Source organism: Xiphophorus couchianus, chromosome 5 (assembly GCF_001444195.1).
Source record: "Xiphophorus couchianus chromosome 5, X_couchianus-1.0, whole genome shotgun sequence".
Taxonomy (NCBI): domain Eukaryota; kingdom Metazoa; phylum Chordata; class Actinopteri; order Cyprinodontiformes; family Poeciliidae; genus Xiphophorus; species Xiphophorus couchianus.
The window spans coordinates 29,194,038-29,338,216 of record NC_040232.1 but is presented as its reverse complement, the minus strand read 5'-3'; the positions used below and the strand labels follow the sequence as shown (position 1 = coordinate 29,338,216).

The 144,179-nt window shown below is 39.5% G+C and overlaps 5 protein-coding genes and 2 long non-coding RNA genes across 12 annotated transcripts; 5 read left to right on the top strand and 2 right to left on the bottom strand.

Annotated features, from left to right (window-relative positions):
• Positions 1-51,032: 51,032 nt before the first annotated feature.
• On the top strand, positions 51,033-52,254 carry LOC114145553 (uncharacterized). Its single transcript, XR_003595731.1, has 2 exons — positions 51,033-51,558; positions 51,876-52,254. It is a non-coding gene; the product is annotated as an uncharacterized LOC114145553 (long non-coding RNA).
• A 7,186-nt stretch (positions 52,255-59,440) lies between these two features.
• Positions 59,441-73,027, top strand: slc2a15b (solute carrier family 2 member 15b). Its single transcript, XM_028019062.1, has 12 exons — positions 59,441-59,581; positions 60,544-60,642; positions 63,298-63,458; positions 63,587-63,711; positions 64,164-64,309; positions 65,062-65,194; positions 65,272-65,459; positions 67,892-68,002; positions 69,449-69,550; positions 69,834-69,909; positions 71,004-71,131; positions 72,652-73,027. Exons 1-12 carry the CDS (start codon positions 59,537-59,539, stop codon positions 72,877-72,879), a joined length of 1,542 nt encoding a protein of 513 aa, XP_027874863.1. The 5' UTR covers positions 59,441-59,536; the 3' UTR covers positions 72,880-73,027.
• A 21,951-nt stretch (positions 73,028-94,978) lies between these two features.
• Positions 94,979-109,999, top strand: LOC114145656 (histone-lysine N-methyltransferase mes-4-like). Of its 2 annotated transcripts, XM_028019317.1 has the most exons (18): positions 94,979-96,403; positions 96,492-96,654; positions 96,754-96,946; positions 97,221-97,322; positions 97,440-97,523; positions 97,834-97,905; positions 98,075-98,164; positions 98,772-98,843; positions 99,013-99,102; positions 99,710-99,781; positions 99,951-100,040; positions 100,648-100,719; positions 100,889-100,978; positions 101,591-101,662; positions 101,832-101,921; positions 102,535-102,606; positions 109,159-109,206; positions 109,747-109,985. In XM_028019317.1, the coding sequence occupies exons 1-18, from the start codon at positions 96,298-96,300 to the stop codon at positions 109,816-109,818; spliced, it is 1,650 nt and encodes a 549-aa protein (XP_027875118.1). In that variant the 5' UTR covers positions 94,979-96,297; the 3' UTR covers positions 109,819-109,985. The 2 variants fall into 2 exon arrangements, with proteins under 2 accessions (XP_027875118.1, XP_027875117.1); XM_028019316.1 differs by lacking the exons at positions 94,979-96,403; positions 96,492-96,654; positions 96,754-96,946; ... (4 more) ...; positions 98,772-98,843; positions 99,013-99,102 and adding exons at positions 105,937-106,042; positions 106,423-106,484; positions 106,575-108,642; positions 108,878-109,078 and having other exon boundaries at positions 99,305-99,781; positions 109,747-109,999.
• Positions 110,000-114,189: 4,190 nt separating this feature from the next.
• On the bottom strand, positions 114,190-120,773 carry LOC114144864 (uncharacterized). Its single transcript, XR_003595564.1, has 2 exons — positions 118,297-120,773; positions 114,190-116,134 (listed from the first exon to the last, which is right to left on the bottom strand). It is a non-coding gene; the product is annotated as an uncharacterized LOC114144864 (long non-coding RNA).
• fgf8b (fibroblast growth factor 8b) lies at positions 116,978-133,445 on the top strand. Of its 4 annotated transcripts, none has more exons than XM_028018071.1 (5): positions 116,978-116,990; positions 125,563-127,939; positions 128,470-128,650; positions 131,420-131,526; positions 131,693-133,445. In XM_028018071.1, the coding sequence occupies exons 2-5, from the start codon at positions 127,799-127,801 to the stop codon at positions 131,987-131,989; spliced, it is 726 nt and encodes a 241-aa protein (XP_027873872.1). In that variant the 5' UTR covers positions 116,978-116,990; positions 125,563-127,798; the 3' UTR covers positions 131,990-133,445. The 4 variants fall into 4 exon arrangements, with proteins under 4 accessions (XP_027873872.1, XP_027873873.1, XP_027873870.1 ...); XM_028018072.1 differs by lacking the exon at positions 116,978-116,990 and adding an exon at positions 123,347-123,800 and having other exon boundaries at positions 126,015-127,939; XM_028018073.1 differs by lacking the exon at positions 116,978-116,990 and having other exon boundaries at positions 125,350-127,767; positions 127,903-127,939.
• Positions 133,446-134,238: 793 nt separating this feature from the next.
• On the bottom strand, positions 134,239-137,032 carry dpcd (deleted in primary ciliary dyskinesia homolog (mouse)). Its single transcript, XM_028018074.1, has 6 exons — positions 136,923-137,032; positions 135,548-135,628; positions 135,329-135,450; positions 135,104-135,237; positions 134,838-134,940; positions 134,239-134,543 (listed from the first exon to the last, which is right to left on the bottom strand). Exons 1-6 carry the CDS (start codon positions 136,984-136,986, stop codon positions 134,439-134,441), a joined length of 609 nt encoding a protein of 202 aa, XP_027873875.1. The 5' UTR covers positions 136,987-137,032; the 3' UTR covers positions 134,239-134,438.
• Positions 137,033-137,218: 186 nt separating this feature from the next.
• On the top strand, positions 137,219-143,079 carry poll (polymerase (DNA directed), lambda). 2 transcript variants are annotated; one of them, XM_028018067.1, is made up of 9 exons: positions 137,219-137,289; positions 138,069-138,212; positions 138,664-138,961; positions 139,513-139,633; positions 139,732-140,085; positions 141,144-141,317; positions 141,748-141,876; positions 142,274-142,442; positions 142,533-142,894. In XM_028018067.1, exons 2-9 carry the CDS (start codon positions 138,098-138,100, stop codon positions 142,892-142,894), a joined length of 1,722 nt encoding a protein of 573 aa, XP_027873868.1. In that variant the 5' UTR covers positions 137,219-137,289; positions 138,069-138,097. The 2 variants fall into 2 exon arrangements, with proteins under 2 accessions (XP_027873868.1, XP_027873869.1); XM_028018068.1 differs by lacking the exon at positions 137,219-137,289 and having other exon boundaries at positions 138,098-138,212; positions 142,533-143,079.
• The last annotated feature ends 1,100 nt before the right edge of the window (positions 143,080-144,179 follow it).

Sequence of the window (144,179 nt, the reverse complement as noted above, 5' to 3'; positions counted from 1 at the left end):
GCCAGCAGGAACAGACTGGCCCTGATCATGCTGCTGTGGTTTGGGGCCTGTTCACTTGTTGTTGGCGGAGCCTGAACATAAGCATTCCTAATTCACAGAGCACGTGTTTTTCTTTTTTTTTTCTTGAAAGCTGCACATATGTGGCAGGGAAATGAAAATGATCCTGCACCACTGCAGCTTTTGTTTCTTCCCCCCCCCCCCCCGCCTCCTCCTCTTCGTTTGGAGTTCAGCAGTAATCAAACCATCACCTCCGCTCACCTCTTCCCTTTGCTCGACCCGCTGATGAATCCTCGCGCTGCATTATGAATACCACAGAGCAGCAGCAGACAGTGCTTCATTTCAATGTTCCTCCTTTCTCATCTGCACTTCTCCATAAAACAGAGTAAGCAGTCGAGGCTGAAGGATTGTGTTATTTGGAAAGGCCGGAGCGGAAAAGATTATTCAGGGGCTTTGGTAATAAAAACTGCCAGAGGAGAACTGAGGAGAATTATGACAGCAATCCTTTAGTTTTCATTTGTGGAGGCTGTTTTTTTGCCTTTCTTTCTTTCTTTTTGGATGCAAAGGAGGACAAAGAGACCTGGAGGTGAAAAACAACAGAAAACCTAATTTGTCACGTTGAGAAGTGTAAATGCCAGCTGCATTCCTGATGATTACTCATATGGTAAATTGGAGATCAAACTGGATTTTTCGGACTTGTTACCTAATGTTTACGGACGGCTGCAATTACCTGCTCAGCGTCTTCCCAGCCTAATGTCTCAGAAATGTTTATTTTGTTGCAGAGTTGCTGTTTCTCACTGCATTTTAAGCAAACACACCTTGAAAGTATAATAAAGGCTATATGGTTACAGAAAAGTGGGCTTTGGTTGTGGTAATTCAAAGACCCTGAGGGTTTATCTAAAACACAAACGTGGAGGAATCTCCCTGCTGCATTCTTTAAATCCTTTCCTCATTTTCTTTTCTTTCACTCCCTTTCTTCTGTGCCCCGTCAAATTCGCACATGTCCACATACACACACAAGCACTCCATTTGAGAGATGGCCCCTGTCTTTCAATTAGCCTGCAATGGCCCTCTTACAAGGCTGGCGTCTGGCGAGTTAGGCCCGCAGCAGATGCTGCTGCGGATGGGCCGTTCATCTGCAGCCTGCAGACTGTATCGAATAGTCATTAGGGTGGAGCCGACTATTCGTGGCAGGAGAAGTGACTTCCTGTGGGAGGAGATGCTGCTGCAGCAGGTCATCTTCAGCCTCTTCTTTGTGAATGTTTTTTTTCCCTTCTTTTTCTGAGCTCTGATGTGACAGAAAAAAACCCCCAAGATAATCTACTGGTAACTATATTTTATGATTTGTGTATCATTTTACAATAGACATGACATGGCCCTTAACGGGCTTCCTGTTAAATAGATAACAGATTTTTTTAGACGATTCCATTTTACGCTTTTTATATAATTTAAGCCTAAATGTCTGCTTTTATCTTTACTCCGGATACTTATCCCCTTATTCCAGCTAATGTGATAATTCTATGGTCTATGCTAGTTAATTAGGAATGTGTGCTTTTGCATCAGTGTTTCCAAAGTTTCTTACATAAAGTGAATGGCTCTACAATTACTTACTTTGATGTGAATAGATGCTTAAACTGAGTCTTGTGTTTTCTTGAGGTAATCTGAAGCACGTTACAGAAGCTCAGTCACTTGATGGAGTAAAAGCTGTGTGTACCCCGCATATAAAAATATGAGCTTTAAGCTTTTCGCCTTGTATTGTGGTTGAAGTGAGTGGAGAGCGGGAGTAGTTTTTGTATTAACCAAATTGACTGCTAAAGAGTTTTTGTCAGGCTGGCTGACAACACCTGCTTATAAAAACATCACAGAAGACTCCATCATGTCTAAATTGTTTCTCTGGGAGCATTTTTGGTCCTCTGTGGAAAACGGAGTGGAGGTGATGATAGACCAGATTAAATAAAGGTGTAATGCCTTCTGTAAATGGCTAAGTATTTGCCGCAAACGTCACTAAACTTGGCATCTGATTCACGGCCTCCTATCAGCACTGAATGAAGGCCCTGGCCGCACTAACAACCCGATTCTCGGAGAGAATGTGATTGCCCCCTCAACCTAATAACTGGTTGTGCCACATTTGGCAGCAAGAATTGCCATAAACTGGCAATGAGTCTTTCCCGTCTCTGTGGAGGAATTCATGTCCACTCTTCTATGCAAAATTGTTTTAATTCAGCCACGTTGGTTAGTTTTGAGTATGAACAGGCTGCTTAAGGTCATGCTACAGCACCTTAATTGGATTCAGGTCCAGCAAGGATGATTGTCCTGCTGCATGAAGCTGGTGTTCTGGTGTCTAAAATCCCAAACTGATGGCTACTTCAAGATTTTCTTGCAAAAGAGCAAAATTTATGGTTTCATCAATTCATCCTGAATCAGCAAAACAGCGCCGGATCGTCACACTGTCACCGTCAGTGTAGATCAGGGTCTTAAACTCTGGTTCTCAAGGGCCGTTGTCCTGCAGGTTTTTGATGAGTTTGTGTAAATGAGAAATGCGCACTTGTATCGTCTTTGGCTGCCACGGTTGCAGAGTCTCTCTGCTTGATCTTAACTGAGATAACTGAGCCATGAAGTGCTTTAGATTTCATCCTTGGTCCCATTACCGCCTCCCTAATAAGTTGCAGATGTGTTCTTGGAGTAATTTTGGTTGGCAAGCTAACTCAGTGGAAGGTCCACTCCATTGCCACCAGAGTCCCAAATCCTTATAACTGGTTTTCTTTTAACCCCTTTCAGACTGGTAGATGTTAATGACTATGACTTCTTGAGAAGGTTTAGCCTACTTCATCTTTGTAGACGGGTTTGTTCTAACAGACTTGGTTCTGTCAGTAATCAGGTCAAGGTGTTACTGGTGAAACTGAGTCAAATGATGGGGTTTGTCACAGTAAGTGGATTTGACATGGAGGGGCATTTATCCTTTCTCATGAGGTCAAGCCTTTTCCCCAAAATAAATAAAATCATCATTTGAAAATCACGTTTTGTGTTTACTGTGGATATCTTTAAGATTATCCTAATTTGTTTGATAATCTGAAACATGTAAATGTGATCAAAAAAGAGAGAAACAAACTGAATGAAATATGTAAGGGGCTGAATATTTTTTTATAGCACTGAATGATTTCTTTGGGAGAATCTTTAGCCTAGCACTGCTTTGGCCATGTTCAGGATCCTCTTTTTTTAACTTTAATAGTTAATGGTAATGTTACGTAGATTAGAAACTACACATTTGTTTGGTTGAAATCTAACAGAGAACGTACATTCTGAATTAAAAATATAGCCATAGTAGTGTAGCTGTTTTATATTAGTGAAATGTAATCTGCATTTATCTTAATTGTCTCTAAGTTAAAGTTTGTTAAAATTTGTAATTCAAGGTTAAGTAAACCTTTATTATATGTAAAAATAACACAGAAAAGCATTGTCAATACTTCATTTTTGGCAACTGGATTAGAATATTTTACACTGATTACATATACATCTCTCCTAAAGACAGTTTTGCCAAATATATTTCAAAAACTGAATAACAACGCGATGCTTTTACTCAGTTTTGACCTTATGCTGGTTTTTGCTGTTATACCTTATTTTTCTGTTATGTGAGCGCTTCAAATGCTGCATGCAGCTTTTAGACTTATAGTAGCAAACTATTTCTTGAGGTTTGTTATATAATTGTGCTCTGAGAAATGCAGGGAAAAGCCAAGAAGGAGCACCGGTTTGGGCTCTGGAAGCCCCCCGTTGGTTCGCAGAGCCACGAGCCAGTCTGTTGAGTCTGTGCCCGATTTGTCAGCTCTCAGTGGGTCCGTTCATGAAGCACCTGGCAACCCTGCACAGCAGAATACGGTGGCTGCCACGGCCATACACCAACACACACACAACCATATGCCCCCATTGTCATTCCAATGAGCTTGGACAACATTCACTTTTGCCTCCTTTCAGCAAGCGTTATCAATACAAACCCCATGTGGAGGGGCCTGGGTCAAGAGGGAGTCTCTCTACAAAGTGGCTGCTGACACACAGAAGCACACAGTGAGACACACACACACACACACATAGCCCAGTACCTCCCTTTGCTCCTCCTCCTCCTCTACTAAACCCCTGTAGGCTGGACTGAGGAAATGTGAATTAGCTTCATCAATGCAGAGGTTAACATTGCGCAAAGATGATGTTGACCTCTCGTTGTATTCTTGGTTTGATGTCTTTCTTAGGGGCCAAATGCTTATGAATAAAAATGGCGAGGGGAGAGGTTGACAAAGGGATTTGTCTGACTAATGCCAAAGGAGAACCCCTCAGGGAGACTCTGGTTAAGCCCAACACTGCTGAATCCCCCCCTGCAGTGTTATCAATCACAGAGGGGCTCGCACGGCGCTGTTATTGTTTTTGCCATAATTGTGTCAGGATGGCTTTCATTTGTCTCTAATGAAAAGTGTCTGCATTCGTCATGCTAATGTGGTGACAGCGTAAATATTACACAACATATGTGTTGCCAGTTTGGGCCTCTGCGGTCATAAATAATTTATTTTCACTTAAATGGTCAATGGGAGAGCCACTTTACCCAAATGATGGAAAGAAAGAAATCCAATTTACTGCTGACAGGTAAAGATTTTAGACTTAAGGTGTCCAGCTTTGACAGCCCAGTAAAGCTGGTGTAACAATGCGCTTTATTTTAGTGCATTAGATCAATGTTCCAGACGAGAAATTATGTGAGTTTAGTATGTGACAGACAAGTAAATCTCCAGGGTCTCTGGGTATTTTTAAGACAATTAAAACAAAAAACAAACATTTATTAGAAGAAAGCATAAAAGATTTTCCAAAACCTTGTTGCATAAGAGACCACACCCTAAAACTAACGCTTTGTTGAAACAATTTTTGATTCAGTTCTAGCATTTAGTCTTCTTGAGTTCAGACACACCATCAAATAAGATTAATCAGGTGAACCTAAAATAAAATTCAGTGGTTTGTTGTTCAGTTTCTAATTGTATAAATGTGTCAGTCAGCATAAAGAGATAAATACACACCACTACATATACACCATGGCACAAAGGCAGACACTAACAAGAGAATAAATCTGGTGATTGTGAATAAGCCATAAGGCCGACAAAACAACAAGAACTCGTTCTCTTCTACAAGTGACAACAATCTCTTGTGTTCTACAAATTTCTGGTTTGAGTTGTAGGATGTTTTTTTTTTTCTTTCAAAGAAAATGTCTCTAAAATATTCCAAAACCTTCTGGGATGAAGTGACATAGTCCAAACTGGAGGATTTGGGTACAAATCCTTTCAGTCTGAGAGAGTTGGGGAGCTTTTGAAATCAAGAAAGTTCTCCAACTCGCTCAGGTTGCTGCCTGGACTGGACAAGTATTTGCAAGTAAAGATGTGGGCTGCTAATAGACCCTCACTAAAGCAGCCTAACGATGAAACTGAACTGTATTACCCTAAAGGTGTACACACTTACACAACCAGATTATTGAAGGTTTTTATTTTTGACAGGTTTTTCCTCAAATGCATCGTGAATTGCAAGGGGACATTTATATTATTACATGTGGAAACCGATTTGAAATGATTTATCAAAGTTAAGAAAACCTGGTGTGAGCTCAAATTTCAATTTGACAGACGTGTGTCCATCTTTGAAAGGGAGTGAAAACATCAAATTCCACTGAAATGGAATTGCACTGAAAAAAAAAAATCAGAAACTAATAGACTTAATTTAAATGAAAATGCTTTTGATGGCTAATTTTAAATCTAACCACTTTTAGCTTGGGCGGACTTAAAACCCTTAATCTGGAAATCTGCCTGTAAATGAAGAAGCTTATTCTGACACTACAAAATAAATTTTGCTTGTCCGTGGTTCACTGATGAAAGGTGAACTGATTGGAGGTTGTTCTTTGCCAAAAGTGGAAAAATATAAATATCTTTGCATTTTGTTGGAAAGCGATAGTAGTATGCAGCAGCAGATGGATTGACAAATTGGGGGTCCAAAGAAAATCCTAATGTGGGTTTTGGATCAAACCGAACGAGCTTCTGAGTTTGACTGTGAGATCTGGGTTTCCCTGTCGGACCTTCTTCAACGATCCAAACTCAGATAAGCACCAAACAATGCATGGAGGGGCTATATTGTACACTATAATGATTTTGCTGTGCCAATATTTTTAATTGTTGTTCTGTGATGCATTAGTGGGCAAAATCCTGAACAATGAAATCAAATCTGGGATACGTTTGCAGGTGAAATAATCATGTTCTTTTAAATCTGTGACCCAAACTGTTCCAGATGCATAATATGGATTCCCATGAGCTGGATGCAACAGAATCAGCACTAATTTCACAATATACTGATAGACTGTTCCACAAATGAGTTAATAACTATAGGTAAGAACATAAACAACAGAAAACCTGAGGCGAGAAGGGTGAGGCAACCTTTAGCCCTGATATAATTGAGAAACATGTCAGCACTGGCTGGTTACACACTTCAAACTTGATTTGTTTTACAATGAGACGTTGTTTTTTTTGTGACTATTCGTGAGTGTGCAGGTGCTCATCTTTGTTTCTTCTTTGTGTGCAAACAAATTAAACACAGCAGCACACTCCCACACATGATCAGCTCCACGGGGCCTGAGCTCGAGTTTATGACTTTATTAAAAGCGTCTTGTTTCATATCATGCTCTCCCGGCAAAGTACAGCACACTCCATATATCACACCGTTATTGTAGGTAATTAAGAACAAAACTTGGTGTTATGTGGGGCCTGTTGTGCATATAAGCAGAATTGACCATTTTTAATTGCTAAAGAGATAAATTTTCCTGCACTTTATCTTCTGTGAATGATATTATAAGAAGAACCTGGCAAAGGCATTTATTATGCTAACAGCTCCCCTTAAAAACGAGGGGTAATGAGACACAGCAGCTATTTGCTTTACTTTAATGCCAGGGTGAGGAGAGTAAATCAAGTATTCTGCTGCAGCCCAAAGCTTTTAAAATCTTGACTGTCTTGCAAATGCAAAATGCAGATATTCTAAAAGGAGGACACTAATTTCTTTCTGTCAGGTTCAAATAATCTGAAGTATGAAGAGAATGAAACAGGATATGATTCTACACAGATTTTGCTGAACAAAAGAGACTGATACAAACTCTGAATTCACTCAGCATTAACCCGAAAGGTCGGATAGTGGGCGGAGTTGGATGTCTGACTCCACCCTCAAACTGTTTTCATTGGACAATTCTTCTCCTTTCTCTCCAAATATTCAATTTTACTTTTATCGTATATATATATATATATATATATATATATATATATATATATATATATACTTATGCAGTATATATATATACTTATACTTTTTACTTATGCAGTGAAGTTAGTTTTAAGCTGGATATTTGACAAACATTCTCTCAGTGCCTCACATGAGGCAGCCATTTCTTTTCATGCTAGGTGACGTCGATGAGGCCGCTGTTAGAAAGACTCCAGAACGCAATCAACCAATCCCAGTCAGCTGTAAACAAAAAGATTCCCAAAAACCAGTAGCTTCCAGGCGACCCAAACACGGAGAATCGATGCTGATTTGTGGTACTGGGTGTGACATCACTGCTGTTGCTTGTGAGTCTCTGCAGATTTTTCCTCCAGCAGGTTGATAGTTCACTAATATGCTCAATCAGTTACTAGCTCATTAAGAATGATCCAAAATATTTCTCATCCAGCAAATATTTTTAAAAATATTACTTTCTGTAAGTTATGCTTTATTTTCCTCTCTGCGTTACATTGTGAACTGGTGTTTCAACAAATAAATGCATTCATGATGTATATTGCATATTTGAATTCTTCATAGAACTGCAAAAAAGATAACTAAAAGAGTGAATCTCACTCCATGCTTCCTGTTGTCCTCCACATTGTTTGCTGTTTTATTTTTAAACTTCACGTCTGCAGGATAACTCCTGGTGGATTTGTGGTTTATGAATGGCCAGAAGCAGAACGTCGAGGATTTTGTCTTTCTGGGATTTTTCATGGAAAAGGCCTTTTTAAAGAAGGTTAAAGTAGGGTTCCTTGCATTACAACAAAATTGCCCTATTTTGTCCTTTTAACCTTTCAACCTCTCTCTGTCATGGTATGTGCTGGATTTGGAAAGGCCGGCCGCCTTCTGGACATCTTAGATTTCTTGATGAAAAATTATGGAGCCATGTGAATATGCAGGTCTTTAACTTTTTGTGTTCATATTTCAGACTGGATTTCTTTTATGGGATTGACTAATTGAAAGACAAAATGACATGTTTACATTACAAAGCATTTTTTTCAGAAAATAAGCTCACATTGTTTTTCCTTTGGACCTCAATCGTGTTTGTTTTCTTTTAAATCCGTCTTTGCAAAAACAAATAATGATGCACCAATATCAGTGCTTTCAGTCATCAGCCCATCTCAGGATCTGACAAAAATGCCCAAGAATCATACTATATTGAAATCCTTTTAGCAATTTGTTATTTTTTTCTATATAAAGAGTGGAATAAACGTGTCAGGATTTAAAGTGTTAAATGTGTTTACATAGCATAACAATAAATCTTTGAGGCTAAAGTAGTTCAAGAGGTCGACCTGTTCATAGAGTGTAAGAAAATAATATTTTACATTCATATTGCAGCTTTTCAGAAGCTCGGATTATTTTGGTCCTACGGATTTTGAGTGTGAGTTTTGTTGGTCAACTTGATGCTGCAGGAACAATAACAATGCAACAAAATCAAACTTGTCAATCACTCAAATTATTCAATATTAATATTTCAGGCTCAATTAGTTTTTAAAAAGACACTTTTGTAAGTGGAGTAAAATATCAATACATTCATTTATTTCATTTTTTTCTCATCATTAAGTATCTCTGTCTGTGTTGGCGACAAGCATTAAGCCCCTGAAAACAATTAAACGGCCTAAATGACGGAAAAATCCAGGTCTTCCCACCTTAAGATGAGCCTTTACTAATCCTGAGTTTTCATACGTTCACACTTTTTCGGGGGAAAAACAACATCCTAATACATCCATCACAACTTCCCGTCTCCCTCTGTATGGCGTCGTTCACGGCGAGCCGAAACAAGCTGCATCTTTCCCTCCCTCTCTTTCTCCTCGCCACCAGATGAGCGTGGCCTGAAGGAGGAGGGCCGCCATCCATCCAGATCTGCGCCCGTTCCCGCCGTTTAAACCCGAGCAGGCTCGACTAATGCCCCTGCCTCACTCCTCCGTCTGCCGCTTCGCGGGCTTTGTTCGAGACGGCTCCCGTGCTTCCCCCAACTCCATCAGTCTTCTTCATATTTTTCACTGTCTAATTCTTCCCTCTTTACCTTGATCTCTGTCCCCGTCGCCAACCACTCTCCGCATTCCTTTCCCCTTTCATTTTCCTCCTTTTTACCTTTTGCATTTCTCTTTAGCAAATCTCCCTAACCCCCCTGCACCCCCATCCTCCCATTCAATTCTTGTTCTCTTGTTAAAATAAAAAAAAGGAGAAGGAGGGGGCGGGGAGGAGGGAGCTTAGATGAGAAGTCGGTGGCGTTGAGCCGAGGAGGACACACTCCACTTAGATAAATATCCCCATCGCTCTGAGCGGAGCCAGGGAGATTTATTCATCCGCCGAGCTGGCAGAAAATTGACTTGTTTCATGGGGGCAGGCCGGTGACGCATTGCCACGAGAGGCAAGGAGACAGGATGGAGGGAGGAGAAGGAAGGATGAAGAATAATAAAGAGAGAAAGGACAGGGGTGTGTTGGGGGGGGGGGGATGGAGGAAAGGGAGATCTAGCAAGAAGGGAGGGAGAAAAACGATAAAGAGAGATGAGAGAGAGTGATGTCCCTCCCCTTGTAGCAGAGGATAAAGCCAGTGGGGTGGTGAAACAGTGATGAGGGAAATGGTACAGTTGACATTTATATAAGAGGATATTGATGAAGCCGAGGCGCAGGCCGACTCAATCCAGTCCTCCTCTTCCTCTTTTACCTCTTCTATCTTGTTTACTACTTTTCACTCTTCCTCTGCTTGTCTTTTTCGCCTCCATGTCTCCTTCAGCTCTCTCTGTCTTTGCCCTGACAAAGTGCTCTTACTGGACACTACATCCTCATTGAGGCAGTGGGGCCGCAACCTTGGGTGACTTAAGGCTGGAGCCGCCAATGCATCACAGGGATAATCTCTTATTTTCAGCCTCCCACGTAGCATCATCCCTTAGCAGAGAAGGGAAAAAAACAACAACAACAAAAAAAACTACAGCTTTCCTGTTTTTCATATCGGCTCCATGCTAACACAGCAAATAAGAGAGGAGACGAATGCTGCCTCCCCTCGGCTTTTCCAGAGAGGTGAACGGAGGAGCGGGGTGTGTGTGCGTGTGTGTGGGTGTGTGTATGCGTGTGTTTGTGTGTGTTTGTAAGCGGGTATGTGTTCTGGGAGCACTGGGGTGTGGAGGATTTCTGCTTGTATCAGCACCTGAGCTGCACAGAGAGAGAGGTGTACAGAGGAGAAAGATGGGGAAACTGGGAGTCTGTATGTGTGGGCGTGGGCGTGTGTGTGTGTGTGTGTGTGTGTGGAGGATGAAGGAAGGGGGGATGGATAACAGGAGGTAGAGCATAGTATAATTTAGTCACACTGAAGCTCAAGAATCACATCAGCCTTGGATAGGGACCCAGGGTGATCATTTAAATTGGGAATTTAGTCACCAGCGAACGGTTAAGTTTCCACTGAATCAGTGTTTTATTAAAGGAGAAGTCAATCGTCTGATTGTGCAGGTGAATCTACAAGCGCTCCAGGTCCGGCTGATGCACTTATTCCACAGCTTGGCTGGGGGAATGATGGAGGATTTGCTGACGGAAGTGATTCCTCACAATAAACAAGCTCTTAAAACCTAATGAACATACAGCTGTGAAGGAGGAGTGGATCGAATTATTCCTAATGCACTGTCTGAGTGAACAAGTGGCACTAATGATTCATTCCTGACCGGAAAATGTACAACTGAACATTTAAAAGATTGTTTCTTTTTTTTGGTATTTAAGGTTGTCTCTACATGAATCCGAATGTAGGTTCATTTTTAGTCATTTAGTTTGGAAAGTCAAACACACAATGGATTGATATGTTTAAAACATTCCTTTCAGGTCATTTTTAGGGATTATGGTCCAAATGAGTAAAACCCAGAAAGTCAGTGACTCAGAAAGTTAGAATGTTACCTCAGATAAACAAAAACGGATTTTAAAACTTGAAAATGTCGGCTGACTGACGAGCTTGTTCATGTACGTTACAATACTCCACACTCACAGCTCTGCCTCTTCAGTCTCCTGACTCTGGGACCTCGACTCCAAATTAAATGACCAACAGTGGAGAAACTTTTCTCCTTCGCCCAGGTAAGATATTTCTGACGTTGTCTCTGGTTCAAGGGAGGCTTAACCCAAAAACTTTAAAATATGTCTCTCAGAGCTCTTCGATCTCTGAGTCCAACGTTAGTAAATCTTACCCAAGCTCTTAACTTGCGCATCTTTTTTCTTTCACTCAGTTTTCCCTTAATTTGCTTGGATGCAGCTCTATGAGCAGGTCGTTTCTGTAGCAACGTCGCTTTGTGGCGAAACCTTTTTATGAAGGGTGTGAACGTCTGCCAGACAAATGTCAGGTCAGCAGTCTTCCCAACGATTGTGGACATCATAAAATAATGTTTCTGTATTAAACATGCTTTGTTTTCTTTTTTTTATAAACAGACATAAATGCTTGTAATGTAGCCCTTGGTTTGTAATGAATCTACACTCTAGATCTTAGATTCACTTTTAAGAATTGCAGAAATAACTTCCTATAATATCTCCATAACTCCCTCCTCCAACTACAGATGTTTTCTGAGCTTTGAAACATATTTTTTCTAAAATATTTTGATTCCTCTTTCCACTTAATAGGTCCAGAAATAAAAAAACAGAATTATATCTTTTTTTTAAATATTTTTCTGTCTTTTCTTAATTTCCCTTTTGTGTGTTTACTTCCTTCTTTCTGTCTTCTATCTGTTGTGTCATTTTCTTTCTACCTCATTTATTTCTTTCCTTACTTCCATTTTTCCTTGCCTGTGTCCTCACTCCCCCTGCTTGTTGGTCCTTCCTTGTATCTACTCGTCTTTTCCTTCCTTCATTCATTCCTTTCGTCATAAACTTTTGTGTTTTCCATTTCAAAACAAATGTAAAGTTCAGGAAAACTAGGTCTGAAAGTCTGAATTCAAGAACCTTGAGACGACACGGAAAAGACCAACTAGAAACATGCAAATCTACAGATCAGTTTAAGTTTAAGAAAAAAATCCATCATAAAAGTCTTATTCTATGCTTTGGGTACAATTAGATCAGTCTTAGCTAAATACAGACTAACTCAGTGAAGTTGGTCCTCACACCTTCGTCAAATTAAACAAAACTAGTGTCAATCATTGGTGTCATTATAATTTTCTCAGATTTAAAATAAAAACTTTCCAGAGGTCAAAGATCATCCTGCTAACTAAATTCATGAATTAATTGACCTCTGTTTGTGCAGCTGAATGTTTTGTAGCGCGGTTGATCGACACCAAATCTTTTTTGCGACTGTGGAAGTGGGGAGGTTGACTTTGATGACCTCCGGAAATACTTATTAACGTCTTTAAAATGATAGCGGCACAAACAAAGTAGTTTTACTGCACAAAAATGTTTTGACACCAATGTTGTTTAATCTGAAGAAGAGGAGCCATCTTCACTCAGGCCAATAATCAGCATCACTTGTCTCACATGAAGAGTCAGAGCTCAAACTAAAGCACGTCTTGTTAAAACAGCCTGTGGTTTTCTGGGAGGGCCGTGAGGTGTGTGTGCGTGGGTGTGTGTGTGTGTGCGTGTATCGGTCCGAAAATCTGAGACTGTTTATGCCTTTTGGAGTTGGAGTAAATGTGAGTGGCAGACATGCAGAGGGGCGCCGTGACCTTCTCTCACTGCACTGTAACTCAATCAGAGCTCAAGGCGTGACACCGTAACCCTGCGTGGCAGGAAGCGACCCGGCTGCAGCGCTCTGCTAATGCCTCCACTAACGGGTGTGACCGCGTCGCGCTCATATCCCCCCGGAAAGCCAAGCCGGTCCGCTGCCACTCTCTTACAAATGAGCGATAAGTCCTGGTTTTATCTTTTGGTGTGATTTGCTTGGAAATGTGTGTCCAGGATGAGAAGTTCACAGGTTACCAGCTCTCGGGTTACGGATTCATTAAGGGAATTAATGAGGCTTCTGTGGCAGCTGGATTAAGAGAGTATCTGCTTTCCTTGCAGGCATGCTGTCCAAAAACCTCCATTGGAAACAATCTGCATTGACCACAATTATTTTAAACGACTTGTAAACGGACAACGGCTGCTCTTGAGAACATGAGCCAGGGTGTTGATTTTTCTCAGGCTATAAGGTGGCCCGAGGTTAGGACGGTAACACTTGTAGATGTTTAGATAGGAGAAGCTGCCTAGATGAGCTCATCGCTGAGGCTAGATGAAGGTAGTGGGCCATGTTTCGTCAGCTGCTCAGGAGAAACACACAGCTTACAAACACCTGCAGCCTCACCGGGTGGGTGGTGCGTTCAAGCGCCTCTGCATCACCAGAGAATCAAGTTTTCAGGTTTCTTGATGCGTCAGGATTTTTAAAAATGTCTTTTTTCACTTTTACCAAAACAAGTGCTTAGCGGCAAATTTTAAATAGACAGTTTGCAAGAGGAAAAAAGACTTATCTTCTTCCTTTGGATGGTTTCTGAACATGTATGGCATATTAAAAGGTCATGGTGGAAAATCTCAATCAGATTTACGCTCTGACTTTTTTAAAAAGAAATTCTGAATTCTTTTTCTGTTTTTTAGCCATTCAGAGATGGACTTGTTCCTGTGCTTTGTTGCTCTACTGCGGTGGTGCCCAAAGTGGGTCCTGGAGGGCCGGCATCCTGCATGTTTTAGTTCTCTTCCTGGTTTAACGCACCTGGATCCAATGATGGCTCAGTAGAGGCCTAAGAAGAACATTGACCTGCTGAAAAGGTTGTTGGTACCACCAGGGAGAGAACTAAAACGTGCAGGATGCCGGCCCTCCAGGACTCACTTTGGGCACCACCGCTGTACTGCATAACCAAATTGTACTTGAGATTTCAACCGTCAACAATGGTTCCGATTTTCAGCTACAGGGCAAATAAATGTTTCCATCAATCAGGAGAGGTAAGGATTAGGTTTGAAGAAGAAACACAGTTTCACATCATGCACAGTCCTGTGTAGCCATTAGTGTGACACTCTTTTCTGAAATGCTGCATCAGTTTTACAAAAGAAGCTCTGGGACTCAGTATTCAAAAATGTTGAACTTTGGTCTCATCAGTTCTAAGTAATATTTTTTCCAAAATGCTTGAGGATAATCAAGGTGTTCTTATAGTAATTATGTAAGTTTCCTGTATTTTTCTCATTGTTAAATTTTGAACCTCTCAGTTTTCTGATGCACAGCATTTGGCAAGCGTGTTAAAAAGTTACTTCTTGGTAATTTTCTGACTAGAGCACCAAATGTTTGCTGGGCCTATACATGGTGGTTCTTTCAATAATAGCCACTTTCTGGCAGAAATGACGGGCTAGCCTGGTAAAAAGCAGCTCCTTGTTCTAGGCTTTGCTTCATAAGGAGGGTCTGGACCCTCGACTATCAAGAAACTATTGCTTGCTGGAAGCATGGACTCTGTTTAAGTCTTAAATGTTACACAGTCACTAACATTTGTCCAGGAAGCAATGCACCAGTTCAACATTGTGAAGCTTACTGGAAAACAATCATCCTCCACTGTGAAAAGAGGAGTGCCCATCTGAACGAGGCGGCTGTTAATATTTTTTGCATTTTTTGAAGAGTGGCTAAAGATGCTACTGATAAAACTACAGGCAGAAAATTGGTGTCATCATTCATAATTTCTACTCGTGTTCGCTGTTTGGCCCAGTGGAAAATCTACCAGAGGAATCCAAGTCAATGGGAAAAAGCCCAGACTGGGCTATGAAGGGAGATGAGAAACGAGTGGTATAGTAAAGGAAGGCAATGGCCAGGCTAACGCTGAGCTAATCGGCGGTGCTGTAACACTGCCGCAGAATGACACACAAAAAAAAACAGGGCATGCATAAAGAAGTTATGTGACATAAATGCAACACTGAACTCTGCCATATTTTGGTTTGAGAGAGTGAAGCGCCACAAACACATGCAGATTACAGAGAGCAATAAAACTACCATCTGATCCTTTCACTAAAAGACGCAGCTTGCATGCACACACTGAAACATAAATTTGACATTTTGGATTTTTGAAAATGCTCATTGATTGATGCTGAAATGATTGTTTCTGGTCTCCCAAAATGTGTGGACGCCTAGCCTGAAGGACAAAGTACATTTGCGGACAGGCTAACACTGCCTGAGCGAGGCTCAGTTACTTGCACTCCTTCACAGCTGCACCCAGTTTCTAATCATCCACCTGCTCCTTCTTCAGCAATCAACTCTCCTGCATAAATATTCAGCCCATCCTGTTGGGCCACCAGCTGGTTTTACTTCAGATTCACTCCTTCAGTTTAGTGTTGGTACGTTTTTGTTTTTATTCCTACTTTTTTTTAGATAAACTTTCTTTTACCTGCATTCTTCTGCATTTTGGGCAGCGTATTTCACTGTTTGGACATTGTATTGACTTTTTTTATTTAATTCTGCATGAATTAATAAAGCATGAATTAGTGCTTTATTCTCAAAATGCAGCTTTGCTTAAGTTTGAATATAACGTTTTGATGTAACAAATCGCAATCAATCATTTTCAGCCAGTTGTTTGTGAACTAAGTGAAATAATTTCTGATCAGCCACTAACAGCTGCAGCGCACTCGCCTCCTGTTACGTTACTCTTAAGTTAAAACAGCCCGAATCATCTGCGTGTTGCATTTAAAAATAGATAATCAGATCTTTGTTTTCATGCATGTGGTGGAGCAGGTGCAGAGTTTAAACAAGAGTGGCAACATCCGAGTGCTTTCTGTGAGTCGGAAATCGTGAGAGGGGACGAGGTCGCTCCTGAGAGCCGAACGACCCAGAAACAGGTCGTAAACCGGAGGTGCCGTGGATTAAAAGCGATTTCAAAAATTCACGTATGAAGGTGATGGAGACGGTTTGGGTTATTGAGACGAGCCTTCATGAGCTATTTCAGTCTGCTGCGGGGTTTTTTTCTTCACCTCCCCCAGGTTCATATAGAATATATGAGTCAGATTACATGAAGCAGGACAGAGACAGAAACGTGAAAGTGTGCAAGCATGCAGTAAACACATCGACACACATGGAGTTTTCAGAGATGTGCCCCCTGATACTTATGTTTGTTATCAGAGCTTGTGTTGGGGAAAGGGTTTAGTTGCGAGGTCAGAGGTCAGGACACCGGGATTTCATAGCTGACAGAGCTTGGGCCACTTGTGAGAGAGTGTGGCCTCGCAGAGGAGCAAAAACAAAGAGCGTCCCGAATAGAAACCCTGGACAAACAGAGAGGAATTACAAATGACAACATCAGAGGAAAACATGAAGTCGACCGGAGGGGAGAAAGGAGGGGAGAAAGTCTTGGAATACAGCAAAACAGGAAACCAGGAGGAAAAAAAGGAGAAGAAAATCTCAACGCAGTAGTAAAAATGCAAATAATATTTACTGTCCTTATTTCTTTGTCCCCGCTCTTTTCTGGATTTGCATCCTCGAGTCCCGCCATTTGTCTTGGCTGGTAAAAGCAATTTAATATTAGAATAAATTACAAATGGAAGACTGTTGCCTGGGATAGATTTTTCTTGCGGGAAGTTCAGACTCCGCCAACATTAATGTCTCCTGCCACCGTAGGAGGCATAAATCTCGTTTTTCTTTTTTTCCTCCTCTCCCCTCCTTTTTGCCTTGAATCATATAAGGATATTGAATTACTCCCCTGCTCTGCTCACATAGAGGCATTGTGCATTACATTGACTGATAAGCTGTCACCAGCAGTTTAACTTAGAGACATTCAAAGAGTAATACACCAGTTGAGGATAAACTAACCCCGGTCCCCTCAGACTAAGCTATGACGCTGTCACTGTGAAAAATACGGCGGGGGCATTTCATATAACATGCAGCATCTGGCATCTGAAAATGGAGGAAAAACACCTCTGAACAATGCTTGGTTTATGGCTGTTTTCATGCCAGCTGACAGTTTTTCCCTTGAAAAGGCCCGGATCAGGAAGCTAAACTGGCTCATGTACATCACTGTGGCGGTAGAGGTTTTTGTTTTTTTTTTAAAAATGGCAAAATCTATTTGAAACAATACAACAATCCTTAAAAGCATCATCAGTGGCTTGTTGTTGAGCCTGTGTGTGAAACCCCCCCCCGCCACCCCCGTCCTTTTTTACAAACCTCTTTACCATATTTATGAGAGCAGCTAAAGGGCCTTTTTCACGCTACAATCTGGGAACAACCATTAACGCTTGGAGTCGGACCAATGGGAGCGGGGCCGCCTCTTGCTCGTCGAAGCTGGCATGAGAGTGGGCCGATCCATCACGACGGGTTTGGTGGCGACGGGGCTCGTGGTTCTGGTTTGCCCCGGTGCTTCAGGGTGGTCTGTCCAATTCAACATCTGCACAAGAGACTCCGGCAGAGCAGCTGTGCTCAAAGCTGCTCTGGCTTGTGTTTGCAGCTTTGTCGGAGTGGAGACTGTAGACAGTATAGCCGCATTAATAATGCAGTTCTTAGACTGATACAAATGGAGGAAGGGGGAGCACGTAGAGCGGATTACAGCGGCCCGCCTCCCAGTACCTTCAGATTTACTGAGTTGGAAATCAATAGTTACACGAGAGCAAAGGTTGACTGATCGTAACGGTCACTCTAAAGGTTTCCAGACTCAGCTTGATGAGTGCCCACATGCCCCGAAGAAAAAGTCAAATAACCAAGATTCATCAAACCCCATCATTCAATTAGAACCTGTAAAAAGAGAAATGTGTTCATTTTTTGTACAACTCAAAACAAGGTACGTTCATGGATGCCTGTTCCATTGCTACTTAATGTTGCCCAGTCATTTTGGAGGGATGTTATGTGATAGGCAGAGAAAAGTAAGGCTGCTTAAAAATGTGACATCCATTTATGTCCAGCTCCCCTTTAGTCTGACACCCTTCAAGAAAATCCAGTGAAACCAACTGCCTTGAGAAGTCTTCTAATTGTGTGCAATTTAATCTCAGAATAAATGCAACTCAGAGGTTTCCTTCCAAACACTGGATACGTTTTTTATTATTATTCCTATTTAAGGTAGGCCGCACCTGGTGTAGGTGTTGGAAATGGGATTACTTTCACACTGTGGATGCTGTCCAAACTTTGCCTGAACAAAGACACTGAAAATTAGAACTTGGCTTGAACCTTTTATTTATATATATATATATATATATATATATATATATATATATATATATTCTCTGATACCCCTAAATAAAATTCAGAGAAACCAGTTGCCTTCCAAAGTTGCCTAATTTATAACTGGAAATATAACTATGTTTATTTTAGTTCAGCCATTCTGTGAAATGTTTTCCTCAAAACCCTCTACATCTACTGGCAACTTTTTAAAAATAAAACTAAGGCTGGCTGTTTCTTGTCTATGTTTAGCCCAGAAGAAATATTGGAATTAATCTAATTTATGTAGATTAACTTTCTGTGAAGAAACACTTAACTTTCATGTTCTATTATAGAGTTTATAGTATTTCTGTGAAGGAGAAATGTTGAAAATGATACTTTTTTAGTTGGTTCAACCGTAGATGATGAAAGGCAGATATTTAGATAAACCCCAATAACCTTTTCAAAGATGGATTTTTTACTTTCCTGTCAGGGTAATTAAAGGAAATGTAGTTTTTATGTGATCTGCACAAAGGAAATAGTCCGTAGTTGTGAGGTGGAAAGCTGAACCTTCAAAAAATGGGTTTCAACATTTTAAAAAAAATCAAAATCTGGAAAAAAAATGTGGTGTTCGTTTCTGTTTAGCCAAATTTATTCTGATTCCCCTAAAGGTTTCTGTGTTTTGCAAAAATGTAAAAGTTTTACTTCACACAAAGTGCTTCATATTTGTGACATGGAAGGAAACAATACAATACTTTTTCACTTTGATATCCCTAGATAAAATGCAATGTTACATGTTTCTTCTAAACATTTCAAGACTAGACAGTTTTTGCCTTTATTTTGTCAAGAAAAATTTTTTTGTAAACTTTGATTTTAACCAGTTGCTCCCATCCACTTGAAGCCTAAACAGAGCTGTAGAAATCCAGGATTGGTTAGTAGATGAACCACAACCACGCCAGATTTTTACATTTTCTGCCAGGAAAATTTTTTTTAAAAACTGCAGATTTTTATGTGACAGCATGTTAAGTGCAACATGAAAAGATGGTTTTCCGAAAGTTTTAAAGAAACAAATCTACAGAATGTAACGTTCATGTGCATTTTACCCCTTTTACTCGGAACCACTAAACAAAATTCTGCAAAATAATCCACCTTTATAAATCATGTAACCAGTATGGATAGTTGTGATTTTAAAACATTAAAGTCTCCCCTACAAACACAGAATATGGATACTTTTTATGGTTTACATTTGGCCTTTTTGTTTTAAGAAACATATGTTGAGAAGGTGATGCGTTTTTTATTCTGTATTGACCCCATCCATGATGTCGGAAGTCACACATCCTTTACATGACCTCCAATGACCTTTAACCCACCTAGTTTTTGTGGATGTCTGTTCAGCTTTCACTTGTCTGCCATAATTTCAAGTAGCTTAGTTATGAGGCAACAACATCTTTTCTCTGTTCAACCAGGATTTGCTCAGGTGCTGGTGATGTGTGGAAGGAAAGCTCACCCTTTCAATATTTATTCAAAGAACTACCAGCCTTTAAATCCAAGCTACGGCTCGACATGGAGACGTTTAAAGTCAAGGCTGTAAAAATTCACCATAGCCAAAAAGGCCAACCACTAACCGAGAGGCCGAGGGAGGACATAAACAAGATGGATGTCTGTCCCCTTTAATACAACATAAAAACTGAGCTGGAGAGAATAAAACACCTCATTGTAATGAAATGCATTTACTAGAGCGCAGGCTTGAAATCAGGCAGAAGTGAGAGCAAACGTCAAAAGAGATCTCCTGCCGAGCAGAGCGGCAGAATTAAGAGGTCTGATATCTAATCCATTTCCTGTGAAACCGGCGATGTACGGGACATCAAAGAGAGTTAAAGGGTGGTAGGAATGGCAAGGCAGTGAAATATTGCACATTTGGTTTCTTTTCTCCCCCGGCTCTGGGCCTTTGGAATAATTAGAGCCTAATTCTGTCTAATTAACGGACTCAATTACTCCTGAAGAAAGCTCATCAAAAAGATGGCGGGAAAGCAGAGAGGAGAATGGTGGGGTTGTTTTTTTTTTTTTTCTTTAATTAATGAACTGAGTTGAATAACGGCCATGGAGTTAAACATTTCCCCCAATGTGTATGAATTGCAAATTGGAGCAACATTTTTTTTCCCTCCCCTTTCTCGGAGACAGGAGCCCAGGGGCTAACACTGCTGTCAAGTAGCTCTCTAAAAAGTCAAAGCGCCGATGCAGCACTAACAAATTACCGAAGATTACCGTCTTTAGCACATGTGGAGGTCCTAACGAATAGCGATGAATTAATATGCCGTCTGTGTCTGAGCGCTCTCATTGGCTGCGAGTTTCAGCGATCCTGGAAGAGCCAATAAAGCAGACTCCAAACTTTATGGAACACTTTTCTTCTAGTCGAACAGGCTGCCTGTCGATTGCATATTTCACATCCTTGAGACGATGATATAAGTCTTGTTAAATTACTCAGCTGAGATGGAGCCGGGCGCACATGAGTGTTTTCAGGGGTTGAAAACTTTTTATGTGCTATCAAGGCAGTGAAAGTGCGTGTTTTTGTGTGTGTGTGTGTGTGCGCAAAGTGCTGTGCTGTGCTCAGCAGGTTTACAGGCCCAAGGGTCGGCTAAGCTAACTCCCTGCCTCAGCAGTCCTTAGTTCAGCTTCTTCAAACATTCGCTGAGGCACTGGGAAACAAACTTAAAGGCCTAATATTATCACCCATATGTAGAGGAGGAGAGCAACACAACAGCACGGGAGACATTTGCTGCTATCCTCAGTGTAATGTGGGCTTTCTGCCGACCAACACATCTTCTGCCGCACCGTCATAATACATGTGGGTCATTACAGCTAATAACAGCCAACACCAAACTGTTTCACTCACATATTGCTCTTCTGCTGGGCTTGTTTTGAACTTGAGAAATTGCCTTGGATGGAAACGTGTCTTCGAGTGTGGCAACATACATTTGATTATTGCAATGAAGAAGAGGCAGAGTTTCTAATTTGAACATCAAAAAGTGAGAAATGACACTGAAGCGTGATCAGCCAGAACAAGGCAAATGCAGATTTGAACAGGGAAATTATTGTGAGTCTTTGAGTTAAAGAGAAAAACCTTGAATTGCATGTTTACTTTAAAAGAAATGGCATGCTATTTTATGCTGCTTGAGATAAACCAAATTTTTTATACGCATGCACGTTTATGGATGCTTTTAATAAAACAAATAAAGAAGAAATTCAACTAAAATTACACTTTCATGTCTTCACTATTTTGGTGTCATATTTGGGATATTTTACGTTTTTGGTCATGTAACAAAAAAATTATTTCAAAAATGTAATTGCGCACCTAAAATGTAAAACATATCTTGGAACATACTTCTTGTGGTGTTATATCGGGAGGTTTAATGGTATGGGAATAAATAAATATGTAGATAGAGTTAAACTGGGAAGAGCATGTTATGCTTCATCTTGTTAAAAACATTTTCAGCAAAGGAAATTACAGGCCAGTATTTTACAAAAAAAAAAATGTTGGTTTATCTTCATGATACACAAAAACACAAATTTAAAGTTACTAACTTTGAATGTATCAGTTAATCATTTTTAAATTAGGCCATACGACAACATAGAAGGCAATAATATCCAAATGCGGTATAACAAAATTCCTGTTGATATAAAATAAACGTTACTATTATACTCCAACTAAAGTCTTCAGGATGACGCAAACTACACTGATATTTATTCAGTTCTAACTTTAAGTAATTTTTAAAGCAATCATAGATAAATAAAATAGTCCATTAATAGACATCTCACCCTCAGTCTTTTTTTATGTTGAAAACCTTTTGATCACTTCAAAAAATAAACTTGAATGTTTACTTTTTTCATCACCTGCCTATAGTATTCATGCATTTAAGGGTTAAATGTATAATGTGATCTTTTTATTTTACCAACATGCTTCTTCTGACCAGAAATAATGTTAATACCATGGAGCGACCTGGCCATTGATCCAACTTATGTCTGGCAGAGAATCCGTGGTGAGATGAGGGTGATGGGCCAGAGGCGTTCCTACCTCAGTGACTGGGAGCTCATCACCACAAATAAATCATCAAAGTACCAGAGGAAATGTGCCAAAAGCTCCTAAACAATTATTAAACGGGTCTGATTATTGGAATGTCTGTACATTGATTATTGAAAGGGTATCAAAAATGTTTACACATGCCAGACACCCTAATATATTAATAAAAAATACATTAAGAAAAATTCTGCTTTTCCGTTTCTTTGTCTTTTGTCTGAGAAACAAACCTCTCGAATAATAATTTGTTATGTAAATCTATATGAATATCAGCTGATTTAAAACAGCAACACTAGAAAAACTAGGGAAAGTGGTGCAAATGCAACCACTACTTATCTGTTTTCTTTCAGGTCATACCTCACTGCTACTTCTATGATAGGACTTAAAAAACTCATATTTATTATTGTCCTCTTTCTTATAAGACACTTGGATATGTGCTACCATAAAGAAACATCCAAAGCAGAGACGCACACACACACACACACACACACAGAAACACACACAAACGAAGAAAGAGAGTGATACAGGTCTGAGAGGCATTTTCCGAAGGTTTCTTCATTTGGTGTTAGATGTGCCATGACATGCCTTGTTTACAATTGGAATTGGGGGGAAAAGGACTTTGAGATCATCCAATTAAAGTTGTACCCCTCCAGAGACCCAATGCCCTTCCTCTCCTCAGCTTATTGGGTTGCACCCACTGAGAAAAGGCATTTGACTGCATTAACGGTAAATGAGGCCAACTTCATTTTCTTCATTAAAGTGCCATTCTGAAAATGAAAAAAAAAAAACCTTGACAATATTCAATTGTCTGTGCTTCTAAATTTGTCCTCGTAATTTGATGTTTCCCATGTTTTTTTTGTTGTTTTTTTTAGGGAGGAGTCGTGATGGTAATTGAACACATTTATAAAATCCAAAAGCAGATATTGTTACGGTTCGACAGGCAATATAAAAAACCATGCGTGACAGCATGCTATTTCAACACTGTCTCCAGTGATCGTCGTTTAGAAGCACCTACTGTGTTTTTAATATCCTGTAAATCTAATTAAGAAGCAATACTGTGGTTTTGAGGTTGTGTGCAAACAAGTATTGGCCCTCGACACCAAGACGAATGTGGAAACTCGCATTAGAAGCAACCAACCCTCAGCCCTGATAATTACTCAGGTCAAGGCATTAAAATCAATAACAAAGAAGTTTATGAGTTGACTCGCTGTTTCTGCTCCCTTTGTTTGAATTTTGGGACCCATATTGCTGATCTCTCTTATTTTAAAGCTGTTTTCAGGTATTTGGTGGGGCTGAAATAAAAACCGTTGTTCAACCTAAACACGTTTAAATCCCTGGAAAACAAACAAACAAACAAAAAAAAAGAAAAACAATACAGATGGCTGGGGCATCCCATCTGTTAAAGAAATGGTGCAATCTTAATCCTGAGGGTTGTTTCTCTTTTAGACCGAATCGCATGTGGCAGGGAATAAACAGTATCTTTGCTTATAAAAGGCTTCGCTGGTTTTACCATTTGTAATTAGCAAAAATAGACACCGGTAATTTGCCCTCTCCTATAAACCCACGAGACGTGATCAGTTGGTCGCATTAGTCTGAAAAGTTCAAGACGAGAGGACACAGTGACACACGTCTCCAATTTACTCACTAAGTTTTCACTGGACTTATCAAGGAAAAGATGAGCTACATATATGCATAAATATACTTTTGTGCATTTTATTTTTCTTATTTTATTCCACTGGACCTAAACTGATCTTTTCTAAGTGAAAACTGATTGGCAGCACAGCATAAAAAGACAAACAACAACAAACACTCATGAATAATTTTTTCCATGCATGAATTTGAGGGAAGATTTGACAACCTTTTATGGGTTGAACATTTAATTAATTTATTTATATGGATCTTTAAGTCGGCTTTTTAAATATCTGGCTAACTCCCAGCCCTTCTCGATGTCAGGATCCCAAATTTAGGTAAAAAAGAAAATAAAAAAAGAAAAGAAAAGAGTCGGGGAATTAAAGTATTTTAAAATGGTTGCACATGAGCTCATTAAAGAAGCATGTGCTAACAAATCAAATCGGTTGACTTTTAGCAGAGAAGCACGAGAAAATGGAAACTCAGAAACTATTAGGTTGCTTTAAAAATTATTTTTTGGTCGAACCTGAGTTCAAGTTTAACAACACAACATAACAAAATAAAATTCCTGATAGTGTGCTTTGGAGCTTGGTTGTGATGTGCCTCCAACATGATAAGCAGCAACCTTCACCAGGCCAGGCAGTGTTAAATACACAATAGTTTGTATGAAGCCTACATGCAGAGTGTTTTTATTTATGTACCTATAATTCCAGCAATGCCTCTGAAGTTAGTAGAATTATAAATCTAGTTTAAAAAAAACATGTAAATAGATTTTTGAAAATGTGCTAAATTCTCTATTCAGCTGATTTTGAAGCATGCAGGTGTTTGAAAAGATAAACTCATCGTCTCATATTCTACCTAAATACAGCATCTGAAGTTCTGTTAGCCTAAATCCTGAGTGGCCCCCAGTCTGGCTCTCCCTTACAAAACTTTCTGGAGGTGGCCCCGTAATTATTGGGAGAAAAAAAATGAAGGTTGTTGTTTGATTTAACGCAAAAAGCAAAGACACATATAAATGAGCTCACCAAGTCTCTCAAGAGGGGTCATGTTCCATTGAATAGGGGGGGGAGGCATCCATCTTTTAGTAAGCACAGCTGAACCATTAACCTCATTAGTATAATGGTCACACACGAGTGGAATGCAGCTTCCATGCTTCACGACGGCAAATTGATGCTGAAACACTCCTAATGTTGCTTTGATACATATAGACAGGAGCAATATCAGTGTTAAAAGTAGCTGCTGATGGGGATCTGGTAACAAATCTGCAGATGTACACCTGATTGTGTGGTTTCATGTCTTTGCCATAAAGATTATTCAAAGCGATATTTAGGCTTCCTCTGCAACTTTGCTCCAGCGTTAAGAGTGAGGCAAAAAAGGCCTACAAAGACAGTGTGTCCACAGCGCGGCGTGCGGGCTTTCTGCCATGACGAGGCAGCGTGTGGCTCAGACTGCGTCCCAGTGTCCTGCAGGCACCCTGTTAAAAATGTCACTGCAGGGAACGAAATGGCCGCCCCGGGGCATCACGGCCCCCTTTTTTCCACGGAGATAGAGCACAAATTGCTTCCTGGCAGTCGCGATGGCTCTCCAAATGTTAGATTTCAGAATCATTTCCTCGGCGCAGTGGCCTCAGAGAAAATAAATAAAGAATATGTTTGTAAATATAAATACATTCAGAGGCGGCAAAATGTGTCCGATAGGGCAGTAAATGATAACACAGCGGGGGAGCTGTGTGAAATGTGTGTTTTATCCTTTTGGAAGGCAATGACCTCTATCCCTCCTGACATTTTCTCACCGCCCATCCCCAGTCGACTACGGTAGGGTTAGCGTGTACGTTTGTGTGTGTGCCTAACAGCTTTACAAGAAGCAAACACAACATGCCCTCAAGAAGTAGCCTTTTCAGCCTGAGCCATAAAACCACCAGCTTCGGCAGGCTTTTGAATCATTCACGACGAAACATCAGCAATTCGGCATTAAGTGCGTTTGATAAATCACTTTTATGAGAAATGCTCGGAAAACAAACCGGGGATAAACTGCAGTGGGCAACGGCGGATGAATTGAAGGAGAAAAATGTCTCCACCACATTTGGATAGACATGTTCATTAGTCTTGTTTACTAACATATGCCACGGGAATGAAGCAGAGACGCTCCTACAGTGAAAAACTGTGGTTTAAAGATGTTAAAGCACTCAAATTCAGAGCAGACAAGCAAGACAAAACCATAAAAAAACAAATGTGAGGTGATAACAGGAGAGAGCGTGGTGGAAGGATAGGTAGGGAAAGTTGTTCCGCCATTCCTCCTGTTTGGCCTTTTGCCAAGGCTCCAGTTTGGGTTGGATCCCTGAAGCATTAGCATCACACATTCAAGCTGTTCCAACAGCCTGAGCGCTAACGGGCTAATGGGCTAATGGCTAATGGAGAGACTGCATCATGGGCACCGGCTCCGTCTCACCAAACCTCCACGACAACAGGCACATAACAACAACATGGCTGCAAAAACTGCACCATCGTTAATGAACCTCAGAAAAGACCACGGTTAGCCGCATAAAACTGCGCTGTGAGCATCTGCCTGGCCATTTCAGCTATGCTACAAAAGTCCATCAAAACAACATCAATTATTACTTCACTTGAATTTGTTGACTACTTTACATTTTTATTTGTTTTAACTTAATTCCTGGTGTCAAATAACGCGTTTGACCAAAACCTTTACACACGGCGAGGCTCAGAAAAACTAGCCATTTGCTACGTGAAACTGTGTTGTGAGCATCAAAAAAGTCCAGCAAAATAACACAGATAAATGGCTCTTTTCTTAACTTCTCCTTTGGCCTTTTGATTTGCTACAATGTCATACTTACTTTTGAACCGTAGAAACAAAATTCTTGGACATCACGAGTCTCCGTGTAAAGATTTCACTTACGTAAGACAAATTAATCAAAACATCAATAATAATAGGTCAGTTTGATCTTAACTTTTTTACATTATTCACTTGTCATAACTCCACATTTATGTTAGTTTCTTGCTATGTGTAAACCTAAGATTTACACAGAGACGTAGGCGTTAGATCTATAAAAACTTTAAAAAATAAACATGCCTAGTGTTCTCAACTAAAAAGACTGTTGCAGTCGATAAATGAATTCAGTCATTGTTTGTTTTCATCTAGAACTGGAGGATAACCTGAAGAAATTGACTCTGACTTCATGTACAAGCATATATACGTATTTGCCTTGCTAACTCCAATCCTATGGAGAAAATCAGAGGTAAAACATGTTTTATTTTTCTGGTGGTTTGTAGTAAACCAAGCATAATGGAGGTAAGGATTTTCCTTGCCCCTGGGCGTCTGTTTACGAGTCAGAAGAGCACACCTGAGGAGCTTTCAGTGGTCAGCTGACATTTAGATTCTTCAGCCACATTCTTCTTCGTTCCTTTTTATGTCGTTACAGTTGGACAATCATCTATTGATGACAAGAATTGCCCATTGTTAATTAAATTTAGCCAAGCTGCATTCAAGCTACTTAAACAAAAAATAAATATTCTGAACGAAAATAACCAACTGTACTGCGGCTATCAGACTGGAAGCTGCTTATTTAATCAATCGGCAACACCATTAATAAAGTGGATAAACAAAATATTTACACCTGCTGAGGCTAAAAAGGGTTTGTCGTTTTAACGTTTCACTTATGCTAGAAAAGTTAAAACTATGGTGAGAAATGGTTTTCACGTGCTTAAGTTTAAAAGCAGTTAGGCATACATACATTGCCATTATCTGAGAAAGTTTTGATTGTCCAGTGTAGTTTTAAATGTCATTTCATAAAGGAGTATGTGGGTCAATTTACAAACTGTAACTATGCACTGCTTGTCAAAAATGCAAACAAATTTCAAGTGGCAAAGCTGCTAATCCTTTTGTCTGTAACACTTTTAACATCACAATGCTGGGGGAGAAACACTGATATTTGTGCAAAAGTCAAACATCGGACTCATAAAAATAATGTGTTCAGTTTAAAGTTTGGAATAAAAGCTTTCATCAAAACTATGAGCTTGATTAAGCCTCTCATATCATTAACAACAATTACTTTAATCTGTATGCAGCTATTAATTCATAGATGAAATTACCTAAATCTGATTCCACCTCATTAATTTATCCTCTATATGAGGGTAACTGTAGTCAAGGAAGACAAAGTCTTTGCTTTTTAACTCATTCGTCTCTTTGTTTACTCAGAGGCTCCTCTCACTGGTCTGCAGGAACTGGGTGGACTGGTTAAGTTGTCAGAGGTGTAAACTACTGCTATCTAGTGGCGTGAGAATCCATTGCACTGCAGGCCAAGGTAGTTTCTCTGACCAGACTCAAAGGCCATGTTCGTTTGAGAAGAAACAAACGAATCACGTCGCAGTTGGTTCACTAACATTTTTTCTGGTTCAGTTAATGTCTCAAATCCAAATTCTTGCTTTGATTTCCTCTAAAGTTATGGGTAAACATGTGTTTTTATGTTTGTAAAGCAAAGCAGATACACATGAGAATAATCGCAAATGATAGAAAAAAAAATGCTACTAGAGTTTTTCCATAAATTTGGATGCAGTGCTTAACCGAGCCCGCTGCTATGAGTCACTTCTTAAAAAGGCTCAACCAGTTTGGTTTTCCACAGCCAGAGAGCCATTTTGTTGTTACCACCTCATCCAGGAAATGCCAGTTTTATTGTTTTTGTGAAAGATTGCAGTGCCTTTAACATCTGCACAGACCACATTAGTTATCTGAGTGTCACCACAAACAGATGTCCTAATATCAGCAGCTTTAATTATCCTAAATAACAAGCGCGTTTGTTAACGTTCTACAAAGCCCAACCAGCTGATCTGACAGAAGTAGATAAAGAAGCTGTTAAACACGGCAGATTAATCAAACATTTCCGGTGGTATTAAAATACAGTTTGATTTGTTTTTAAGAAACGACTCCGGATTTGTGTGGAAAGTAGCACACAAATAAGTACAGCTCCATGAGAAGGATTGACCAACTTAAACTCAGTGGCGGGTTATTAAAAACATACAGTAGGAAGATAATAGACTCATTTCATTCTTTAAAACTATTCAGAAAAGGAAACATGATGGTGTTGTGATTGGTTGTTAGTCTCCCTGAGCCCGCCCTCTGGGTCCTGACTGACGCAGCTGGTGCAACGAACAAAAGTGTTTTTCAAACTGCAACATTGCCACTAAATATGGGGGGGAAAAGCTAAAAAGTAAAAAATCATCTTTTATTACTGCAGAGCGACATTACACAAAAATGACAGCAAAAATTAAACCTGTAATTGAAACAAATTTATTAGACAGGAAAATGGAAATGCCCTACAAAATAAATGTATCAAATGTTTTTGAAGATATATTTTACATTTTATGTTAATCAGAAAGTTGGAGAAGTTTTACTGAGGTATAAATATGATGCGACACCATTTCTGATCTTATTCTTCAAAATGGGAAAGATAAGAGAACATTTAATTAAAGTAAGGTAGACGTGTTGATCTGCATAATAAGACAAGAAAATAGGCTACACAGCTAATCTTACGCATAGCTTAGAAAGTTTTCTTCTGTTTTCTTCAGAACAAATCTGTTGAAAATGTGATCCGTTATCCTGGCCCTTGCACATATCACTGGATTCTGATCTCCCTTTAATACTCCGTCTGGGATTTCTTCCATTGAAGTAGATTTCTGCGGTAGGATTTCAACAGGGCCAGAAGAACATAAGTCAGTTTTAATTATTTCTGCCTGTAGTTTCAGCAACAGCAGCAGAGGAAGTGAATGAAGCCGTTCTGTCCGTGTTGGCCACACTTCCAACTATTGAATTAAAGTTAATAGCCATGTTTGGCACTTCTCCCTTTTTCTCTCTTTTATAAAGTGTCTTGAAAAGACATTTGTTGTGAGTTGGAGCTATATAAATGAACTGAACTGAATTGAAGGATGGTTGTTTCTGATAAGCTTCTTGGCGTCTAGCTGGTGCATTACATACATCACAGAGACACATTAGCAATTGGGTAAAATTTAAAACTTCAGCAGAGTCCACGCCTCCTGCAAACAGTCATTTCTCAATAGAGTAGAGTCCAGAACCCCTGCACCAAGTGAAGGGTAGAACAAAGGGCTGGTTAGTCATTCAGACATCAATGGACATGTTTTGATCTTTCCACCATATTTGACTTTGCTGTGTGCAATCAACAAAACACTGCAGTATAGAGCAATGATCCCAGATTAAATATGTTTTAAAAGCACCTAAGGAGATACTTAAAGAAACAACAGTATTAAGGTTGAGATAGAAGCTACCTCTCTGGACCTTCTCTTATTCATAATAAATCATCACATTATCCCAAGCAAAATAAATAAACTTTAACCACCTCCGTCGTCTCTTGTACCCTCAGATCTTGCAACCACCAGATCCCCACCCATTGTGACAGGCCCTCTGCCCCCCCATCCTGCCCCGTCCCTCTCCCCTCTCTCTATTCTCCAACTGAAGTGTGGCGGGGATGAATGATGAGGCAGTGTTTGGGTTAACGACAGAGACGGGGTGTTAAACCTGAAGTGTTTAATTAACCCTACAATGGGTCCGCCTGTCAGCCCGCACCCATTCCCTCTTGATTGAGACTTCACTCTCAGTGCACATATGCATACACACACACACACCCACACGGCAGCAAGTGTGGACAAACTCGCAAGGTGCACATGCCCTCAGAGACACACATCATGGCAGGTGCACACAAAGTGAAGGAGCCTGGGTGGGGGGCAGACAAGGAGAGGGGAGTAAAGTGATAATACTCCGCCACAAACGCAAGATTGCTTTTTTTCCCCCTCCCTCTCCTTCTCTAAAGTCCATTTTCTGGGTCACTGCATTGCATTCATTACTGTCTTTGAAGACATTTAGCTGAGAAGGAATAATGCTTCTCTTTCACTCTGCGCTGAGAGAGAGCGGAGAGTTGTGAGCACCGGAGTCAGGGCCAGGGGCCTGGGAGGGAGGAGGGTGGCGATGCGGTAATACGGGACATCTTTATCTGGTTTTAATTTCAGTCATAAATATTGAATGCTTTATTTGCTCATCTGCAGCTGCCTCCGCTATGTCAGGGTTTGTGTCTCTTGTCTTTTTTTATTTTCTTATCCACCCCCGCCGCCACCCCCACCCAGCCCCGCTCTGCTGTAGCGCACGCCATGTTTCTTATGCTGTAGCTCGGGGCCAAAGCAATAGGATTAGGTAACGATTTTCCCATTTTCAAATGAACTCTAAAATGGACTTCAGCCGATTGAAATACTAAAAACCCAGCCTGCGGATACTCGTCAGACGAAGTGAATATGAATAAAGCATGATTTAAAACTCTCCCGTCGCAGATCTACATCAACAGACAAGCAGGACGGAGGCTATCGGCCGCTCTCCGAGAGGCTGACACTGACATAGCGGGTTTTATGGGAATCATCTCGTCCCCTGGGTGAATCGATAGGTGCCATATGACAGCAGCTCACCCATCAAGTGACTCGGTGACTGGGTAGGGGTGCTGCTGGAAATTTGCTTAAAGCCTACACCAATTAACTTCAAAATGACAGATTCAGGCGGCCAATGAGCGAGCGCTTTGCATCCCCAACTCCGTCGGGTGCAGAAGGGGGAACCTCAGCTGTTAGACGGATGGCGGCGCCTCCTCCTCCTCCTCCTCCTCCTCCTGCGTGTTTTCTCACGCGCACGCTTGCGTGGACGGCCGTGCGTTTTGCGGGTGCGTGCTGGTGAGCAAATCCGCAGCGATTCAGGCTCCTTAATGATGATGTCAATCTGTGAAAATGCACGCACACATTGGAGCTGTCAGGGCCTCATCAATCAGAGAGGGGTTTGTCAAAGGAGCCCGGGCCCAGATTAACGAGGCGGGGACAATGATGGCGACGCATTTGCATAGAGAATTGCCCTCATCTTTAGGAAAGTGATAGCGCCAAGAAGCAGAGGCGGACAACGGGGATGTTTGCAAGCACCGCTGCGGCATTTTCCCAAACCAAACAGAATCCATTGATCTTGGTTTCTGTGTTTAATTCGAAGCATAATTAGAACATTGATTTCAATATATGTTACGGGCTTTTTGGGAAATGGGTTTCGCTGCTTGCAGGCGAGCACAAACTATACACCGATGCGCTTTGCACTTTTTCACCAGCACAGTGCGTTCCTCCTTCTGCCCTTTTGCTTTCCTGCCCAAATGAGACAGTGATGAATCAAGTGGGCTTTAGCTCACTTTTTATTAACTCCACCAAGAATACACACCGAGTCCATCTTCACCAGCGGCTCCGGCGAGCGCTCCTCCCTCCCCACCTCTCTCCATTGTCAGGCGGAGGACACAATGGTTAAAGCTACACATTAACTCGGCCCGTTTTTCACGGACACTCGGCTCTTCTGCCATCTGCCTGAATGGGTCCCTCCTCTGTCGTGACAGTCAGGACTGTAAAGGGTCAGGTCACCTGCGGGGAAAGGGCCAGAGTACATTCAGGCACTAATGTTCAAACTTCGACAGAGTGTTTGTGTGGGGATACGAAGCAGACAGAGAAAGGGAGGATTGTTTCTACCGAGGAGGTGATTTAATGACGGTTCTAGAGACAGCGCGCGTTTGTTAGCAGCGGATTTACATTTGCACCTGTTTTTCGAGCGGAGAAAGTTGCGCAGTTTGTTTCATTGTGTTTGTCCTTTTTTTTTTTTTTTTTTTGGGCCACCAAGGAGACAAGTGAAAGTGTGTGCCGCCCAGCGTCTGTGTGAGTCCGACGGCAGGGGGCCTTCCTCGCTGAGCCGGAGTCGGACAGTTAAGGTGTCACCGTCATGATGGAGAGGATCCGCCTTCACAGGAGGCCAGCAGCTGCCAGGTTTTCAGCAGCTTGTGCCGACGACTCCCCCATAAGTTAGTGGTCAGAGGTTTGGGTTAATGTGTGGGGAAAAGGCTGAAAGTGTCCAAATTTAGGGGTCAGACGTCAAAAGGGGACAGAATGGAGGGTCACGCTCTCATTATTGGGCACTTAAGTGAAAGTATCCACTCCAAATGAATTTTATTTGTAACCTTGCCAGGTTAATTTACCCGCATTTTTAAAACACATTCGGGTTGTTGCTTAAGTAACTTAGATTTTATCATCTAAAATTATACTACAATATATTTCTACTTGTGGATGAAATTTAAAACTCTACACAAGATTTGCTTGTTGGTTTGATTTAATTATTTAGAGCTTCTTTACTCATATTTTTTTTCTAGTTTTATAACAGTGACTCAGTGACTAACTGAGCAAGTGGAAACAAAGACATACAGTTCCTACTTGCAGCATATTTAGGTTTAAAGTTATATGAGATAACGTGGTCAGACCAGAGTCCTGACAAGCTGGCAGGGAATCTGTGGAAGGAGCTCCCAGTATCGAACACTCACCAAAAATAAATTGTCCAAAGAGACAATTTTCAAAATGTTCTAAATTGTATTTTTAATAATAATTTTTAAAAAATCAAAAACAAATAAGTACATGATGCAAGATCGTTCACTCTTTTGCAATGTTTTATCTGTGCACAGATAACCGAGAGGCAATTCTTGGTTTAATAAAGTAGTTTGAATCTGCCTGTATGAATAACTTTTAGCTTGATTTTATTATTATGCGGTGACATTGTCTACTGTTAAAGTTCCACATGTTTAAAAACTTTGATGAAAGAACCAAAAACTTTCAACAAAGATCACTTAGTTCCTGCTTTCATTTCACAGCGTATATTTTCTGTTTTAGATTAAATCTTTTTATTTATCTTGCAAGCGTAATTCTGAGCCACTGACATGTTTGTCTTTAAAGCAGCTCTGGGTTTAAGAGATTACTTGTTCAAATCTTCCTCTTTTGTAGGTATAAACCAAAAGTACAGCTGCAGTATGTGTGTATTTTAACATTTGATATTTTCACCTGTGTACACGCATGAGGTGTGAAGTATTTAAAAATAAGTTGATAAGAAGCATGAAAGCTGTTTGTTTTTTGAAAGAAATGTGCTACAAGTTTGTGATTGTATGTCTGCTTTGTTCTGGCTGCAACAAAATAAGAGAACGCAAGACTTTCAGCAGATAATATAAAGGCTGCATGTTCTGTGCTGATATAGTCTTGTACGGTATATTATTATTATTATCAATCTTATGTTTTATATTGTATATTGTGTTTAAGAACCCTAATAACTGTTGTGTATGTGAATCTTTATACCCGATACTACCCTATAATACAACAGGCATTCTCTATTTTATCATAGTTTTCAACATTTCTCAATTAGCATGCTGGGCTTGGTAATGTTTGCATAAAAAACTGAGCCTCTTTATTCTCCAGCTTACAGAGACACAGAATTATGACGTTGGGAACATAATTCAAAGATTATTTTCAGAAAAAAATGCTTTCAATGTTTTTGCTTAACTGGTAGCATGTGAAAAAAGTCATGGAATCCATGTAGAAAAGACAACTTGTAAATATAATGTAAAAAGTCACATTTTCAACTTAATGTCTCCTAATTTTCTACTTATGTTTTGCATACTTGTGTTTTACTTGACCTCGTTTTGTTTCTCCTGATGGTTTAAATGTGAAGCAATGTAGAAACTTCCTAATATAGAAAGTGTAACCCTTTCTAGTCTCCCACAGATCTAATATGACTCTAGAAAATCTGACACAGTAACAAAGATGGAACTAGATAATTAGACATTTCAGTAATATGCTGAATTACTGCTGAAAGATTAAAATAACCTTTTTTTACGTCAAAGAAAACCCCTGAAATGCTTTTCCGAACTGACCTTTAAGTCTGCTTAGAGAACTGTGTTTCTACAAGCTGTATTTAAGGCCAGTAAATAAATAAATACCCTCATTAATCACCTCCAGATCAGAGAAGACACTTGAACACCCTGACAGTTGACTTGGCATCCCCCTCTTATTACACCGTCACAGACCAATAAACAGCCTCGCCAGCTCCACTCCACCAATCAAACATCTGCCATCTGCAGGTCGTTAGGGACGACGGCGAATCAGATTCTTCACTCACACCACGGAGGGGGGAAGCGGGCACCGTGCCCGGACCCCCCCCCCCTAATCTCACCAATGGGAATGCAGCTCTCCTTGTAATCCAATTAAAGGAGCGTAAGCGGTTTGTTAGACACTGTGTGTTAATGTAAGCACTATCCAATATACTCTGGGCTGATAACGGCGTGGCTGGGGAGACACTCTGGTCCAGGGAACATAGGAGTGGTATACAGCTGGAGGGGCTGCTGTGCTAATATCAGGATCAGCACATTTTTATGGTATTTGCTTTGGCCTTTTGGAGTCTCATTTGTACCATCTCAAATTGGGCTTGTGAAGGCAGGGTGATAACCACGCAGAGCGATAATCTGCTTACCTCGGCTTTTTCTCCTCATCAGGCATGGTGATGCATGCAGAGATGGATGGAGAGATAAAAGGCAGGGAATCGTGCCAACAAACCCATTAAACAGGCACGCAAGCAGGATTGCACCTTGGATGTTTTGACAGTAGAAGTTTACTTTCATACTAGGAATGGTCAGTAAAAGGACTGTGAAGGATTAGAACAGGCTGACAGATTGTCTAAGGGCAAAACTCTGCAGTTCTGTGATCTCTCTTTTCTTCCTTCAGCTTTGTACACTGGTTCTGATTCTGTTTGGGAAGAAACATTCATTTTCAAAACTGAAAACCATGGAAAGGTTAAATAACAATATCTGGTTAATATCACCATAGTCATTCACCCAGTGATTGCTTGAGAAAGGCACCAACCACCTCGTCTTTGTATGGACTCAGTGGTTGTAGGACATTTATATAATTGTTGTTTTAAAAGAAAATTAATGATAAAACTGTATTCTATTAACACAAATGAAAAAATGTATTGTTAGAAAGAAAACAAGCATGAATCTCCTTAATTTAAGATATTTCATCTTACTAAGATTTCAGTTTTTTTCTGCAGAAAAAAGTTTTTATTGCTGCAGGTGCAAGCAGAAGTCAGTGAAAATAAAGTGGTGATAAAAGTCAATAAAGCTACATAAATCTGTCTTGAAATTAGTTGGATTTTCAACAATAAAACTTACACGTCTTCATTTTTGTTGCACACTTTTCTGGGGCTGAAACGATCAATTAGATTTATCATGATGAATTGATTACTAATATTGCAAAATTGCTTTTTGCTGTCCAAGTATTTTTTGGTTAATCAAAAAAAAAAAAAGTAAACAGCTCAGTTCTACACTGTATTAATGACAAGTCAAGCAGTAAGCGCTGATCTTTTCGCATGTTTATGTTTGATTTATATTATGAATGTTTTAGCTGCTAATGATTAGGCGTTCACTAAAGCGATGCTGTTGTTGTATTTTAGACTAAAAAAATATTTTGGTCTTTAAAGAGCATCTTTCGATGTACTCTAATATTGTAAAATTAAAAAAAAAAAAGGCTTAAATATAAAATCTGAAGAATGTGCAATTTTTTTAATCTGATTAATTGTCAGAATAATTGATAGATTAATCCAGTGGTTCCCCCAGTGCCATTGCAGGGAAGCGGCTCAGGAAACAGTATGGATGAATGAAAAAAGAAAAAAAAAATAGTTACACAAAACAACAGTTACACAAAAAAACCAGTTTCACTGTAAAGATGGTTTGTAGTTTGTTTTGTTGCAACCTGATGTGTGAAATAAACTTCAGTGGAGTTTGAAAACAAAATATGTGTAAAGGTTCATGTCTGGTTGAACAATGTGTGTGCACAGTTGATTTTTTCTTCTTTTTTGCGGGGGATTTTATTTTAATCCATAGGGGGGCCCGGAAGATCTTGGGGAACCACTGGATTAATCGATTAGTAAAATAATCATTCGTTGCAGCTCTACACTTTTCTCTTCCACTCAACCTTCCATTTTTGGTTTGCACAGAGCACTTCATGAACAGCTGTTTTTCTTTAGCAATGACCTTATTTAGCTCACCCTCCTCGTCAGTGACGGCCTGCTGAATAAATGCCAAGTCAGCAGTCGTTCCCATGACTGTGCAGGCTGCCACATTAACATAACATCAACATTTATTTATTGTTGGTCTTATCAAGAGCATCAGCATTTCCATTATTTTCTGGGCTCAAATTCTTCTAAAAATGTGTGGCATTTTTATAACATCTTTCAATTTATAAATACTATTTCGTTAGTGTTACATTTTAAAATTAAATTACCTTGAAAATTATATCCAGTTACCAAACTATCAAAGCAGATGTAAGCAAAAGATAATGAAAATGGGGATATTTCTACAAAGAGAACAAGATATATACAAAGATATTTCTATAAACGGTGAGCTGCATATTAGATTAAGTACGACTTTAAACAACGTCTGTTTTCACTACAGGCCAATGAGAAATAACACACATTGCTTAGCAGCTAATATTCTGTAAATTCATCTTTAGGTGGATGCAGAGATGGGTAGAGTACCCAAAAATTGTCAAGGAAGTACTAGTAAGTAATGAAGTACTGGCAGTACTTTAGGATATTTTTACCCAAGTAGAAGTAGAAAGGAATCATCCAGAAAATTACTCCAGTAAGAGTAAAAAAGTATTTGGTAAAAAAAAAGGATACTTTACTGAGTAACTTAGTTGTCCAACTAATACTACAAATAATACAAATACTTAAAAGAAAAAGAGCCGCCTATTTTAATTTGCATCGTTTCACAAACTGTTTGGTAGCAACGGTGATCATTGTACGATAATTCAGTCCCACTTTGACTTGTCTCTATATTGTGCTTTTTCCACTCATCTCAATCTTAGATGGCCTTAATCCAATAAAAGCACTGAAAATACAGGTTTTTTTGTGTGTAATTTTACAGATAATGTTTCACATTTCTCAAACAGTGTCTTGTAGAATGTCCATTCCATGCAGAAATATAAATATTTCACATTATGAATTAGAGATGGTCAAAAGTAGTCCAGTCAACAAAAATATCCTGTAAATGTGCTTTCAATTTAAGCTGTGAATCACATACAAACTTCTCTGTTCTCAGGCAACTGCAGCCTGCATTGATGTTTTCTTACAACACCTGAAGGTCCCATCAGCCGTTTTGTCCTGTTAGTTTTGTTTTTATTTCTTTGTGGCACCCCCTTGTATTGTGCAGCCCAGGGTACAAAGCCACGCCATCCATATCAAAACCAACACTGTTGATGACCGTCATGTACACCAACATCACGACACAACGAATTTGGCGAACCAGTTTTGAAATAGTAATTACGTTAATTGACACAATTTGGAGAAACCGCACGTGCTAGCTTGGCCTTTCCAAGGTCTTTGACCTAAATCCTCTCTCACATTTTAACTTTAATAGCATCTTTTTTTTCCACAGTGGTAAATTCTGATAAGTCTTGTGATGATACTGTACAAATATAAATAACTAACTAATAATTCATGGTATAAAGTTGTCTTTTAGCCTGCCCCTAAAGTATCATCTACACATCTCTGTGTGCAGGTTCCTTCACTGTCTTCACCGATTGATATTCAGCACCTCTCTCTCTCTCTGTGTGTGTGTGTGTGTGTGTGTGTAAATGTACGACGCATCTAAATGGCATGTTCTAGCAGCATTTAATAACTGTAGACTCCTATCGTCTGCAGTCATTGCAGATGTTGAGATGAGTGTTTTCTCACTTCCCCATTTCCTCGCACGTGAACACGCCGCAACTGACGTGGGAGAGACTTAATCATATCTCCTTTTTCTACCCCCCCACCACCCGATACACCCCTCTTTCTCCCTCTCTTTCTCTCTCCCAGATGCACCGAATTGAACTTAATTAGATGCTACATCACCTCAGCGAGGGGCTGCATGGCAAATCTTATTAAGAAAAAGCACTGCGTTATTCCAACGCTCGCTGATTCCTTTACATCCTGTCATCTGTGGGAGAAAAACCCCACTGAGGCGTATTCTCCAGCTCCTGTAACTAATGACGGCACTGCCCAGATCTGACAGTGAGCTGTGTCTGTATATTGTGCTTAATATCATAATAATAATGAGAGCAAATTAGAACAATCAATTTCCATGGCCGGTTGTTGATTGGAGGAGGAGGCGAAAGTGACAGGAGGTGATCCATCATCCTCGGCCAGTCGCATTAAGGAGAAGGCGGCGGAGCAGGTGGGCCGGGCTGGAGTCCAGCCGCAGCCAATGAGAGGGAGCGGGAAGGGAGGAGGGGGATCCATAACACCCAAATCAAGCACTAATGTAGCTGTGAGAAGGGTAAAGCAGAGAGCAGAGGAGGACCGAGGGAAGAGGGGATGACATCTATGAGACGTATGACTTATTTAAGTGGACTCTGGAGTGTGTGTCACATTTCTCCATTTAAATACATCCAGACTCTAACCTTTGAAGTAGCCTCCCCCCCCCTCCCTTTTGTCAGGCTTTAATCACTCCATATTGAGGTGGCGCTCTCAGTCCACAAGGGGTCACTAAAATCCCACTTCCTCAGCCTCCCACGGAGGAGAGCGCTCTGTCTGGCAAAACGCTCACCGGCCCAGTGAAGCGTCCAGATCACACAATCATGAGCCTTTAGTCACTGAATTTTCTGCCATCAGCTGCTGACCTTACCGAGAGCACAAGCAGCTGATAATGGCTGCCATGACAATTGTGTAAATAATGAGCGCGGCTGATGACCGTCAGTTCACTTCATGGGTTTCAAATGTTCAAACCGAGCCCTGTGACCCAACACACAGCTAATTTTTTTTCAGCGACAACAGGGGAACCAACACTGTAAAAAACATTAAATCGTACCTAGTATTTTGGTATGTAGTGCACATAACTTACAAGTAACTTTTCGTAAAGATTAGAGCTTGTCAGCCAATAATTTCTTAACATTGATTTTTTTAAAAAGTACTAGTTCCACCAGCAGATTATTTCATTTATAAGAAGACATTTTTCCCCATGTGAAAAGTGAAATAATCTGCCACTGACCCCACAGTGGTTCTGTTTCATCAGTATCACTCAGAAGTGACTTGTAAGTTAGTTTTATCTTATTTCAAATGTACTAAGATTTTTGCTCTAGAAATCAAAAATACTTGGTGATATTTAGTGTTTTTGCCCTAAACTCAACAATGATGACAGACAACACTAATAATAATGGTAAGAAAAAGAACATATTCAAAACTCCCACAAGCAAATCAATATATACTCATATAATGGTGCAAATTGCAATATAGATTTTTGGGGCTGCTGCATCTTTGTGGATGTATGTAGCTATTGTCGTTGCGCCTGTGTCCACGTACGACTAAAACAAGAGCAAACGTCCCAGATTCATCCTGGTCTCGCTCAACAATCCTCACTTTTATCACTCATTGCATTAAACAGATTTCCACCTTTTGTCGGCTTGTGTCGGCGTCTCTCTCAGAGCCCGTTTCTCTCTTTCCGTCTCTAATCTTATTTCTGCTAAACGATGACATGGGGCGAGCATATTAGATTTCATCAGCAGCCATCAATCACGGCCGCACTTAACACGATCAGCCCCCCAGTTTATTCAGAGCGAACAATAGGGGACAGGCGCGTCCCGCCTGCAACAGAGTAAATGAGGAATTTAAATACTGCACAAGAGACTCCTCAGGCTCGGAGGGGGCTGACTGATTAAAGGCCGCAATATCTGCTTTTCTCGGCAGATGATCTGTCAAGTGGATGCAAGAGGAGGCTTATTGAAATTATAGGCTGCTAATGTGAGGTTATTCTGACCCAGCAGCTCGAGCACGCTAGGGAGACAAGTTCATGGAAATGCACACATTCCCATGAAAAGGAGACGCACATGAAAAACCCACACAGCGCTTCCCTCCCTCCCCCTGTCTACTATTGCTGGGTAATTTATCAAATGACACCTTATCCACTGCTGAGAGGAAATTAAATCATGTAGTTCCAGATCCTGATTATAATCTTAAGATGTCCCTCTTGTAAGTTATGGAAAAAATTATGTTCATGCAGCTGACATCCATGATTCCTTCTCTGGATTTTCAGCCTAGTCAGGCAATGAAGATGGTCACCAAGACTGCAAAATGTGTGTGAGAGATGGAAAACGGATCAACAAACAAACAAAAAAAATCAGTGCTAGGAGTCCAAAACACACAAAATGTTAGTTCTGCTAACAATGCATTATGGATTTTCAAAAAGTTCAGTACATTTTCTTTTCTGAAATACGAAGGTATTGGTTTTCCAGATGGGAGATGAAGTCATTCAGCAAGTTCTGGGTCTGACCAGATTCTACTCCGAGTGGGATGCACAGAAAACACCCAAAGGGAGGAGAAAAGCAGTTACAGATCAGAGACTGGATCTGCCTTGGCTTGACTTTCTCAAACACTGAATGAACCAGCCTGATGTCACAATCTCACTGCAGCTGCTTGTATACAAGGTCTTGTTCCTTCAGTCATGATTCAATTCACAAAGAAAATGGTAAAAAGACTTTTAGTTAATGTCAGTTTTACTTCTAAAGCACGTTGACTAAAGTGTTGCATAGATAAAATAACATGAAATAAAAGGTCAAATGACAGTTAAGACAAGAAAACATTTTAAAAAAACGAAGTAAAAAAAACACATTTCGGTCATGACTTGTATCTCATAAATGTAAATGAGGTTCAAGATGGCTGATGCCGGCTCCGCCCCCATGCGGAAGTAGAACAAACCCTCCGACAAACAGTAATGGCAGTGAAACTCTAATACATTACCCAAGACATTTTTGCTTCATCAGCAAACACTAAGGCAAAGACGACAGGCGAGAAAATTCTCCAATGAGTCCTACATCAGGTCCGTAAGGTTATTTGCGGGACACAAAAGAGAAATCAATATTAACGCCCAAGTCTTTAGCAGCCAGAGGAAAATGAGGGGCGCAAAGTCTCATTGGATGAGTGTGTCAACGCTGTATTGGACGCATTTTGCACATACAAAAAAGGGTTAGTAATGACATTCAGGAAAATGCTTAAAAATAAACATTAGTATAAAAAAGGTGCTTAAATGTACATATCACAGTTACTGCAGCAGAGATCTAGCACTGCAATTTACACACATAAAACCGAGCTTGTGTAACACGGGGAAGAACCCGGATTGTGACAGAGGACGTGACCCTAAGGCCAAATGGTCGACTTCTTAAATCTCATCGAGTAGCCTAGGGTTCCCAATTAACAGTACAGGTAGGTCTGGCTTAAAATGAGAAAACAGAAATAGCATACAACATATATTTTATTCATACATTCTTTTACAATATTAAAAATAGACTTCATTATTCTAGTTTAAAACCCAATAGAGCACAGCAACTGTGCTGTGCTCTATTTTCAAGACAAGTTTTCAAAACAAGCATCGCGGTCCTCACCGGACCCTTACGGAGTTTTTGGGTGCTGCACTGTCTTATTTCTGGAAATGTTGAAAGCTATTTGTTTTTAAAAAACATTATTATTATTATGAGCAAATAGCGTAAATTAATGTCCTTTCTTTCTGACCTTTGCCAAAAATGACTATGTGTCTGAAATGATATAAGTTGAATCATTAGTGTAACAGTAACCCCTTATTGTAAATACGGAACAAACAAAGAACATTAAAATGATTTTTGTCAGCTAGTAGTTAAACGTAGTCATTATTTAACAAAATATTTCAAATAATGACATTAACAAAACATCAACATTCAATATTTGAACCTTACTCTGTTTATTTTTCTCTCCCACAAATCTGTATCCCTGCATAGGTTTTTATCAGTTTTTGATTTTATATCAGCCCTTTATCAAATTCCAGAGATTGACATTTCTAGCTGAAAATGTATACATTTTATGCATCAACAAGAAAGGTGAGGAATCTACTTAATCAAACGTCTGTTTGAAACAGCTGCCACTAAAGACTTCAAATGTGTGAAGTCAAATAATTTGTTCAAATTGCTTCCCAGATGTGGAAAATTGATTTTAAATCATTTCTTAATTTGTATCTGTTTAATGTATTCTGTCATGCAGGGCAATGTTTTAAGTTAATAATGAATAAATGTTTTTGCAACATTGTGCGATCACTGTGATCAGTTCTTATGCATAATGCACTTAAATAAATGTTTAACTGAGTAAAAGTATTGTCGAAATTGCAAAGACTTTTCTTAAAAACTCTGAGGTTATTCACAATATATTTGGTAAAAGTGAAATTCGTTTAATATAAAAATCAACAAGTCCACTTTAGTTTTAGTTCTATTTAATCTTGCAATGAGTTTACCTGTGTGGCCCCCTTGAGATCAGACTAAGCTGTATGCGGCCCCTAAAAAAAGTGAGTTTGACACCCCTGACTTAAAGCATGAGAAAACAGAGGTCCATTATGTAGGACATTTGATATCGCCCTTAACTGTCCAGTCTATTAATATAGGAGAAGATTCATTTTAATGTCTGAACCTGACAATATCTGCATCTCCTGTCTATTGTCCTATTGATATGAAACTCATACCAGCAGCTCATAGAACAAGTGTGATTATGTAGAAAAGGTTATTTCAATCTTAACTCTTTATTTCTTCAAGATAAAAGGGGGATGCATTTTTTGGCAAAGCTAATTATTGATGTAACCCACATGTATATGTGTGGTACTGTTAGTGGTATTTTATTTCTGTAGGATTTTGTTTTGTTATTTAATGTTCCCAGCAATTTAGTTATATTTTCATTTTGAGTTTTCTTGTCATACCAGAAACCGCCAGCAGGTGGCTTGTGAGTTACACTCTGGTTTAGACAGCAGGAAACTATTAGAAGAAGAAGAAAACCGTAGCTGGCTGTAGCACGTTGTGCGAATTACCGCATGCTATAAGATAAATTCTTGATTAATTCCGGTAACGGTTAAGAGAAAAGAAGATCCGTGACCTGATCCCTGGCAGTAAAACACATTTTTACTGTGATTTTCTCTGGTGAGTGTTGTAACGTGTTTTTGCAACCGAAATTAAGCTAATGCTAACTGGCGTCATAGGCATTACTGCTCATATATTCCGACAAGGAAGAACAGAGAAACGTAAATAAAACCAATCGGAGAAACGTGTGAGATTAAAATGATGATTTTCACTGTATTGCATTTTTGTTATGTACAAACTAAGAGGTTGGATACAGTGTGATACGTTTGTTTTGCAAGCTTGCCATTAGTTGAATATTATTTTTGTGATAAATGGAATTTATTGCTTCCTGCATACTTTTGAAACTTAATAGTTAATTAAGTTCTATATATATGCAGGTTGGTTTTTTTTAGAACCCCATTCAACTTTGAAGACTGTCCAGCTGCATAGCATCGCAGGCCTGGATTGGATTGCTGAGCTCCAGGTTTCAACCCAAGACCTGGGACTGCTGGATCCGCTGCCTACTTTGCACTGGATAAGATAAGATTTTGGATCCAAAGAAACACATGGCCATTTAACAAAGACTTGACTGACTGACTTAAATTACTGAACTAAGAAAACAAAACTTCCAAAGGACGAACTGAATTATAAGGAATCTGAACCAAAAGAAAATACACTGCCTGATAAAAAAGGTGGACACTTTATGTTGGAACAAAAAAAACTGTACCGTAATATTCTGTTTCAAGTTGTATTAAATAATCTGTTCATTCTTGATAATATGGTTGTTTGTGCTTATTATCCTCCTTTTTGAACTTAGAAAGATAGACTAACTGTAACTTCAACATTGAAATCTAAGTTTCTCAACTTATCTATTCGTAAGTTACACTAGTTGGTTACATAAGTGGCGAGCCAGCCAGGAGGATTTTAGGCTATAAACAACCAATATAAATAATTGATTAGTGATCAGTGTGTTATTTGATCATACTGATCAAATAACAGTGTGATCAAATATTGTCTGATAATAACCAGACAAAATATGGCTTCTGTTGCTGACATTGGTAGCGAGCATGGTGTAAATGACAGAAAATCAATCCTTTTGAAGGGCATACTTGATGATGACACAGATGAAGACATTGTAGAGGCTGTATCATTATATGGTAGTGTCAGTAAAATAGTGAGACTCAAAGACTTTCAAGTGATTGTTGAGTTTGACTCAGAAGAGTCGCTAAAGCTCATCAGTTTCCCCTCTGTGATACAGTCTCCTAAGAACCCAGTCTCAAAATGGTGTTTGGACAGAGTTGAGGTTTTAACTACTCCCACACAATCACAGTCAGCCATTGATGAAAACCCTGAAGCCACATGTTCCTTTAAAACTGTGCAGAATGAACGGGGTAGCTCAGATAGTACTGGAAGTGAATCAGACAGCAGTGGATCATCTGTTATATTCAGTCCTCAAAAATCACAACCTCCACCCAGTAAGCCATTAAAATCTGTCTCCAAATCACAAGGTGGAACAGAGAAGCTTAAGAGGACAAGAAAGGGACAGGCAGTACGACCAAAGGAGCAAGCCAAGGGCACTGCCACAACCCTAGACTCTGACATACTAAACCCACCAGATGTGCAACGAATAATAGTGGAGCATGTCATTAAGAGTGAAGCTATGACAGCTCCAGGCTCCAAGAGACTGCGTTCCTTCTCAGGCAGAGTTCCTAAACCGCCTGGTGAAGTGGATTTTGAAACATGGTGTTTACATGTTGAACTTATGTTTCAGGATGGCTATACAATGGATGTGCAGCGACGACTGATTCTGGAGAGCTTACTGTCGCCCGCAGCAGACATTGTAAAACAACTAGGCTCTCAGTCACCTCCTCAAGACTATGTAAAACTCCTCCAGTCAGCCTATGGCCTTGTTGACGACGGGGAGGAGATCTTTGCCAGGTTCCTCAGTACTCATCAGGACGCAGGTGAGAAAGCATCTGAATACATTCAGAGACTGCAGACACTTCTCAGCACTGCGATCAGACGGGGTGGTGTAAGTGAGGCCAATGCTAATAGACAACTTTACAAACAGTTTGTGCGTGGTTGCTGGGACCAGACTTTACTGTTGACCCTGCAACAGAAACTGAGAAACGATCCTGCCCCAAATTTTTCAGAGCTGCTTCTTGAATTAAGAACTGAAGAAGAAAGAAGATCTCTAAAAGTAGACAGAATGCAACGTCACCTTGGAGGGTTTAAAGCAAAACCTCTTGCCCAGTTTCATGGCATTCCAGATCCCACCCCCACAACTAATCAAGACACAGATTTAATGCAGAAATATATAACAGAGACTGAGAATTTAAGGAAACAAGTGGCTGAACTTAAACTACAGCTAACTGAAAAAAGAGCCCAAAGACGAAAGAAACACGAACAGAAACATGCCAGTGCTTCAGAACCTCAACCACCACATTTTACAGAACTGCAAGCACATCAACCTGTACACAGATCAGCTCCAAAAGCGTGGTTTTGTTTTAAATGTGGTGAAAATAACCACATTGCCCGAGAGTGCATCAATGCTCCAAACAAAAACCTTGTTGATAAAAAGAACAAAGAATTAAAGACGAAACAGCAAGAGTGGCAAGCTAAATATGCCCCAGCTTTAAACTGGACAGGGTTTCAGTAGGGGGACGCACTGAGACCTTACCAGAGTTTAGTCCCAATTCGGAGCAAAGTCCAAAGCTAGCACAAGATAACCAAAAGAACAAAAGACTGGAACAAATAGATGACATTACCAACTCCTGTTCAGCATTATCGGAGGAGGCTCTTTTGAGTGCTCTGGTTGGGTCAAAACGTACTGCTAGCTTGACTATTGATGGGGTTCACAGCGTGTGTCTTCTAGATTCTGGCTCCCAGGTAACCACAGTATCAGAGACATTTCACAAACTACACCTACCTGCACGCCCGATTCAGTCTGTGGCCAAATTGCTTGACATAGAGGGCGCAGGGGGTCAGCAAGTACCCTACTTGGGTTACATAGAACTCAATTTGTGTTTTCCAAAAGAGATTACTGGGAGACCTGAGGAAGTGAATACCCTAGCACTCATTGTACCAGACTGCAGATCAAACCAAGAGATTCCAGTTCTCATTGGGACAAATGTTTTGGATGTGCTTTATGAGACATTCACATCCTACAAAGAGTCAGACACAAGTGTCAGACATTGTGACAGCATTCCAGTGATCCAAACCATGTTCAACAAAATCAAAGTTGATAAGAGAAGTGGTAAAACAGGAAAAGTTAAGCTGTTGAGCAGAAAATGTGTCGCAGTACCAGCTGGTGAAAAAGCTGTATTGACAGGCTATGCCAGACATGTTGATATAAACCCAGGTAGTCCTCTGCTAGTAGAATCCACAGCATCATGCTTGCCTGGGGGTTTCCTATTTTGCAACTACATTATGACAGCTCCCTCAAAGGCTTCTTTTAAGCTTCCTATTCTGGTCAAGAACGAGAGTGCTCATACAATCAGAATCCCTGCTGGTCAAACAGTGGCTGAACTATATGCCCCCTTGTCAGTGTGCTCTTTAGCTTCAGGCTTGAGTAGTAACACAAGGACTAGCTCTCAGTCTCCAAAGTCTGTTGCTGAGTTTGATAACATCAAAACCACTACAGACAGCCCACTTAAGTTTGACTTAACTGATACTCCTCTCTCCGAAGAATGGAGGCAGAGAATTATGGAAAAGCTCAACTCAATGTCAGATGTTTTTGCCATGCATGATTTGGATTATGGACACACAACTGCTGTGAAGCATCACATTCGACTTTCGGATGCAACTCCATTCAAACAACGACCCAGACCTATACACCCCTCGGACTATGAAGCTGTCAGACAGCATTTAAAAGAACTTTGTGAGGCTAACGTTATTCGTGAATCTGAGAGTCCATTCGCATCACCGATTGTGGTGGTTAAAAAGAAAAACGGGGCCATTAGGTTATGCGTCGATTACAGAAAATTAAACAATCAAACCATCAAAGATGCATACGCCCTACCAAACATTGAAGAAGCTTTTTCAGCCTTAACAGGCTCAAAATGGTTTTCTGTTATGGACTTAAAGTCTGGATATTATCAAGTTGAGGTTGAGGAAAGTGACAAACATAAGACAGCATTTGTTACTCCTGTGGGATTTTGGGAGTTTAATAGAATGCCCCAGGGAGTCACCAATGCGCCTAGCACATTTCAACGTGTTATGGAAAAGTGCATGGGAAGTCTCAACCTCAAAGAGGTCCTAGTCTTTCTGGACGACCTCATTGTGTTCTCAAGTTCATTGGAGGAGCATGAGGAGCGCCTCATGCGTGTCCTGTCAAAACTCAGAGAATTTGGACTCAAACTTTCCCCGGGCAAGTGCCATTTTTTCAGGAAGTCTGTTAAATATCTCGGTCACATTGTCTCAGAGAAAGGCGTGGAGACTGACCCTGAAAAAATAGCTGCCCTCACCACCTGGCCAAAACCCAGAAACATAAAAGAGCTCAAATCATTTTTAGGGTTTGCAGGCTATTACAGGAGGTTCATTAAGGACTACTCTAAAATCGCAAGGCCCTTAAATGATCTCACTGCAGGTTGTTACCCCCCCAGAAGGTCTAACAGAGCAGGAACAAAGCACAGCTCTATTATAGATCCAAGGAGACCTTTTGCTGATAAGTGGACTGCCAACTGTGACGAATCCTTCAACACTCTGATACACAAACTGACAACAGCTCCAGTTTTAGGCTTTGCAGATGCTAAACAGCCCTACATCCTTCATACGGATGCAAGCATTCATGGACTTGGTGCAGCTCTTTACCAAGAGCAAGATGGGCATCTGAGAGTAATAGCTTTTGCAAGCCGGGGTCTGTCCAACTGTGAAAAAAGATACCCAACACATAAACTGGAGTTCCTTGCCCTAAAATGGGCAGTAACGGACAAGTTTTTTGATTATCTCTATGGTGCCAAGTTTACTGTTGTGACGGACAATAACCCTTTAACATATGTCCTGACGTCCGCCAAGTTAGATGCAGCTGGTCACAGATGGTTGGCTGCACTTGCCACCTTTGACTTTCGTATTCAGTACAGGGCTGGAAAATCAAACCAAGATGCCGACGGTCTCTCCCGCAGACCTCATGTGCAAGATGAAATGGACAACTCTGCTAAAGATGAGGACGACCGTATTGACCGGTTCATGTCTGACATCACTCAGAACGTGACTGTTTCTCCAGAAGTAGTACGTGCAATATGCCAACGACACATTGTCCACTCAGAATTTCAACCACAGTCTGAGTTGCCCTTCCTTGGCTTTATTGAGTGTGTTGCTATTGATGCAAATGCTATTCCACCAGATTACAGCCACACAGACATTTTGCCTGGCTCATGCACTTTACCACAAATGTCTCAACGTGACTGGGCTTTAGAGCAGAAGAAAGACCCATCCATCAGCAGGGTCATAACCTTGTTAATGGGGGGGAGGAGACCACCTCACAGGACGAAACAAAAGGAAGACAGAGAAGTCCAGCTCATGTTACGGCTATGGGACCAACTAGTTATGAGAGATGAAGTGCTTTACCGGAAAAGACTTCTAAATGGTGTACCATCTTTCCAACTAGTTCTGCCGAGGACTTTTCGAAATGAGGCTTTGGACAGCCTACATGACTGTATGGGACATATGGGTGTAGATCGCACCACAGATCTGGTTCGTGCACGCTTTTATTGGCCACGCATGCTCACTGACATAAACAACAAAATACACACATGTGAGAGGTGCATCAGACAAAAAGCCAGAGCTGAACACAGTGCTCCTTTGGTGAACATTTGTACCAGCAGACCGCTGGAGCTAGTCTGCATGGACTACCTGTCCTTGGAATCTGATGAAAAAGGGTCAAAAAATATACTCGTAATCACTGACCACTTCACCAAGTACGCAGTGGCAGTACCCACAGTTGACCAAAAAGCAAAAACCGTGGCCAAAGCCTTGTGGAATAATTTTTTTATTCACTACGGCCTGCCGGAGCGTTTGCATAGTGATCAGGGCCGGGATTTTGAGTCCACACTGATCAGAGAGCTATGCAATCTGCTTGGAATAAAAAAAACAAGAACAACTCCTTATCATCCACGTGGAAATCCTGTGGAAAGATTTAACAGGACACTCCTTGCCATGTTGGGCACCTTACAAGAAGAGGATAAGTTAAGGTGGAGAGATTTTGTGCAGCCATTGGTGCATGCCTATAATTGCACAAAAAATGACACGACTGGATACTCACCTTATCAGCTCATGTTTGGAAGACAACCAAACTTACCCATTGACATTGCATTTGGACTCGACAAGCCTACTGGGAGGGGCGAAACACATAGTCAGTATGTAAAAGGCCTCAGAGACAGTTTGACAGAGAGCTACAAAATTGCTATTGAACATAGCGAAAAGACTGCCTCTTACAACAAACAGAGATTTGACAACAAGGTGAGGGAGTCTAAGCTCGAAGTGGGAGATCGTGTGTTAGTGAAAAATGTAGGTCTCCGTGGTAAACACAAGATTTCCAACAGGTGGACTAACACTGTTTACAAAGTGATTAAACAGATAGAAAACCTCCCTGTTTATGTAGTAGCTCCCTTTGATGATGTGGGTCCAGAAAGAGTCTTGCATAGAGACTTGTTACTGCCCTGTGGTTTTCTGTCAGTTGCAAAAGAGCGACCTGAGCCCATAACACAAACCCAAACAAGGAAGTCTAAAAGACTGCAGTCAAGTGCAACAAAAAGAGGTGCTGGACATGAAGTTCCAGAGGATTCGCTGCTGGACAGCGAGGATGAAGATGTGGAGTATTATTACTATCCTCCAACAAAGATGGTGACTGATGTTGGAACCCGAAACGATGATGAACAGGACAGAGACATGCAAATTGGATCTGAAGACCAAGTGTTGGACACAAATGAACTTGCCAGTGAGAGGACAGAAACTGACAATACAGAACAGGATGTGACAAACGAACATGTTTCAGTGCCATCACTTAATCCTGAAGCTTCACCATTTGAGCCACAAGAGCCAAAAGAGACCATATCAGAAGAGCAGCAGCTCAAGGGTGAGTTAACCCAGTCACCCACACCTCGAATGTCCATCCAACCACCAGACCATGTCATAATAGATATTGGCAACCCTGAAACATCTGAAACTGTTATCCCTATTGGAACGGACAACCATGAAGGGAATGTTGAAGTAAGGAGAACAAGAGAGAGAACCCATCCCAAGAGACTCACCTACCCATCCTTAGGAAACCCACTTGTGGTGGTTATGCAGTCTTTACTTGGTGGCTTAGACAACGCACTGCAAATAGCCCTTGAATGTGACTTTTATGCCCCTGTATTTGATGCTTAGGAGATGTTGACATGCAGGGACGCATGCAATTAATGGGGGGGAGGATGTAACCCACATGTATATGTGTGGTACTGTTAGTGGTATTTTATTTCTGTAGGATTTTGTTTTGTTATTTAATGTTCCCAGCAATTTAGTTATATTTTCATTTTGAGTTTTCTTGTCATACCAGAAACCGCCAGCAGGTGGCTTGTGAGTTACACTCTGGTTTAGACAGCAGGAAACTATTAGAAGAAGAAGAAAACCGTAGCTGGCTGTAGCACGTTGTGCGAATTACCGCATGCTATAAGATAAATTCTTGATTAATTCCGGTAACGGTTAAGAGAAAAGAAGATCCGTGACCTGATCCCTGGCAGTAAAACACATTTTTACTGTGATTTTCTCTGGTGAGTGTTGTAACGTGTTTTTGCAACCGAAATTAAGCTAATGCTAACTGGCGTCATAGGCATTACTGCTCATATATTCCGACAAGGAAGAACAGAGAAACGTAAATAAAACCAATCGGAGAAACGTGTGAGATTAAAATGATGATTTTCACTGTATTGCATTTTTGTTATGTACAAACTAAGAGGTTGGATACAGTGTGATACGTTTGTTTTGCAAGCTTGCCATTAGTTGAATATTATTTTTGTGATAAATGGAATTTATTGCTTCCTGCATACTTTTGAAACTTAATAGTTAATTAAGTTCTATATATATGCAGGTTGGTTTTTTTTAGAACCCCATTCAACTTTGAAGACTGTCCAGCTGCATAGCATCGCAGGCCTGGATTGGATTGCTGAGCTCCAGGTTTCAACCCAAGACCTGGGACTGCTGGATCCGCTGCCTACTTTGCACTGGATAAGATAAGATTTTGGATCCAAAGAAACACATGGCCATTTAACAAAGACTTGACTGACTGACTTAAATTACTGAACTAAGAAAACAAAACTTCCAAAGGACGAACTGAATTATAAGGAATCTGAACCAAAAGAAAATACACTGCCTGATAAAAAAGGTGGACACTTTATGTTGGAACAAAAAAAACTGTACCGTAATATTCTGTTTCAAGTTGTATTAAATAATCTGTTCATTCTTGATAATATGGTTGTTTGTGCTTATTATCCTCCTTTTTGAACTTAGAAAGATAGACTAACTGTAACTTCAACATTGAAATCTAAGTTTCTCAACTTATCTATTCGTAAGTTACACTAGTTGGTTACATTAGCTTGCCGATATATACATGGCCTGTCTACTTCCCACAAATATAATCTTATTTATATGAAACTCATACCAGTAGTTCATATAATAGGTGTGATTATGCAGAAAGCCTTACTATGTGTCTGAGTTAGCAGGGATGCTTATTTTGGCACAGCAAATTATTAGCCTGCTGATATTTGCAAGCCCTGTTTTTCATCTCGAAATGTGTCAATACAGATATGAAAATCATACCAATAACTTAGTGGTAACAGGACTGTAATCTTGTATATTTAAAGTGGTTTATTGCCTCGTGGTAAACGCACCATAATGGTGCGTTCACACCAAACACGCTATTATCGGAGCGTCCATCGGAAAACAGCGGCTAGAGCTGACACGTCTTACGCACCTTCATATAGACTGTGAATGTAAACCAGATGCACAAAACGATAGGTGTAGAGCAAAACGTCAAGTGCCCAAATTCCAATGGTGCATTCACACCAAACACGTTACTTGCATCAAAAACGCCTCCGATGCTTCAAGGTCGACGCCTGTGCACTTTGAATGCAGACGCTTGATGCCAAATGCTTGACAACTAGCATTTGGTGCGTCTGGTGTACATTAACATCAATGTTATGTTTCTGACAGAAACATGGTTGAATGACAATAATGAACCAATCGTACTAATTGAATCAGGCCATGGTGAGAACCAATGTGCTCCTGGAATGGACACAGAAGACTTTAGAAATTAAAAGAACCATGATGACAACCAGTTTTGTATCGTTCCCGACTCGTACATGTCCAGAAAAGCGTGCCCGATTCTCTGAAACATTGTTCTCTTTGGCGTTTCCTCCAGCAACAGCGTCTCATCCTCTGATTTTTTTGCCATCCTGGATTTGGCTCTGTCCAGCTTCACTTTTAAAGCAACAATTTCTTTGTTTAGTTCCTCATTTTCCGCTTCCAGGAATTCAATCTTTTCTGTCATCTTTCTCAGAGAATCCTGTGCGTTTTCTCTTATAATTTTGTGTGTCCATTCCAGGAGCACATTGGTTCTCATCACGGCCTCGTAGTCGGTTTGTAGTCGTTGTGTCGTATTCCTGGCTTCGTCCAAATCTGAACTGAGACGTCTGATTTTTTGTTTGCAATGTTCATTGCGACTTAGAAGCATTTCCTTCACTGTTTCATAGTTGCTCGTGTCGCTGGTGTTCTGGCTACATTGGAGACGCTGGACTTTTTTCATCAACGTTAAAACCATGTCTTTAAGCTGCTCGTTTTCGCGCTCGTACTTCATGCAGCTCCTCTCCAAAATGTCTGTTCTTTCCACCAGGAAAACGTTTCCTCCCATTGAAGTGGTTTTTACTTTTGCCAAAAAAAAATCCTTCTCTGCCATGATACTTGTCTCTTCGTGTCGAACCTAAAACCGCAAATGAATTTTTCTGTGGAATCTGGGAATACAGAGACAGTGACCAGTGATGTCACAGACAGGATGAGTGACATCACTGCTTCACATCAAAGCCACAAGAAGTCTGTTGCTGGGTGGGGGGGGGAAAGGTGGGGAGGATGTTTTTTTTTAAACTTTATTCTCAGATACACTGTATAACGACAGAGTGAAACATTTGTTATGCCTCCAGAAAAACAAATACAGATAAACATATTCAAGAAAAAGCTAAGGGGCTTCGGTTCCCAACTCAAAGCAGTACAGATTTAAATTATTTTAGTAGCTATTTTTTGTCAGAGTCTTTCATAGTCGGGATATAAAACTTAACTTCATTGTAAAATGCAGCAAGGCATGGCTTTCTCTACCTGGAACAATGAATATGATATTTAGCTAGTGGCAATAAAGGATTTATGAGAAACTCAGAATTGTTAAGCATGATTTTAGTGAGGCCAAGTAAGAAATCTTCCCATAATATCATAAATTGTGCTTCTATGTTGTTGTGGATAAAGTCACACAGATTCTGCCAAAAAGCATCAACAAAGTTACAGTGCCAAAACAAGTGGACAACAGTTTAAGGATATGAATCACAAAATGTACAATTTACATCAAATTCTTTCTTGAATATTTAATTCTCATAAAAGGATTAGTGCAAACATCTGCGATAGCTTTTCATTTTAAACGGGTAGGATATTCTGATGAAGTGATATTTTTGTGTTTTTGTCGTGTAAATTGTTCCAATGCTATGCTAAGCTTAACTTCTAAGCTTCCACTTCAGTTTCGTCACATAAAGAAATGAGTGATCAGAAATTATCATATTTAACATTAAGACAGCCTGCTATAGTTTTCGTTTTGTAAACCTTCTTACACCGACTGAGCTATTTATCCGTGCTGCGGTAGGAAACGACGAGGCAGCACAGGTGGTCAGAACCACGGCTCATGTTAGATCCTTTTAGCTGGATACGGTGTGATTGATGATAAATTCTTGTTGAACTTCTGTCTTTTTTTTCTGTTTTGTTTTTTTTTCCTCTTAAAATAGCTGAGGATTCTTCTGCAAGGCTGCTGGACGATTTGTTTCGCAACACTAAAACTGTTCCCTGCATTTACTGGCTGCCCTCACAGAGGAGCAGCTGAGAGACGCCACAGCTTTTACACTGATTTTAAATGTTTTTTTTTTTTACTTTTTGTTGCCTTATAAACACAAACTTCAGCGTATTTTGTTTGAATTTTAATTAACATAATTGCAAAGTTTAAGCAGAAAGAATTTTTTGAACAGTTTTTCATTATAATTGTTTGAAAAGTGTGGCATTCTGATATTCCAAAATAAAACTCAGCCAATTGCTTTTTTTTTTTCTTTTCTTGATCTGTTAACATGTAATAAATGCACTGCGAAAACACAAACTCTGACCAAGTAGTTTTGGTCTAGTTTTTTAGTACATGAAGTAAGACAAAACTAACTTACAAGTAACTTTTCAGCAAGATAGGAGCTTTTTAAAGTAAATGATTCCTTAATATTAATTTTAAAAAAAGTACTACTTCCACTGACAGATTATACTTTTAACAAGATCTTTTTCCCATAAGTGAAATAATCTGCCAGTCGAACTAATACTTCTTTAAAATCAATGCTAAGGAGTTATTAACTTAAAACATTCTCCTCTGTTGTGTGTAAAAATTACTGTAACAGACAGAATACGCATAAAAAGTAAAAGTAAAGTGCAGTACTAACTGGTGCATCAAACCAGAAGGATATCAAAATTACTGGCAAAATAAAACACTTTCACATTTGCTCTTTAAAAAAATAAAAAGTTATTCAGAACTTGATTTAAATAACTGTAAATGTCCACATCTCGAATGAGTAAATCAAAAAGCTAATTTATTTCAATAATATTAAAAGATGGCCTCCATATGGATTCCTTGCACACAATGTTATACATCTACAGCATTTATTTCTAATTATTCCACACCTGGGCTCCAACGCATGCTCCGATGAAGGAGGATTTGGTAATGTAATTAGATTAGATGTGTTGCCACCCCCTCGCCACTAGAGGCAGTAGCAGGCCCGAAAAGATGCGACTAAGGAGCAGATTTAGAAGTACACCGAAAGCTACAAAATTTGTTAAAAACTGTGAGTTGCGCTGAAGTAAATAAAAGAGAGAAGTTCAAATACATGCTGAGAGTGAAAATCCTTCCTAAAGGTGAAAATATATCGCAGATTTAAAAAGAAAATAAAAACGGGAGGCTGCAGATTATATAGGAAATAGCGTCTCCTTCACTTCCGGTGTGCAATGGTCCCGTTTCCAAATAAGGTATGAGTCTGACAGTGGTCCGTCCCCGCCCCTTTCTGTGTGCTGCAGCGAGGTGTACTTGAATGAGCCCGACACTACTGCGAACCGAAGTGAAGGTGGGGAAACGGGGCATGGTGCATTCAAGAGCAAGAAACGGGTGGGAATTTACAGCCATTTTATGTAAACTCTGTTCTCAACCTAATGCACCACCCGGTTACACTTGACTACCTTCACTTATTAATCTTTGATTTGACTATCAATAAGTGTTATTATGACAAAAAAAATGGGATGTTTACAACCAGTGACCTTTACACAGACAAACATGTGGTTGTCTATCGCAGGTTCATTCTGGACATGAGGTCGGCTGCAGGCCTTGATTCATTTCTAGCATTATTCCAGACTCCGTTCGGGTTTTGGAAATGAAATAAATTGTATTCCGCTCTCTAAGCTCGCTGGGTTTCAGTTGTCAGGATTGTATTTTCGCCACTGACAACGTTGGACCATAATTTTTCTACTATTTTCCTCAGTATCTCTACAATGGCAGAGTGTTAGCGATGACGAAACCCGGAAATGTTTCGTCTACTAAGGGACAAATTGCGACCCCTGATCGGTCAGTTGCTGACTGTGGCCTCATGTCAATTTGGCTTCTAATTTAAAAACACAGAGTAGCATGCTTGAGCTCTGGAGGTAGATTGTAGATGAAGATGCAACCAATCTATTGCATTGTGATGATCTTCTAATTATCACTCTATTTTACCATATATTTATAGGGCAATGTAAGGGCTTTTATTGTGTTTATGCCCATCAACATGGTTTATAGGTACAGCTGAGAGGTATCTTTACTGAAAAATCTCTGATCAGCTCCTCTGTCTGACAGACTAATGTTTGATTTTATTTGAGAAGTTATCTTGAGGAAATGTGCAAGAAATGCAAACGTGGGGCGTGCTGTGGTTAGCACGCCCCACGTTTGGAGGCCTTCGTCCTCGATGCGGACGTCGCGGGTTCAACTCCTGGTCCCGGCAACCTTTGCCGCATGTCTTTCCCCCTCTCCTCACCCTCTGTCCTGTCTGCCTACTGTAAAAAAAATACGAGCCACTAGCGCCACAAAAACTCTTCAGAAAAAAAAATGGGAAGAAAAAAAAAAGCAAATGTCCTGGTCACTTGGACTTTACAACATGCAGAACTTCTTAAAGCAGGGCCCTTTGTATAATGCCAAGGAAATGCCTAATTAGGCTCGAGGATCTGATGTCACGTGAAAACCATGAATGCAGAACAATACGTACATTTCTTAGTGAAGAGGAGGGACAGCTCACAGAAAAGGACAAAATAAATGTATAAAACTAATCAAAAACCCTCACTGTTGGGAAATAATGCATAAGAATAATTACATACCAAGAAGGTGAAGTGTAATCAATTAGCATATTGAAAAAGTACACTGATAATCATAACTTATGATGTACACACATTGCATTACAGCAGCTGTTGTGGAAGGCAAAGAAATAATGAAGGGCTTTGCACTGCTCCTTTTTACATTTTGGGATTAATATACCATGGAGTGGTGAACTGTGTGACCTTTAGGTCTGTCTTATAGACCTGACAAGATGACCACAAGCCCACAATGACTGCTCAAAGGTTAAATGGGTCTTGCTGATGGATGAAAATATCAGTTCGGTCCTCCTTCGAATTAAAAAGTAATCAAAGCATTCCCCTAGATTTCACGTTCTGGTATTTTCTTTCAGGAATTTTATCAGATGACAGCAGCAGGTGTTGACAACAATCACTGTAAAATTAAAACGATCCAAAATGAGCAGGCAGAATGCTTGGTCCGAGCTGAAGTTTTGGTAAATGATTTGGATCGGATGGGATCTTAGGCCCTTTGCAAGAGCGTCTAAGCAAAGTTGATAATTCACAGCACAATTGATGTTTTACACGAAACCAGCGTGAGCTTTCGTACACCTTAAAGAAAAGTCATGCGACTCCAACATTTTTGAATTTCACAGTTCAGACCTCGGTATATATTGTTGAGTTACAGAGGGTAAAATATACGCTTCTCTGGGAGGGGGGGCCACTGCTGGTACATTGTATAAAACTTCTCAGCAACAAAAGCTGTGGAAAACCTGAACAATTCACACGTTTTGGGAGAAAAAAAACCTTTTACCAGAAACATTACTGCAAAGTTGATTTCTCATGTTGAGGTCCATTAACGTAATCCCTAAAGTTAAAACCAAAACGACGCCCCAGATTTCCGTACCGACTGAAGTTTTCACACCGTCTGATGAGTTAAGCAACTCTGTCAAATAACAGCACCTGTTACAAAGAAGCTACATGCAAATGCAAAAGTCAGATAGAAAGAATCTGAATTCTGACAAGCAGATCGATTAGAGCTAAGCAAATGTTTATTCAGCAATACAAAAAATGGCCTTTTTGTGCCCAGGGGGAGTAATTACCTAAATGAGCAACAGGTGTGGCAATAAACAATGAGGACCAGGTGTGAGAGGAGAGCAGAAAGCAAAATAAAAACTAAGGAACAACCAGAGAAAAATTAGAAAAGACTGAAGGGATTGATCAGGATAAAACCATGAGAACCAAAATTATTACAACAAACTTATAACTCGAAGCTGTGAATTAAAATAAATGCGAAGAAAACCCAAAGATCATGTCGAGTACAGTTTCGTGTGCAGTGTTTGTTCTCACCACACTGTATTTGATTTGAAGTCACATATTTGAATCAGAAGGATAAACTTCAGTGCAGTGCAAGAATCATGTAGGAGGCAGTACTAGAGACTATTGCCAAAGTCTCCTCAGAGTGAAGAGTGACAAATAGTAATTTATAGGTTTTAGTCTTGGGTGGAGGAAACCCAACATTTAGGTGAAATAAACTATAATTTCAGACACAAAATGTGCTTTTTCAAACAAAAAACAAAATATCACTGTAGCACTTTAACAGAGATTAATTTAGGAATACACACATATATACATTGTAATGCATAATAATGACACTTTAGTAAATATGGAATCACAGTTAATGTGACTTATCTGGTAATTCACACAGTATTCATTTAATTTGACTCTCACAGTTCATCGTTTGCTAACTTTTGACAGTTTCTTCAGCATCTTTTCTTGCTGATTCTCCTCCCTAAATGTTTATTAAAAGCCAAGCTTTTCCATCATTAGCTGTTTGTTACCAGCGGTGTTGCTCTTTAGGATGACCCACAGGGCTCATGTGATCTCTAATGGGCCGGATCCGGTGGAACCAATTCACGGCTGGTTTGGGAATGGATCAGGAGTTGGATAATAAGTTGGCCGAATCCGCCCTTCGTCAGGAAGCGCCTCCTCTGCGCCACGTGAGCGATGGGAGGAATCTACAAATGGGACACGGAGTGAGGCGTTTTCACGGGTCCCTTTGATGAGCTGCCCCTCGTCTCCATCAAGCTGATTATACCAGAGGAGGAATTATTCATGACATAAATGGCAGAGGAGCTGTTAAAGGAAAATGCTGCAAAAATCAGTGGGGTGAGTTCACTCTTCTTCGTCACTCAAAAGCTCGTATTTTCTCAAAAAAAAAAAGTAAGTTGCTTGTTGTGTGACAGAGGTTCTACCATCTTGTATGCAACACAACCAGAGAGGAAGGTTGAAGTCGTGAGGCAAGGTTGAACATTAGATAAAGTAAAATATACTTGGGTTGATGCCGACTGCTCAGCGTTGTCTCCTCTGAACTATTCAGAGCTCAAAACTTCCTCAATTTAGACCTAAATTAGATTTATTAGAAGAACTGAGCAGCTTTTGTTCGGTCAGCCTACTTTTCCCTCATTCACACTCACACTAGTGTCATTCCGCAACATCTAAGCAGGGGTCTCAAACTCCAGTCCTCGAGGGTCACTGTCCTGCAGTTTTTAGATGTGCCACAGGTACAAAACACTGGAATGAAATGGCTTAATTACCTCCTCCTTGTGTAGATCAGTTCTCCAGAGCCTTAATGACCTAATTATTCTATTCAGGTGGTGCAGCAGAGGCACATGTAAAAGTTGCAGGGCAGTGACCCTCCAGGACTGGAGTTTCAGACCCCTGATCTAAAGGAATGCACATATAAAGTTGGAAAAAAGTTAAAATCTTACAGATCTTGACCTATTTTGTCTTTTTTCAAAATCTAAAGAGAGCGTCACATGCGGCCTTTGCCTCTGTGAGGGCAAAAGTTTTAACTTCAGAAAAGATTTCATGTCATATTTTTAGGCTGCGTGTGATTGAGATGTCAACAACAGCAACTTTTTAAGCTCACAAGTGTTTGTATGATCTAGTGCAGTGATTTGTTTCATGGAAATGACACAAAGTTTCGTTGCTTCACGCTGTAATAATTGTAAAGGTCAGATGTTTGTTTGGCAGCCACATGATGCCGTAACATTTCTTTCTATGGCGGAAAATGTGCGGTAAGAGTCACAGTTTGTTTCTCATTTGCTGCTTTGCTCTCCTCTCTGTAGCATCTCACATGGTCACTGCTGGCGGTGGCTTTCCTGGCCTCGTTCGGCAGCTCCATGCTCTACGGCTTCAATTTGGCCGTCGTCAACTCGCCCGCAGAGGTTGGTCTCTGCAGCTTCTGCATCATCCTCACGACACTCAAAACGTTCACAGGTTCTTTGAGTCAGTGGATTTTATTTTAGTGGTTATCAAGGCCCTGAATAGTGCAGCCACTCAGGATGACTTCATGCGACCCCCTGACTGCAATTCTACAGTGTTACAGATTTGGACTGACAGCAGAGGCAGATTTGGGGGCATCCAGTCATTAAACTGGCTAAATGCTGCAATTTTTTATTTTTATTTTTTTTTTGCAGGGAACAGGCTAAAATATTTTTTGAGACCTAGAAAAGAGAAAACAGTTACCTCAATAAATGTTACATTGCAAAAAATAAACATTATTTCAAGTGCAAATATCTTACTTAAAATAAGACAAATTACAAGTAACTTTTCAGCAAGATTTGAGTTTGTTTTAAATCAATAATTCCTTAATATTAATTTCATTTATAACATGAACTAGAAACTAGACAAAAATACCTGGTAAGATTTTGAGCTTCTACAGTGTAAAACTGCAAGCCTTCCTTTTGACAAGACAAACAAAGGTGTACAGATCCTTTTTGCAATTTCACACAAATCAGACTCACTTTAATTTTAGTTAAATATTTATTCCTCCTTTAATTTTTCTCTCTTTTTTTCATTTTTGACTTGAAACATTTTTTTTCAACCATACATAAAGTCTTACGATTTTGACCAAAGGTTTTGGTATCACTATTACAACTCGTACCTGTAATCAAATAAAAGTATAATGTTTTGATAATTTTCTGTAAGGCAGATTGGAATGTGCTCCTCATGTTGCTGCGTCAGCGTGTCATTCATGCTCCTCAGCTCCTAATCCATCATTTGTTCTGTTCTGCTCCTTCTCCGTCTGATTTGCTGCGGTGCAGCGGCTGAGCTGTGAACATTCCTGTTTTGACGTGGACGACCCCGTTCTGAAGCAGGACGAGTTTACAACACTCTGTTTCAGATTGGCGCTTTTCTTCACTTAAAAACAAAGGGCACACGATGAGCACTTTGTAAGGGATTTTGTTTTTATTTGGATCATCGGGAGTCACCATGCTGAGGCTTTTATTGCAACAATTTTTGCAAACTTTGATAATAATGTCATAAGACAATGTTGGGGCTCAATGTCTTCCACAAGCTAAGGAGCCAATTAAAGAAGCACAAGAGAATAAAATCCACTGTAGGAAACAAATGTTCCTCACTAAATTGAACATATGTGAACTTCTTACTGTTTTTTTTACAGACAAAGAGTAAAAACAAGAAAAAAATAAAAATTAAAACAAATTATTATGAACAACTGACATGCTATTTTACATTATCCGTTCGAAAGGAGCAGGTAAAAGATACAAGATCTTACAGTATGTTTCCCTCTCATGCTCATCAACTTATAAACAATTAAATCTCCAAACACCAGATAAACGTAAATTATTTCCATGTCACTTAAATGCCACATTCACATCCTTAAGTATACAATTATTTAAGCTTTTTTTATTATGGTCATTAGCATTTTTGCAACATATTTTCCAACAAGCTCCCTTTCGAACAGTTTTTCAAGCTGGTTTATATTTGTACTTTTTTAACTCATCATTCCATAAATCTACTCCATAAATCTACACATTGATAAACAAAAACTCTTTTTTTTATTATTTCCTTCTCTTAAATTATAACCCCCCACTGTGTCACAAAAGAGTTTTTGCATATTGTGTGGAAGTTGATGGTTTCCTACTTAAACATGAATTGTTCAGTTTTAAATGATACAAGGTCCCAGAATTTCAGTATATTTGATTTAAAAGTCAAGTTTGAATATATATTTTTAAGTATATTTAAATTTTATGCAGGCAGTAAAGAGAAACAGAGGCACAGATCCAGGGGTAGTTTTTGTGGAGAAAAAGCAAGAACACAGAACAGTAATATTAGGAAATGAGGCACAAATTGAGTAAAAACAGTGAATAAGTTATTGGTTAAACTTAGACACATAACAAAAAGACAAATTTTAAGTCTCTCAAAGTGGAAAGTTGTAAGCTGCAGTCTGAGTGAAGTTGTCTGTTTAAAAAATATGAATTTATTGATCGGAGGTTTTTGTGGAAATCTTTTGCTAGAATCTTAATTGCTGTGGGTTTAACAGCAGGCCGATGAAGAAATGCTGAACTTGGAGAATTATGATGTCGTCTTTTAATTTAAAATCCTGACTTTCTTTTTTTTAAAAAAGCTGATGTTACTATCAATTAGAGGTCACTGTATATCTTATGACACATTTCTTATTTTATGGACTGAACAGAAAACATGTTATATAACATATCCTCTATCTAATGATCTACTGATTTGTCTTCCTCCTAGTGTTCATATTGATGTCACATAAATGAATTGAATCTTAGAGTAAAACTAGACTGAGTTTCATTTCTGCTCAGTGCAGTTTCAGCTAAAACTGAATAAAATCTGAGGAATGCTGGAGGGCATCATAATAAAATTTAGAGTGAAAGACTAAGGACTATTTTGGACTTTTTCTTTTTTTTTTTTTACCTATCACATTATATTTCACCCAAATTTGACAGCTTTGTTTAAGAAATGAATTAGACTTCAGCTCAATTTGGTATGAAACCGTGTATTCTTTTGCTTCAGTGCTGTTTGGAGTGTTATAAAAATGATTTCTCCTCTCCCAGTACATCAAAGCCTTCTACAACGAGACGCTAACCGAGCAACATCACTGGATCCCTGACGAGCATTTCTTGACAATCTTATACTCCCTCACTGTGTCCATCTTTGCCATCGGTGGGATGACCGGTGCACTGCTGGTGGGCAAACTTGTCACTAAATATGGAAGGTCAGAGTGGATGCAGATGGATTACTTTCCTGTTTTGCTTGTAAAAATGACTTTCTTTCGCTGATGGTCTTTGAAAACCTCAGCATAACTAGGAGCGATGAGCTGTGACAGGTTATGTGTTTGAACAGAAAAGGGACTCTGGTGCGGTCCACCATGCTGGTGTTTATCGGAGGGTCTTTGATGGGCTTCAGCAGATGGTTCAGGAATCCCTTCATGGTCGTCGCAGGACGCTTCATCACAGGGGTCCATTCAGGTAGGCCTACCCCAAACAAAAACAGAAAACATTTACTTATTTCTCAATGTAGGTTCATGCATCGGAGTTAGTTTGTAAAAGGCTCAACGTAAGAAGCACTTTGAGATCAGCTGTAGAACGAACCTGCTGCAGGTTTTGGAGACTTCTTTTAGCATCTTGGGTTCTGCTTCCAGGGTTAACTTGCTTGGACCACTGAGACCTGTGTGTATGTTGGGGCAGCTGTTCTTCTGCTTGCAGAATATTTTCTGAACAATGTCACAAATCATTTCAAACCTTTTTTTAAGGCCTCGGCTCTCACCTCATTCTCACTTCAGTGGTCACAGCGCACCAAACTAATAAAAGTCTGAGGTGTAAATATAACAACGTTCCTTTCGAAATCCTGAGAAATGATCGCCCTCTTTATGAGCACATGGTGTGACATATCGATCCGAAGTTTTATGTTTTTTCTTCAGGGATCTCTCTCAGCGTGGTGCCAATGTACCTCGGAGAGATCGCCCCCAAGAACCTACGCGGGTTTCTGGGCCTTGTTCCCAGTATCCACATCTGTCTGGGAGTCTTCGGTGCTCAGGTTCTTGGGCTCTCTGAGCTGCTAGGAAAGGTACCAAATGTTGTGCACTGTGTCTGAGTTAGTTTGTCTTGTTATTTTTTTTCCTAATATTCTTATTCTTATCAGAACATTTTAAAATCTGGGATTAAAAACAATCAAACCTGATGTCCTGCAGCTTCAAGATGTGCCCCTGGTCCAACACACCTGAATCAAATGTCTAAATTGCCTCTTCAGTTGGCAATCAGGCTCTCCAGAGTCCTGCTAGTTAGCTCATTATTGGACTCAAGAGTGTTGAAGTAGAAACAAATCTAAAAGTTGCAGGACACTGCAGATCTGGCAAATAAAAGAATACATTTGTCATTAGTTTTCTTAAAACTTGCGAACTTTGCAAATGACAGGAAAAGCTAAACAGTCCTATCCAGATAATGAATTCACAACAGTGAAACAAAGAAGTCCATGGGCTTGCATGTTTACATATCACTTAAAAATGTGCTTAAGTTGCTTGGTGAAGCGTGTAAACAAAAGAATCTATAATTAGATAACGTTCACGTGCAATTTGAGCTTGACCCTGGAAATTTCACGACACGTGGCCAAGCAAAAATATTGGTTTATACCTTCAGGTCTTTCAATCTGAACACCAATGTGAGCAGTTATTGAGTAGCTGCATGGAAAACCATGAATGTCTTTAAAAAAAAGTATTTTTTGGTTTGTCAATGTGCTTAATTTTTACATATTTCTTACAGAAACAGCATAGTTTAAAAAAAGCAATATATATATATATATTTTGGCATTTCCTCACACAGGAAGAACATTGGCCGCTGCTCCTGTCCCTCGTATTGTTTCCTACTTTGGTCCAGCTGATGCTGTTGCCATGGTTTCCAGAGAGTCCACGGTACCTGCTGATTGAGAAGGGAAATGTCCACGCGACAGTTTCAGGTCAGAGACGGCACTTCTTTCCTTTGTCATTTCACTTTTATGTGCTGTAAAATTCAGAAGCTGCGTCTGTTCTCCAGCCCTCAAGTGTTTCCGCAAAAAGGGAAACATCCAGGCTGAGGTGGAGGAGATGCAGGAGGAACAACGGTCGCTCTCCTCCATCAAGATCCTCTCTGTCCGCCGTCTGCTCACGGACCGCTCTGTCCGCTGGCAGGTCCTCACCATCGTGGTGGTCAACATCGGGATGCAGCTGTCTGGGATCGATGCAGTGAGTGGGGAACAGAGCAGCGGCTTTGTTGTGTTTTGTTTTTTTGTTGGTTTTTTTCCATTTTGGATGAAGTGCATCGCTCTGTGCGCTTCATGCAAAAAACAAAACAACAAAAACGAGAGCTCAGACTGTTGCAGGTCCCAGCTGGGCTCCTTCCTTCTGTCCATACATCACAGAGTCGCACAGTACTACACCCGCTGAATAGCTAAGCTGAGGGCGACACGATCATGCCTCATTATCTTTCTCACTGCAACCTCACCTAACAAGGTCCACCCATCTGAACGCAAAGTGGAGCACATCTTTGTGCTCGTTGCTTCATGTGGATGGGAGCTCCAGGCATGCTGGCTCACGGTGGCATCGTTTCCCAGCAGGGCGGGGGCTTCCTGCTGGGTCGCTCGGTCCCAGCTGCTCCACGCAGGAACTCTGCAAGGCTTCACGTACGCAGACAAGAACATGAGGCTGAAACTGAAATCTAAAACATCTTATTTCAGTTAATGATTTATTATCTGCTCTCATCTAAAGTTTTGACGGAAACTATCAGCATGTATTACTCATTTTGTGGAACCGGATTGGGAACTCATTGTCCCTGAGTTTGTACGGCGGTAATTTATGCAAAGATTTTACCGAGTAGTGTCAGAGTAGAGAAGGGCGAGTGTAAATGCATGCCACACTTTTGAAATCTTTGAGTGCCAAAAAATTGTAAGACCCATGTCCCCATGTTTTTATGCCACTTCAGTAGTTTATCACATTGAAATTACAATAACAAGCATTAAATTGTGGGAATGTAACATGAAAATATTTGAAATACTGAATTAGACCAGTAAAATGCAGCATTACTCAGAAAAATGTTAGCATTTAGCTCGTCTGGAGCATACAGGTTCATGCTAACACAATGCTAGGATGGAAATAGTGGGAAATGCTGCTGCTTATCAAGAGCTTCATTTCAGACTCTATAGGCCTCAGTTACAAACGCTAAATGAACAGAAAGTAAAAAGCAAACGGCAGAACATTTCTCAAAGTTAAATCTGAATGAACCCAACACTTCAGCCAACAGATGCATAATCTGGACTATTTGGGTTTGTCTCTATCAGCTTTACACATTTTAACACTGAAATAAGTCCTCAGTCAGACTGGCTGGAGAGTGAGGCACAGTTTTCAGGTATCACCACACATTCTCCATTCAGTTTTGGTCTTAACACATAAATATACTTTGAGCCACTAAGTTGTAGCTCTAGCTGGTTTTAGGTGTGGTTCCCCAGCTGCAAGTTGAACATCTGCTCTTGTCTGAAGCTTTTTACTGTCTGAAGAAGGTCTTCTTCAATGATTACCCTGTAATGACCTCTGACCCCTTACACTGCCCCTGTAAAGCGTCGTCACAGCATGATGCTGCCACCATGAGTTTTTAGGGTAGTGGGGATTTGCTCAGGGTGTTCATTTTCTGCCTAAAAATGATTTTGCTACTTTCCTAAAATAATGGCCGAAGTCATTTTGTGCCAAAAGTTTTTTTTGTTGTTGTTGTTTTGTTTTTTTTTACCTTAAATCATCTTTTGGCATAAAAGATGTGGCAATTGTTTTTTCTTTATGGTAAAAAAGGCCATTTTTGTAGGAAGTGGGTGACCTGAAAGTTGCAGAAGAGTTTGTTTTTGATCTCAGACCAAAATCATGGACAAATTGGCAGCTTTTCTGATTAATGATCTCTTTGTGAATTTACCAGGAATTTCTCCACAATTTTATTTACTAATTGGGTAGTTTGTTGCTTTTATTTGTACATAATCTTAAACATTATTTTAGTTCCACTTCATATCCCTACACCACTTTGTGCCGTAACGCAACAACAAACCTCATAATATGTGAGGTTATGAGGTTTGGACTTTTTCTGAGCTTGACCCAAACTGGATCATCAACAGCAAAATGGTTCCAAACTCGTCAGGAATAAGCATACAAAAGAATAGCTGGGGGAAAAAATTAAGATTTTGCAAATGAACCACAAGACATTTTCTTTAAAAAGAACACAAGGAAATATTGTTTCACTGTAACCAGACACACGAATCCTATGCATGTTTCAAAGTTATGTTGATAAAATGCAACATGTTCAGTTACTAAATCAACAAGACAGGGTTGAACTGCGCCGATCACATTTCTGTCCTCACCTCATCAATGATGGATGCTGCTCCGGTAAAATGTGATTGATGAGAACGCACAAATTAATTTCAAGGGGAGCACTTGTCAGCAATCCACGCTCATGAAACGCAGAACCTCAAACGCATAAGTGATTGTCGGACTAATGAAAATGATCGGCATAATGAATCAAGTGAAAGTGCAAAATAACAAGGCGGGTTTTTTTGGCTCCTTAGAAAGCGAGATAATCTAATTCTGAGTTTCTACTCTGTCAAATTCATCCTCAAAACTTCATGTTTTTTGCTGAATTTCAGATCTGGTTCTACACAAATGAAATATTCAGGAATGCGGGAATCCCAGAACCTCACATTCAGTACACGACGGTGGGAACTGGAGCCGTAGAGGTCATCGCTGGGACGCTGGGGGTGAGCAAACGTTTTGATGAGACGTTTATCAGTCTGTGATTGGCTTTATTTAACAGCAGATCATTTTGACAGGACAAGACTGAAACATGAAGTCAACTCCTCTGGTGACATGATTATGTTGACTGGAGAGTTAATTAGTAAACTGTAAAAAAAGACTATTTTAAAAAGTCTGAAAGGAATTGAATTACTACACAACATTGTACAGCATGATTAATCAAATTATTTTAGTGTACAGACATTAGCTTGATTTAAACTCTACCAGAAATTGCTTTAAAATTGTGCTTTTAATACCTTTTCATTGTATTTTTGTTAGTAACGTCTTCTTCATTGTTTTATTGTTTCTGTAGCAAAAAGATGAAGTTATTGGTATCAGTGTATTCTAGTGTTTTAAAACTGCTAACATCTTCAATTATATCATTTCATTGCTTCAAAACCGTCTAACTAGATGCCATTGAAAGTGAAGGAGTGACAGAGTTTTCTCCGGCCATTTGGAATGTCGAATAATGTGGTGTTGTCCACGTGTTGCTACACACTACAAGTCAGCTGGCTGAAAGAAGGTTAATCCACTTTGTTCTGGTTGCGCTAAAGACAAATGATGAATAAAAAACCAATGACAGTCATGATGAGGAAATTAAAGAAGCACCACCCTTCAATACCGCAAGATGAGAGGAAGCTACGAGCAGCGTCTCAGTTAGACTGTTAGCCAACATGAAACCCAGTTAATTAACTGCAGATGGATTTTAGCTTGTTACTGTTGTACTATACCGGTTCAACAACCAGGTTGAAGAACTGTTACTCAATTGAGGGATAATGGGAGTCTAGTTATCATCTATTGATTTCAAAGTTTTCATCTAATAGCTCCTGTTTTGTTGTTAAAATGTTATTTTTCAGACAATCAATCTTTGTTTTATTCTTTATTTAAAACAGATGAGGTGGAAGAAGTTAAAACAAATTGAGCTGTAATTGCTGATAAAATGTCTAAACATTTATTTTTCTGTGGCTGAATAAGTCTAGGTTCAGCCACAGTTTAGAAAATAAATGACATTCTTCTGAAAGGTCGTTAGGTAGTTTGTTGCCCTGGATTATATTTGGAGATAAAACAATAAAACAAATGCGTGTCATACTTTTTATTTGTACATAATCTTAGACATTATTTTACTGAACAAAATTAATACAAGGGAGCAGCCAAAGTCCAAAGAAAAGGCTTTAAATACCTTATTTTTCCAAAACGTTGAGAAAAGATTCAGTGCCACCATAAAAATTGACTTCTTAAAAGTAAACAGAGAAATTAAAAAAATTAACTCAAGACTTTCGCACAATACGGTAAGTGTGCTATGAAGCGGACATTAAAACGCAGAAGATGAATGCTGAAAATGTCAAATGTTTCTGCCCTTTTTATTTGTCTACAGTTGCCAGCCATTCACCACTTCCTCTTCCATTATTTAGTGTTTCACCATTGAGCGTGTGGGCAGACGACCACTGATTATCGGTGGGTTCCTCTTCATGGGTCTGTGCTGTGCGGGAATCACCGTGTCCGTCCTCCTCCAGGTACATCTACAATGACTGCATCTGAAAAACTTGTGTGCATTTTACTAAACAGGAATACTAGAGTCAGTAAGTTCAGATATCTATAATTTGCCTCTTCCCCTGTCTTGTTTGTGCCTGTAAACAATAGCAATACAAGCAAGAAAGTAATTATGTGTCATATTAAGTAAATGTCAAGGAGCACCACATGGTACAAATTATGTTTCTGGTATCTTATAATCAAAATGATTGAGTGCAATTAAATGGATAGTCATTAGAAAGTGCGCAAATTTCCGTGGCTTTGCAGGCGCAGTTTCCCTTCATGAGCTACATCAGTGTGGGCTGTGTTGTGGGGATCATCGCTGGCTTCTGCATAGGTCCAGGTAAAATCAAACTCCATCATATCCTACCAATTTTTACTTCACAGGAGGAGAAAATACTCCCAGACCTCAATCTGAACCCTTTCCGTCAAGCAGAGGCAGCCCTTGAGTTTAAGGTGACACTGCTCCCTACTGGAAGCTCGAGGAACAGCAGGAACTCAGCCTCCACTCCCCCCATCCTCCTTACAAGAGCATGAAGAGATATTGTATTTCATTACTCTTGTAAATTAGGAAATCTGTGCTGCCACACTACATCCATTCCTGTAGCCATTTAGATGAGACGAGGGAAGAGAATTACGAGGCGTTAGTTTACCACCACATCAAGCGGACCCGTGAGGATGATGAATCGGGCCAAATCTGGTGTACGTAGCATCATTCATCAACGCGGCAAAAATCTATACCACAGAACAAGAAGGAGGATCTCTGTTCCTGCAATTAGACCTTTAATGGCTCATTGTTCACAAGCTTCCCTGTGATGAATACGGTTTCTTTCGGAGGAAACCTTGCTCTCACGTACAGCATGTTGACGGATGATGGCCTATAGTTATTCATCTGACAGTACTAAACCTCTCTGTCTGCTGTTAGCAGCCACAGATAATGAGGACATCATTCTGGAAGATGATCATTAGAGCTTTGGCTAAGGCACAATCTAACAATGAGAAATGTTTAAAGCAAAGCCACCCTCTGATGTAACCTCGACACTTGTAGAGGTCCCGGCAAAGCTGCCATCTTTTCACACTTACTGCCTGCCTCTTCTAGACGTTGTCGGCCATCTTCCTGCCTGCAATAACGGACACTAAATGAAATACATGAAAGGAAACGAGTGTAACTTAATAGCACTTTGGCTTTTGTTAGATCGCCATTTATTAATTTTGAGCAAAGGCTAGTAAATAGGCCAGAGAGGGAATATTGATAAACTACTTGATGAATGAAGTTGCTGGTGTTAATTTCATAACAGCACCAGGTAATTAAATTGGATTTGTGTGATGACTGGATGCTTGGTCGGATCGAGCCTATAAATTTCACCAAACAGACACAGAACACAGCAGTTCTGGTTTCTACTTTAACACGGCCACTTTTTTTTCCTGTCCTTCCAGCCGGCATTCCTTTTCTGATCACAGCTGAGCTCTTTAAGCAGTCGCACCGACCGTCGGCCTACACCGTGGCCGGCTGCCTCAACTGGCTGTCGAACTTCACCATTGGCTTCGTCTTTCCCTTCCTCGAGGTCAGAAACTGAATCTGAAACTGTTAACAATGCAAAGCTCTTTCACTTCTCCTCAGATACAATCACGGTTTGAAACTTTTTGATTTCAAACTAGTTTGAAACTTTTCTATTCTGGAGGACAAGCTTCAGATCACTTATTATTAGCCAGAATGGTCTGTCATGTTTATTTTATATATGTATATAAATATCTTGTTATTCAAGAACCAGAAACTTCTGCGCATTGTACTGGGATTTTATGTGAAAGATGAACTCAAATTAGCACTTATTTGTGAACTGGACACAGATCAATCAATTTTTTTTTTATATGTGATCATATCTGAAACAGTCGTGGCAACCGACTGTTTCCATAAAAGCCTCAGAGGTTTGTTAGAGAATATCAGTGAACAAACAGCATCATGAAGACCAAGTAGGAGCAAAGACAGGTTAGGGAGAAAGATGTGGAGAAATTTAAAGCAGAAATTTTAAAGTTTAAAACATAAAGCTTTTAAATGTCTCACTCGGCTCTGTTCATCAAAAAGTGGAGAAAGCAGAGCTCATCTGCAAACGATATGCCAGGCCACCTAAACTGAGAATATCACAGTCCACTGGTGCTTATACGATTTCTCAACCAGAAGAAGAGTTCAAGAATCTCTGTGTCTTGGTGGGATGGAGTGAAAGGTGCAGATTAGGGCCTCATTTGTAGTAATGAAGACCTTTTCATTCACCGATCCGTCTCTGCTACGACCATGACCTATTGCTGAGAGATATAAATACTTGCCTGACGAACACAACGTTAATAAGTCACTTTAAAAGTGACAGAAATGAGGTTGTTCTGTAAGACAGCTACGAGTAAATGAGCTGCTCCCGTGTATCGAAAGGAGTCAGCTGAAGAGGGGACTATAAATCTCCTCTGACCAAGGAACTCCTTCAGACCCAGAAGAATTGGGTGGGTGGATGGATAAATGAATGTTTTTGTGCGTCTCCAAAGAGCAGGTTTTTAACTTTAACTTTTTATGTTGATGTTTTTTTCTACATAGATCCTAATCTTCCTGCTAACTGGTTGCACTTTTTGTTTATGCAAAATATTTCCCATTTTTACTATAAACTTATAATTTCCAAATGTCCTTTAGGTTGACTAAATTGATGCAATGTCGTGCAACACAAATCTGGTTTGAACATCTAAAAAATCCCAACTATCAAACATGTTTGAAAAATTAGCTTAAGCTGAAAGTGCTACATTATGTTTTGGGGGAAAATATTATCTACTATAGAACTTGAAGCATTTCCGATTTCATGTCCAAATGGGCAATTAATTTTACAGCAACACAACAAAAATTATTATTTAGCTGGATGCCATGGCATTTGATGAGCATAATGGAAAATACTTTTGAAATAAAACCATCCCAACAGGCTTTTTTTGTCAATTTGCATGTAGCAGCAGTTTACGATTGCTTTGATTTGCAAGAAACTTTAAATGTTCCTAAAGTTAATAAAGTCAGCTTCCGTATCCTTTTGGATTATTTTGCGTTGTCCCTTTTTAGGACGCGACGGGCCCATACTGCTACCTGATCTTCTGCGCGGTCTGCTGGGGAGTCGCTGCGTACACCATATGGGTCATTCCTGAGACCAAGAACAAAACCTTCCTGGAGATCAGCCAGATGTTCGCGACCAAAAACAGCGTCCAGAAGGAGGATCCGACTCCAAACAGTCACCTGAAACTGGCGCTGATGAACGGCTACGGATCACTCAGGCTCCATGACGAAAAGTGAAAGGTGGAAAGAGAAAAATGACTTCCTGTAAAAAAAATAAAAAGAAAGAAAGAAAAAAAAAAAAAGAGTACGACGATGAACTGCGGCCGTGAGATTGACTGCTTTACTTGAACAAGTCTAAAATAATAAAACATTGGCTTCATTGAGATGTTTTTGTTTGTTTGTTGTTAAATTCCTCAGTTCTTGTCCATGACGTGGAGCAGAGGCTACACAGTCATGTGCTTCAGCTCAACTGTACGTCACATTCAGATCAAATTCCCACGGCCGCTTGGCTCTTTCGTTGGCACTGTGGAGACTTCACAGTTTTCTCTCAGAAGTTTTCAGCCACTGTGTTAATTTGATTCTTTCAACACCACATGATATCACTGTTTTTGAGAGTTAGGCTCGTTTGACCTATTATTGGCCAAAGACAGATGCTTAGCTACCTGTAAACAGGACTTCGGGTTAATATGCAGTGATGAAGACTGACAAATCACTGGATATTGAGCTGAAAATGAACTAAAGCCAGTGAGCGTCCTCAGATTTGTTTTGAACAACAAGTAAGTAAAACTAGAGGGCCCTGGGTTGGCCTTTGAACTTCGTCACGTTTTATTGAATTTCAACTGGGATTTTCTGGTATCGCTCAACATACAGTAGAGCCCGGTTGCTAGTTTGAAGGGAAACAATTCATCATTCTTCAATTTTTGTACAAATAAAAAAAAAAAAAACTGAAAAGTGTTCTGCACATTTAAATTTTAGCTCCCCTGAGTCAGTACCACGAAGCAAACTTTTGCGGTGTATGTATATATATATATATATAATCTTTTGGTGTAGATTATATCTGTACCAGCTCTGCACGTCCTGAGACTGAGCTTTTTATCTATTTAGATGAGACTGGCTAGAGAACATTTTGAACTGTAATCTTTAAGTCTTGCCGCACATTAAGGTCAGACCTTTGGTCACTACTATAACATATTAATATGGTTAGTAGCTCTAGTGGTGATTAGTGTTGTCCTGCTGGAACAGGTTTTCCCTCAGGACACCGCTGCATTTAGCTCCTCCTCTTCAAATCTGACCAGCATTCCCACAGCATAATGCTGCCGCCACCATGTTTCAAGGTAGAGGAGATTGTGTGTGTTCAGGGTGAAAAAGTGTCAAAAAGCTTGGTTTTTGGTATAATTTCACCACTTTCCTCCATGTGTGGTATGTTTTCTTCCTCCTGGTTGTTGTGTCCTACATGGCTTGCAGAACTTACTACAGCCTTCTTTTTTGCAACTCTTCCATAAAGGCCAATTTTGTGGACCCATCACCATGACAACAGATTCCCACCTGAGCTGAGGAACTCTGCATCTCCTGTAGAGTTACCATGGGTCTCCTGGTTTCTCCTCCAGCCGATGCTCCTCTTACCGGTCTGCCTATCTTCTGTGATTTCTGTGACATACCAAGAGTCTTCCTGATCACCTCCAGTCTGGTCTGAACTGCTAGCGTGTGCGATCGAGAGTGTGGAGCGAATTTCAGTTACGGCTGTCACCGCCATCCTCACGGCTCCGGTGCTCTGTGAAGGTTGAGGCCCCGCCACAACATGCGACACACGCCACAGCGTTCACGACTCATACCGCATGATTGATGCGGAAGGCCTCTCCTCTCCCTCTCATCTCTTCCCTCTGCCTCTAGGCTGGCCGATCCATCTGTCAGCGCCTGCAGAAGGGCCCCGCAACCCCCAGCTGGGGCAGAATGGATAAATGCTGTCACATCTCTCGGCGTCCTCATAAAAACAAAAGAGTTGAACTTCGGCGTGTGCGGGTTTGCAGCGAGGGTTTTGCATGCTGCAGTGGTCTCGACACTTCAGACACGACCGCCTGTCTTATAAAGAGGCGAGGCGGGCTCGTGATGGAGGGTCAACCTTTGGAGCTGCTGCTGAAAGACAAATGGACGGCCGAGGAGTCCCCAGTCCCAGCAGAGGACCAACAGCAAGGGCTGAGTGGCCTGTTCATATGTAACATCACTCTCAAACAAAGGTCTCCTTGTCACAGAGACTACAGTATATTTCTGCGGATAATGCCACAGCATACACACACACACACACACACACACACACACAGTTGGCTGTGCCTCAGGCTGGCAGAAGCTATAAATCAAACAAATAGCATCACACCCTGACGAAGGAAGCATTCCAACAGATAAAATGCTCTCCCACACAACAAAGCCACACTCACTGCGTAATTAATTGCAACAAATTACCTCTTCCTCTCCCTGTCGGCCCCCACCTCGCCTCTTTTACCACACTGACAGGAGCACCGCGCGCTCCTGAAACACCAGAGTGCGGATGCGCACCGAGCTCGTGCGCGATCAAGAGGCACGCTAAAGGTTTGCCGCACGCGCGCGCGCGCGCGCATGCACACGCAAAACAGGGATGCGCCGCACACACTGCACGGCCTGCACCCTTCATAAGTGCTTTAATGTGGCTTATTGCAGAGCGCGGTCCCCTTAGCCGTGGAAATATTCGCTTGACGGATGTGCTTTGTCGCAGGCGCTCCCCGGCGGAGGGCGGCTGTCAGGGAGGAGATGATAACATTAACAGGGAGGCAAGGCGATGACAAATGCCTGTTATCAGCGAACGAGGCCGGTGACAAATCGAACGGCAGCGGCCCAGGCAGCCCCGGCGCGGCGTAATAAAAAAGAAGATGGATGGCACACCCAGGCAGGGCCCGCGTTAATGCGATTTCCACTGCTCTGCCTGACTCCCAATTAAGGCTGGGGGGGAGGAGGGAGGAGGGGACTGTGTGCCGGTGTGAGGACGGAGAGAGAGAGAAAGAGGGAGGGAGGGAGGCGACGGGGGCGATGACGGAAAGTGAGATAAGAAAAATAAAAGGTGGAAACTGAAAAGAACGTGTAAGGAAGGAAGTGAGAGATGTGAAGGTGGAGCGAAACAACTTTCCCGGATTCATTTTGGTTGAAGAGTGAAGGAAGGAAATAGACCATTGTCTGATTAAATCCTTTGAGTGATTTCAATCTCTGGATTGAATGTTTGCATCATGACATCCTCAGCAACTCAGCCGACTGTCTATGGTTGACCTTTTGTCACTCAAATGTTCCAGTTTTTTAAACAAGTTTTACAAAAATAGGCTGAGTAGATGCCGATTTTATTTTATTGTTCATTTAAGTTACTGAGGGAAATAAGGTGTCCAACCCGTTTACATAAGTTCTCATGGTTTTATTTAAAATTCAAGTTTTTTGTGACCCACAGTGGCTTTCTACGTTATCATTCTTTCTCACATGACAAAATGTTTGGGCGTCGTTGCCCAAAGGCGTTTTATTTTCATCCTTTTGTTCCCTAGATGTGTTTTCTTCTTCGTTTGTGTTTAAGAATGGAGCAGGAAGCAGGAAAGAAAAATATTGTTAAGTTTTAAATAAGGATCATTTGTGGAAAACAAAGCTCTCTTAAGAATAAAAACTTAAGATGGTTTCCTGTCTCGTGGTGACATGGATTATTTTACTGCAGGTTTTGTAAATAAAACCGTAGTGCAGCTCTGCCTGTCTGTATCATACTGGATGCTGCTTGAGTGAGAGGAGAGTCAGGTGGCTAAAGGCTAACTTCTTTGGCTTCATGTGCACACAAACCCCCCCCTGCTGGTCAAAGACAGATAATAAATTCATGCTCATCTCTTAGTTTATATAAGATACTGTATATGCATTAGTGCATGATGGGCAGCTGTGAAACACGACAAAACGGTGAAATCAGATTTTACTTGTCAAAACGTGTGAATAGTTTTTCATTGTTTATTAACTCAAAGATAGAAGAACAGTTGTTTTCAAACCAGTGCAGTGCTTCAACAAAGCAACGGACATTTTTGTACAACATGCAGTTTAAAGAGTCACACGTTTTTGGCTCAAATGACAGGATGACCAAAATCAGGTATAATAGCTCCAGCATGTGATGCATGGAAGGCCATGGACAGGAAATATTTTATCACTATAACTGTGCACAGAGCAGACATACTACATAAGAGTACTTATGAGTAAATCAAAAAAGTCGATTATTTTGTAGCAAATGCTGTCACAATCAGCAAATATATTTACAGGAGAAGGCAGAGGAGTTTCTGTCTCATATCATACATGTCACGGCATAATGTTAGTTTTAGCAAACGTAAAAATAAAAAAAAACTGATCTCTGTGCCAGCCTTGTACCTAATAAAGTGGCCAGTGAGCGTCTCTAAAGTCATGGGGATGAACAGGAAGGCTGATGACTGTTCAAACTCTTCCTTACCAAAGATGTTGCGTTGTTACTAAAAGGATCAGCGCAGGATGTTGAGTAATTGCCTTTGGATGAGGGGGGCATCTGTGCCTGAATACCCAGGGGCTGCTGTTTTGTCACTCTGACAGTGTTTTATCGAAGACTGAGGAAGCTCAGAAGGCTGCAGAACCGAGCCCCATATATCTCTCGCTATTACACCCAGGCTAAAAAGAAAGGGTTGAAGTGACAATGAAATACGGCTCTGGCACTAGGGGAGACGAAGAACAGGGACTAAAGAGGGACAGCTGAGTCTCCCTTTCAGCCTGCAGGGAGCTGCGCTTCAAATCACCCAAAAAAAGAAAAAAACCAAATCCCTGTCCTGTACTGCAGAGAGAGAGAGAGAGGGGTGTAAAGGAGAGGGTGTGTGGCGTAAAAGAAAGAAATCCTTGGACAGAATGTTCTCTGGGTGCTTTTACTGATATTAGTCTTAAAGAACAAGGAGAAATTAAAGTCCTGCAGGAGAAAGGAAGAGGGAGCGGAGTTGGGTAAAAATCCAAACTCGGCAAGGACCCTTGCATCATTAAGTTGTCAAGTGGACAGGAGGCCCCGAAATATGACTGGGAGTTATTGTTGAGGCCAGGCCTGATGATATAAGAATTACAGTACATGGATCATAGCCGGATCGATAGGTAGACAAAGTCATTATAAAGGGGCTAGAGTTCAATGCCTCCCCTGGGCTGCAGACAGGGACTCATATTTATCACCGTGGCGATGTGTAACACACACAGCACTCAGGTGGGTAGCTGCTGTGTAGTTATATTTTCCTTGTTGCTCTTATTTCCAAAGCTATTTGTTTCAGCTGTATCGATTGCTTAAGTCATCTGTGCTGCTGGACAAATCTGAGTCTCCTTCTGTGCCTCTTTACCTCCATTTGTCTGTAATTTGCTTGCTGTGAAGGATGTCAATAGGAATGCACATTCACTGATGTACTGCACGGCTTAATGTGTGCATATAATTCAGCGGTGGACATTTGCTTTTCTTTGCTTTCAGCCTTTGCACCTCCAAAGAGAGAGCAGAGCGAGAGGGAGCACAAGCGGGGCAGCATCGATCCTCGCTCTGCCGAGAGAAATTAGGCATGAAATTAAAGCTCCCATCAAAGGCCAAGGCCGGCGTTGTCACCTGATCTGGCACTATTTATACTCGCAGGAGACGGCGAGGAGGAGGATGATGTCTTCTTCACGGTGATGATAACAGGGGAGAGAGAGAGAGAGACGGAGCATCCACGGTGCCACTGACCCGCTATCATTTATACTGCCAGGGCTCAAGTGCAAGGTTAGCAGCAGCCTGAGGCCCCATAAATCACCGCTCTGCTGGACGGAGAGAGGTCGGGGTCGGTGCCTCTCACAGCCAACCTCCACTGATGACGGAGTATTTATAGATCAGAAAGGAGAAAAGGGGAGGGAAGCTGGAGGAGGACGGATGTGCTCCTAACAGAAACTCAGATGTAATGGGATATATAGTTTCATTTACCACTGTTACCATTTAGCTTTAATTATATTAACTTGTGGCTCTTACTAATTTTCTGAACTCATGGTTTCTGTAAGTTTCACCATCTACAATTTGGTGAAACTATACAGAATTCTTGTATCACAAAGGAAAGTGTAGCAGTGCACAGAATGCATATAGCATCTTAAGAGTTGGCAACAGAAGTGAGCCAGTGGCGAACGTCATCCATCCAGCTGGCAATAAATTTACTCTTTCTTATGACAGACCCAAAAAAGTCTAGCTAGCTAGCTAGCAATGGTATGTTAGCAGCTAGTTAGCGATAGCCTCAACCGCCTCAAGTTACAGGACAGAATGATGATGTCTGTGTGCGACTCAAACTTTTGACCAACAGAAAAGTCCTTTGAGACAAAATGTACAACAAAAGGTAAGATCTGTGATTAACATATTTAAGGCCAACTTACTTTTATTTTGTGAATTTAAGACACTATTTTAGATATATGAATTTAAGGTTTTTTAAAGACCCTGAAACCGTTTCTTTTCTAGGATGGAAAGTTTACACAACTTCAATGAGTTTAAAAACAAAGTTAATGGAAGTAGCTATAATCAGAAATGGATTTCCTCGAATCCATGAAGAATCAAATCTGTACCCTCACAGTTCAGTAGGCATACACTTATACTGGTGTGTGGTTTGTACCTAAACCACACACTTTTTGCAGGAATCAACAAGCCTTTATCCATTTTCCTGAGGATTGAGGTGGGAACGTGCTGCACCATTATCCTCCTATTCAGGGCCACCGCCAGGAATCTTGACAATGATGACAATGAAAGGAGGGTCTTAGCGCTGTCAATCATCCTCATTCACTCACTGCTAAATGTGCTAATAGTGGAAAAACAACTTATCGTTACAGGAATCATGTTTATCTGCTGTCATTGATAGATATGCTAACTAGACTGAGCATTCACAACAGGCTGCGTTAGCTACAGCATAGGGATGAGCAGCCACATGAGATTGTGATTGACAGCACTAAAACTCTCCTGCCTCTGATTGGTTGTTTCTAGATATCACTGGGAGAAGGCAGAGGAAATAGATTTTTCACAGATTATCTCTATATCATACTGTCACAACATAATGACAGTTTTAACAAATATGTAAATATTTTAACATTTTTAAAAAGTATAAAAGTTACATACTGCAGCTTTAATTTCACTTAGTAGAGGACGGGTCAGGAGGGGCTAGAGCTGCTGCTGACTGACTCATCTGTTGTTAAGTGGTAAAAGATACAGGGACAAGTTCAATATATGAATATGTTGATAATTTATTTTCTTCATTCATTAAATGCTAGTGAAATAGAGGCAAGCAGTAGACTGTAGCTAAGCTAACTATGTTGAATGGTTGATAATCTCACAGTCTACTCACCTCTCGGAGAAAAACTGGGTTACAAATTGACACTTTTACCTTTTTCTCTCTCTGTCTCTCTATTTTTTGAAAACCTACTTTATTATTTTTCTAGGCAGCATAGTAAATGTCACAGTGGTTCTTGTTTTCCACTGACTAATCCTGAACATCGTCACTGTCAAGCTCCAAGCAGGAACGAACCGTTTCATGCAGATCCAGAGAGGTTCAGGGCAAATGTGAGCTTTTTGGTCTGGGAGGGGTAACATTTAATTCTTGCTGCTAAAAACAATTTTAGAAAACACAATATAATTAATTTTATAATTAATTATATATTAACAGGGCCCCATTTTTTTTTTATTTCTATGAACAAAAATAAATAAATAAATTGTGGAGGGCCTCCTGTTGGTCAGGGGCCCTTGGAATTGTCATAAATTTCCGCCCTGCTCCTATTACTTCCTGTCTTCTTCTTTGTCTTTTCTGCCAGGAGTAACATCTAGTCGTTGATCTTATGACCAGTGTGATGCGAAAAAAGTGTTTCCACTGTCATTTCGCAAAATACACCAACTACATTAAAAATACAATTCCCTCTAAAGCGCAGTTTTTTGCTCTTCATTCTCGTACAAACACATGAGGGTTTTTGTTTTTGTTTTTCAAAATTGCTATGTTTCCATTAAGCTAATTTATTTTCGTAATTTCAATTTGTGGAATTATATGGTCAATGGAAACGCAGCTACCGATGTCTGCATTGCAAGTTATTTACTGTAACAAATGTTCAGCTGTCAGTATGGTGTGTCGCGGTTTACTGATAAATTGAAAGCACTCATGTTACAAAAAAGTGATAAATATAATATTTCATTAAATATATACTTGGGTTAATTTAGTTCAGCCAATGATCCAGACCCTTGTGACAATCATAATTGTTCACTTTCTAGCACACCTCCAGTCTGCACCAATAAAATAAAAACATGTAGGGTTATGCATGTTTATGGTTAAACCATTTGACGGTGCATCCACTTCTTTTTAAAATTTATTACAAGTTTAGAATAAATAATTGAAAGCATGGTCACATCATTAGTATGTGAGCGCAGGTTTAGGACCATCAGCAGGGCCGCCAGTCTGCATTAACGTTACGGGTTCACGTGGAAAGGGGGCCGAGGTGTGAGTAACTGAGGAAACAGTAGAGGGAGCCCATTAACCACACATCAGATCTCACACTCTCACTTCACCAACATCCACTGAAACCTGCTTGAAACATCTAAGCTGCTTTCTCAACCCTGCAGTAACTGAATCAAACATCTAAAAAAAGAAAATAATAAAATAAAATAACATCTGCAGGAGAATTGAACCTTTTAACCAGATGGAACATTTTGAACTCACATTTCCCAGTCTTGTTTTGTTGTGTGCAGTTCTTGCCAAGCACAGTGTTTGGACAACACTACAGTAAGTCCAGCATGGTGCTGTAATGACCAGTGGCAAAAGATCGTCCAGGCTAAACACTGACTATGGTCAGCCACAAGATGACTAGGTGTCCTTTGTCATCTTTTTTTTTTTCCTTTCCTCTCGCTGCAGGTCTGATGCGTGGAGTCCACCTCTCCAGCAAAAATAAACTGTGGCACTGCTCCCGATTTTGAAGAAAAACTGAACTTGGTGAGGATGTTTTTCAGGATCACAACAATTCCTGTTAGTCTGCTTATATTTTGACAGACAATGGTTTCAGTTTTGACTTTAAATTATACATTTTTGTTGAGAGGCAAAGGAAAAAAAACAGTGCTAGGAAGGATTCAGCTGCTAAAGATAGAAAAATTTGCAAAGAAGCTTACTCTGATTAACTTTGTGATATTCTGTCTAAACTGACTATCAACATGGAGGATTAAACTTTTACCTGAGGATGATGACAATCTGAAATACGGAGGGGAAATATAAGCATGTACAATGCAGAAAACACTAGTTTACACCATTTATCAAAAACAATAAGGATACAAACAGACTTAATTATTTGTTTGTTTATTTGTTTTGTTTCAAAACTGGAGCTTCATTGGTTTGAGGATTTTTCTTTCTGGATCCAGAGGTGTAATTTTTTTTTTTTTTTTTTTTTCTGGAATTAAGGCTGAAATAACCATTCGATTCATCCGTTTCTTCAATCCTCGAAATGTGAAATTTATTGTTTTCGTTAGCCCTAATTATATTGAATAATTTAACATTGAATATTACTTTTTATTACATAGAGATCATAGAAGTATAATTAACATGAAACATGACATTGTGTATATAACTGAAAAGCAAATAAATTAGAGATAAAACATTTTAATAGGCATTTTTATGTTAGGACTTTCAACATTAAAATAAGCTGATATTAAGAAATGGATGAATTTTCAACAAATAAAACAAAGTTTCTTAAAATTTGCAAAGAGATATGGCAAGTTTATCAAAAAAAAACAACATATATATATATATACTGTATATGTATATATATATATTTCTGATACATTTATTTTCCAACAGCTTTATAATAAAAAATCCAAATCTTTGTGCTCTTTATGATGCTTGTGGTCTTTGTATTTATTTTATTTGAGTTTATTTGGTAGGGTCAGACACCCATCGATAATCATTTAAAATATTTACAGCATAATGTTGACAACATCTACACACAAACAGTGAAACAACAAAAATGGGTACAGTTCTGTTTTTGACATAACCAGAGTTTTGTTTGTTTCTTGAACGTACTAAAACTGGTTACAGACTTTAAATCAACAGGAAGTGAGTTCCAAACTGCAGATCCTCTCACGGACAGAGCACTTTGAGCAAAAGTGGTTCTTCGAATCTGAAGCTGCTCTAGTAGATCTGCTGTTGCCCTGCAGTCTCTGTATGCAAATTCTTAATGGTGTAGGTGCATATCCATTTAAACACTTAAAAATCCATTTTAAAAGATTATAATTGATAAAATCAGGAAAGTCCAAAATGCCAAATTTAGCCAAAATGTGACAATGATAGAATCTGATTGGCTTTTGATATAAAACCTTCAAAGCCCGATTATAGAGACTTGCTAATGGTTTGAGTATAGTTTGACTAGTCTGAGTCCAGACAGTAGCTCCATAGGAAAAATGTGAGAGGATCATTGTGCTTTATGGCACCACGTTAAAAAATCAGATCCAAATGTGCAGCTGAAATTTCACGGCGGACATAAAATTCTTAAATTGAGTTAATCCAGGATGTGCTTGGATGGAGAGGGAAACTACAGCTTTTTTAGAGAAATTAAATAAGCGCAACGTCATTGTCTGGATTAATAAATATCATAATTTATTATTTATTTGTGATTTTAAAAAATATTAAAAACTGTCAACATTATCGGTAACTGGTTTCATTAATGTATATGAATGTGAAAGTATTCTGTATAAGCAATGCATGACCATACAACTGCTTGTTTTGATCAAAATTAATATCAAATGTATATATACCTCACAGCAGCCTCCAGCAGAGTATCTGTCAGGTTTGCTCTCCACCAAAGCAATGTTAAGAAAAGAAGTACCAATAACCTGACTATCAGCAAGCATATACTTCCCCTTTTCACCATGCAAAAACTTATGGTGTGTTTTAAAATCAAGGTGAACCATGTCTTTCAGTGATCCGACAAAGTGTTTTCCCCTGAACTGTTCAATTCATTTTTGCTGGAATTTGATGTTACAAACCAAAAGTAAAGTGCTGCATGGTTGTGAAGCAGATAAAGAATATATCTATTATGAAATGTTTTATAAATAAAGCTAGAGGAGCCAGACGTAAATTTCAATTCAGCCCTTCTGCTTTGAAAAACTAAAATTGCAGGAAGTTTTTGTCTCGTTTCTCCATCAGCTTTTAACATCCAGAGATTGAACTTTTTCTAATTTCTCTCAGCAAAATACCTCAAATTCAATCCAATTGGATGTAAAGGAAACATAATTGTTTAAATTCTTAACTCAAAGCATTTCCTTTGAGTAGGAGATTTTACACATGGAAATGTTTTGATCTGAACCACTTTACTGCAGCTGCATGTTTAGGGATGTTCTGCTGGAAGGTGAACGTCCTCCACAGTCGTAAATCTTTCGCAGTCTGTAAAAAGACTTCTGCTGGGATTTGTTGAGGAGTTAGCTTACTCATTTATCTCTGACTCATTAAGGAAAAGCTTCCCCACAGCATGATGCTACCACCACTGTGACTCACCATTGGACTGTGATGTTCAGAGTGATGCACAGTTTTAGATTTCTGCTGTTTGTCTCCACACATTTCACTGACCCACCTGCTGTGTTTCCTGATCTTCAGGATCCTGTTTATTCACTGATGTTCTCTAACAAACCTGTGAGGCCTGCAAAGAAAAACTGCAATCATTTAGGACTAGAGTTTAGATTTATGACCCAACACCGAGCCGAAATGTGTGCTGGGTCATGCCAAAATTATTTTGCCTGATGGTCGGGTCGGGCAACGATGGTGCATTTAATAACCCAGCAATCCGTACAGCACAGAGGAGTATGTAGTTTGATTTGTTGAGGAAAAAAAAAATTAAGGTGCAGATGTTCATTAGATTAGAACAAGGGCAGCAAGCTTCACAATATTTATGCAGCTCTGTCCTGCTCCTTTCAAGGCAGTGACACATCACACATGGTTTACACTTGACTCATTCTGTGGTTACAATAAGCAACAAAATGGAGCTGGAGGATGCTAAACAAAAAGCTAAAACAGGAGAACTTACTCAAATTAACCTCTAAAAACGAAAGCAGTAAAATCTTAATTTAAATAATAACTAAAGTTAATTAGTTGGGCTCAGACTCAATGTCTACAGCAGGAGTCTCAAACTCCAGTCCTCGAGGGCCGCTGTCCTGCAGTTATTAGATGTGCCACAGGTACAAAACGCTGGAATGAAATGGCTTAATTACCTCCTCCTTGTGTAGATCAGTTCTCCAGAGCCTTAATGACCTAATTATTCTATTCAGGTGGTGCAGCAGAGGCACATGTAAAAGTTGCAGGGCAGTGGCCCTCGAGGACTGGAGTTTGACACGTGTAGACTCTACAGGATCGGGTTGGTCCTTGTTGGATTTTTGTTTTTAGGCCCAATCCAAACCAGAAAGAACACGAGAGCAGCGCTCCGTTTAACGTTGTCATCTTGTATAACAATTATGTAAAATACAGACTATTAGCAATCATTTTACAATACAATTGTGAGTCCTTGAGATTATCTGACTCTGCACCTGAAGCTTCACAGCCCACAGTGGGGTCCCGACCCTAACTTTAGGAACCACTGCTCTAATCTTTCACAGACTTTGTTAATGTCAGCGGTGTAAGCTGATGATAATGTTGCTGGGAGAACTTGAGAGGTGCTGATAAGACTCACTTAAAATGTATAGGATTGCTTGTATTTTTTATTTTAATCCACTACATTCTTTGAGTTTTAAACAAATTAAATTATAATCCTGAAACATCTCCTCACCTCTTCCAGCCTCCAGGCTCACGTTGCGTTCTCCTCACCCCCGGCCCGTCTTCGGGACATGAAGGTCAGATAGGAGGGAGTGTTTGATCGATAAGCATCACCCTGTCCTGGACTCACCGACAGCTCCTGTCAAGTGTCCGGCAGGACTCCTATCAAATGGATCAACTGTTTTCCCAAAGCCTCCTCCACCCACCACCACCTCCCAGCTTTAAAAGAGAACTGTCACTAACTGCCACTGTCACATACCAGGCAGGTGCTTTCAACGCTCTGATAACGTGCCAAGGAATCTCACCAGAACCCACGGTGTGTGGGTGTGTGTGTGTGTGTGTGTTGGACTAAGATCTGTTGAAAGTTGGCCCGCATGTTGTGGGAGTTTGTGCGTGACCCCTCTGACCCAATTCGCAGCTTATCATTTGGGATCAAGATACAAAATTGTAGGCTTCTTCAGCTGTGCGGTTCTGAAGGGGATTTTTTTTTTTTTTTGCGGCAAGTCGTCGAACTTTGAAGAAACACAAACATTAGCAAAGTTTAAAGGTCAGAGAGCCAGGAAAAAAAATGAGTTGAGATGAGTTATGAGCCCTGAAATGCATACTTTATCCCCCCCCCTCTGTCTCTCTCTTCTCAACTCGCTGATTTTCTGTTTGCGTCACTAAAAGAAGAGAGGGGCTCCTCGGTGACCCACAACACAGATGTTGGAGGCCTTTCCTGTGAAGTCGGACAAATCGGTGTTTGCGGGTGCTGAAAAACCCCATTTTTAGGTGCTTGTCGTGCTGATGACTGCGTCCTTAAAAGAGAGACGCAGTAAAGCGAATTCTATGTTTGTATGTGTGTGGGCGTGTGTGTGTGTGTGTGTTTTGGGTGGTGGTTGGGTGTTGGGGGGTGCTGAGGGTGACAAGGAGATAGTGTCGGTGATTGACACGTGAAGAGCAACTAAAAAAAATGCCCCGCTTTGGAATGTGACAATCTCCCAGCGTCCCATGTTGCTCCGAGTCTGACAGTGAATTGTTAAAAGCATTCCAGGCAGCTGGGGGTAGAGGGTGAAAAGGGGTAAAAGGAGATGTTCTGGGGCTACTAAAAAGGAAAAAAAAGGGTTTGTTCGCCCCTAAAGTAGATGAACCATATCCTAAATGCCCGCAAATAGACTAACACGTACAAGAAGCGTGCATTAATGTGACGCTGAAAGCATTTCAATACTTGCATTTTGCTTTTTTAAGTCAGACAGGGGTTCAAAGGAGACCTGGTGGTCCCCCACCAGCATCCTACAGTGACATGCAGGCCCCCCCCCCCCCCAAAGCCCCCGAAACCCACCCACCGAGGCAGGCGAGGTGGTGGTCACGCTACGAGGAAAGGTCCTTATGGAGCGGCAAGTTAAACAGACCACACGACAGGGGCAAAAGGCCTCCGCTTACAAGGTCTAATTGGTTCCACAGGTTGCAGACTGGAGAGCAAAGACAGGGACCGCCGGAGAAAAGGATGGGTCAGCGGAGCGGGAGGGGGGGTCAAAAGAGTGTAGAGACAGAAAGGGGGAGCAGGAGAAAAATAGAAACAAAGAAAACAGAAAATATACCAACAGAAGAGAGAGGAGTGATGGAAGAGAAGTGGAATCAGAAGAGGAGTAGTTCTTGTTTCTGTGATGCAGTTTCATTTTTATAGTAGAAATGAGGGATTTATCCAGAGATCGGGTGGATGATGGCGACGTCACTCCCACATGTGTGAATATTTTCTGAAGTTCAGGTCGTCTGTTAATAGACATGTTCAGACTGCTAACTTGATGCAATTGTCTAATTTTGTTTTATTTAGTCATGTCATTCTATTGTCCTTATGTTTTTACTTAGATATTTTCTGCTTGTAAAGCCTAAGTTTTAATAAATTGCATTGTTCTTCATTTGTCAAGCATTAAATAAAAACAAATGTTCAAATCCTTTTTTAATAAGGTTTTCTGTTTTTAGACTGGTGCTAATTAGTGACACAAGATAAGGGTTTGAAAGCTCACCTTTCACAACAAAAGACGTCACAAAAAGAGGAACCAATAATTAAAGTATCAATGATTAACAGTTCTAGTTAAAGTCATTGCAGTCATCTTAATTTGGTGGATTTTTTATTAGCTATTGAAAATGTTATAAACAACTTTGTGTTTTAAAGAAGAATTTAAAGGCAAGTTTAAATTCATAGATCTTTTTCTAACCCACATAATCATACAAACTCACTCGTTTGTCAGTGACTATTAAGAGGTACTGAGCAAGATTCAGACTGGATATTTAATCATTATCAAAATTGTGGAGCACATTTACAGTTTTTCTCAGTTGTTTGGTGCATTTTTCTGATCAGAATTAAAAAATCACACAGTTCAGCATCCACAATATTTAGTCGATACAGTAATGCTCAAAGTAGCAGTTTCTCATTTCTTCCAGCAAATTGTAAATCCTTCTGGATCAGCTGGTTCAATGTAATGCTCTGCTGTTGCATAACATAATTTGTTTATATCATGTCAATCAAAGTAAATTATATGTTGAATTATCATTCACGGGAATGAGAAAGCTTGTCTTCATTTCATCACTTGACTCATTACATACAAACGTGAACTATCTGGAAAACAGTTGACCTCGATTCTCATCTCCCTCTACTGCTCAGTCTGGGCCTTCTTTAATTGACCTCAATTTCTACCAGGCCGATCAGCGAACAGAAGGAGAAGTTGTGAAAGATGACGTAGATTTTCTGAGCTGTTTGAGAGTCGTAGTCTTAGTTTTAGCGATGGCAGTGGAGGAAGTGAACAAAGCCGTACAGCCATATTGAATGTTGGCTGTCAATATTTAAATAACATTAACAGCCGCCTCATTCGGCTCGGCACTTCTCTCTTTGCAGTGGAGGAAGGTTGTTTGCAGCGCAGGCAATTTCCGGTAAGCTTCATAGAGTCAGACTGGTGCATTACATTCATCACGGCCAAATGTTAACAATTGGGTGAAATTTAAAACCTCAGCAGAGTCCACACCTCCAGAAAACAATCGATTCTGAGTAGCTAGAGGTCCAGACCCTCTGTATGAACCAAAGTCGGTTTTTACCAGTCTGGCAAAAGACAGAAGCTGTGGAAGAAGCTGCGTTGAACAGAGAGCAACCTCTGATGTCGGAGGAGGAAGGTTTATTGCCAACACACATCCCCAAATGGCCCTGCTTGTGGCCATGTGATGACCTCTCAGCAGTGGATTCACCACTCAAGGTCAAACAGACAGAAACATCTGGATGTCCAAGAAGGATTCACAGCACTGTGTATGCTGATTATACTGCAATATTGTTTGCAGCTTTAGCCAAAGGGTGCTTCTTTACAATGCTTATTGTAAATAAATTTGTAATTTGCTTTCAATGGTGAGGACAAAGTGCAATCGCAAAGAGCATATGCAGTAAAAATGTGAAACATACATAACCAGTGTCCTGTACTCATTTACCTCTCTAAATAGAGCAATATGTTGCTTCACTGTGGATTTCAAATGTATGGCGCCGTCATGAGCACATTGAGGTAGCGTCACCAACAGCTGACTTGTTAAAATTGGAAAAGTGAGTGAACTATCATAACAAAATATGAACAAGCTATTCAACTTGCTTGTTCATAAATGTGGTGAGGACTTTTCATTTTGTTGACACCGACACTTTCATTGTCATACGTTCTTACTTTGTACGTGCTTTGTAAGTTATCAGCTAGATTTTGCAATTTGGGAAATGGACTAGCTGTTGTGCAAATGGAAAGAGTGATGTAAGAAATACAAAAAGACAACAGTAAACAGGTTGGTTTCCTAGAATGGAGCAATCTTTTAAAAACAGTCATTGAAATTTTCACAGGATTGTCATTCCAAAAACCTGAGAAATCTGTCTTTATCGATTCCAATTCCAAGTGGGCTTGGAGTCAACATCTAACTGCCTTGCTGTTGATCACAGGAAATGTTTATGAGCTTGGAGGCTGGACTTCATTATTCCATTCCCTTTGGCACAATCCACCATTACCTCTGGCAGCACCACAGACTCTCACCAAGACTCTACCACAGCCATGCTAACCAGCTGGTGATCAGCCGTCTCCATTCATGGTGATGTAAACGTTCCTTTGGTGGAGATGCTGGTATTCCAGAAGTTCACAGTTCATAACAAAAACATGACAGAGAGGTTAACATTACATGAGTAAAAATCGATTGTTTTTTTCAAATGTACAATGTTATTGTCTGCTTGTCCTCAACGACGTCTTACCAGTTGTCTTTACTGTCCTGGGAGGATGATCCAACATCAAAATCAATCAATCAATCAATCAAATTTTATTTGTATAGCACATTTCAGCAGCAAGACATTTCAAAGTGCTTTACATCATTACAAACACAGAATCACAATGCAATATAGAATCAATAATCAAAACAAAGCATTAAGTCAACGTCCATCAATAAATTTGTAATTGATTACATTTCAAATACAATTCTAAACTGGTGGGGTTTCAGTTGAGATTTAAAAGAAGTCAGTGTTTCAGCAGTTTTACAGTTTTCTGGAAGTTTGTTCCAAATTTGTGGTGCATAGATGCTGAAAGCTGCTTCTCCTCGTTTGGTTCTGGTTCTGGGGATGCAGAGCAGGCCAGAACCAGAAGACCTGAGGGGTCTGGAAGGTTGATACAATAAAAGCAGATCTTTAATGTATTGTGGTGCTAAGCCGTTCAGTGATTTATAAACTAACAACAGTATTTTAAAGTCTATTCTTTGAGCTACAGGGAGCCAGTGGAGGGACTTTAGAACTGGTGTTATGTGCTCTATCTTCCTGGTTTTAGTGAGAACGCGAGCAGCAGCATTCTGGATCAGCTGCAGCTGTTTGATTGATTTGTTGGACAGACCTGTGAAGACGCTGTTGCAATAATCAATACGACTGAAGATGAACGCATGGATGAAAATGTTTTCTATTTTGATGTCAAAATATTTCAAAGAGGCAATAGAGAAAACAGTATGTAGACAGATATAAAAGCAGACGACAAACAGCAATTATATTTTATGTTATGGTGATACAATGTGAAGAGTTGTGTCCTTAATGTCAAAACCTGACATTAACTTGCTGCTCAAAGGTTTAAAATGACTGAAAACTCACAAATCTGAAGATTAGTGGTGATATTAGCTGACTGGTGCTACGAGGAAGTGATAACTCCTGTCAACAATCTCCATGGTAAACATTACATTTCATAAGAGCTGAACGAATTATTAAACCGTAAGTACATCTATCTGTAGATTTAGATTACTTAATGTGTTTGACATATTTCGTTTGTGAATGATGGCTTTATTCTCGACAATCACATCAAAATTCATTGCTCAGCCTTAGTGAAGTCATTGTTGGCACATTGATTTATTTAAAATAATGTCTGGTGAAGCCAATGCTCATGAAGATATACAGCTTAAAGTGCAAACAGTAAAATGTCTCAAGTGCGTTTTAAATCTAAGACCTCGTATCTTGTTTTTAATGTTTTCTTTGCTAAGTTTATATCATGTTTATACCACATCAGCTATTCCTCTAGACAATGAACATGTCAACTTTATGGCTTCAAAACGCTGCACAAAGCCTTAAAACTGTGATCCCATTAAGAGGTAAAATCTGGAACTGTTCAGCAGATGAAAGTTTGACTTTGTGAGCCCTCCGAGTATTTATTTCGTTTTATACCTCGACAAGCTTTAGTCTGTATTATTGGTAGTTATGGACCAGAAAATGGAATTCCCAGAAAAGTGACCCGAGGTGCTGTCACACCGCAGGAAATCTTACAAGTCATTGAATCTGTTTAAGACCCTTAACTTATTGTTTTTCTTTAAAAAGAAAGTTGAAAGTGGTTTGCAGAGCAGGGAAACTTATTTGACTTTCTTTTTTTTTTAAGAGAATGCATTTGTTTGCTACTGCTAAAGCTGTCAGCGTTATTTTACAGTGTTTTTTTTATTATTATTACTTTTACTGAAAAGAAAGCATTCGCAATTACAAGGTAAGCTTGTGTATGTTTTTTTATTATTATTGGTTTCCGGGAAAAAATAAGCACCTCTTTGTTTGCACTTTGTCACCTGCTTTAAAACATTCAGCCCCCTTCATGGAGTAGGTCCAGTTTGACATCTCCATGACATCTGTCTAAGACTGTCTAGACCACAGTAATAACACATATAAATTCCTATAGTGAGTGGCATTCCCATTTGATGTAAACTGATCTGCTGTGTGCCTGCCAGGTCTGAGCAAACAAGATCACTGACACCATTTCTGCTGCACAATTTATTTGACAGAGTCAGTGGGTTTGATTGTTCTTTATCCTCATGCTTTTGTTCCTGCGAGCCGAGTGAGTCCTGAGCAAATATATAACTCTTTGGAAGATTTAATCCTCCCGGAGTTAATTATGTTAATGTGCGAACTATCTAAATTTCCTACAAGCATGCAGTGAGCTGAGTCACAGCTGTCACAATTAAACGGCTACGGTCCAGATGTACTGAGAAAGTATGCTCCACAGATGTCAATTCCATGTTCGTAGATGTGTTATGAATGTGTCAAACGTCTAGTAAATGTGAGCGTTTACCGTGACTTCTAAATTAAAAAGAACTTGAAACAAAGTGAAATCTGGTTTCTCAACCATGTGGACGAACCTGGTTATTGGACTCAGATGTATGGAGGCTTTAGAGGGGAGCAGCCTGTTGGCTTAAAGAAAGAAACAGGAACAGACAGCTATACCTGGCCTGGCCTGGTGACAGAAACAAAATCTGCTAACCTGCATACCAGCACCTCAGTAAGGCTCAGACTCATTATTTATGTCCTGTTTATTTATATTGGTGACAGAACAGAGAGACAGAACAATAGGAGAGGCCATTTTACCGCCTGCTAAATCAATTCACAGGTAAAGCTGTGCTGTGCTGGGAGCATACACATGTTCACATTCATGTTTATTCATCCATCCATCCATCCATCCATCTTCTAACACCCTTGTCCCTAGTGAGGTCGGGAGGTGCTGGTGCCCATCTCCAGCTAACGTTCTGGGCGAGAGGTGGGGTCACCCTGGACAGGTTACCAGTCTGTCGCAGGGCAACACAGAGACAAACTGGACAAACAACCATGCACACACACTCACACTCACCCTAAGGAGAATTTAGAGACACCAATTAACCTGACCATGTTTGTTCACATAGGCACAAAATGCCAAAATGGATCCAAATTAGTAATATTTGTCAGTCTAACCTACAGCTCTGTAAAAAGTGAAGAGACCACATGCTGAGCCCATTGAAACCCTCATGGTTATTCCACCAAATATTGATTTAATATTGAACTCTTCCTGAGTTAAAACGTCATTATTGTTGTTTCTAAATGAATTTGAACTTGTTTTCTTCTTCAGCGTTTTTGTTATTTTGACAATTTCTCATTTTCTGCAAATGAATACAAAATGACAGAAGCCATAACGATAGCAATTTAGACTAAATTTAACGAATAATAATCAGTTGTAAAGCAGGTTAAGTTAACCTTGTGCTATAGGTAACGCACCTAATTTTCTTAACTAAATGATGCCTGCAGGTATATCTATTAGCAGGTTTAATTTTGCCTGCACTTGGTTGGGTACATTATTTTAAGTGTATTTGACAAGTTTACCAAAATATAAAAAATGTCATTCAAACTGCATTTGCCTTGTTTTACTTTTTACTTGTACTTTTCATTACATTACTTGAGTACATCCATTTTTACAGCAATTTCCATACTTAAGTACAAGAAGTTTCAGATACTTTAAGACTTTAACTCAAGTAACATTTCAGTCAGTGACTTGGACTTTTACCAAAGTCATATTTTGGAGAGGTACTTATACTTTTACTTGACTCTGAGATTTCAGTACTTTATACAACACTGGTTTAAAGTGGATTCATTAGACAAAATTAACTTTTTGCATGTTTTTGTATTTCCATTTGGGTCTGTTTCTAGAAACAGTCCAAATGCTGGAAGAAGAAAAAAACTGACGTTTTTTTGGCAATAAGTTAATGTTTTTTAGTATCTGGAAAATTAGTAATTTCAAAAGCCTCTCGATTAAAGAGGCTCCATTTCTCCTTTTGGGTCTGACTCTGGGTCAAAGAAGTATCGTTGTACAATTGTTCATCTGTTTGACATGTAGAAAGTGTGAGTGTAGTTTATATAATTAAAAATCACAGCCCTTGAGCAGAACATTGTGATAGGAGCACAGGATAGGCAGAACTGAGCAGGTGAAATCTCATTATCGGAGAATAATTTGTGTAAAAAATTTAATAAACATGTTTTTTATAGCCCATAGACTTATTCTAACGTGTTCCAGGAAGCATAATAGGTTCCCTTTAACTACAGGGTGGGCCATAAGTTTCCATACATAGTAGAATGTAGAATCTATATTTCTTTTATACTTCAGATACCCAAGAAGATGCGTTTGACAAAAGAGCAAAGAAATGAAATTATACTGATAGCTGGATTGGGAAGGAGTCGCATGGCTGCACAAAACTTTAACAGAAAACATGGAACAAGCATCACATACGATACTGTGGCAAAACTTATTTACAAGTTTTAGAAAACTGAAAATGTTGCAGATCAACCATGAAGTGGAAAAAGACGTGCAGCGATTACACAGAGTCCCACAAAAATAAAAACTGTTGCCCAATATAAAATGTTTATTTTTTCTATGTATGGAAACTTATGGCCCAACCTGTAGATTGATTTTCCTCCTGTTTTCCTGATTTTTGTAAGTCTTTCTTTGCATTACATGTTTACTTTTTAACTCTCCTCTGACTGGCTCGCAGTCTGTATGGGTCCAACAAAGCAATAAACATCATGCATGTTGTAATTTGTACCTAACAAACATAACAAGACTAAAACCATTCTGTTGCAGAAGACTACCTTAACATTGATAAAAACATATAAAAGAGCCGATAAAGCAAGCTGATAGTTTATATAACTTCTATAACCATTGCTTGTTTCTTCTGAAACATTGCTTTTAAGAGCCACCTTTGAAACGCCAGAGAGGCAAAAAGCTAAGACAGAATTTCAGTAAAAGAACACCATTGCTGGTTTCTCTGAGCTGTATGCATCCTGTGTGTGTGTGTGTGTGTGTGTGTGTGTGTGTGTGTGTGTGTGTGTGTGTGTGTGTGTGTTGGTATATATGGTTTAGCCTGCCTTTTGACCTGAATACGTACTTACGTTACGCGGACCTAGGGGTAATACACGGACAGTGCCAATGTCCGCATAAATCATGGAGTGTATTTTAAATTTTGAGTATCTAAACAACACTTTTTCTCATAAATCTAAAGTTTTATAGGAACTATGCCAGTGTTTGCATGATTTGGACCATGTATTTGTACTTTTCATTGAATAAACAGCGTGATATCTCACTTTCTTTAATTGTCCTTTTATACCTGTAACCTGAGTTTTGTGTATTCCAGTGTATAACACAGCGCCACCTGATGTCAGTGTATGAATTGCAGTTTTACACACATTTTTATACACTACGCGCGCTTTTAGCCGGTCATCATCTGATTGGCTGGAAAAAAACTGTGGGTGTGTCTTATTACCAAACCATCCCAGACGCAAGGTTTTTAAAAATTAAATCCTCATTTGAAGCCGCAGCCCTCAATATGGACGTGTTGGTGGAATAACTGTGCACAGGTAAGCATTAATGGTAAATTAAAATAATTTTTGCCTAGATGAAGTTATTTACAAGTAAATAACTGCAGATGCAAGAAAGGTTTTTGAGCAAAATGAAATATTTTAGATTTTAATTTAGGTAACATTAAAGCTAAGCAACTTATTTTAGATATTTGCATCAAGTAGCTTAAATATGTATGCTTTTATGACTGAAAAGACTTACCTGAAGCAGTATAGTTTTTATTTCGAGTGTTTTAAAGTAAGAGACTAGCTGGGCTAGGAGAGCTAGCTTCCTAGCTAGAGCTAGCCTCCTAGCTAGAAACAGGTGTTTGACAAGTTGACAATATTTGGGGTAGGTGGTACCTGTGTGGTACCTACTACCTAGCTTTTGGTGATAAAAGTTGGGTGATGAACTGTAAGGTTTTCATCATTATATTTAACAATATTGGCGAACTGCTTGCTTTATGTTAGCTAATTGCACCGTAGTGATGCTTGTTAAGCTCGTTAAGCTTGATTTCAAGCAGGAGATTAATAAGAAGCAAACCCACAGGTTTCTGTGAAACTTGTTTATCTTTTGGAAAAGCACCAATGGTTGAAGGTTTTAATAATTGGCTGCAATAGGGCTGGTGCATCAATGGCTTTAAAGCTGTGTACTGTAATCACTTTCATGACTTAAATGCTGAAAGTGTAAATCAAGAGTCCTCAAATTTAGGCAAATATCGGTGTCCTTCAATTTTTAAATGTGTATTTGTACCTGAATCAATTAGCTGAATAACCTCCTCATATGCAGCCAAATTCTCCAGATTTCTGACCACATTATTTGACTTAGGTGTGTTGAAGCAGAGATGCATCTAAAAGTTGGAGGAGACTGTCCCTGGAAGACTGATTAAAACTGTTTAATTAAAGATAAATTGGACTTCTCTAATAAAATTCATTTGTGCAACAAACTACCCTTTTTCCTTAAAGTATGGCTCAAATGTTCTTGTAAGGCTGTACTATTGGCTGAACAACAATATATTGAACACTGAACTATTTGTAGATGGTAAAGCACTTTTTTAAATCAGTGATTAAATAAATTATAGTGTTGGTGTTTTATCTGAGCTGTGTGTCTTGCATGCATAACATGTTTCCATATTTATAATTAAATTTTTAGCTTTAACATTTGTAGGAATTACAAAGAAGCTTGTAATTCCTTCTTTGACTGTTATAACTTTTCATACATGTCAGTAAAACATGCAGAGGCGAAGACGCATAAATCCGAAGGAAGATGCCAAATATTATATTGATACCAAAACGGACAAAGTGGGGCTTGACGTCACGTACATCAATGCCTTTAAAGGTATGGGGATTTCTTTGGAGTGGTTTAAATACAATCAAGCCTTTATACTGTTTACTCTTTCTACTATTATTTTTGCTTTCTTCTTTAGGTCGTGGTATCTTTGCCACAACCTCTTTTCAGAAAGGAGACTTTCTGTGTGAATATCGAGGTGAACTGATCAGTAAAGAGGAATGTGAGAGGAGACAGAGAGTTTACCATGACAACCTTAAAGTATTCTTGTTTGAATTCTATTTTAATGGAAAACTCTGGTGGTTAGTATGTTTGTATCAGAAGTCTAATTAGAACTAAATGGCATATATATATATAAATGAATATTTTAATATTTAAAATTAAATGTTATGTATTTGCAGTGTTGATGCAGCAAAAGAAGATTGCTCCCTTGGAAGGCTTATAAACGATGACAATATCAGCCCAAATGCCAAAATGAAGTATCTGACCGTCCAACAGAAACCACATTTGTGTTTATTTGCAACTCGAGATATCAATCAGGGAGAAGAGATTACGTACAATTATGGGGACTCAGACTGGCCATGGCGACTCAAGGTACTAAAAAAATAAAAATGTATGAATCTTAAGACAATGTTCATTTAAGAAATGCACTAATAATGATGATTTACAACCTGAACCTCCTTTGTTTTACCATTCTTTTCACAACACTAGATGGCTGACTATACAAGACATTACTGGGCAAATTAACCAGTTGCCCACAAATGTATAATAAATAATTACAGTATAGTAGTATTTACAGTAGTGTTTTACGTACTCTCAAAACATTGTTACATCTACAATGAATTTGATATATATTCAAATTCAACAGAACTCCAGTGGGATGTCTTCAACTGGACAAGATGTTGAGGTGCCATCCACATCACAGTTGGTTTCATACTATGGACCGGTATCAAGCAAAGACCAAATAAAGGTGTGGGAAAATGATATAATTGAAAGTTTTAAGACAAAATCTGAATATAAGTGAGGGTATCTCTGTGAATTAATCTAGGGCAGTATGGTGTTGACTTGTATTTATTTTCTGTTTCAGATCAGAGCTGAAAATGACCCGGATCAGATGATAACCAGTGTCAAAAACGAGACAGATCCAGTCCTGGATTCACTCCCCATCAAGGTTGTGAATATTGGTTTGACCTCTGATAAATGTTGACTTGGCATCACAGAATATATTGGGAGAGTAAAAATTTTAATTTCTTAAAGGTTATAGAAAATATTTTTATTTTTGGTGATTTTAATCAAACAGAATCAGACTTCAATTTGGTCAGTGCTGGTGAAATTATAATAGTCAACTTGTTTCTTAGCATTCGTCTTGCAGACTGTTTCCAGAATTCAAAACACTTGGGTTAACCACCAAATTATTTTCTCTGCTACATCAGAAAATCTTCTGTGGGGATAAAACAATCAATCTTTCTTCTTTTTCACAGGAATTGGAGAAAGAAATGTCCCAAAGTCCTGACTGCACTCATTCAACTTCTACGGCTGGCAACACAGAACAGGTACAGAAGTTGGGTTTTCATTTTGAATTTACCAAACATTTTGGCTGGATTTAAAACTAGTTTCCTTCCATGGGTGATGGTTCTCATAGAACAATCATTTAAGTGAAAATATCTCTGTGAAGTAGTCAAGGGCAGTATGGTGTTGACTTGTATTTATTTTCTGTTTCAGATCAGAGCTGAAAATGATCAGGATCAGATGACAACCAGTGTCCCAAATGAGACAGACCCTGTCCTGGATTCACTCCCCATCAATTCAGAGGTATTTTATATTTAAGGTGCAGCTAAATGATGTCAGTCAGCCAACCTGTTCAACTTCAGTGTGTCTGTGTGTGGACCTGAATGCCATGTGGTTTATCTGGACATTGGTTTGTAAGGACAGTCTCATGTCATGGTTTTCAGTTTGTAAGTTCAGCGTGTGTATGTGTGTGTTTCATGGTCACCTGCCCCAATGTGATACAGGAGGACCATATTGTATATGGGGACCTTGCGCTATTGAACTGATAAAAACATATGTTTTGGTTCTTGTGACCTTGTGAATATTAATTTGACCTCTGATAAATGTTGACTTGGTATTACAGAATATATTGGGAGAGCAAATATTTTAATTTCTTAAAGGTTAAAGTAGATGCATAGATTTTTGCTAAAATTTCTTTTAATTTCACAACAGAATCAGACTTCAATCTTGTCAATGCTGGTGAAATTGGAGTATTTTGAATATTTGTTAAAGTTTGCTTTCATTCAATGTGTATAACGTTCATCTTTTAAGGTGTTTCCAGGATTTAAAACACTTGAGTTACAATCGGACTATTTTCTCTGCTGCATCACAGAATTTCTGTGGAGAAAAAAATCAATCTTCTTTTTCACAGGAATTGGAGAAAGAAATGACCCAAAGTCCTGACTGTCCTTGTACAACTTCTTCAGCTGGCAACACAGAACAGGTACAGAAGTTGGGTTTTCATTTTGAAATTACCAAACATTTTGGCTGGATTTAAAACTAGTTTCCTTTCATGGGTGTTTTCTCTCATAGAACAATCATTTAAGTGGAGATATCTCTGTGAAGTAATCAAGGGCAGTATGGTGTTGACTTGTATTTATTTTCTGTTTCAGATCAGAGCTGAAAATGATCAGGATCAGATGACAACCAGTGTCCCAAATGAGATAGACCCTGTCCTGGATTCACTCCCCATCAATTCAGAGGTATTTTATATTTAAGGTGCAGCTAAATGATGTCAGTCAGCCAACCTGTTCAACTTCAGTGTGTCTGTGTGTGGACCTGAATGCCATGTGGTTTATCTGGACATTGGTTTGTAAGGACAGTCTCATGTCATGGTTTTCAGTTTGTAAGTTCAGCGTGTGTATGTGTGTGTTTCATGGTCATCTGTCCCAATGTGATACAGGAGGACCATATTGTATATGGGGACCTTGCGTTATTGAATTGATAAAAACATATGTTTTGGTTCTTGTGACCTTGTGAATATTGGTTTGACCTCTGATAAATGTTGACTTGGCATTACAGAATATATTGGGAGAGTAAATATTTTAATTTCTTAAAGGTTAAAGTAGATGCATAGATTTTTGCTAAAATTTCTTTTAATTTCACAACAGAATCAGACTTCAATCTTGTCAATGCTGGTGAAATTGGAGTATTTTGAATATTTGTTAAAGTTTGCTTTCATTCAATGTGTATAACGTTCATCTTTTAAGGTGTTTCCAGGATTTAAAACACTTGAGTTACAATCGGACTATTTTCTCTGCTGCATCACAGAATTTCTGTGGAGAAAAAAATCAATCTTCTTTTTCACAGGAATTGGAGAAAGAAATGACCCAAAGTCCTGACTGTCCTTGTACAACTTCTTCAGCTGGCAACACAGAACAGGTACAGAAGTTGGGTTTTCATTTTGAAATTACCAAACATTTTGGCTGGATTTAAAACTAGTTTCCTTTCATGGGTGTTTTCTCTCATAGAACAATCATTTAAGTGGAGATATCTCTGTGAAGTAATCAAGGGCAGTATGGTGTTGACTTGTATTTATTTTCTGTTTCAGATCAGAGCTGAAAATGATCAGGATCAGATGACAACCAGTGTCCCAAATGAGATAGACCCTGTCCTGGATTCACTCCCCATCAATTCAGAGGTATTTTATATTTAAGGTGCAGCTAAATGATGTCAGTCAGCCAACCTGTTCAACTTCAGTGTGTCTGTGTGTGGACCTGAATGCCATGTGGTTTATCTGGACATTGGTTTGTAAGGACAGTCTCATGTCATGGTTTTCAGTTTGTAAGTTCAGCGTGTGTATGTGTGTGTTTCATGGTCATCTGTCCCAATGTGATACAGGAGGACCATATTGTATATGGGGACCTTGCGCTATTGAACTGATAAAAACATATGTTTTGGTTCTTGTGACCTTGTGAATATTAATTTGACCTCTGATAAATGTTGACTTGGTATTACAGAATATATTGGGAGAGCAAATATTTTAATTTCTTAAAGGTTAAAGTAGATGCATAGATTTTTGCTAAAATTTCTTTTAATTTCACAACAGAATCAGACTTCAATCTTGTCAATGCTGGTGAAATTGGAGTATTTTGAATATTTGTTAAAGTTTGCTTTCATTCAATGTGTATAACGTTCATCTTTTAAGGTGTTTCCAGGATTTAAAACACTTGAGTTACAATCGGACTATTTTCTCTGCTGCATCACAGAATTTCTGTGGAGAAAAAAATCAATCTTCTTTTTCACAGGAATTGGAGAAAGAAATGACCCAAAGTCCTGACTGTCCTTGTACAACTTCTTCAGCTGGCAACACAGAACAGGTACAGAAGTTGGGTTTTCATTTTGAAATTACCAAACATTTTGGCTGGATTTAAAACTAGTTTCCTTTCATGGGTGTTTTCTCTCATAGAACAATCATTTAAGTGGAGATATCTCTGTGAAGTAATCAAGGGCAGTATGGTGTTGACTTGTATTTATTTTCTGTTTCAGATCAGAGCTGAAAATGATCAGGATCAGATGACAACGAGTGTCCCAAATGAGATAGACCCTGTCCTGGATTCACTCCCCATCAATTCAGAGGTATTTTATATTTAAGGTGCAGCTAAATGATGTCAGTCAGCCAACCTGTTCAACTTCAGTGTGTCTGTGTGTGGACCTGAATGCCATGTGGTTTATCTGGACATTGGTTTGTAAGGACAGTCTCATGTCATGGTTTTCAGTTTGTAAGTTCAGCGTGTGTATGTGTGTGTTTCATGGTCATCTGTCCCAATGTGATACAGGAGGACCATATTGTATATGGGGACCTTGCGCTATTGAACTGATAAAAACATATGTTTTGGTTCTTGTGACCTTGTGAATATTAATTTGACCTCTGATAAATGTTGACTTGGTATTACAGAATATATTGGGAGAGCAAATATTTTAATTTCTTAAAGGTTAAAGTAGATGCATAGATTTTTGCTAAAATTTCTTTTAATTTCACAACAGAATCAGACTTCAATCTTGTCAATGCTGGTGAAATTGGAGTATTTTGAATATTTGTTAAAGTTTGCTGTCATTCAATGTGTATAACGTTCATCTTTTAAGGTGTTTCCAGGATTTAAAACACTTGAGTCACAATCGGACTATTTTCTCTGCTGCATCACAGAATTTCTGGGGAGAAAAAAAATCAAATTTTCTTCTTTTTCACAGGAATTGGAGGAAGAAATGTCCCAAAGTCCTGACTGTCCTTGTACAACTTCTTCAGCTGGCAACACAGAACAGGTACAGAAGTTGGGTTTTCATTTTGAAATTACCAAACATTTTGGCTGGATTTAAAACTAGTTTCCTTTCATGGGTGTTTTCTCTCATAGAACAATCATTTAAGTGGAGATATCTCTGTGAAGTAATCAAGGGCAGTATGGTGTTGACTTGTATTTATTTTCTGTTTCAGATCAGAGCTGAAAATGATCAGGATCAGATGACAACGAGTGTCCCAAATGAGATAGACCCTGTCCTGGATTCACTCCCCATCAATTCAGAGGTATTTTATGTTTAAGGTGCAGCTAAATGATGTCAGTCAGCCAACCTGTTCAACTTCAGTGTGTCTGTGTGTGGACCTGAATGCCATGTGGTTTATCTGGACATTGGTTTGTAAGGACAGTCTCATGTCATGGTTTTCAGTTTGTAAGTTCAGCGTGTGTATGTGTGTGTTTCATGGTCACCGGCACCAATGTGATACAGGAGGACCATATTGTATATGGGGACCTTGCGCTATTGAACTGATAAAAACATATGTTTTGGTTCTTGTGACTTTGTGAATATTGGTTTGACCTCTGAAAAATGTTGACTTGGTATTACAGAATATATTGGGAGAGTAAATATTTTAATTTCTTAAAGGTTAAAGTAGATGCATACATTTTCGGTAACATTTTTTTTAATTTCACAACAGAATCAGACTTCAATTTGGTCAGTGCTGGTGAAATTGTAGTATTTTGAATATTTGTTAAAGTTTGCTGTCAGTCAATGTGTTTACCGTTCATCCTTTAGGTTGTTTCCAGGATTCAAAACACTTGAGTCACAATCGGACTATTTTCTCTGCTGCATTACAGAATTTCTCTGGGGTGAAAAAAATCAATTTTTCTTCTTTTTCACAGGAATTGGAGGAAGAAATGTCCCAAAGTCCTGACTGTCCTCATACAACTTCTTCAGCTGGCAACACAGAACAGGTACAGAAGTTGGATTTCATTTTTAATTTACCGAACATTTTGGCTGGATTTAAAACTAGTTTCCTTCCATGGTTGTTGGCTCTCATAGCACAATCATTTAAGTGAAGATATCTCTGTGAAGTAATCAACCATTTCATATATGGGGACCTTGCTTTATTGAATAGATAAAAACATATGTTTTGGTTCTTGTGAGGTTGAGAATATTGGTTTGACTTCTGATAAATGTTGACTTGGTGGCACAGAATATAATCTTAGAAAAATGTTTTAAATGTTGTCAAAGTTAAAATATATATATATATATATATATATATATATATATATATATATATATATATATATAAATTTTGTCTTTTGTATTTATCTACATCTTTACCACACAATATTTTTAATTCAACTATTTAAAAGTTTGCAGAAAAAGTTGTTTTTTATGACTGGAACCCTCTGTAATTATTTGTCTCATTTATTATCCAATATAGTATGATCCCAAAGGGGAAATTGCTTATTCATTGAAAAGCTACTCCATCTGAGCTAATAAATATAAATAATAAAATATGTCTGTCTGTCTGTGAAAACGTTTGGGCACCCCTATTAATCTTAATTATTTTATTTCTAAATATTTGGGGTTTTGCAACAGCTACTTCAGTTTGATATATCTAATAACTGATGGAAACAGTAATATTCCAGTATTGAATTGAGGTTTATTGTACTAACAGAAAATGTGCAATATGCATTAAAACAGAATTTGACAGGTGCAAAAATGTGGGTACCCTTATCATTTTATTGATTTGAAAACTCCCAACTACTTTTCACTGACTTACTGAAACACAAAATTGGTTTGGTAACCTCATTAAGCTTTGAACTTCATAGACAAGTGTATCCAATCATGAGAAAATGTATTTAAGGTGGCCAGTTGCAAGTTGTTCTCCTATTTGAGTCTCCTCTGAAGAGTGGTATCATGGGCACCTCAAAACAACTCTCAAATGATCTGAATACAAAGATTGTTCAACATAGTTGTTTAGGGGAAGGATACAAAAAGTTGTCTCAGAGATTTAAACTGTCAGTTTCCACTGTGAGGAACATAGTAAGGAAATGGAAAACCACAGGGACAATTCTTGTTAAGCCCAGAAGTGGCAGGCCAAGAAAAATATCAGAGAGGCAGAGAAGAAGAATGGTGAGAACAATCAAAGACAACCCACAGACCACCTCCAAAGACCTGCAGCATCATCTTGCTGCAGATGGTGTCACTGTGCATTGTTCAACAATTCAGCGCACTTTGCACAAGGAGAAGCTGTATGGGAGAGTGATGCGACAGAAGCCTTTTCTGCAAGCATGCCACAAACAGTCGCTTGAGGTATGCAAAAGCACATTTGGACAAGCCGGTTTCATTTTGGAACAAGGTCCTGTGGACTGATGAAACAAAGATTGAGGGGTTCCGGTGACGTCAACTTCCGAGATGGCAGCTTGAGCTGACTGCACCTCCAGTAAATCTTAATTTGACCGCCATTAATTGCCAAATATAACAAAAAATGAGTAAAATGGAATCTATAAGGGGGTCTAGAATGGGGAAAAGGGACGGGAATAAGAAAACCACGAATAAAGAATTGGCAAAAGAAAGAAAGACGGCAGGTAGCTCACCAACACATCAGCACCTCGGCGAAGCTAATGCTAATAAGCTTTCCACTGACTCAACTGCACTAGCGCAAATCCTGGGGGAGTTACGGGATTTCCGAAAAGATATGAAACAACAGCTTGATGACATTAAGTCAGAACTCATCAACATACACCAAAAAATTAAGGAGACGGATGACCGAGTCAAAACGCAAACCATTATCATGTCTTCTGGGACTACCCAATCATAAAAGATTACTGGAAAGAGATAAATAGTGCCTTACAAGATATTTTCAAGCAGAACATTCCTTTTGAGATCAAGCTTATGTATTTTACATAATTTCTTCAAAAAGAAATAAATATTTAATGACTATTTTATTAATAGCAAGTAAGAAAAACATTACAAGAAAATGGTTATCACAAGACAAACCAACTTTCGACGACTGGATCGACATAACATTTAACATGTATAAAATGGAAAAGAATCAACAGTCACAGGACTGAACAATTCTGTCAGTGGTGGCAGATTTGGGTAGAGATCTGATTTCATTTTTAGAGACCAAACTTGATTAAATCTCCTATGACAGCCATACTTCATAATTATTTTATACTATGTCTTTCGTTTATGTATTTCTTTTTTTTCTGGTTTGCTCTTTACATTTCTAACTTGATTCCTTTCTCTATTTTTGGTTTCTTCTTTCACACTCTCTTTATTCCTTGCTTTATAATCTTTCTCAGGGAAGTGAAGTTGCATTTTTGTTTTGACTGTTATTATGCAATGGTCTACATGTCTACCTTATTACAAATGTTGAAGTTAATCCTGTGATGTAGAGACCTAAGTTCATGTAAGTGATACTTTCTTGAGAATCAATAAAGATAAAATAAAAAAAAGAAACAAAGATTGAGTTGTTTAGTCATAAAAAATGGCGTTATGCATGGCAGCAAAAAAATACAGCGTTTCAAGAAAAACACTTGCTACCCACTGTAAAATGTGGTGGAGGTTTCATCATGCTTTGGGGCTGTGTGGCCAATGTCAGCACTGGGGATCTTGTTAAAGTTGAGGGTTGCATGGATTTCACTCAATATCAACAGATTCTTGAGAATAATGTTCAAGAATCAGTTACGAAGTTGAAGTTGTGCTGGGATATTTCAGCAAGACAATGATCCAAAACACCGCTCCAAATCTACTCGGGCATTCATGCAGAGGAACAATTACAATGTTCTGGAATGGCCATCCCAATCCCCAGACCTGAATATCATTGAACATCTGTGGGATGATTTGAAGCAGGCTGTAAATGCTTGGCGACCATCAAACTTAACTGAACTGGAATTGTTTTGCAAAGAAGAATGGTCAAAAATACCTTGATCCAGGAACTCATTAAAAGCTACAGGAAGTGACTAGAGGCTGTTATTTTTGCAAAAGGAGGATCTGCTAAATATTAATGCCACTTTTCTGTTGAAGTGCCCATATTTCTGCACCTGTCAAATTCTGTTTTAATGCATACTTCACATTTTCTGTTAGTACAATAAACCTCAATTCAGTACTGAAATATTACTTATGTCCATCAGATATATCAAACTGAAATAGCTGTTGCAAACACCCAAATATTTAGATATAAAAATAAGTAAGTTTAATAGGGCTGCCCAAACTTTTTCATATGACTGTATATATATGTATATGTGTGTGTATTTTTAAATATATGTTTAATTTGTTCTTTGTAGTGTCAAAAACATCACTTGATGTGCACAACAGTATCCTCTTTGGAGAAGTGTACTCAGTGTTTTGGACCTTGTTCTTCATTCAAGTGGGTTGGCTACCAGTGCAAAGGTAAGATATTTAGTTAATTTGTACTGTGAATTAATTAATTTTAATAGGATGTATGTCTTTGTTGAACTGTTGACCATGAACAAATTACAGTTTCAGAATTGAGTACATAGTTTTCAATACAATGCAATTTATGTCATCATGGTGACTTTCAAAGCAGTGGAAGTTTTCAAAGTACCTTAAAGCCTTTAACCGTGATCTTTATTTAAAACAGAACATAAAAATTTTATCCAGAATGTTCAATTTTGCACATTTGAAAAAAAAAAAATTGTTAATCTATATTTAACTATTCCATCTGATCTAAACGTAAGGTGTAATGGTTTATTTGAGATTTTGGATTTTGCTTGTCTTCTGTGGTTTTTTACATTTAAATTTTTTCACAGGTTGTTCAAAAGTCTGGCATTCATCCTGCCTTAAACAAATTATAAAGGATGATGGATCTCAGGTGAATATCCACATACGTTTTTTTAGCTTTGCCTTCTAAGTCTCCATTATAACATAAATTATATTTCCCACTTCCCACTCCCAATTTCAGGCAAAAGAACTGTTTAAGTATTCCATAGCTGACTCCTCATCAGATAACAACACATCACCTTCCAAAGAATGTGAAATGTCAGATGATGACCATGCATCTGATATTGACTACATACCAAATTCAGAATCTGCAGAAGCTGATGAAGACTCAGATGTTAGCATCCCTCTTCAGCCCATCAAGTCTAAAGTTGGACAACTTCAAGGAAACCCAACAATACCCGATCTCACTTCATTCTTGCCAGACTCAAGTTCTGTGGTTGAACCTTGCACATCAAATTACTGGCCTCCTTTTCACACAGATGATATGGGTGATGGCACATTCGAAACATTCAGCCCAGCCAAGTCTACCAAAGACTCAAACAATAAACCAAAAAGTCAAAAGGAGCTTCACAAACAGGAATCCTCACAGCATATTTTGAGTGCTAAGAACTATTGCTTTGTATGTGGTAGGCCACAGAGCAAAATTTCACGCCATTTAAAAACCCACAAGACACATGCTGAAATTGCTTATGCCTTTTCCCTTCCGGAAGACTCAAAAGAGCGCAATGTTCTTCTAGAAAAAATGAGAAACAAGGGGAACTTCAAACATAACTGTGAGGTTTTACAAAGTGGGAAAGGATCGTTGAAAGTTAAGAGAAAGCCAAAAGCAAAGACTGGAACATTTATACATTGTATGTACTGCCAAGGTATGTACATTCGAAAGGAACTATGGAGACATGTGCAAAGATGCCCCTGTAAGCCACAAAATGAAGATTTGAACCAAGGACATGGAAGAACCAAAGTACTGGGTTTTGCTATGGCTCAAGAGTCTGCATTCTGTCAAGAGATTTCAAGTGGGGTTTGGAAGCTCCTCGGTCCCATGAAGCAGGATGATGTAGCCACAGTTGTGAGAAATGACCTGACCATTATTCAGTTTGCCCAGTCTCTCTACAACAGACATGGACAAGACCCTACTAAGTATGAGTACATCCGACAGAAGCTCCGTGAAATTGGACGTCTGTTAATATGTCTACGGTCTGAATTCTCTATACATAACTTGGAGGAAGCTGTGAAACCTGCTAACTTCCAAAGAGTTGTCCAGGCAGTAAAGATTGTCTGCGGTTTTGATGAAGAAAAGCATTCATACCAAACACCAAGTCTTGCACTAAAACTGGGACATACACTACAGAAAATCAGTGACATTATCCATTGCCGAGCGCTCATGGCAGAAGATGAAGAACTGATTAAGTCAACAGACACTTTCAAAAAGCTGTATACATCCAAGTGGTCTGAGTTAGTGTCACATACTGCCTTGAACACTCTGAGTCATGCCAAATATAATAAGCCATTAACCTTACCATTCACAGAAGATGTTCAGAGTCTTCATAGGTACCTTAAGAAATCTGGAGAAAATGCATTTTCTAACTTGAAAGAAGAGGTCAGCCCCCAGAATTATGCAGAACTTGCAAAAGTTACTCTTGCACAGGTCATTGTGTTCAATCGAAGACGAGCTGGAGAAGTCTCAAAGATGCGTCTCAGAGGTTTCCAGCAGAGAGATGACTCCAAGCTCCATGAAGATGTTGCTGCTGGATTGTCCAAGGTTGAAAAAAGGCTCTGTAGCTACTTCAGCCGTGTTGAAATAATTGGAAAAAGAGGTCGAAAAGTTGCGGTTCTCCTTTCTCCAGATGTGGTGGATGCTCTGACTCTGCTGGTCAGCAAAAGAGAGCAATGTGGTGTTTGCTCCACAAACATCTTTCTTTTTGCCCGACCAAGATCTCAAAGTCACTACAGGGGCCAAGACTGTTTGCGTGTTTATGGAAGCCAATGTGGGGCGAAGCATCCCGAGTTCCTCAGGTCCACGCAACTCAGGAAGCATGTTGCCACATTGTCACAAGTCCTCAACCTCAAAAATAATGAAATTGACCAGGTGGCTGACTTCCTGGGACATGATATTCGTGTCCACAGGGAATTTTATCGCTTACCTGTGCCAACAACACAACTGGCAAAGATTTCTAAGCTTCTTTTGTCCATGGAGAAAGGACACGTATCTACCCTGCAAGGAAAATCCCTTGATGACATCGAAATCGAAGGTTATTGCTGAATTTCTTTTGTGATCTTATTTCCATTAGTAGGACTTGTCTGACATAATCAACATTCATAAAACTGGTGGATTTAAATAAATGATTATTATTGGAAAATATTACAGTAGGGATTCTCTGTTAGAAAATACTAATAAATACAAAATGTGTTTTAAGCCTCATTTTGGTAATGCTTAGATATAATTTTATGTATGGCACTCATTTGTATTCTAATAATGCCTTTCAGATGAAATAGAACTAAGTGAGGATGAAGAAAAGGAAGATTTAAGTGATTTGGATGACTGCGATTCTGTGGAACCTGAGGAACCCGTGGAAACCGTGGAATCTGTGGAACCTGAGGAACCTGTGGAACCTGAGGAACCTGTGGAACCTGAGGAACCTGTGGAGCCTGTGGAACCTGAGCAAAGCAAGAATATGGATGATTTGTGTATGTTACTTGAATCCAAAGATGCTATAACTTTTTGTCTATCTGTTTTTTGTTTTTTAAACTTTTGTTGTTTGTCTTAGTGGGAGCAGTGTCATCGACAGCAGAGGAAACTGTCCCTCCTGTTGAAGGCAAGTCAAGTTTCCTTATGAGTCTGTGTTTTGATCCTAGCTACATTTAGTTAAAGCATAATTCTACTGCGCTGACCATATTAACTAGTTCATGCTTAAAGGCCATGCAGTCTAGATGACCTCAAACTATATGCCATTTGCTTGAGACATGTGCCAACCTAGTGAAGAGTGTTACGACCGGCTCTTTGAGCCATACCAAAGACAGGAAGACACGGAGTTCAACAATAAATAAGCTCTTTATTGAGCACAAGCATGAAATAAAACTAAACTGAAACAACTTGTTTTTTGTCCACATGCCTCCATTTGGGAGATTGCTTTTGTTTCTGCTTGGACATTTCTCATTGTCCTTCTTCTCCACCCAATTTCCAGTAATTTCACATTTTTGAAGCATTGTATTCCAAATTTTTGTCCACTTTCTCAGTTAGTTGATTAGTAGAGAAACTTACAAACATGCTTGGCCAGCAGCCATCTTGAATGTTTTTCATTTTTTGTTTTAATAAACTGTTTTAATCATTTTTCTCTTTACTTTTTTCCCTTCAGAGACCTCCTCTGCTGCACCCAGAAGACAACCAAAAAAACCATGGTCAAGTGCTGAGGTTTCTGCTGTTATGAGGCATTTTAAAGCTCACATAGGTAAAGGAAAACTTGCCACTAAAAATGAGTGCAAACACTGCAAGTTGGTGGAAGGTCCTGTGCTGGCTCAAAGAACAGCACAAAATATCAGGGACTTTGTGAGAAACCGTGGAATAACTGCTATGAGGCAGGCACAAAAGAAAAGGCTCTAGATTTTATGTGAAGTTATCATTTGTTCAAAAGTGTTCCATTTTGTTCATGCTACTAAAACATTTTTTTTGTTGCCTATCGAACAATATTATCTGTAAAGTCCCGTGACTTAGAGGCTGTTTAAATGTATTTGTGTTGATAGGCAGAAAAGCGTTTTTCTAATGGTGAGGCATTTTTCTGTTGTCCAGCATAAAAATTATTCGAAAAGGTGGCAGAATTTTAATTTAACATTCTTTTACTTATTTATTTATATTCAGAATATTTGGCAACAGTCTGCACCCTAAAGCCCTTATTTTACTTTTGTGTACGTTTTGTTGAGGCACTTAAATTAGATTGTTTTTCTTTTGGTAATTTCAATTTGAGGCTTACTTTTATTTTTTAAAGAAAAATAATTGAATTATTTGGTCATATTTACCTAATAAAATATGTTCTGTTAATGCTTTGTGCTGTCAGGTTGTGTATTTATGCTAATCAGCAGGTTTTTAAATATGACGTAGTTGTCCCTTTAAAGTTCTCACAATACTTTGTTTTGTTCTCATAAACCACATTTGCTGATGTCCATACAAGCCACCATGTTGTCAGGCTGCTGAAAGAAAGGCTGTGTAGCTGCTATCTGAAACCTAAAGTGAGCTAAATTTTTTTCAGATTTTTTGCAGTGTTTTAAGCCACCTCCCATTGCTCTAGCTACTTGGGAAAGGGTAGTCCAGCTAAACCACCGTCGGGCCTGTTTGGCGAAAAAGGCAGGCTATACCTTATATACCTGTATGTGTGTGTGTGTGTGTGTGTGTGTGCGTGGGTGTGTGTGTGTGTGTGTGTGTGTGTGTGTGTGTGTGTATGTGTGTGTGTGTGTGTGTGTGTGTGTGTGTGTGTGTGAATGAATGAATGTTTCTCCTGCCTTCACACCCTGGCTTTGCAGGGTGTGAAGGCAGGATTGGTTCCAGCTGGAGCTCATCAGGTGACAATCAGGGGCAACGTTTCGAAGACCGGCTTCCCAAAGGTGAACGCCAGATGACTCCCCTGATGGATTCCTGGTTCCTCGTCACCTCCTACCACTTGATTGCTTCCAGTGTCACTGCCGCTCCTCACACTGCTCCTATGACGACACTCACCTGGATTCATCGTCAAGTTCACCCTCCATCGCTCTCCATTGCCGTCTACCTTGGGAATAAACCGAGAAACAATCACCAGGCAACTGCTAACCCGGCTACATCGGTCTGAGTCTTGCAGATCTCAGCTAACTCCAACACAGATCTGCATGTTCACTTCACTTCAGTTCAGTTTTGCTTTATTTTGGAAATTATCGACATTACACGTGTTCTCCATTTGTATTTCTTTGTCACCTGCAATTCTTTATTCAGTCGTCAAGAATCAATATTAATCAGTCACATTTTGACAATAATCTCCACTGCTACTTCAGTAGAGGTAGCAAAGCACCAATTACTTGTCATGTTTGATGAAATCATGAAATCTGCACTCTACCAGAAACTTCTGAAGGAGAAGGTTTGACCATCCATTTGTGACCTCAAACTCAATCACACTTGAGTTAGGCAGCAAGACAATGATCCAAAGAACGCCAGCAAATGGTAAATGGTCTGTACTTGTATACGATTGATCAAGTCCAGAGGACTATCAATTGTCAGTAATGTTTGATGGCAGTTGTTGCGATCAAGGGGACAATCAGTTGTTAGGCTTATGGCGCAATGACTGCAACTGCATTTTGAATTTCCTCTAGTTATCTTTGCTAAATGATCTGAAACATCCATCCATCCATCCATTTTCTGTGCACCCTTGTCCCTAATGGGGTCGGGAGGGTTGCTGGTGCCTATCTCCAGCTACGTTCCAGGCGGGAGGCGGGGTACACCCTGGACAGGTCGCCAGTCTGTCGCAGGGCAACACAAAGACATACAGGACAAACAACCATTCACACACAAACACCCCTAGGGAGAATTTAGATAGACCAATTAACCTAACAGTCATGTTTTTGGACTGTGGGAGGAAGCCGGAGTACCCGGAGAGAACCCACGCATGCACAGGGAGAACATGCAAACTCCATGCAGAAAGACCCCGGCCGGGAATCGAACCCAGGACCTTCTTGCTGCAAGGCAACAGTGCTACCAACTGCGCCACTGTGCAGCCCTGATCTGAAACAGTGTGATAAAAATCGAAAACAGAAAAAATGTGTAAGGTGCAAATACTTTTTCACAGCATTATATGTGCAAAGATCAAGTAAACATTTCCAAATGAATAAAATCCAGCTCTTAAAGTCAAAGTATTTAGTTAATAGTCCTTATGCTCCTCTGAACATGACATTGCTTCTTGACCGGCCCTTTCAGTGCCGGTGGGAGACGAAGGGTTAAGTACTCAGTCGGAGGAGATAGGAGCTGAAAGGAGGCCATGAATCCTGAAGTCCCTGCAGGCCCAGCATGGTAAAATAATTAGGCTTACCTTTGAAGAGAACTAAACAAACACAACAGCACTCAACACCAGCCACGTCCTCTGCTGACTTTCTTCTTCGTCTGTTCCTCAAAGCGGCCTTTTTTTTTCTTTCTGTTTCCTCGCTCTGTTACCTGCCATACCAAGCCAGTCGAGTCGCCCTCCCTCCCACATCTCTCATCTTTTCATCTTACTCTGTTCTTCGAGATTTTGAAGTCTGGCAGTCTCTTTCTGTCTGCCGATTCTCTTGGGGAAGAAAGATAAAAATGGACGGAAAAAAAAGAAAGACGCAGTTTACGGATCAGTTTTGTACATCCTCTAAAGAATGCTTTAAACTGCAAGAAGAACCAGCGCTGTAGGAATATTCAAAAATAAATCCCAAAGTGCTGACTTACTATTAAATTCTCCATTTTTAAGTGGCCTCTAAGACTCTGGACAAAAAGGAGATTGTTCGATCTAACTCTTCTAATAGCAATGAGTTGGAATCGCGCTGTTTTAAAACCTTTTCATGGAGGATTTTTGATAGATTTTACATGACTGTTAAGCAATTTCTCAGAATTGCTATTACATTCTATATGACATATACCGCTAACTGATTTATTACCCTTCATACAAAAAATACATTGAAGTAGTCAGGAAAATAAAATCTTATTACAATTTAGTGTGTTAGTATGTACAGAGAGTATACAGAAGTTAGTTCACTTTTTTCATTATTCCTCATTTTTTTGAGTTGCTCTTACCTTTTTAATGTTACAATTGAAAGTATATATTTCATACAAAGTCTTAGTATTATTGTGCAACATTAGGTTTACATTCTTATACTCCTAGGTGAGGACTCTTGTCAAAGAATAGGAGAAATTAGAGCCTTTCTGCCACATTTAGTCAGATAGGAAGAAACGTTCTTTCCTAAATACTCAAGCAAAATGTTGGTCAATAGATGCAGTTATTAAATCCATTTGGATTTCATTTCATAGTTGGTTACTTTTACCAATAGAGCGGGACTCAATACAGTTCTTGCAACCCGCAGAACTGCTACCTCAAAAAGGATGTCAGTAGTCCGACACCCACGGCAACTGTGTGAGTTGTTTGTGAGCATAAAGTTAATCAGGTAAGAAAATTCTGTACGTCAGTTTTTATTTTTTGTGCGTTCTCTGTCGGTTCAAAATGTCTGCTCATACAATTAAGCACAGTTGGCAAGAAAACTCAGTGTCAGACATAATTCATCAAAATTATTTCTGATAAATAAACAAAAATCCGATCAGAAATTGTGAGAAGGCTTTGATTGCTGTGATGATCTATGAATATTTTCTTAGGGATGATCATTTTTGACATACAAACGGATATTTTATTAGTAATTGTTAAACTGGCACTGTTTTTACACTGCTTTTGTCATCTTTTGAGTGACCAGATTCTTGACTTAATGACAGTAAATTCAAATCTTAATCCAATTAGATGCATGGATAATTTTGGGCTTAAGTACCCCAAAATTACATGTGGTACTTAAGTATTTCTAGTAATACTGTTAAACAAATAAATCTGCAATATATGGACCTGTTTTCACATTTCTTTTACCCCCCTCATTAAAATTCACTGTATTCCAGATTACCTTTGTGTGTTAATATTAATAAAATGGCACATTATGTTGGGTTTTTTGTCTTGGTTTTAAGTAAAATAAGCTTGATCAGAGAGAGACAAATAATACCAGAAGCATATACCTGAAGAATAAGCTCATATGCCCGAAGGACAGATTGAACTCAGGAGACAGAATCAAAATGGCTTAAAATAGTTTAATCAAATCTGTTGTTGGTCAGTGATGATAACATATAAATTAAGAAAGAAGGAGGCGGAGAAAGGTGGACTTAAAGACAAAGAAGGGGAAAAAAGGAGCAAAGAGGTATACGGAGGCAGGATTCCCAGAAGACCACTGAATTTCCCTTCTTTCTTTTCTGCCTTTTTTCACAGTCCTCTCACTCCCAGCTCCACACAGCTGTTTTAGGGCCAGGGGCTTCTTTCTCCAGAGCCCAGATGAAAGAGCCGCCTTAAGCAGCCCTACAGGTAGGTCTGGTAAAGCCATTGCTCTGGCTGTCCACTGCCTAACGCATGAAATTAAAAAAAAAGGCAGAAAGACAGAAAGAGTGGGGGGAAGGATTACACTAGAATGAGCAGAAAAATGAAGATAAACTTGAAAATGCAGAGTTTGACCAAAGTGACAGAAAAAGAGCATCATGGCGACGATTTGTAAGAACGAAGAGACAGGTGAGGAACTATGAAGAGGTTACCTGATGTTGGGCACCAACCCCACGACGTTAACAATGTCTGCTCTTATTGACTTTGTTAGAGCATTTTCAATGCTACTTTCTATGTGTTTACAAGAGCAAGTCACGCTGAAGCGGGTGGGTAAGGGTTTAAATTCAGCAGAAAACATCCAAAATGGTTCAGACTGAGCTAATGACAAGCTTTCTGTTGCAGCTTTGTTTTACTGCATACAACTGCTCTCTCACACACATACTTCTTTCCATCCAGATGTTGATGGAGAAGCCACTGCAGGGCTTTTTGGTTTTCCAGCTAAATTACTTATATTTTTAAGTTCCATAAGTCTGAGTGTATAATGTTGTTATTGCTGGAACACATAAAACAGCAGCAAAAACTGAAAAACAGTGTCAGTGTGCTCAACAACTGGTAAAGAACTTCAGCAGGACTTCTTTAATGTCACTGGGAACACCGCGCTCAAAGTCGTTATGCAAAACTGCGTCCCTTAATCACTTCTACACACCGAGGTCATTCCCAGACAGTCATTTCATCCAGTTAGAGACTTATTCAAGATCTCCACTCAAACACGAATAGGTACTTCAGATGTAGCTTGAATGCTGGATTTTCCAGCATTTCTCACTGCTACAATTTTCTCAGGCTCCGGCAGAGCGACACCACCCACACACAGTCTTCGCTAACCACCACTGTGTGCGACTGGAGCGCTCCAGGTGATGTCTAACCTCTCCACCTTCCCACATTTATATAGCCTCACTTCTATGGTATATCACAAAAACAGTTACTTTCTCCTCCCAAAAATGTTATTTTGAGGGCAAAATTTTAATGCAAAACTTGGTTTTGAGTAAATGAAATCCAATTTCTTTTTGGGCTAATTTCATTGAAGGACTAACTATTTCTTTTTCTCATGGATACTTTACGGTGCCCAATAGGCATACTCAATATTCGTGCATGGGAACTGACCAAAAACCCAATTCAGTCATAAAAATCAGTCAGAATTCTGCCTGAACTTTTCTGGTGTTGATGATTCTAACAGAGATTTACTAATGCGGGATGCATGGGATGCAACAAGAAGTCTCTGTGTTCCAGTCTTGACCAGAAGCGTCCTGACGTGGGTTCTCTCTGGGTACTCCGAGTTTCTCCCCAATCTACAGAATATGTTAGGCTGATGAGAGACATGGTTGAAAGTCTGAGTCATGATGATTCATCTTGTCTGTTTGTGTGTTAGCCTTGTGGCTAGTGACTAATTCAAGGCATACCTACTTTATACCAACAACAACACTGATCAATCAGTGAAAAGTGCATGGTACTAATTAATGCAAGATGTATTTCGTGGCATGTGGCAAGTGGTATTTCGAGACCATACCTGGGTGTCTTAGGAGTGTGATCCTGCTGCAATTGGAAAACACTCAACCACCACCCAGATCTGCCAATCCAGGATAACTACCTGTTGTTGCGCAACACCCCCCCCCCCTCCTTTCTGTCTCTACTCTCTCACTCTCGTACTTCCTCTTCTGAGAGGGGAGATGTGCTACCAGCTCTCCGTCTAACGGGTCCGTTGAGTTTCCTAAATCTGCTGGGATTTACCCTGTCCAGAACTGAAGTAAACTCTGTTTAAGCTGGTTTCGAGAAACGATTCGCCTGGTTATCTGACGGCCTACATCCAGGTGTCCCACCCTTCTTCCCCCTGTGAATTAGCCAGACTGAGCAGCCTACAGCCAACTAGTTTCACAGAGCCCACCTGTTAACGGTCGCTCGTTCTCTATTTTACAACTTGCATTTGTTATTGAACCAGGTAGGTTTTAGTAACTCGGGCGAGTCCCAAGGATGAGGTTTTAAATATGGGCTACCAGCAACCTAAAAACATTTTCTACCTCTTCCTCTCCAGAATCAAACATCATAGCTATTTTACAACCATCAAAGAACTTTAAGGTGACTCATTAACTGAATGTCCACAACATCTTTTAGATTTTCTTTATGCTAAATATTTTATTAGTAAGGCATTTTTGCAAGGGTCAGTACAGCTTAATTCAGTAGCAGAAATAATCAAATAAGTAAAATCAATCATCTAGTCTATCTTTCCCTACTGCTGATACTGAGAACTAAAAAAGGGAACCTTTGAGAGAGACGGACGGAGTTTGGCGCCTCGAACCCCAGACCTGGCACGACGACGAAGAAGGTGTGGCAGCAGGAGGAAGATGTTGATCGGCGAAGGCCAGGATCTCCGCAGGTCTGATGAGCCTCCTCTCCGCATGGATGCTGAGGTCACACAGGACTTGGTGCTGGCAGGAAAAAAGGCACCAGTTCTTCTTCCTTGTCTTTGTCTTCATCTTTGTCTTTGGGGTCAGAACCCAGCCGATGAGAGAAGTGCGATTCGAAGCCACAGATTGTGGGCCTGACGGGTTGGTCTCCATGTGCAGGACAGTCTCCGGCTCCGTGGCCCCGGCTCTTCTTCAGCTGCAGAGTTCTTTGTCCATCTCGATCTTGGCTCGAAGCTGCCCGGAGGATCCAACGAACGGTTCCTCTTTTGCACCCACCTTATATAGGGTTCATCTGTCTGCTTAGACAGATGATCTCATATCCGTCACTGTCTTAAGAGACATCATGTCATGATATCTGTGCCAATGTCTCAGGGCTGCTCAACCTCCTGTTTCCATATAAGGTGCTGATCATCTCTGCTCTCCTGTTAGTTCCCCTTTTTCCCTTCCTGTCACCTTTCACCTACCATCTACCTCCAACATATCAGTGATGTTTAATTGCAGTTTTATAACCTTTTACACCATTTCAAGTTCAATGTCAAAATCACATTTATATCACATTTATTTTCTTTAGCTTCTCTGATTTAGCATTCATTTATAATTTTATAACCATAACTTATATCACATTTATTTTCTTTAGCTTCTCTGATTTAGCATTCATTTATGATTTTATAACCATAACTTATTAGTTACTCTTATTATGATCTTAATGTGAGTTATTACAGATGTTTTCTGAAAAGAAACCAAGAATAATACATGATTCTAATTATTTACTACTAAAGTTACAGTTACTTGTTTTTCTTGTAGGTGTTCTCACAAATATAAGTGTAAGTATTATTACAAGTAAACCAATATTAATATAAGTATTTTACTTTGAATCTTATCAAATTACTCAAAATGTTTAGATTTAATTTTTTAAAACTTTACCTTTAAACTAAGGAATAGTCTCAGCTATTTTTATAAATCTGCAGGCTGGAAACTTCCTCTTTTTCCAGGAAACCTGCTTTTCCTGTTTAATGACTCTCTCTGACTGACTATGATTTCTTATGATTAGATAGAAAAAAGTAGAATTAAAGCAAAGTTTGCATGAGACAAAAACAACACACACAACTAGATTTATTTTATTGACACTTAAGTCTACTGTTGGGCCTTGATGTCACTTGAGTGATTCATTTTAAAGATAACTTTATTTATTATTACTGTTAAACTAACTTTATTGACACTTAAGTCTACTGCTGGGCCTTGATGTCACTTGAGTGATTCATTTTAAAGATAACTTTATTTATTATTACTGTTAAACTAAAATCTCCAGCATGGGGAAGTGGGATGAGCTCGGATTTTCTTGACATACCCCCTTAAGGAACTCCAGGTGAATCTCATCCACCATCAGGGCCTTGCTACCAAGAAGCTTTTTAATCACCTCAAGAGAGTTTGGGGACATGGAGTATGAACGGTCCGTAGTCAAGATCTCTACTGCAGATAAGATCAAGTCTTGCAGGACATTGGCAAAAGTTGTCTTAACTACCAAAGTACCCATTCATCGATACCAGTGATGATGGAAGCATCAAACTGGAAAATTGTAAATGGCGCTTTACATTCTGTCATTCACGCCTTCACTCACACATTCACACACTGATGGTGGCAAGCTTTTGGACAGTAGCCACAAGCGCCTTGTGGCAGTCTGACCACCACCAGGAGACAAGACGGGTGAAGTGTCTTGCCGATGGACACAACAACATAGGTGGACAGAGAGTGGATCGAACTGGCAACCCACCGGTTGCGGAACAAACGCAATAGAATTATACCTATTCATTTTTTAATAAACAAAGCATCCATCCATTGTCTGTTTCTGCTTATCCTTACAGGGTAGTGGATGGTGCCTTTCTCCACCAGTCCTTGGGTGAGAGGAAGTGGATAAGCCACACAGTCTATTCCCCATACCAAAGGCCAATATTAGAGTACAAAGATACCCTTACAGTCATGTTGGTGTACTGTGGAGAAAGCCAGATTACCCAGAGTAATCTGATTAATGGGAAGAAAATGCAAACTCTTTGTCCAACACACCAGGCAGGGATTCCAGACCTAATCCAAGATGGCAGTGCTTACTTCTGCATCACTGTGAATGCCGTGGTTACAACATTATTTTAAAAGATTGAAACTTACTTTTTATAACTGTCTAATGTATACAGATGTTTAAAGGGTTTAAATTTACATGCTGTGGCGATAAATTACTTTTGGGCATGAAAGATGCGCAAATAAAATGAGATTAACAATCTTGCAATCTTCAGCTGTTCTCCTAAAATGAAAATATTATATGTACTGTAGGTCATAAAATATTGACAACTACTTACAATTCCCAACCCAGCTATGAAAATGCATTGGACTAAAAATTTTGTCTGTTTGTCTGTTAGATATGACAGTGAGGCAAAGTTTTAAAATTGGGTGAACATTATATCAAAGACCTGAAATGTTTCAGGCTCATCGGTGCAGCCGTCTTCCACTTCCTCCTGCGCAAGAAACAAACTGTGACTTTCTGTGACGCACTGGATGTGAGCCAGCACACTCCCGGGCCAGCTCAAGGTAAATTGCTGTCGAGGTGATGTGGTTTGAGGCCCATTATGTGGTTCAGGTTGTTGCAACAAAGCAGCAGCGCATAATTACAACAGGTGGTTGGAGAGATTTTCTTCTCAAAAGCCATTGAGGTTTGGGCAAAAAGAAGGACTAGCAGAGGACACTGAGTGAATTACACCATCACACATTTTCCTCCCAGCCTAGCACACCCATACTTACTATTTGCTGATTTTCTTTTACTTTTATTCACCATTTCCATTGACCTGGGAAACTAATACCTGTGGTCTTCTCTGGGACGTTTTGTGTTCAATGATAGTCAATGTAAGACTTTATGAACAAATTAGGATTCAAATGAGATAAACTAGGAGGCTAATAGAAAAGAAAAAAAAATCTGGGGCAAAGCTTGGTCCTGTTTCAACTCTTCTCTTGAAGCGGCCAAAAAGCTTCTCACTGGAGGATCCAGGCAGCCGACAGTTAGGTATGTAACAAAGCAAAGAGGGGGAAAAAATGATAGCTTTTGATCAGGTTTCAGCAGCAACCTTTCATGTTCAGTCTGGAGAATTTTAACTAAACTTTCCTGACAGGCCGCTCTTGCGTTTGCAGAGACTGAAGCTTTTCTAAATTATGAGTGGCTGTTGTTGATGACTGCTGAACAGAGGATTTGCAGGGCGTGCAGAGCAGGACCAAATGTTTCCAGGCTGGTTTTAAAAACTGAGGTGTTAATGTGGGTCAGAGCCTGTTAGCGTCAAGTCAGTGCTGATTAACAGGATCTCACTAAGGTAGAGTAGGATAAAGTGAAGAAAAGTTTATGAAAGGTCATTTAAATGCTCTCCAAACAAATCCACTTTACTGTACTTTTAATCCCTTTGTAAAATAAGAAGGGCACCGATATGGAAAATAAAACCAACTTCATCAGTTTCTGTTTTTGTCACCTGATTATGGTACATCTCAACATGAAAGCTTACAATCATCCACATGTTTAAAAAAAAAGTGTGAAATGGAGCCTGTTTTATCCAATATGTTACATCTTTTCTAATTTGGTATTTGTGAAGCATATTTAAAACTAGTCCAATAAAGTTGCTTCTTTGTTCCCAGGATGATTAAATATTTGACCTAGAGCTGTTCCTGTCTTCTTTTCAGCTAAATGACTTATTCGAGACAATCTAACCTGGAAATGGACTGATTGGAAATGTTTTTGGCCAGTCTTCAATTTTGTAATTCTCTGACGATACTGAATTTAGTCAATTCTGATTTCAATTTGTGTATAGTTATTTACATTTCAAATATATTTACATATGTTGTATTTTTGAAGAAATTAACTAATTTAATTGTATACACAAAACAATGTAGAGAGCTGTCTCTCTCTCTCTCTCTCTTTACTGTAAATCTACTAAAGCAAAAACAAAATCACCAAGTTATTAGATGTAGGAATCTGTACAGATAAAAACCAACTAAAAATTCCAATATGTTATTTACTCTTTTACAAGAAACTGATTTTCACTCCTCAAAACCTAGATGTGCACCATATCATCACATATTTGAACACATCTTGTCAGAACATTGGAGAAAAATGCTTCAGCATTTTGAAGGTGTAAAAAATGTTAAATTATTCACTTTAAACAATAATTAATTATCAATTTAGGAACAAAAGAGGCTGCACAGTGGCGCAGTTGGTAGCACTGTTGCCTTGCAGCAAGAAGGTCCTGGGTTCGATTCCCGGCCGGGGTCTTTCTGCATGGAGTTTGCATGTTCTCCCTGTGCATGCATGGGTTCTCTCTGGGTACTCTGGCTTCCTCCCACAGTCCAAAAACATGACTGTCTCTCTAAATTCTCTCTAGGTGTGAGTGTGTGTGTGCATGGTTGTTTGTCCTGTATGTCTCTGTGTTGCCCTGCGACAGACTGGCGACCTGTCCAGGGCGTACCCCGCCTCTCGCCCGGAACGTGGCTGGAGATAGGCACCGGCAACCCTCCCGACCCCATTAGGGACAAGGGTGAACAGAAAATGGAGGGATGGATGGAACAAAAGATGACACTCACAATGTTTATGCTGGAGAGTGAGCAGTAGGTGTCGCACAGCTTTGCAGTCTCGAGATTCCTAAATGCCAACATTTTTAAATTCTGCATGTTCCACGAAAGACCGACCCTGTTGGTGCCAGACTGCCTAAACGATGACATACCTCTGCAGATAATACAGTTTCCTTTCTTGAAGCTTCTATAAACTTTACAGCTGATTTAATTTCTAAACACCTTGCTGACATTGAAAATCCCTGACTTTAAATCTTTCCATAGAAATAACACAGAAGAGTGCAGCTGTTTTTAAGACCTGTTTTTAAGACCTGTCATAGTTTGTTTTGAAGTTGACTGGTCAAAAAAGATTGGGTGTATAAGAGCATGTTAGGGGCAAAGATGGCCGATTAAGAGTCAACCTTATTCCAACTATGATGTAGATTCACTATCTGAACTCAACATCACATCATCATGACCGTCTGAATTTTAAAATCTGTTCAGGATTTTCTCTACACTTGACCTAAATGTGTGGGCTCCTGCCAGTGTATTCAAAGTCTGGGAATTGAAATAACAATAGTTATCAGAATATTTATAAGTACTTTTAAAAACGTTCTGAGAAATGATTTAAGTCAGCAAAAGGCACCAGGAGTTTTCATTCGTTAAAGAATAGTCACACCTGCTAAGTGTTAAGCAGAATTTGCGCAGCCTACACAGGCATATAAAATAGTCTGACTTAATATGCAGCTAAGAAAACAATAAATGTCATATTATCTCAAGTCTCAGTTGGTCTAACCCTAAAACAGAAAATTCTGTCTGAATCATTTAATATGAAGCTGCAACAGCAGTTTCTGAAGAGATGATTAATCTAAAGCTTCCAGGTTTCTTTTGACTAATTTCTTTGCATAATTTGTTTTTAGTCAGATAAGTGTGCACTTTTGAAGTTTAATGGCATTCACGTGGAATTTATTTCAAGATATTTTAATTGTTGCTTCAAACAGGATTAAAACAAAGTGCTGAACTGTTCCATATGGCGAATTCACTTGTTGCAGTGTCCCGCTGGAACTAATAAGCCAGTCCATTTTCACCCTTTAAGTCTCCAGCATGGGCCAAAATGACTGATTTACAGCTAAGATGTTGAACAAACTCTCATAATTATATATGTAATGTAATTTACTCTTATACTGCCTCTCTGTGCAGCAGTTTCCCATCATGTTCACACATGGAGGGTGAGAGCCTGCGTTTATAAAGCTTTACAAATCGGAGTCAAAGGGACAATAATCGCATTTAAGGCTTGGCGTCTGTAGATCTCTGCTGTAATATTTTTGCCTTGATTAAGAAAAAAAAGCATATTGTGACACTTATGTTGCTAGAAATGTTTGGTGTCATCACATCTTGGATAGTTAGCAGAAATTATGCCTTTTTTGTGTGTTCGGTGAATTATTTCTTGGATTTTGAATTGTGCACCAATAACTGTATTCAACTTTTCACTGATATCAGAGTAAAAGTGTTTTCCCAATATTCATTTTTTGTACTTGTTATGTAACTTGTCTGTTTAGGAAAAAAATCAGAGGACCTTAAGGAAGTGTTGCATGCAATATTCCTCTTTACTCCTTAAGACCGGGTACAAAAGTGGGCGCAGAAAATGACCAGGTTGTTGATGTGAAACTATTTCAGTGTAACAGTAAGCTAAAAGTGTTATTTCAAAGTGTATGACAGAATGAGAGTGTTGATCTGATATGTGGCACATATTTTTATTTTTGACTCATTTTATTACTGTACTTTTGATTTTTTAATTATTATTTCATGTCACTTTTATGCAGATGATATTTAGGTGTATTGAATATACAGATGTACCTCTACTCAGGCAACACATTGGTCATTTGACTTCTGCCATTTAGTCAAACTTAAGAAATGTTCATGTTTTTACCAGACAATTTCTCAAAATTACTAGCCTGGTAGAAACCAGCTCCATGTCCAAAGCCTTAAGGGTTGGAAAAACGACTGCTTCCTGGAGGTGTGGACTCTGTTAAAGTTTTACATTTTACCCAATGGTTAATGTTTGGCCGTGACATAGGTAATGCACCAATTCAACACTGTAAAGCTTACCAGAAATTGCCTGCACTGTAAGCAACCATCCTCTGTGAAGCAAGAAGTGCTGAGCCACATGAGCTGCCACAGGCTGTGGCTGTTATTGAATTAACAATAACAGCCACAGCCTGTTGACTTGTCCAGCAGACAGCCATCAGCACCCTCCACAAGGCAGATAAGCCATAAAAGGTTATTGCTAACACACTTCAATATTTGGAAGTGTGTCCAACACGGACTAAATGGATTTGTTCACTTCCTCCGTTGCCATTGCTAAAACTACAGGAGGACTACAATTGTAAAACAGCATCCATCATTCACAATTTCTGTTCGCTGATTCGCCCGGTTGAAATTTCACTGGAGAAATCCATTTCAATCGGAGAAAGTCCAGACAGAGCACAGAAGAAATAGCGAATCTAGCTGAAAATAGGTAGGCTACAAAATTACTAGTCTGAATTGTTTGCACTATTCAAAAAAATCTTTCCTAACAAATAAGTTTGTTGTGAAAACATCCATTCTTTTTATTTCCCTTTGTCTAGACTATTGCATTGCACTTTCACATACATCAACATAAAGCAACCTTGATTGCCTTCAGTTAATCCAGAACTGCGGAGCGAGACTCTTTAACTGGAAGAAGCAGAAGAGCTTATGACACTCCTGTTTTAATGTCTTTACATTGGCTTACCGGTTCATTTTACAATTAATGTTAGAATCTTGACCTTAACTTTCAAGACTCCGAATGCAAGGTGAAGCACCTTCCCATTTAACTTAACTGCCAAAGACAAAGACACACTCCAGCTAGAGGCCTTAGGTCCTCAAACCAAACTCTAATCATAGTCCAAAACATAAAACCCAAAGGGGTCACTCTCTCCAGACTGTAGCACGTCGGCTGTTGAATGATTTTCCTTTGTTTTTTACACTAACTTGAATACACTCTTTATTCAAATTGAAATTTAGTTGAATGTCACTTTATATTTCTATTTTATTATATTTATCATTGAACTGGTTTTTGTCTTCTAAATTACACTTCAATATTTATTCTCTTTTTCATTAAAGAACTTTGTGATTTACATCTTTGTAAGGTGCCATGTACATAAAATGTATTAATTACTCACCGACAGGCAGTTATTTACAGCGGCCGTTGTTGTGCAAACATGCAGCGGTCATCGTCTGCTTAAAGGAAACCCTGCGCCTCTATTGTCACGAAGAATAATTACAGTTTAACTGCATGATGTATCAGATGAAACCATGCTGTGAAAGTAGCACTTGAGGCCCCGGACGAGGTTTTCAGGCTCAAACCCGAGGCCTAAAGCAGTCGTTGAGGGGTGTTTGTGAGCGAGAGAGCATGTGAAAAACGGCTTCAGATGTTATGTGAAAACCATGGTGCTTCATGTGTTCACATGGAATACGTATTACTTAAATAATGTAAGATGAAAAAAAGTATGTTGGGGTCTGTCCTGAGAGACCTCCCCCCTCAAACAACCTCTAACCTGCAGTAAGGGAATAACTTAATGTAACTGTAGATTTTCTTAAGAACATGCCAGGGAATTTTTCCATGTGCTGATAGAAAACAAAGTGTTCTGCGATTCTGGACTTGAATGAGATTAATGTGATTGGGAATAATGGCTGGATATATACATATTTGTCTTTTTATCTAACCTGCCTTTAAATGCAGAAACAGCAGAAAGTGTCTTAGACTCATTACATGTCTATCATGTGCATCTCCAACTGATAGGAACGAATGTCGCTGAAAACTTCACATATTTCAATCATTTATTTCAAATTGTGGAATCAGTAGATTCCTCAGACACAGAGTGATCCAAGTCAGCCGTTCACATTTTGTCACTTTAGATGAAACTTGGTTTTTCAGGTAAAAAAAAACATTAACATAAACTGAAAAGTCATGCTATGGCCATGTTTAAAATATTTCATGGTTGAAATTAAGAACCCAAAGATTAAGGAGTAAACCAGCAACACTGGGGGAAAGAACGGCATTGCAGTAGAAGGGACAAGGGACGAGTGAGCAGAGGAGTATTTATTCTGAAGAAGGTGATTAATGGGACCAGCATCAGGTGAGTCGAATTAATACAAAAGTCTTGCAGCCATTGAGAAGCATGAACCAAGCAACTAAGTGCTGATGGCTCAAAACGGCCATTACCAAGACACACAGGTGATGTAACATGAACAAAGGAACGACACCAATATCTAAACAGAGCATTAGTAGACACAAGGATCTACCAAAATGCAAAATAAATCCAAAAAGAAAAGGAATTCAACGCAAAAGTAGCATAGCAGAACCAAACTCCTTTCATGTCAAGATACGGCCTACACAATGACAAGAAAGGCTGTTGACTTGTCCAGCAGACAGCCATCAGCACCCTTCACAAGGCAGATAAACCATAAAAGGTTATTGCTAAAGACGTGGCAGCTCATAGACATCCAAGCATATTAATAGAAAGTTGAGAGGAAGGAAAAAGTGTTGTAGAAAAAGAACTTGAGCAACAAAAATAACATGAGCTATAATTGGCCTCATTGTAGGTTAGCAACTAATGAACCCAAGATAAACTCAGAAGTATCTTAAAGAGAAAAAGAACTGGACTTATGCTCAGCAGTCTAAAGCGGTCACATTTTGCTTCTAAATCGAGGTTTGAGAGTGTAAAGGAAAAATAGTTTAGAGGCACAAGATCCAGGTCGTTCGAGGTCCAGTGGGAAACTTCCAAAGCCAGCGGATGACTTGAGCAGCCATGTCATCGGCTGGTTTTGGTTCACGGGGTTTCATCAGGTAAAGGCAGAGCAGTCGGCTACCAAGAACACGTCAAGCTTTCCTCTTCTGACCAGCTTTATGGAGACACTAAATGTATTTTCCTGCAGGACCTGCTCACGCTGCCCAAAGTACTAACACCTGCTTTGATGACGGCGCTATCACTGTGCTTGAATGGCCACTATAAGGGCACAACAATGCTGCAATGTTACATTGCATTAAGGCAGTAATTCCACTCAAAAGACCTCCGGCCAAGTACTGAGGGGGTTTACTGTAGAATACATGGACATCTTTTTTTTAGGAAGGAGATTTTGGATTAAAATACTTCTTTTATTTGACTAATGTAATATTTTAATTCTAATAATATTCTAATTTGTTTAAAAAACAACTTTGGTTTTCAGGGTTTTCTTCTTTTTTTTTTAGGTTGGCAATAACTTGAAACACATAAATCTGCTTGAAACAAGTCCAGTTATGAGTTTCGCTTTTTCTAAAATTGACTCACTGAAATGAATTCACTTTTTGATTACATTCCAATTTTACTGAGATGCACCTGTACAGATGAACGAGTCCCTCCGTGTGAATTGTTGAAGGATTCGCACGCAGATCGTTGCAGGCTTGAACGTCCTAACAAGGATTCAGTTTCATCTTGGCTCCAGTCTGAACGCTCCGCCTGCTCTCACCGAGGATATTGACTTTCCCGCAAGTTAAAGCATTTAAATGTAGAGTGAGACAGATGCTGTATGTGGACTGGAGGCGACCGCAAAAAAAAAGAAGAAGAAAAGAAGGAACACGCGTGTGGGTGGAAGACTGGGGACGAAGGGACTTTACAATCCGCACGTATAGATTGACAGCCGAGGCAACTTTGTTTGCCACTTTTTAAGGAGATGCGCGCATCATCTTTCCTCACAAATGACCGCACTCTTCAGGGGGAAAAAAAAAGCATCTCCTCCATGACGCGCAGAAATCCGTTCGTAAAACTGACGATCGTCACTCTTCGAGAGCGATAAAGAGGGATTAATTTCTACGCTCAAAAACGTCATTGTTTGAACAACTGAATGAGTCAATGAGGATTTGATGGAGGAGCTGGGCTGACAGCGACGCTCTTCACAAGACTTAACTTTTTGGATTAGCGTGGCAGCGCCTTTTAATTCTCCCAGACGTTCCCCTCCTGACTGCGGAGAGGACCTGCGTCGGAACTCCTGACAGTTCTGGATCTCTTAATTGTCATGGGTTTGGCTTTCGGTGCGCAACCAGGAGGTTAATTCAAACTAAACCGAAGGCATCCATCTACAGGAATGGTATTTCTGAGGGCATCCAAAGCCGAATCAGCGAAGTATTCATGAAGCAATATTTGAACTATTACAGGATGAGGCTGAGAACATCGAGGTTAGGTTATCTGTAAGTGTTGGAGCCGCTGGCAGATTCTAACATGTTTTACTTTGACTTTTTTTTGTTTGTTTGTTTGTTTGTTTGTTTTTTGGTGCAAAAACAGATATTTTATTTTTTTTATTTTATTTGCTGTTTATGCCGCAGGTTTCTCCAGCTCGCGGCGCTTTGCTTTTACGCACAGGTAACTCCCACTTCCAGTTCAATAATAATAATTATTATTTAAAAAAAACAGTTATGCTGCATAAAGTTGTTATTAATTTGAGTAAAACTTAAAAAAAGATACCTGGCCGATGACTTAACGGCAAGTAGCAACTCCCTTCAACAGGCTGCAGTAACAATGAAAACATTTTATTATGAGCGCTATGGCTGCTGGCAACTATTCAAACATCTTGAAAAATGTTAAGCTGCAGCCTAAAAGGTAATTGTTAAAACACATGTGGCTGCAGGACGGTTGAAATGATGAGGGCGAAAAAAGAAAAGAGCACAAGGAGGGGCGGAGGGGGGATAAGAAGAAGTCATGAAAAGGTGAAAGATCATCGGTGGTAAAAAAAAAACAAAAAAAAAAAAAAACAGCCTATCAGAGTGAACGCGTCTCCAAAACAGGCCACCCATAAATCAATGTTAGACGGCAGAGTGATGCAGCTATCGGGATCAAATAAATGCATAATAATAATTCTGTGATATGACACATGTTTCATATTTTCTCGGTAGGACACTGTGCAGTCGCCTCCTAATTTCAAGCAGCACGTCACCGAACAGAGCCGGCTGTCGGACCGCATGAGCCGCAGACTGACCCGAACCTACCAGCTGTACAGCCGAACCAGTGGGAAGCACGTCCAGGTCCTGGCCAACAAGCGGGTCAATGCTAACGGGGACGACGGCGCGGTGCACGGTAGGAAGACACACTATATAATGACCAGTCAGAAGACATGTGTGTATCGTAACATCAACTTTGTACTAATTAATCCTCGTTTAATAACGCACTGCTATGTTTTTTTCTTCTTTTCTTTTTTGAGGGGGCGGGGGCAGAAAAATTAAGGTGAATATTCTCTCCGGTAATATATTTTAAAAATGCAGCTTCGTAAAGAAGACTCATTAATATACATCAAAGTAAACATGATGCGAGACATTTTTTTCAAACAATAAAAATGTTTAAACTGAGTTGGGTTTTTTTTTTTTACACTCTGTTGTTAAACATCAAACTGATAGTGCCCAAATTAAGAGTTGCAATAAATGAATGAATGAAAGTCCTCTGTTTATGGACAAACTGTGTTAATCCTTAAATGAAGATTTGTTCTTGAAGTCAGCTGAGTTTTTCTTTTTGTTTTTTGTTGGGTTTTTTTTGTTTTTTTTGGGTAGTAGAGCAGGTCTGAGACATAAGCGAACTAAGCTCCTGCTTTTTGCCCCCAGGCCAACAGGGGGCACCCAAGAGCTTTTGAATTTTCACATTACACATTATGAATGTCAAATAATTATGACTGTAGCCATATAAGCAATTAATATGCTTTAAATAAAATTGTCCTAATAATTTTAGATTTGCGGATTAAAGAAAAATCTTTTCATTTTCTAAAATGAGGCATTTTATTTTAGAAGTGATTTAAAACAATAAACATTCTTTGTGTTTGGTGTTTTTTTCTCACTTGGTGGCTTAAACAGTAAAAGAAACTGTTTAACTGTTTAGTTTAACCCTGCAGACATCTTATTTAATCCTCTCATTTACTCATTCGTTCATTAATTTCTATACAAAGATATCTCTGTCTCTTTGCAAGATAGACATGGCCAAGAAATCAGCAATGCAGCTTAAATACAAAGATCAAACAACCATTTTTCATGTTGATATGTCTCACTGCTCAGGGCGGTATCTCTTGTGCTTATGCACAAGAGAAAAAAAAATTGTTATGGGTGAACAAATTCTCTAATCAAGTAGCAGTAGCCGACGCCCTGTCTTTTGCACAGTGTAAGAGTAAATATATGCAAACACACCAGCTGCTGAAAACCCAAACGCTTTCTCTCCCAGTTTAGTTCTTAATCCAGGAATCCCTATTGATTGAAATGTGTCCTTTATTTCTGTTATGAGCATATTTTCAGACTTGCGTATTTAAGACAATTTTCTTTACTGCTTTCGGACAACATTTTATGATACTGTTATAGGGCACACCTAAGATGGTTAACAAATAATTACAGAACAAATTGTTAATTATTATGAATACAGCTCATGAACCATTAAGAAGCGTGTGGAGCGCATTAGCCAAGAGCCAGAGAGGAGGCAAATGTTGCCCAAAGGGGAGTATTTAACTGGACTCTCCTATGTACGGTACCAAACTGTTTTGTATTTTCTTGTTGTTTGTTTTTTTTATTGCAAAGCCTAAAACATGTCATCTTAACTTCTACTACTGCTAGACTTTTATAAATGCTATAAGGCTACCTTTTCTAGTCCAGTGTGTTAATATTACAGTCATAAACAGTTATTTAATTAATTTGCTTCACCATTTCACACAGTTTTAAAATGTTTTTTTTTCCAAACTGCTAGTTGGATGTGTTTATAAACAACCTACTCAGACTTATTTAATAGAGACTGTAGATCATGAAATGGTGAAAAGCAACAGGAAAGTAGAGTTAAAGGACGTCTCAGCATTTGATGTCTCAATATAAACATTGGTGAAATTTAATCCCGCTAAAAAGAAATTAACTAATGTACCATTAATGCTCATTAATAGTTTATTAATAATTTGTTTGTCATTTGACAGCACTGCATATGGGAGCCTGATTGTAAAAAAACAAAATGTGACACTGCTAATGTACCTGAATTATTTTTAAAGCTTGTGTCTGATCTGAGGTCAGGTTCCCTGCATGATGTACTTGTTAAACAACAAGTCTTAATCTGCAATTCATCAATAAGATCAGATCAATTAAACTTGACCCCTCCTTTTTGACTTTTTTTTTTTGAGTCTGGATCAAAGTTGACTGCCAGCTCAACTAGTTCAGAGAAAAAAAAATATTTGAAAATGGTACAAAAGATTATGCAAGGTTAAGCATGATTTTAACAGCAGGTTGATCCCTTATTAAATTCCACAGAGGGTCTAAGAGAAACCCTGGCCTGGCCCTGCTTCCACCCATCTTCCCACCTCCATCCTTCCAGCTGCTCTCTCCTACCCACTTCGACTTTATGGGTAATTTTCATTGCCTTGCAAGTCAATGTATGACTCAATTCATAAGCACTGGTTAAAGTTCGCATCTTTCTCTTCACTTCTCTCCTTCGTGTACTTTTTAAGCCTTCTTCAGGCTCTCAGAGAGAGGTCTGCCCTGCTCGTTTCGGCTGCACCCTCCGGGTGGGAGTCGCTCCCATAAACCAGCCCAAACCCAGACCGCTGCACCGCGCTTGTGGTGACAGTATTTCTCACTGTCCTTTATCCCCGTCTGAGCTGGCCCACAGAGCACAGAGCCTGACGGGCCCTCGGCATCAGCCAGGCCATGTGAAATCACTGTCATTTGATGCTATTTTGGAAGCCCTTGATGCTGCTTGTTAAAGGCGGGCTGCTGGATTATGGGAGATAAAGAGGGGATTCATGTCGTTTTAACAACTTGGGCTGAGCAGCATTGTTTAACAATCTGCTTCATTTGTATCACGCTCATCTTGTCATCTTGTTTTTTGTCTGTGCAGCTAAGCTGGAAGTGGAGACAGATTCCTTTGGGAGTCGCGTTCGGATCAAAGGGGTGAAGACGGGATACTACATATGCATGAACAAGAGAGGGAAGCTGATTGGCAAGGTGGCTTGGTCTTAATGAAGCAACATGTTGAATGCTTTTCTTTTACTGTGGCTCTTATACGTCGTTGGGACACATATAAAGCCAGCCAGCGAAAACTTGTGGAAGTTGAAGATGATGTTTCAGCTCTCCCTAAAAAGCTCAACCTCTCCGCTTTTTTCCCCCCCAGCGAAAAGGACGAGGCAAGGACTGCATCTTCACCGAGATCGTCCTGGAAAACAACTACACAGCCCTGCAGAACGCCAAGTACGAGGGCTGGTACATGGCCTTCACGCGCAAGGGCCGCCCGAGGAAGGCCTCGAAGACCAAGCAGCACCAGAGGGAAGCCCACTTCATGAAGCGTCTTCCGAGGGGCCACTTGCTGAGCGACAGGAGGCCATTCGACGTCCTCCCTCTGCCCGTCCCCGTGCAGCCTCTCAGCAGGCGGACTAAACATTCCCATCACCAGCGCTCTGGGGGACGCTGAGGACAGAAACCACTGAAGAGGAACAACACAGAAGAACCACTTCAAGAGAAAGCATGGTGTGAACTCAAGTGCCCACACACTTTTTCTTTTTTTTTTTTTTTATTTGCCTCATTTCTGGACTTCTTACGTACTTCTTGGTTACTGGGTTTTATGTAAACGATCTAATCCGCTAGTTATTTACAGACTGTAGCAAGATTTCCCCGTATCTTTGGCTATTAAATCAGGGCATTTTACGTTCTGGAGAGCTCAAAAAAAAAGACAAAGAAATCTCATGATGAGTTAGACGTTAGCCAGCTCAGCGTTAAAAAGAATGTTAAAAAGTGAAGCTAGACGTGGCAGCTATCTGTGGTTACAGCATCTCTCAGTCGACGTGCTCTCTCGGAGAATTATGTAACCTGTTTTTGTTTTTCTACATATAAGGATATATTTTTACTGTAAAAATGTAAATTACATCAAAGGATGGATATATTTATTGTAGAGTGTATATTAAAACCACTAAAGAGTTTCGTAAGCTGCTTGTGTGCTCTCTTGTGGTTGTTTTCGAAACTAGAAGCTAGCATACCAACCAGCCTCCTCAAAGCCCCCAAAAAAGAAAAAAAAGTTGTTGCTTTTTTGTTTTTTTCTTCGTCTTCTTCAAGCTGAAAACCTAGATAACTGAGGGGCAATATCTGTGACAGGCTACTGAATTCAATGTGCTCAGCAAGTGAGACTTGGGCCTGAATGGTCTGAGCTATGCATTAAAAGCGATGAGGTCAGCCCACCATTTTGGCTCAAACAAAGGTTACCACCATGTAGTTGCATTTCTCACGATCGCACACCGTAACCCTCTGATCAAATGGGCCCTTTGTGGGACCTCATATAAAAGGGCATGTTATACAATAGTGGGTTCGAATAATAACACGAGGAGGGGTCAGTTATCAAAAAGAAGCCAGTCACACAGGGGGAGGGGTGGCAGAGAGGAAGCTGAGGGGTGGGGGGGGGGGGGGGGGAAGCACCAGGGCCTGTGTGGCAAAATGTGGCATCAACTGAAAGAGGGGGAATGGCTGGGAAGAGGCATTCGGGAATGAAAGGGAAGCAAGAAAGAAACCCTCTTCCCAGAAGCAGTTGAGCATGACCGTCAAAGGCCAAATGACAGGGGAGAGGAAGACCCTAAACAGAGGAGTTGGGCTTCTCTCATCAAGCATGAGCTGGATGTCAAATTTGTTAAGTTTGTGCCTCCTGCTGCAGGACCATGGACTTTTTCCACTTTCTGTCTACTTACAACCACAAACTATAACCTATTTAAGTAGTATTCTGTGTGGTAACTATTTACTTCAACTCAATATTTAAAAAAAAAAGAAAAGCTGGACCATCCCCTAATGAAATGTGATCAAATGCTGTTTTGTCACTTCAGGGTTTGACAAATAAAAAAAAATAAATAAAAAAAAGTCCCCCAACAGAATTTCCAAAACAACAGGACTGGCTGGTTTAAATGTTTTCTTGTGTCCTGTCCTTTCCATCTGGAAGAAGACAAAGCACAATGGTGAGAGAGGACCTGTGGTTTTGTCTCTGCTTTTTGCACTTGCTTTCTGGGTTTGGACAAGCGGTGAAAAATGCAAGGAATCACAAGGTTGAGACAATCTATATTTAAGTGCCATTGTCCCATTTAAACAGCACTACCGCTTTTTCTTATATCCACTGTTTAAGCATCTTCAGTCGAACTGATTGTACTTCTTTAATATGCAGTGGGGAAAAATACCAATTTGTCTTTTTTTTTTTCTATTGCACTGTTTTTTTTCTTTTAAAAGAAAGAGATAAAAAATTTTATTTCATATTTATTTCATCAAAAGGGCAGTGCAAGGCAACTGGAAATATAATTTCACCGATTTGAATTTATTTCTGTTTACAGTTTCTGCAGCATTTCAACCGACGTGTGTTTTAACAGGAAACGGTGAAACAAGCTTGTGTGATGGCTGTCAGGGTGGCCAACAGCGTGCAAACAACATGAGGGAATTCATTTAACACAAATGAGACGTCGTCGTAACCGTGACCTCTGAGCGAACAAGCATAAAGCATTGTGAGTCCGGAGTGTTTTACAAGGACATCAGTGAAAGCGGAGTGGCAGGTTATGTGACCCTCCTACCACCCCCCGCCGGAAAAAAGAAAACACCTTCAAATGAAGTGCAGTAAAACAGTAAATACATCTTTAGGGAACTAAGAAAATAAATGAACTTGCAAAGTTCTTAAATCAAGGTTTGAGAAAATGCATGTCTGTGTGTTGTGTATTAATACTGTCTACATCAGACTGAATAATTAACCATCAAAACTGAAAGCACTAGCCCAGACACAAGGCACTGAGGAGCCAAACAAAAAGCTTAAAAATAAGCCTGCGAGTAAGGAGGGATATGACCATCTGAGGCGCTGCCTGAAATGCAGCCCTCTATCATTTTCTTTTCGTCATACTCAGAATTCACTGGGTTGTACAGTCGACGTCCCCTTCACCGGTCCCCTTCAGTTTCTTCACTTCCTTCAGCAGCTCCTGCTCCAGGGTTAAAATCTCTTTGGGTTTCTGGTACTGGACAAGAGAAAAGAAAGGAAACGGTCAACCTAGAATTACTTTGGTATATATATACTTCTCTTTTTTTTTAGATAAGAATGCAATTTTTAATTGTAAAAGGAACAGAAGGAGACACAATGAGACTTTTTTTTTTTAGTGCTGATAAAACTTTTTTTTTTCTGGAGAGACCTATGATGGAGGCTTTCAGATCAAAACAGATCTAGCACTCAGCATCAAATCATCATGATTTTATTGTTAAAATGGTCAACAATAGAGAAAAAAAACATAATCATTAGAGTGTGTGTGACTCACACTGACTATTAAAGTGTTGTTGGCATGTGTGTAACTGAGTGCGGCGCCATCGAGCGGCAGCTGGCTTCGATCCAGATCAGGAACACTGAACTTCTTGTAATACCTGGGAAGACATGAAGAAGATGGCATGATGTAGCCTTAGAACTAATGAGTGTATTGCACACAGTGCCATCTATATTTAAGACATACGAACTGAATCCAGTAAGCATACATTACAAGAACAAGAAGGTGCTCAGAAAAATGCCATTGGTTTTGAGCAAATGTACTTTTTATTTGTGGTCTTTATGATGATGCATCTCTCAGAGGGCTCCATGGAAACACTGAAGACATCCTTGGTATAGGGAAGGTTACGGATTCGCCACTGAAAGCTGGTTTTTGTGTCTTTGCGCATAAACACCGGCTAAAGAGACAAAGTAGAATTTAAAAAATGCATTGATTTAAAAGAACTAATGCTTTAAATGTATTGGATACATAAATAATCAAAAACCCACATTGGAGCAGTTTTCTTTAATGACATCGGAGTTGAGAGCTGCAGGTACGTTTACTGGCTCCCCGACTTCTACCTGCCAAACACCCTGAACTCCCAGCGTGCTTTTCTGCCGCCACTTTCTAGCTGTAACGCGCAGTGTTTTAGTAAAACACAATGAAATATTACAGACACCATGCGTTATTAATCTGCAGATGTGTCAAGCAGAAAATCCGCTGCTTACAGATGAGTTCATCTGTTTTCAAGTTGTACTCTTCAGCCATTTCTTTTCCATCTGTGAAGAGGTAATGGATCTTCCTTTTCCCTGAAGGTCAAAGATAGAAACAAATGAACAATTCCAATATACACAAAAATAAAAACAGTACGAATCAAAATTGTTAGATTTTTTTTGATCAAATAGCAATTCTGGATGAACAGATTGTTATTTATGATCAAAGAATTAAAAATCTGCGTTTATTCTAAAAATACCAATAAACGTTTACCTGCAATTATACAGAGAAGCCAAAAATTATTCACATTACTGGCAGATTTAGGTTAAATGTAATATCTCAATTTTAACAACATGATTCTTAATATTGAAAGTAATGTAAATTACAATTATAAGTTTTGGAGTAACTAAGCCAAACTTGAATCTGATAGAGAATCTGTGGGGGGGAAAATAAAGATTAGGGTGATGGGGCGGAGGCTTACCACTCTTAAAGGGCTGGAAATTTTCAATAAAATGAAATTGCTGTTAAATTTTCTGTGAAAATGTACCAAAAGCTACTGAAGAGTTGGAGCGCTTCGTGTATGTGTTTTATTTTTTTCATTTTGCTTTTCATTATCCATTTTTCTTAATTGTATTATCCACTGATAGATACCTGTCTGATTTCCTACCAAAACAAACTTCTTGGTTGAATGAAAATAGTCCTAAACCTAAATCTATCAGGGGAATGAATAATTTGGGGTTTACCTGTCCAGTGAAGGTATTTAGCGTCTTTAACACAACTCTGTACCGCACTCTTGTGGCCAGATTGTGATTTGGATTTTTTTTTTTTAAAAAAAAAGGTTTTTGTTTTTCTTTTTTATTTATTTATTTTTTTAACTTTTATTAACTCTGAAAAATATTGAACCATATACTAACCAATGACTGCCTGATAGGCAACTGTCAAATCAGTTGTATTTGTGTAGACCATAACACAACATTTCTGTGTTAAAACTGCGTTTCTGTTGTGTGATATGAAAATTGTGTAGAATATTTCTGTGAATCTTTACATTTTTCATTTCAACAATATGTTTTAGTACACTTTTGTCTGACTAATAACGGATCTCATACGTGATAAGTAGAAGTGACGTTGAGATATATTAATTTTGAGGTACTACTGGTTCATCTACACTATCAACAAACGTATGCTAGTTTGTGTGTATTATTTACTATTCGCATGTAAAACCTCATTCTTTATTATTAAGTATGTGCGGCTTCCGCTCAATTGCAAAACGAGTTTGTTGCCTAGTAACACGAGCTACACAGGTAGCTACCAGCTTACACTACAGAAATTAACTCATAGTCCCTACGAGACAAAAGAAATTCTGGTGATAATATGTTATGCAATGTTTACCGTCCTGTATCAAGGCCGTTTTCTGCGAAGATTTCAGGACATCGATCCAGTTTTGCACGGCCATGTTTCCATGAGGGCCACTTCCGTATTCAACTTGTAACCCCAGCAACCTGATGACGTACACAAAAAAGAGAAGTTCACGCTCGTTTTACACAGCATGGTTAAAAATAATTAATTCAATAAACAAGTAAACAAACAAATAAAGGTACACAACGTAATTATTTACAATATAAATTCTGAAAATGTACCAAAGACACACTCTGGGCTTAACGTAACGATTGCATCACACCCAGAAGTGAAACATTTAAATTGCATGTTTTACTTCCGCTGTCATCGTTACAGTGTTCATGGTTAGAGTAGAAGTGGGGTAAGAGCTGCGATTTTAAGTTTGAGATTTCACTTTTCAGCTACGCAGTTTTCTTTACGTTGTCAAACCTGGGCTCCAAATCGAAACGGATTTATTAAACACACACATGTTTATACGTTTAACGTCATCTTAAATTACAGCTAGCTTGCTACTAGCACAATACAAGTAGTGGTATTTGATCTAAGCAGCAAAAACTAGTGGGTAAGCTGGTTTTAGACTAGCGAAGATGTAATTTTGTTAACCTTTTGGAAATGTTAGTGACGTGAAGTTCAGATTAAATATCACAGTAAAAACTTTAAATGGGGCTGCAGGAGGTATTTATAGTTCTGCTGCAAGAGTTGATGTGATCGTTTACTCAAGTGCTATTCCATGTTGCAGATTCCTATATCTTTAAGCTCTATTCCATCTTTAAGAGAAAGGTTAAATATTAGACTAAAGAGCGATTTTATGTTATTTAGCATTCCAGCTAACCTATGGACTTACTTTGTTAAATAATATATACACTTTGTATTTACATATGCTCAAAAGTACTAATCATAATCAATTTTATTTAGAATGCAAAATCACATAGTTTTAATTTTACACAGCTATCCTACGTGGAGATAATGTGCAGGGATTTGAAGTAATCTTTTTTTTTTTGTCATTGGTGACAGTGAATCTAGGCTTTTATATGATTACAGATGATTCACGTTAAGCCCCTCTTCTGGTAATCCATACTGATAAATAGTATATGCTGCAGAGCTCCATACTGCATTGTTTTAAACTGCTTTATGCAACAGGGCGGTGGCTCCTCGCTCCAACAACCAGGATGGAGCCTCGACATGGGATCATGAAAGCCTTCCCCAAAGTTAAACGGGCTAAAGTGTTGCAGGGGAAGGACGTGCCTCTCCTCAAGAAGAAAGCAGAGAAACATGATGTCACAGGTTGCTATTTTTGCCTTCGTGAGCTGTAGTCTGACACGGGCAGCTTGAAAAATATAATTGGTACATTGTTGGTTAAAGATGTTTATGCCCCTTTTCTACAAATTCTTGCTCAAGTTGCAACCACAAACTTCCATGTTTAATGATGGATTTTGTGATAGACCATAAAAAGTAGGGCATTGTTGCAAAGCAGATGGACAATAGGTTTCATCCTATATATTTCACAGTTTCCTTTCACTTCAAAATTATGCACTACTTTGTTTTGATCTATCGCATAGAAGTTTGTAAAAAAAAAAAATACATTGCCTGTTGTCATAAAATAGGAAAACGTTTAAGGGATATGATTATTTATGGGTGGTGTATGAAGCAAATTATCAAGAGAAACAAATCCTCACTACCCTTCAGAATCCGCTAAGCATGCTGCTATTGCTTATTTTTTGCTTTCCTGCTTCAGGAGACTTCTTCAATGGTGTCACAGTGTACCTTCTACCTGCTGGAATCGGAAACGCCAGATGCCAGATCTTCCACAGGCAAATCCAGCAGAATGGAGGGCAAATCCAGAGTTCGTTGTCCCCCTCTGTCACTCATGTTGTTGTTGATGACACCATGGACAGTGACAGGGCTCTGCGCCTGATGAAGGTGGATCGTCTGCCATCTGATGTTCATCTGGTGAAATGCACGTGGTTAAGCTTGTGTATTAGTGAGAAGAAAGTCCTGGATGAGGAAAACTACAGCCTTCTGTTACCCAAAAGGTTCGTCGTCTAATTATTCCTTATTCTAGAGAACATGGTTTCAATAATGTTTTTAAACTATTGCCACTTTTATTTCTGTCATATTTTATCAGTTTTCACATGATCACTTACACATTAGGGGTGGGCATCTATCATGTATTTTATTGTTGGTCATGAAAAATTTCTTGTTTGTTCCACGAGAGCATCAATAAATATCAGTAAATTAGACACTTTATTAAATGCACTTCCTATGTTCAGTTTAAATCACAGTTCTTAAAGCAAGTGCTGTCCTGAATTAGCCTAATTCAAGTGGGAATGTTTATTTAAGAACAATATTTTTGTTTGTGCTGCTATGAATACTGTGCCATGCACAGCCATAAGGTTTTTTTTTAAAAAGAAGTAAAAGATTTTTTTGTTTTTTGGTCATTTTTAACAATCACAATAATGCCACAAAGTACTGTGATATAGTTCTAAGTAAATATTGGCCTTTTACACATTCTTTTGACAATTCATTTAAGAGAAAAGCAACTCAATTATCAGTCTAACAACATTTTTCGTGTGATTTTACAAAGAAATTCGGAATCGAAGCATGAAAGTACAGAAGACAAACAATCGGAAAATACTGAACATCCTGCTGAAACAACCACAGAGCCAGAAATTCATCTTACCAAGCAAGAGGAGACTGTAGACATAGTAAGTTTCCATGTATCAGCTACATATTTACTTCTGCCGACAACTATGCTTAGACATGTTGCATCATCATTCACATTTTACGTTGCTTCTGCTTCCAGACAATCCCAAAGGCCAAAGAAGAAGCTAACAGAGAAGAAGATGGCGTCTCTCAGAGCGACCTGGAAGCCCTCATCACCGGACGGCACCCTAAAGAGGAGACTCCCGACTCCAGCACAAACTCCGGTCCAGATGCAGCCGCCTCTGCTGCTGAAGCTCAGAAACCCGTTTCAGGAAAGTGGGTCTGTGCTCAGTCTTCTCAGTGCAAAAGTAACAACTTCAACAAATGCATCACAGACAAGCTGGAAGTGTTGGCCAAGGCCTACACACACCAAGGAGACAAGTGGAGAGCACTGGGCTACTCCAAGGCTATCAACGCACTGAAGAGCTTCCACAAGCCCATCACATCATATCAGGTAGCCTATAGAAACCTTTATTAGCTGGTTTTGTATTATTGAGTTTAACTGTGCCACTCTTTACACACAAATATATGATTTAAACTGGTGAATTTTATCTCTGGCTGTATGTTTGGGGTCATTGCCTTCCCAGAAGGTGAATCTCCACCTGCATCTCAAAGTATTTTCTATCAGGATTGCCCTGTTTTTAGCTCCACCCATCTCCCCTGTCCCCACAGCATGATGCAGCCAGCACCGTGTTTCACTTTAGGGTCTCTGGTCTTCATGATGCCGTTGCTCCTTCAGACTAGTGGCAGCAGCAGTTGGCAAACACCTAGTTGAACTGTGTGTCTGCTGAGCTCATCATACGAACTACTGTATTTCTTAGTGTAAATGGAATAATGGTGGCTCACTATTGATGATGGCAGAGTTTTGGAACAAGTAGGAGCTTCTTGAAGAGACAGAGTCCCAACTTCAAGACGATAAATTACAAAGTCAAATTTCTTTTTAGTCAACTTTGATATACGCAGCATTTTTATCAATCAGTCAAATTGTATTTGTATAGCACATTTCAACAGCAAGCCATTTCAAAGTGCTTTACATCATAAAAACACAAAAAAACACAGTCATGCGACACAGAATCAACAATCGAAACATTACATTTAATCAAGCGCCATTGTTAAGTTTTTAATTGATTATGCCTTAAAGGCATCTCTAAATAGGTGGGTTTTTAGTCTAGATTTAAAGACACTTGGTGTTTCAGCAGTTTTGCAGAAAGCAACATAGTTACTTGATTGTACTATAAAACGGCACTATGTTCCTGGAAAATACATTCTTTAAATTACACAAAGGTGTAATCCTCAATTTACCTATCTGGTAACTTCTGAAGGCAAATAATTACGCTGGGATTTTATTTGGATGTGCCAAATTCAAACGAGCTGAATAAACATACACACCCCAAACCTGTTTTTGTTGATCAATCATAATGTCAATAAATAACACTGATGTTCATGGTTGCAATGTAAAAAAGTTTGAGGGGAATTAATTATTTTTTCTCCCCCCCACACCTTTGGTGTTAGGAAGCTTGTCAGATCCCAGGAATAGGAAAACGCATGGCAGATAAAATAGAAGAAATTATGGAGAGTGGCCACCTGAGGAAGCTCGATCACATTGGAGAGGCCGTGCCTGTCTTGGAGCTTTTCACCAACATTTGGGGAGCAGGAGCGAAAACGGCCCAACTTTGGTACCAACAGGTAAAAACAAAAACATTGCCAGTGCTACAGAGATCCTGGGCTGTAGCACCTTAGCCCATCAAAGTCATATTTAATATCTATTACATCATACATTATGTTCACGTGATTAAAGCTCAAATAATGTATCGACTTCAGTTTTTTAGTCAAGTTGTTTATAAAATTTTCTACCTAGGGAAACCCAGCCGATTGCATTGAGTCATTAGCTAAGTGTTTTGACCAAGTCCCAGTTTCTTGCCTGTGTATTGTGGCATATCCAAAATTGAGCTTTGTAATCTTTGTTTTTAATGTTATGTTAGTAAACTACTATTCAAACCTATTATAAATATACTTTTTGTATTTTTTTTTTACTTACTTTTTTACCTTTTGTTTAAAGGTAAATTATTTTAGAGAAAAAAAGCATAATCTCTGAATCTCCTGATATGTCTTGCAGGGCTTTCGCACCCTGGACGACATCCGAACCAAAGCCCACCTAACCAGCACTCAGAAAATAGGACTGAAGCACTACGATGACCTTCTAGACCGAATGCCTAGAGAAGAGGCGGCAGCCATAGAGAAAGTGGTAATGTATATTCATTTGTAATACTGCAAGCATTTAGTACTCTCTGGCTGAAATACCTTTGTTCCTTTTATCACGTCAATGTGTTTAGCAAGAAATTTGGGGGGGGGGAATCAACCTCATCTTATAGCCCTGAAATAGAATTGTGTTGTTTAGCAGAACGCAGTGAATTATGGGTGAGGGAAATAAAGATGTAAAAACAAACCAAAAGCAAAGTTGTGATACAACCTCCAGTCATATTGGAAAGAGAAACTAGCGAACACACGGACAGCAGAAGAGAAAGTCCACAACGAGACACTGCGAGTTGGGCTTGCTACAATCAGTACAGATATAAAGGACAACACCAAGTTATTCGGCTCTAAAATAAATTTTATGACTCATAAGTTTTTATCCTTTGCAGGTGAGCGATGCTGCACATGCCGTCGATGCCGCCCTCGTGGCAATGGCGTGCGGCTCTTACCGTCGCGGGAAAGCAACGTGCGGAGATGTGGATGTTCTTATCTCTCACCCTGACGGCAAGTCCCACAAGGGAGTTTTCAGTAAAGTCTTACAGATTCTCCATGACAGTGGTAAGCCCTATACTATCAGATAGACACATGTTTTTTTTTTTATTGTTTTCATTTATAATAACGAAAAGAACATCAATCTGTGTTCCAAAGGGTTTCTAACAGATGACCTGGTGAGCCACGAAGACAACGGAGAACAGAAGAAATACATGGGCGTTTGCCGTTTGCCAGGGCCCGGTCGGCGCCACCGCAGGCTGGACGTCATCGTCGTGCCTTACGAGGAGTTTGCCTGCTCGCTTATGTATTTCACCGGCTCGGCCCACTTCAACCGCTCCATGAGAGCACTGGCAAAGACGAAAAATATGAGCTTATCGGAGCACTCTCTAAACAAAGACGTGGTGCGTCAAGGCAGCTTGAAGACGCACGGTGGCAACCCACTTCCCACGGCGATGGAGAAAGATGTTTTTAGACTTCTAGGGATACCGTACAGACCACCGCAAGAAAGGGACTGGTGATGATCTCCAAACAAAAATTTGCTTTTAGAAAAAGAGAGCTTGATATGTATTTATGAATGGTAAATCAGGAATTATGCAAACACACTGCTCATTGATATTTAAAGATAAAAAAAATCATGGAAGTATTTCACTAGCCAATTTATTTTGCAAAATAAAAAGTCTGGATTCATAATAAAGATTATTATGATAACGTTTGCTTTGTTGATCTGTAGAGCTTCACTGCAAATGAGGCTCTTGTCTCAAGGAATCTTTGGAAAATCTGGACTATATTTATTATATATGCATATGTTTATTGAAAATGAAGGCTGAAAATACACATACTAATACTTGTTTCCAGATACCTATTCAACTTCAAAACTTCTCCTGACAAGAAATTACGATGAATACACTTACTGTACATCTCCAACACTTAGTTTTATTTAGTTCTGCACTCAATGCCGTGGTGCATTGCAGCAGCTCCCCTCCCTCCAGAGATGAGACATGTTTCAGGGACCTCAGGAAAGACAGGCTTGCATCTGAAGATGAACATGAGATCAAATTCTCTATTTTCTCATAAAAATTGGTGAAATAGTCCTTTAGCCCACAAAGCTATGTGTTGATTTTTTTCCTTGAGGTCTAGATTTTGTTTTTTAGTCTTCTGTTAAAGATGCAGTATGTAACTTTCATTAAAAAAAAAATATTTTTTGTACATATTTTTTAAAACTGCAGCTTTTGTTGTAACAGATAAGAAATAATTTGAAAAAACAAGCTCCTCTGCCTCCACCCTGTGGTCCTTCTGCCATTTGCGGAAATACATCGCTAGGTTAGAAACAACCACTCATGCCCAGGAGGAAGGTCTTAGCGCTGTCGGTCATGCTTCTGTGTGCTGCCCACATCCTCGTCCTTGCTCTCTGGTAATGACTGCTCAGGCTACTTAGCATACCTGAGGTGAAGAAGTGTGATTTTTTCATATACTAGGGTAGTTTAGGTAACAAAAGAGCAGATAAGTTGGATAAGGAGGCGGTTACTAAAGGAGTTATTGATATGCCAATAAAATGATCTAAAATCAAAGGCAAAAGCATTGTTTGGAAAGAAAATAAGAAGTTATGGAAAATAGGTGCGATAATAAAATAAATAGAAAACATTTGCTGTATAGACCACAAAATACAATTGATGTTATAATAATTAGAGGAATAAACAGGAGAGAGGAGATAATTCTAAATACAATAAGAACTGGTCATAGTTTTTTGAATGGGGAACGTCTTACTGGTTTATTGGTGTAGAAATTATAGAACACGTTTTTATT

Bases quoted from the DNA above. Each gene is read 5' to 3' on its own strand.
- slc2a15b (XM_028019062.1), top strand. From the start codon at position 59,537: ATGGCAGAGGAGCTGTTAAAGGAAAATGCTGCAAAAATCAGTGGG. The intron at 65,195-65,271 runs GTCAGAGACGGC...TCTGTTCTCCAG, and splicing joins TGTCCACGCGACAGTTTCAG to CCCTCAAGTGTTTCCGCAAA. The intron at 69,910-71,003 runs GTAAAATCAAAC...CTGTCCTTCCAG, and splicing joins TGGCTTCTGCATAGGTCCAG to CCGGCATTCCTTTTCTGATC.
- LOC114145656 (XM_028019316.1), top strand. From the start codon at position 99,725: ATGACCCAAAGTCCTGACTGTCCTTGTACAACTTCTTCAGCTGGCAAC. The intron at 100,041-100,647 runs GTATTTTATATT...TCTTTTTCACAG, and splicing joins CACTCCCCATCAATTCAGAG to GAATTGGAGAAAGAAATGAC. The intron at 100,720-100,888 runs GTACAGAAGTTG...TTTCTGTTTCAG, and splicing joins CAGCTGGCAACACAGAACAG to ATCAGAGCTGAAAATGATCA.
- fgf8b (XM_028018071.1), top strand. From the start codon at position 127,799: ATGTTTTACTTTGACTTTTTTTTGTTTGTTTGTTTGTTTGTTTGTTTT. The intron at 128,651-131,419 runs GTAGGAAGACAC...TTGTCTGTGCAG, and splicing joins GGACGACGGCGCGGTGCACG to CTAAGCTGGAAGTGGAGACA. The intron at 131,527-131,692 runs GTGGCTTGGTCT...TTTCCCCCCCAG, and splicing joins GAGGGAAGCTGATTGGCAAG to CGAAAAGGACGAGGCAAGGA.
- dpcd (XM_028018074.1), bottom strand. From the start codon at position 136,986: ATGGCCGTGCAAAACTGGATCGATGTCCTGAAATCTTCGCAGAAAACG. The intron at 135,629-136,922 runs GTAAACATTGCA...TTTGACCTTCAG, and splicing joins AACGGCCTTGATACAGGACG to GGAAAAGGAAGATCCATTAC. The intron at 134,544-134,837 runs GTGAGTCACACA...TCTCTTGTCCAG, and splicing joins ACAACACTTTAATAGTCAGT to TACCAGAAACCCAAAGAGAT.
- poll (XM_028018068.1), top strand. From the start codon at position 138,098: ATGGAGCCTCGACATGGGATCATGAAAGCCTTCCCCAAAGTTAAACGG. The intron at 138,962-139,512 runs GTTCGTCGTCTA...GATTTTACAAAG, and splicing joins AGCCTTCTGTTACCCAAAAG to AAATTCGGAATCGAAGCATG. The intron at 139,634-139,731 runs GTAAGTTTCCAT...TTCTGCTTCCAG, and splicing joins AAGAGGAGACTGTAGACATA to ACAATCCCAAAGGCCAAAGA.